This window comes from Hemiscyllium ocellatum, chromosome 5 (genome assembly GCF_020745735.1).
Source record: "Hemiscyllium ocellatum isolate sHemOce1 chromosome 5, sHemOce1.pat.X.cur, whole genome shotgun sequence".
NCBI lineage: Eukaryota > Metazoa > Chordata > Chondrichthyes > Orectolobiformes > Hemiscylliidae > Hemiscyllium > Hemiscyllium ocellatum.
The window spans coordinates 133,424,662-133,541,943 of record NC_083405.1 but is presented as its reverse complement, the minus strand read 5'-3'; the positions used below and the strand labels follow the sequence as shown (position 1 = coordinate 133,541,943).

The 117,282-nt window shown below is 47.9% G+C and overlaps 1 protein-coding gene across 1 annotated transcript; it reads right to left on the bottom strand.

Annotated features, from left to right (window-relative positions):
- Positions 1-8,307: 8,307 nt before the first annotated feature.
- Positions 8,308-107,749, bottom strand: c5h8orf82 (chromosome 5 C8orf82 homolog). The gene is made up of 6 exons (XM_060825745.1): positions 107,524-107,749; positions 94,088-94,136; positions 19,518-19,687; positions 16,160-16,438; positions 14,478-14,646; positions 8,308-9,311 (listed from the first exon to the last, which is right to left on the bottom strand). Exons 1-6 carry the CDS (start codon positions 107,743-107,745, stop codon positions 8,308-8,310), a joined length of 1,893 nt encoding a protein of 630 aa, XP_060681728.1. The 5' UTR covers positions 107,746-107,749.
- Between the last annotated feature and the right edge of the window lie 9,533 nt (positions 107,750-117,282).

The following is a 117,282-nucleotide window of genomic DNA, read 5'->3' as shown; positions in this document are numbered from 1 at the left end:
CTAGCACTTTGTGTCACATCTGGTGTAGCAGAGTGCTACCCCACCCATACAGATATTCGTCTCCAATCCAGATACAACTACAGCAAGGATGTAACATAGAAAGGAGCAGCAGGAGCAGGCCATTCAGCCCCTTGAGCCTGTTCCACCATTCAACACAATCATGGCTGATCATCTAACTCTCATTCATGTATTTATCCAGCTTTCTCTTATGTATCTCCATGCAATTCAGTTCAACCATTCCCTGGGGCTGTGAGCTCCGCACTTACTCTTTGTAAAGAACTTGCTCCGGTGTTCCCTGTTGGACTGTCACTGGAACATTGTTAGTCTCTGGGAGTAAAGTACAACGGGGAAAAAAAAGTCCACCATTTTATTACCAAAGGAAGTAATGCAGACATTACCCCAGTGTTAACCCACTGTAGTTTATTCAATGGGTACACCTTTCAGATACATGTTACCACATCTTTGAGTTAGGGGCAGCTAATCATTTCATTGGTTGAAACGTTGACCCTTCGGGATGATGATGCGATGGAGTTAGACTCTCCATGTGGCCTTGCCTTGGCGTTACACTTTGGCAGGCCTCCTGGATCAGATTCCATGGAATTCAACACTGTAGACCCTGGAGATTGGAAATAAATGCCGGACTCAAAGCAACAACTCTTCAAAAATCTCCCCAGATGCTGCCAGACACTGCTGACTTTCTCCAGGGTTGCCTTTTTTAAATTGATGTAGGAGTCAGCAATCTTGATGCGCTATCACCCAGTTCTCCTGAAACCTCTCCCATACCATTCAGTCTTCTGTAGACCTTCGGTTCCTTAGACTATCACTGTGTCATTAACAATATCAAAGCAGTTGGTTCCTCAAGTCTCTGTTGAGAAACACAATTCATCCTGTTCCCCAACCCGCTAGTTGGAAATACCCATCTGATTTTCTTTTGAGATTTTCCTCACATCCAGTCTCTTTGTAGGAAGTGGGTTCCAGATCACGTGTACTTACTGTATGGAAAAAAATTATTCCTCCATTTACCCTTTACCCAAAACCACAAATCTGTGTCCTCCCTAGTCCTGGTCTAATCAGGTATACCTCTCTTCCACAGATGGACATAGATGCTGGATCAGTTGTTAAGACTTTTAATGAGATAGATAAACCATTTGTTAAGCAAAGGTATGATGGGATATGGGTTTAGATCAGACTGGTGCTGGAAAAGCACAGCAGGTCAGGCAGCATCTGAGGAGCAGGAAAATCGATGTTTCAGTCAAAAGTCCTTCATCAGGAATGAAGGCGGGAAGCCCCCAGGGTGGAAAGATTAATGGGGAGGGTGGGGCTGGGGAGAAGGTGGCAAAGAGTACAATAGATGAATGGGGGTGGGGATGGAGGTGATAGGTCAGAGAGGAGGGTGAGGGAAGGTAGCAAAGAGTACAATAGGTGAATGGGGGTGGGGATGGTGGTGATAGGTCAGAGGGGAGGGTGGGTGAAGGTAGCAAAGAGTACAATAGGTGAATGGAGGTGGGGATGAAGGTAAAAGGTCAGAGGAGAGGGTGGAGTGGATAGGTGGGAAGGGAGATTGGCAGGTAGGACAAGTCATGAGGACACTGCTGAGCAGGAAGGTTAGAACTGGGGTGAGGTGGGGGGATGGGAAATGAGGAAACTGTTGAAGTCCACATTGATGCCCTGGGGTTGAAGTGTTCCAAGGCAGACGATGAGGCGTTCTTCCTCCAGGTGTCTGGTGGTGAGGGAGCGGCGGTGAAGGAGGACAAGGACCTGCATGTCCTCGGCAGAGTGGGAGGGGGAGTTAAAATGTTGGGCCACGGGGCAGAGGGGTTGATTGGTGCGGGTGTCCCGGAGATGGTCCCTGAAGCGCTCTGTGAGAACGCATCCAGTCTCCAAATGTAGAGGAGACCACATCGGGAGCAACGGATACAATAAATGATATTGGTGGATGTGCAGGTGAATGATGGGATATGGGCCAGGTAAATGTAGTAAGGCCATGATCCCATTCAATAGTGGAACAAGCTTCAATATGTTCCAATAATGGTAAAAACAATGACTGCAGATGCTGGAAACCAGATTCTGGATTAGTGGTGCTGGAAGAGCACAGCAGTTCAGGCAGCATCCAAGGAGCAGTAAAATCGACGTTTTGGGCAAAAGCCCTTCATCACTAATTCAGGCAGAGAGCCTGAAGGGTGGAGAGATAAATGAGAGGAGGGTGGAGGTGGGGAGAAAGTAGCATAGAGTATAATAGGTGAGTGGGGGAGGGGGTGAAGGTGATAGGTCGGGGAGGAGGGTGGAGTGGGATAGGTGGAAAAGAAGACATGGTTGAAGAGCTTCAGGGCAGAGGAAATGACCTGGGAGTTGCAGTGGGAGAGGGACTCCCTGAGATTCTTGTAGAGAGAGGAGGAAAACTTCTTCAAGGCAGGCATCCTTGCAAGAGGATTCACAGTTGGGTTAAAATCTCCGGGAGTCCCTCTCCCACTGCAGCCCCAGGTCATTTCCTCTGCCCTGAAGCGCTTCAACCGTGTCTTCTTTTCCACCTATCCCACTCCACCCTCCTCCTCGACCTATCACCTTCATCCCCTCCCCCACTCACCTATTATACTCTATGCTACTTTCTCCCCACCTCCACCCTCCTCTCACTTATCTCTCCACCCTTCAGGCACTCTGCCTGTATTCCTGATGAAGGGCTTTTGCCCGAAACGTCGATTTTACTGCTCATTGGATGCTGCCTGACCTGCTGTTCCTACAATGGGAAATGTGTTTCTTTATCCACAGATTGTATACCTCTATCAAATCTCCCCTTGGTCTCTACCCCGGTGGAGAATAACCCTCAGTTTCTCCAGCTGAACCTAATAACTAAAACCCCCTGTGGGATTGCAATCCCATCCAACTGAGCTTTACAGAATACTGTGTGAACATAAAAGCCCCTGGGTAGTAAATAAAAACAGCCCTGGACCTGAAACAGAGACAGGTTCCGTGATAAAGGGTTAATCCCAATGAGTCCAACATTATACTAGAACCGATACTGAAAACAGTGCCATGGGAGACCTGCTGTCTTGAAACCCAAGAAAGGAATTAATTGTTCTCACTGAACAGCACCAGACAATGGTGGAGGAGGCTGGTACAATTACAGCATTTAAAATGGATCTGGATGGGTATACGAATAGGAAGGGTTTGGAGGGATATGGGCCAAGTGCTGGCTATTGGGACTAGATTAATTTAGGATATCTGGTCAGCATGGACGAATTGGACCGAAGGGTCTGTTTCCATTCTGTACATCTCTATGATTCTATGATTATGACTCCTGTCCAGAAAGGAGGGAGCTTTAACCCACATCTGAGCTTGGCTAACTTGGTGAAATTCTTCATTTCCAGGGGGGAAATAACATCAGCACTGAGTGTGTCTGTCTGGAACAGTGCAAATAACAGACTAAAAGGATTACAAGGCTATGAAACATTGACTCTTCATGAGGACGGTCTCAAGGTAATGTGTGATGCTTCAATGAGGACCATTAGAAAAGGGACAGGGTCGAAGGGTTTATCACTGCAGTCAAATGGGGTGGGGGTCAGGTCAGGAACGGTCAACTTGGCAGTCACCTGATTTCTCCAGCTTCCTCATTTCCCCTCCCCCCACCTTGTCTCAGTCCCAACCCTCGGACTCAGCACCGCCTTCCTAACCTGCAATCTTCTTCCTGACCTCTCCGCCCCCACCCCCCCTCCGGCCTATCACCCTCACCTTAACCTCCTTCCACCTACCACATTCCCAACGCCCCTCCCCCAAGTCCTTCCTCCCTACCTTTTACCTTAGCCTGCTTGGCACACCCTCCTCATTCCTGAAGAAGGGCTTATGCCTGAAACGTCAATTCTCCTGCTCCTTGGATGCTGCCTGGCCTGCTGCGCTTTTCCAGCAACACAACGTGGCAGTCACACCAACACTTCTCACAGGAATGTCACCCACCTGAGGGGTACTGGAGCTGAGAGTGCAAATGAGTTTAACAACTAACTCCCAGGAACTTGGCTCTGAGTTGTGTAAGACGTGGTGAAAAAATGTAGGGTTTTGTCTGTGGTTATTTTTTATTTACTCCTGGAATGTGAGCATCGCTGGCTGGGCCCAGCATTTATTGCCCGTCCCTAGTTGCCCCCTTGAGAAGGTGGGGGGGTGAGCTGCCTTCTTGAACCGCTGCTGTCCACCTGCTGTGGGTTGACCCACAATGGCCCTAATGAGGGACTTCCAGCATTTTGACCCAGCGACGTACGTTTCCAAGTCAAGATGGTGGTGTTTCCGCATACATGCTGCTCATGTCGTTCCAGATGGAAGTGGTTGTGAATTTGAAAGGTGCTGTCTAAGGATCTTAGGTGAATTTCTGCAGTGTATGTTGTAGATAGTACACACTGCTGCGACTGAGCATCGGTAGCGAAGGGAGTGGATGTTTATAGATGTATCGCCAATCAAGTGAGCTGCTTTGTCCTGATTGGTGTCAAGCTTCTTGAATGCTGTTGGGGCTGTACCCATCCAGGCAAATGGGGAGTATTCCATCACCCTCCTGACTTGTGCCTTGTAGATGGTGGACAGGCTTTGGGGAGTCAGGAGGGGAGTTATTCGTTGCAGTATTCCCAACCTCTGATCTGCTCTTGTAGCCACTGTGTTTATGTGGTGAGTCCAGTTAAGTTTCTGGTCAATGGTAACCCCCAGGATGTTGATAGTGGGGGATCTAAAGATGGTAACAGTATTGAATGTCAAGGGTCTATGGTTGGATGGTCTCTTTTTGAGGAATGTCGCTGCCTGGCATTTCTGTGGTGCAAATGTTAGTTGCCACTTGACAGCCCACGCCTGGAGGTTATCAGACCTTGTTGCATTTGAACAGGGCACCTTGATACCACACTCGGTTAAATGCAGCCTCGATGTCAAGAGCTCTCACTCTCACCTCACCCTCTGGAATTCAGCTCTTCTGTCCATGTTTGAACCAAGGCTGTAATGAGGTCAGGAGCTGAGTGGCCCTGGCAGAACCCAACTTGGGCGTCACTGAACAGGCCATTGCTGAGCAAGTGCTGCTTGATAGCACTGTTGATGGACACCTTCCATCACTTTACTGGTGACTGAGAGTAGACTGATGGGGTGATAATTGGCTGGGTTGGATTTGCCCTGCTTTTTACGTACAGGACATACCCGACCCCCAATTTTCCAAATTGGCGAGTAGATGCTAGCATTGTAGCTGAAAAAGTTAGGCTAGGGGAGCGGTGCGTTCTGGAGCACAAGTCTTCTGTACTATTGCCGGAATGTTTTCAGGGCCCATAGCCTTTGCAGTATCCAGTGTCTCCTTGATATCACATAGGGTGAATCGAATTGGCTGAAGACTGGTATCTGGGACCACTGGAGGAGGCCGAGATGGATCATCCACTCAGCACTTCTGACTGAAGCTTTCACTCTGATGTGCTGGGCTGTTCCAGCATTGATGCTGGGAAAAACAAAAAGTGCTGGAGATCACAGCTGGCCAGGCAACATCCATTGGAGACAGAGCAAGCTAATGTTTCAAGTCTAGATGACTCTTCATCATGGATATTGTCTGATCTGCAGTGATTTCCAGCATTATTTGTTTTCAGTACAGATTCCAGCAACTGCAGTAAATTGTTCCTACATTGTGGATGGGGATATGAGTGGAGTCTCCTCCTCCAATGAGTTGTTTAATTGTCCTCCACCACTGGATGTGGCAGAACTGCAGAGCTCAGATCTGATCTGTTGGTGGTGGGATCACTTAGCTCTGTCTATCACTTGCTGCTTCTGCTGTTTGGCAGGTAGTCCTGTTTGGTGGCTTCACCGAGTTTGACACCTCATCTTCAGGGATGCCTGGTGCTGATCCTGGCATACACTCCTGCACTCAATTCATAAGAATGTGATCAAATATGTTTCTCTTCCTTAAACCTTGGAGGCCTTTAAATTGGTCAAACCAATCCGGGTTTTGCCTGGCATAGTTTAAATTAATTTAGAGGCTCCTGTACCATAAACATGTTTATTTCTGTCCTTCAGCAACAACCTCAACTTCCTCAACACCACACATCCCTCCACCCATCCCTGACACCTGCAAACTTAGCAACAAAGCTCCTTCATCCAGATCGTTCATGTATAACATGAAAAGTTGTGGTCCCAACACTGATCCCAGCAAAACTCCATCAGTGACCGACTGCCATCCTGAAAAAGACCCCTTTATCCCTTCTGCCAGCCAGCCAATCCTCTATCCGTGCCAGTACCTTGCCCCCAACACTGTGGGCTCTTCTCATTTCGCAGCCTCCTGTGTGGCACCTTGTCAAAGGCCTTCTGGAAATCCAAATAGATCACGGCATCTGATTGATAACACGGAATGATTGATGGGCACTGTGGCTCGATGGTTAGCACTGCTGCCTCCCAGCACCAGGGATCTGGGTTCGATTCCAGCCTTGGGTGACAGTCTGTGTGGAATTTGTCCATTCTCCCCTTGTCTTCTGGGTGCTCCCGTTTCCTCCCACAGTCCAAAGATGTGCACGTTAGGTGGATTGGCCATGCTAAATTACCCATGATGTGCAGGTGAGGTGCGTCAGTCAGGGTTAAATGTAATAGTGAGGGGTGGTGGGGTCTTGTTGGGCCAAATGGCCTGTTTCCACAATGAAGGTATTCTATGATTATAGAAACATCCACTGCCTCTCCTTTGTCTAACTTCTTACCTCCTCAAAGAATTAGATCCTGCACCCTATTTTACCTCATTTGATCAATTTCTGACTTCACCAGCTTGATGGGCTCTACTTGAATTTAAGAGTTTCATTTTCTTGTATCTCCCCTGCTCCAGTCTGTCCCAGGCTTATGTTCCATGAGATAGGGAATATTTGCCAGATTCTCCACAGAAATCTTTCCCTGAAGTACAAACTGAGTACACTATAAACCAGATGTCTTTACACACACAGGAATATAGTCACTCATGGGGTGGCACAATGGCTCAGCAGTTAGCACTGCTGCCTCACAGCACCAGGGACCTGGGTTCAAATCCAGCCTTGGGCAACAGTGTGAAGTTTACACATTCTCCCCGCGTTTGTACGGGTTTCCTTTGGACGCTCCCACGGTCCAAAGATGTGCAGGTTAGGGTGGATTAGCCATGCTAGAGTATGCAGGGTGGGTAGATTAGCCGTGAGAGTTATAAGGATGGGGGAAGAGTCTGGGTGGCATACTCTTCAGGGGGTAGATGTGACTCAGTGGGCTGAATGAGATTCTATGATTTATTCTCTCGCTCTCTTTTACTATCACAATCTCCTCTCGCTCCCTGGTTGTGTCTTACACTTTCCACATTATTCCCACATTTTCACCTCTGCTTCCCAGCTTTTCTACCTCCTGTATTATCTTGAACACTCTTTCTCTTTCACCATCTCACCTGTAACCTCTTGTGCTTCTCTCCTCATTCATACTGCTACTTTCCCTTTACTCGTTCCCTCTCTCTGTCTCCCTCAGAGATTCTCTGTGTCCAGCTGCAGGTGATTTGAGTGCTTTCGGATGATGGGATGACTGACACTTCCCCCAACACAACAACAGTAGACGTGCATCCACATAGCCCCTATCGCCACCTTGATGCTTTTCACAGCCAATTGAGTACCTCGGAAATGTTGTCACTGATGTACCATGTTAGCCAATTTGTGAACAGCAAGCTCCCAAAAACACTCTGGCTTCATGATATTGATTGGGGTCTAACTATTGACCCGGGCCCCTGGGATAGGGGGTTTCCCTGCTATTATCTGTGGAACTCTTTACCAGAGAGGTTGGGTTATTAAGTATATTCAAGGTTGAGACAGATTTTTAATCAGTTAGGGAATCGAATACCGGGGAAATGACAGGAGAGTGGAGTTGAGGATTATCAGATCAGCCACGATCTCATTGAATGGTGGAGTGGATTAGATGGACTGAATGGCCGACTGCTGCTCCTACGTCCAATGGAAAGTGTCCTGGGGCATCTTTTACATCCCACACGTTCCAGTGTCACATCCGAAATACAGCATCTGTGACAGTACAGCACTTGCCCCCTCAGTACAGCACCAGGGAGGGTGGGGTATTGTCTGCCTGAATCCTCTGTACACTCAGAGTCACATCGAAACGTTACAAGCTGCCAGACCAGCTGAGTTCCTGCAGCAACTTCAGCGTTTGTTGTAGATTTCCAATGTCTGCAATATTTTGCTTTTATTCCAGTCAGGAAGGAGGGAACAGGGAATTGATTCATAATGTTCCATCCCAGCACCAAACTACTTCCTCTGTCTCTCTCTCTCTCTCTCTCTCTCTCTTTCTCTCTATCCCCCTCTCTGTCTCTCAGCAATGGATCTCGTACTCCATCTCCCACTTGAAGGCCCCACTGCTGAGGTTCTCAAACAATTCCCCAGGGCCTCTTTGGAACTGAGCCGGGGCTTGGGCCTGGTCCTGAGCATAGCCTTGGGCCTGGGTCTGGGCCTGGGCCTGGACCTGAGTCTGGACCTGGTGGAGAGGCCCCAACATGCGGAGCTGCCGGTCTGGCTCGGCAGCCGTGTCCTTGTAGGTGCAGAAGTCTGTCTTGTTCCGGTCGAGGACCAGCATCTCCCGGCCTGCTTCATCGCGGTACTCCTCCAGCTGAGCGAAGGTGGTCGGACCATCCGAGTAATCGTTGAGGTAGAGGCCGCCCTCCTCCCCACTCTGGCCCGACTCGCCCGCTCTCCTCTGACAGATCATGGCCGCCAGCAGCAGGAGGGCGACCAGAGTCAGCAGGGAGATGCCAGCCGCGATGCTAGCCTGGGTGCCAGGGCCCAAGGTGGTGAACTCCATACTGCCAGCCCCCGCCCTCTGGTAGGGAGAAAGGCCCAGTGAGGGCGGCTCCTGGCTCCTGAGGCCCAGGCCTGGGCCTGACGACAGGTTCACCTGCAGCTCGAAGGTCGCAGAGGCCTTCCCACCTGGGTTGTGGGCCTCGCACTCATAGATCCCGGCGTGCCAGGCTGTCACATTGCGGAGAGTCAGTGTCCCTCCTCCGGAGAGTAGGCCTGAAGGCCCAGGCCCAGCCTTGCTCACCTTCCTCCAGCTCACCGCCGGTGGAGGGTAGCCAGTGGCCTGGCAGCTCACCCTCAGCTCGTCCCCCCAGCGGCTCACCAGTCCCTGGCTGCGGTCCAGCCTCACGGATGGCGGGATGCAGACCAGGCTGTTCCCCGGGACCTGCAGCAGACTTTGTCCAGCCAAGCGAGGGGGCTCAGCACACACCATCTTCTTACCCAGCAGCAACCGCCGCTGACCCTCCCCTATCGTCCAGGCCCGCAGCCAGTGCAGCGCACAGTCACATCTCCACTGGTTCCCTACAGCCAGACGGAGGGAGGGAGAGAGATAGAAAGAGGAGGGAGGGAGAAAGGGAGGGAGAGAGAAGGAGGGAGAGAGATGGAGGGAGACAGAGAAGGAGAGAGAGAGAGAAGGAGGGAGAGAGAAGGAGGGAGAGAGGCAAGGAGAAAGATTGAGAGACAGACAGAAAGACGGAGGGAGAGTGAGAGAGAAAGAATGAGGGAGAGACCGAGGGAGGGAGAGAGACAGCCAGAGGGAGGGAGAGAGACAGCCAGAGGGAGGGAGAGAGAGAGCGACAGAAGGTGGAAGAGACAGAGAGAGGGAGAGAGAGCCAGAGGGAGAGGGCGAGGAAGGTAGAAGAGAGAGAGGTGTGGGGAGAGAGACAGAGAGAGATAGAGAGACCGACAGTGGGAGGGAGAAGGAGAGACAGAGAAATGGAGAGATAGAGAGAGGGAGATAGAGAGAGAGGGAGAGAGGGAGACAGAGTGAGAGGGAGAGAGGGAGAAGGGGAAGATACAGGGGACAGGGAGAGATAGACAGCGAGAGACAGGGAGACAGACAGAGAGAGAGAGAAAAATACACATCGTCAGGCGCACTCTACACCATTCCTCCTCACCTACATCAGTTAGCTTGTTCATCCACCTTACCCACCCAGAGTAATACATGTCTGCTCCCCAGCAGTTTAACCTCCTTAGCCCCGGGATCACTCTGATGAAGTTGTGTCTACAATTCAAGCTGGGGTTACCATCTCCTAAGGTGCATTGTTCAGATCTCCAAGTGTCTGTCAAACATCCACAGCAGACCAGCCGAGAAACCCATGAAGTGCCCAAAATCCTTAAACCCGAGCAAGCATCACTGGTATCCCAGCATTCCCACCAAGGGCCCTAGCAACCAAGGGCCCTGTCACCCTAGCACCCAGCACCAGTATCCCAACAAACCTGCACTGCTGCCTAACAACCTCTCCCTGAATCCTAGAAACCCCTCCCTGTATCCTAGCAACCTTGCTCTGATCCATACAAACCAGGTCCTGATACCTAAAAACCATGATCAGTGTCCCAACAATCCTGCCCTGGATCCCACAACCCCTCCCTGTATCCCAGCAATCCCTCACTCTATTCCATAAAACCTTCTGACTCCCGAGCTGTCTCTCTCCAAATCCTGTATCCACCCTGTATCCCAACAGCTGCACTGTAAGCTGGAGCCTAGCAATTGCACCCATTATCAGGGTAATTGCCAGTGGCCTACGAACCCATCCATCGACACCTGCAAACTCTCCCTGTGCACCACCAACCCCTCCCTGTGCTCCACTAACCCCTCCCTGTGCAACACCAACCCCTCCCTGTGCACCACCAACCCCTCCCTGTGCTCCACCAACCCCTCCCTGTGCACCATTAACCCCTCCCTGAGCACCACTAACCCCTCCCTGTGCACCACCAACCCCTCCCTGTGCACCACCAACCCCTCTCTGTGCACCACCAACCCCTCCCTGTGCACCACAAACCCCTCCCTGTGCACCACTAACCCCTCTCTTTGCACCACCAACCCCTCCCTGTGCTCACCAACCCCTCTCTGTGCACCACCAACCCCTCTCTGTGCACCACCAACCCCTCCCTGTGCACCACTAACCCCTCTCTGTGCACCACCAACCCCTCCCTGTGCACCACCAACCCCTCTCTGTGCACCACCAACCCCTCCCTGTGCACCACAAACCCATCCCTGTCCATCAACATCCCCTCCCTGTCCACTAACAACCCCTCACTGTGCTCCACCAACCCCACCTCGTGCTTCACCAACCCATCCCTATGCTCCACCAACCCCTCCCTGTGCACTACCAACCCCTCACTGTGGGCCACCAACCCTTCCCTGTGCTCCATCAACCCCTCCCCGTGCTCCTTCAAACCCACCCAGTGCTCGCTGTGCTCCAACAACCCTTCCCTATGCACCACCAACCCCTCCCTGTGCACTACCAACTCCTAAACTCCTCCCTGTGCACCACCAACTCCTCCCTATGCTCTACCATACCCCTCCCTGTGCACCACCAACCCCTCCCTGTGCACCACCAACTCCTCCCTGTGCACCACCAACCCCTCCCTGTGCACCACCAACCCCTCCCTGTGGACCACCAACTCCTCCCTGTGCTCTACCATACCCCTCCCTGTGCACCACCAACCCCTCCCTGTGCACCATTAACCCCTCCCCGTGCTCCATCAAACCCACCCAGTGCTTGCTGTGCTCCACTAACCCCTCCCTATGCACCAACAACCTGTCCCTGTGCTCCCTGTGATAAACCAACTACACCCTGTGCTCCAACAACCCTTCCCTACGCACCACCAACCCCTCCCTGTGCACCACCAACTCCTAAACTCCTCCCTGTGGACCACCAACTCCTCCCTGTGCTCTACCATACCCCTCCCTGTGCACCACTAACCCCTCCCTGTACCACCAACCCCTCCCATTGCACCACCAACCTCTCCCTGTGTCTCCACTAACCTCTCACTGTGCACCACCAACCCTCCCTGTGCACCACCAACCCCACCCTGTGCTCCACTCACACCTCCCCTTGCTCCACCAACCCCTCCCTTTGCACCTCATCCAAGTCATTAATAAAAATTACAAACAGTCGAGGTCCAAGGACAGAGCCCTGTGGAACACCACTCACCACAGACTTCCAGGCAGAATATTTTCCTTCTACTACCACTCGCTGTCTTCTGTTGACCAGCCAATACTGTATCCAGACAGCTATGTTCCCCTGTATCCCAGTCTTCCTGACCTTCCGAATGAGCCTACCATCGGGAACCTTATCAAATGCCTTTCTGAAGTCCATATACACCACATCCACAGCTCGACTTCCATCAACTTGTCTAGTCACATCCTCAAAGAACTCGATAAGGTTTGTGAGGCATGCCCTGCCCCTCTCGTTGCCGTGTTGACTGCATTTAATCAAGCCATGCTCTTCCAGATGGTCGTAAATTCTATGCCTCAGCATCCTTTCTAACACCTTGCAGACGACAGACGTGAGACTGACTGGTCTGTAATTGCCGGGGATTTCCCTATTTCCTTTCTTGAAGAGAGGAATTACATTTGCCTCTCTCCAGTCCTCGGTATGACTCCAGTGGAGAGCGAGGATGAAAAGATCTTCGCAAGTGGCAAAGCGATTACATTTCTCATTTCCCAAAGCAGCCGAGGACAACCAACCCCTCCCTGTGCACCACCAACACCTCCCTGTGCTCCACCAACCCCTCCCTGTGCACCACCAACCCCTCCCTGTGCTCCACCAACCTCTCCATGTGCTCACCAACCCCTCCCTGTGCACCACCAACACCTCCCTGTGCTCCACTAACCCCTCCCTGTGCTCCACTAACCCCTCCCTGTTTTGTTGGTACTCCTCCCTTTACCAGTAGCACCAGCAGCAAAACCCTCATCATTCCTGACAACTGTCCCTGGAGCAACATCTCCCTTATCCAAGCCAGCCCTCCCTGAATCCAAGTAACCCATTCCCTATACCTAGGAACCTTGCACTGCAACCTGATAGCCCTTCCCTGAAGACAGGTGACCCCTCCCTGTATCCTACAAACCTCCCTGAGGTATACAATCCCTCCTTCCAACACTGTCTGCCTGGACCTCTCTCTATCTGCTCCTGCTGCTGGTCAGTGTTATTGAAAATCCATTAATAAGATGTCAGCCTGACTGGCTAGGCCCGCGATTATTGCTCATCCCTGAATGCCGTGGAGCAGGTGGGACTGAGCTCTCTTCTTGATTGTTAATTTCTGATTTTTACCTTTCCAATTCTCCTGAAGGCCTTTGACAAGGTGCTGCACAGGAGGTTGCTGAATAAGATAAGAGCCCATGGTGTTGGCGACAAAGTACTAGCACAGATAGAGGATTGGCTGACTGGCAGAAGGCAGAGAGTGGGGATAAAGGGGTCTTTTTCAGGCCGGCAGCCGGTGACTAGCGAGTTCCACAAAGGTCAGTGTTGGGACCACAACTATCTCACATTTTACATTAATGATCTGGATAGAGCACCTGGGGGCATTCTGGCTAAGTTTGCAGCTAACATGAAGATAGGTGGAGGGGCAGGTAGTGTTGAGGAAGTGGGGAGCCTGCAGAAGGATCTGGACTGGCTGGGAGGGTGGGCATGGAAGTGGCAGATGGAAGACAATGCGGGCAAGTGTGAGGTTATGCACTTTGTCAGGAAGAATAGAGGCATGGACTGTTTTCTAAACAGGGACAGGCTTCAGAAATCTAAAGCACAAAGGGACTTGGGAGTCCTAGTTTAGGATTCTCTTCAGGTTCAGTTGGCAGTTAGGAAGGCAAATGCAATATTAGCATTGATTTCAACAGAGCTACAATACAAGAGCAGGGAGTACTGCTGAGGTTGGATAAGGGTCTGGTCAGATCACGTTTAGAATATTGTGAGCAGTTTTGGACCCTGTATCTAAAGGAGGATGTGCTGATGTCAGAGGGAGTCCAGAGGAGGTTCACACAAATGATCCTGGGGATGAAGGGCTTGTCATATGAAGAGTGGTTGGGGACTCTGGGCCTGTACTTGATGGAGTTTAGAAGGGGAAGCTGACTGAACCTTTGACAATACTGAGATAGGGTGGACGTGGAAAAGATGTTTCCACCAGTAGGAGAGACTAGGACCTGAGGACACAGCCTCTGAAGGAAGGGATGACCCTTTAGAACTGAGATGAGGAGGAATTTTTCAGCCTGAGGGTGGCGAATCAGTGGAACTCATTGCCACAGAGGGCTGGGGAGATCAAGTCATTGAGTGTATTTAAGGCAGAGTTAGAGAGGATCTATCTCTGATTGGTAAGGTGATCTAAGGGAGAAGGTAGGAGAATGGGGTTGAAAAACATATCAGCCATGATCAAATGTCAGAGTGGACTCAATGGGCCGAATGGCCTAATTCTGTTTTATATTTTATGGTCTATGGATTTTGTCACATTTATTTATGCCGTATGTTCTGGTTCAGAACACCCGAATGATGGCGGGTAATTACCTGAGCATATCTGCAGGGAGCATCTGTCACATCTCAGAGGGGTGAGACTGAGGACGTTAATAAAATCCCTCCACAATGGATAAGGCTGTATAAGTGTCTTGATTTCATCCTGACCAACTGACTGAGTTTCTACTTTATACCGACAGCAGAGGAAGATGTTTCGATGCTAACGGTGTCTTCTTACCGGTCAGTCGGAGTTCCTGTAAGCTCTTCAGGGGTTGGATTGATGCCTGGTGCAGTGTATGGAGCCGGTTACTGCTCAAGTCCAGCAAGGCCAGTGATGAGAGCCCCTCAAAAGCTTGGTCAGCCAAAGACTGGATATTATTTTCCTGAAGGTGGAGTTCCTGTAGTCTCTGGAAGGGGAGTCAAGTTATTAAGGGGAAAAAATACATCATCAGGTTTCCAAAATACCAAGTCCCTCCCCCAACTCCCTACTGCTTTCCCATTCCCTTCACTCTGTACACTCACTTTCATAACTTTGACCAACAACACGCATACTTTGCCCTTTCCTCTTTGCACTCTGACCTATGTGCTCCGTGCATGGCTCAGCTATCTCAACAAATGTTACGGTCATCAAATGAAGTTTCCTCCTGATCTGTCCACATTCCCTGTCTCCCCTATGGGCAGGTACAGGTCAGCACTGTATCCCTCAACTCAGCACCGCCCTCCTAACCTGCAATCTCCTTACTGACCTCTCCGCCCCCACCCCACTCCAGCCTATCACCCTCACCTTGACCTCCTTCCACCTATCCCCCCTCCATCGCCCCTCCCCCAAGTCCCTCCTCCCTACCTTTTATCTTAGCCTGCTTGGCTACTCTCTCTCATTCCTGATGAAGGGCTTATGCTCGAAATGTCGAATTCCCTATTCCTGAGATGCTGCCTAACCTGCTGTGCTTTAACCAGCAACACATTTTCAGCTCAGCACTGTATCAGTCCCGCTCACTCCCCCTCTCCCATCCCAGTCTCTCCCCTTGTCCAGTCCCAGTCCCAATCTCTCCCCCTGTCCAGTCCCAGTCCCAGTCACTCCCCCTGTCCAGTCCCAGTCTCTCACTCTGTCCAGTCCCAGTCCCAGTCTCTCCCTCTGTTCAGTCCCAGTTTCTCCCACTGTCCGGTCCCAGTCCCAATCACTCCCTCTGTCCAGTCCCAGTTTCTCCCTCTGTCCAGTCTCAGTCTCTCCCCTTGTCCAATCCCAGTCCCAGTCTCTCCCTCTGTCCAGTCCCAGTCCCAATTACTCCCTCTGTCCAGTCCCAGTCTCTCCCCCTGCACAGTCCCAGTCTCTTCTCCGTCCATTCCTAGTCTTTCCTCCTGTCCAGTTCCAGTCTCTCCCCCTGTCCAGTCCCAGTCCTAGTCTCTCCCCCGTCCAGTCTCAGTCTCTCCCTCTGTCCAGTCCCAGTCTCTGTCTCTCCCTCTGTCCAGTCTCAGTCTCTCCCCTGTCCAGTCCCAGTCTCTACCCCTGTCCAGTCCCAGACTTTCCCCCTGTCCAGTCTCAGTCTCTCCCCTGTCCAGTCCCAGTCTCTCCCCATGCCCAATCCCAGTCACTCCCCCTGTCCAGTCCCAGTCACTCCCCCTGTCCAGTCCCAGGTTTCCTCTCCATCCAATGCCAGACGATGCTACAGTTTAGCCTTAACATTCCACACTTTCCCTCTGTTCATATTTCACTTCAACCACCCTCACTCCAACTCATATCCCACTCAGTTACCCATCCCCCCAGGTCCCTCTCCCCTCCCCTCCCCCAGTGCTCTCTCACCCTCCCCCAATGCCCTCTCCTCCCTGCCCAGTGGCCTCTTCCCCTCTCCCAAGGCCCTGTCCCCCTCCCCATCAGTGCCCATTCCCCCGCCTCCTCAGTTCCCTCTCTGGGGCAGGTACCTGGAGTCCTCGGAAGGTCAGGCTTGCTAACCAGCTGATGTAATTTCCTGCCAAGTACAAGACCCTGAGATGGTTCAGCCCCTCGAAGATGCTGTGGTTGAGATGCTGGATGCGATTTCCGTTCAGAGCTAATTCAACCAGCGAGTGTTGCCGGGACAGAGCACCAGGGTCGATCGTGCTGAGGCTGTTGTTCTGAATGTAGAGGTTCTGGAGTTGGGAGAGATGGCCAAAGTCCCTCTGGCTGATGCGAGTGATGTCATTATCTTGTAAAAATAGTGTCTGACAGAATGAATAAAACCCCAGTCAGCTCAGAGAGACAGAGAGGCAGACAGAGAATGAGAGAGAGAGAGACAGAGATAGAGACAGACAGACAGTCATAAAGTCTTAAGAGTTAGAAAGCACAGAAACAGACTGTTGGGCCCAACTCATCCACGCCAACCAGCTATCCCAAATGTATCCAGTCCTATTTACCTGTGGTTGGCCCATATCACTCGAAACCTTTTTTATTCATGCGCCTGTCCAAATATCTTTCAAAGGTTGTCATTATACCTGCAACTCCCACTTCCTGTGGCAGCTTGTTCCATACACTCACCACCCCATGCGTGAAAACGTTGCCTCCCCAGGTTCCTCTTAAGCCTTTCCCCTCGCACCTTAAAAATATACCCTCTTGTTTGGAACTCACTCTAGGGGAAAAGAAACCTTCACAATCAATGCCTGTCCATGGTAAAGTCCTGGGGAGTGTGGAGACCTTGGAGTGCAGGTTCATAGCTCCTTGAAAGTGGAGTCGCAGGTAGCTAGGATAGTGAAGAAGACGTTTGGTATGATTAGATTATAGTCTCTACAGTGTGGAAACAGGCTCTTCGGCCCAACAAGTCCATACCGACTCTCCGAAGAGTAACCCACCCAGACTTATTCCCCACTCTCTGATGCACCTAGCACTATGGACAATTTAACATGGCCAATTCTTTGGACTGTGGGAGGAAACCAGAGCACCCAGAGGAAACCCACGCAGACACGGGGAGAATGGGCAAACTCCACACAGGCAGTTACCTGAGGCTGGAATTGAACCTGGGGCCCTGGTGCTGTGAGGCAGCAGTGCTAACCACTGAGCCACCGTGCCACCCCCAACTTTCCTTCATTGGTCAGAGTATTGAGTACAGAAGTTGGGAGGTCATGTTGCAGCTGTACAGGACATTGGTTAGGTCACTGTTGGAATATTGTATGCAATTCTGGTCTCCTTCCTATCGGAAGATATTGTGAAACTTGAAGGGTTCAGAAAAGGTTTACAAGGATGTTGCCAGGGTTGGAGGATTTGAGCTACAGGGAGAGGCTGAACAGGCTTTTTTTCCCTGGAGCATCGGAGGCCGAAGAGTGACCTCATAGACGTTTATAAAATCTTGAGGGGCATGGATAGGATAAATAGACAAAGTCTTTTCCCTGGATGGGGGAGTCCAGAACTAGAGGGCATAGGTTTAGGGTGAGAGGGGAAATATTTAAAAGGGACCTAAGGCGCAACTTTTTCACGCAGAGGGTGGTGTGTATATGGAATGAACTGCCAGAGGAAGTGGTGGAGGCTGGTACAATTGCAACATTCAAAAAGCTTTTGGATGGGTACATAAATAGGAAGAGTTTGGAGGGATATGGGCCGGATGCTGGCAAATGGGACTAGATTAAGTTTGGATATCTGGTCGGCATGGACGAGTTGGGCCGATGGATCTGTGTCCTTGTGATTTTATAAATCTCTGTAAGGGTACCCTTCAATCTCTTATGTTCCAGGGAAAAAAAGTCCCAACCTACCCAACCGCTCCTTATAATTCAAATCCTTCAGTTCCAGTAACATCCTTGTAAATTTTTTCTGAACCCTTTCAAGTTTAAAAACATGTTTCCTATAGCAGGGAGACCAGAATTGAGCTGGTCTAATTGTATTCCAGAAGTGGCCTCACTAATGTCTTGTACAGCCGCAACATGACCCCTCAACTCCTGTACTCAATACTCTGACCAATAAAGGAAAGCATAGCAAACACCTTCACTCTCCTATCTACCTGCAACTCCACTTTCAAGGAGCTATGAACCTGCACTCCCAGGTCTCTTTGTTCAGCAACACTCCCTAGGACCTTACCATTAAGTGTTCAAGTCCTGCCCTGATTTGTCTTACCAAAATGCAACACCTCACAGTTATCTGAATTAAACTCCATCTGCCACTTCTCGGCCCATTGGCCCATCTGATCAAGATCCCGTTGTAACCTTAGGTAACCCTCCTGACAGTGACTCTCCTTCCAGTACCTTTTCAGGAAGACCGTTTCAAGGACTCATGACCCTCTGAGAGAAAACGAATGACCCCATCCCTATCTCAAATGGGTGATCCTGATTTTTAACCAGTGATACCTTGTTCTATATTCTCCCACAACCTCTCCATATCTGCCCTGTCAAGACGCCCCAGAATTTAAATGTCTCAATTAAGTTTTACTCTTCTAAACTCCAACAGATACAAGCTCAGCCTGTCCACTCTTTCCTAATAAAGCAACACACCCACTTCTGATATTAGTCTAGCAAACCCTCTCGGAACGGCCTCCAACGCATCTACATTCTTCCTTAATAATCCGAACAATAATGTCCCTAGTAGTCCAGATGTGGTCACACCAATGACCTGTATAACTGAAGTATAATCTCCCCAAATATGCATTCGATTCCTCTTACATTAAATTTTACCACTCTGTTAGCTTTTGTAATTCATTGCAGTATCTGCACATTAACACCTTTTTTATTCATGCACTCAGATACCCAGGTTCCTCTGCGTCTCGGAACTCTGCAAACTCTCACCGTTTTGATGATGGGCTTATTTTTTACTCTTCTTACCTACACTGTGTCTTTGAGTTTCATAGAATCCCTACAGTGTGGAAGCAGGCCATTTGGCCCATCAGGTCCACACTGACCCTCCTGTTTGTTTGATGCTGCCTGACTTGCTGCATTTTTCCAGCAACACATTTTTAAGCTACACACTGACCCGCCAAAAGAGCATCACATCTGGACCCATCTTCTACCTTTCCCACAGTTAACCCAACTAACATACACAATTCTGGATACTATGGGCAATTTAGCAGGGTCAATTCACCTAACCTGCAATCTTTGGACCGCGAGAGGAAACCTACGCAGACATGGGGAGAACATATAAACTCCACACAGACAGTCGCCCGAGGCTGGAATCAAACCCAGGTCCTTGGAGCTGTGAGGCAGCAGTGCTAACCCCTGAGCCACCATGTCACCCTGTAGCGTTGAAATGAATTTCACCTCTTGTTACTGACTCCGTGCAAACAGATGTGTGCCAGGTGGAATTGCCAAGTCAGCCAGCTGGTGTTACCTGGGTAAAAGCAGGAATATTGGGCGGCACAGCTGTGAGACCAAGAGAGCCACACTCGACTGTTGTACTGTAACAACGACATCCTTCTAGACAGCCCTGGGAGCACAGCACCTGAAGGCTGAGGATGAGAAGGGTGATAATGAACTCCATTGGGTCAGTGTGGATCGTCTCTGTGTAAACAAAGGCAGAGAAATTAACTTCTCAGTACATTCTGTCCATCCTTAGAAGGACCCTGCTAACAATCTCATTGTAACCACTCTAAATTCTCAAGATCAGGTCTTGACTGTACATGTAGAGTCATACGGCACAGAAATAGACCCTTCGGTCCAAAACGGTTTCCCAATCAGGTTTCCCAAATTAAACTAGTCCTAGTTACCTGTGTTTGGCCCATATCCCTCTAACCCTTTCCTATTCATGTACCTGCCCAAATGTGTATTAAATGCTGTAACTGTACCTGCATCTACCACTTCCCCTGGCAGCTCGGATGCTGCCTGACCTGCTGTGCTTTTCCAGCACCACTCTACAGTAGACTCTGGTTTCCAGCATCTGCAGTACTTGTTTTCTCATTCCATATACTCATCAACCTCTGTATGAAATATTTGCCCCTCAGGTCCCTTTTCATTCTTTCCCCTCTCACCTTTAACCTATGCCCTCTAGTAATGAAAGTCCAACAGCTGAAGTCCACCTGCTGTGGGAAGACCCACAATACCATTAGGGAGGGAATTCCAGGATTTTGACCCAGCAACAGTGACGGAATGGTGATATATTTCCAAGTCAGGACAGTGAATGGCTTGAAGGGCCTGTGCGGGTGGTGGTGTTCCAGAGCTTAGGCCCCTGGTGGTTAAAGTGCGGTCACTTTTGGAGAGTCTCTATCCCACCAACCTACATGGGAGTAGGGACAAGGCTTTTGTCCCGCCCAGACTCCCTCCCGGTGACCGACTGCCGTTGGGTGAGGGGTCACTGTATGTACTCAACAGGTTGTAAGCTCCCATTAAAACACCGCAATTCTGAGTACGAGTAGGCCATTTGGCTCCTCAACCATTGAATTTGTTGTGAATATGGGGTGACCCAATTATAACCTCAGCTCCACGAGACTGGGCCCAGCTGTACAGGCAAGAAATTGCCAGTGGAGACAGCACAGGCAGAGCAACAAGGGATCTTAAAGAGGTCAAAGGCTCCCACTTCAGGAACCTGAGGCCTTAGGAAACAAGGGCTTGGGGCCTACTTGATAGAGAGAGATCTCTCTACAAACTCGTGGGCAGAGATTACTGGGGAAACTCACCCTTTTGTGACTGATGGGTGCTGGAGGGCATCATCAGTTAGGATAATGATATTTGGATTCAGTGGTGTAAGTTTCTGTTTGATTTTTTTTATGTTTGTGTTTGCTCTCAGTTTTGTGCCTGGAAAAGGCTGTTTATTTTTCTTTCATGTTGATTTTGGACCCCTTGGAAAGAGCCATGGGTTTTTGTTATTTCAGCCCTGTAGTGTCCCTGCCTCAGGTGTGCTTGAGGGGGCTTTGACTGAGTCAGGGAAGGTTCATTTTACTTTCGGACCTCTTGGTGTCCCTACCCCGAGAGTGGCTGGTGGGAACGGAGTCAGGGGAAAGCCATTTTTTGTTTATTTATTCATTATCCTTTTCCAGAATCGAAGGGACTTTATGCTTGTTTCAAAAATCAAGGAAACTTTATATTTACATATAGAGTAGAGAAAACCTTACTCTGTAGTTTATTCAGCGCTGTCCCTATCCCAGGGTGTCTGATGGGGGTAGGGTCAAGAGGGTCTTGAACTTTTTGTTTGTAACTTTTCATTTAAAACACTCACCACGTCCTGGGGACTAACTTGCACACAGTGACTCAGTGGTTGGGACTGCTGCCTCACAGTGCCAGGGACTCAGGTGCGATTCTAGCCTCGGGTATCTGGGGAGTTTGCACATCTCCCCGTGTCTGTACAGGTTTCCTTCGGGTGCTCCGGTTTCCTCCCACCATCCAAAGATGTGCAGGTTAGGTGGATTGGCCATGCTAAAGTACCCATATTGCCCAGGGTTTTGTAGGTTACATGGGAAATACAGAAATAGGGTGAGTGAGATGCTCTTAGGAGGGTCAGTGTAAACTTGATGGGCCAAATGGCCTGATTCCACCCTGCAGCGATTCTATGATTCCACGTACTTTTGAAATCACTTTATAGTTGACCAGATTTAAAACTAATATTTCACAGATGGCCCATATATTTCACTTGGAGATTTAACAGTTCTGGTGAAGACAGCTCACAAACTCAAGCTCAATGTAAAACTTTCATTCCCTCCCCCACTGATGCTCAGAAGCAGTGGTGCATACTATCTACAAGATGCACTGCAGAAATTCACCAAAGATCCACAGACAGCACCTTCCAAACCCCTGACCACTTCCATCTAGAAGGACGAGGGCAGCAGATACATGGGAACACCACCCCCTGCAAGTTCCTCTCCAAATCACTCACCATCCTGACTTGGAAATATATTGCCATTCCTTCACTGTCCCTGGGTTAAAATCCTGGAATTCCCTTCCCTAAGGGCATTGTGGGTCAACCCACAGCAGGTGGACAGCAATGGTTCAAGAAGGCAGCTCACCCCCACCTTCTCAAGGGGGCAACTAGGGACGGGCAATAAATGCTGGGCCCAGCCAGGAACACACACATTCAGGAGTGCAAACAGAGGCCAGTATACCACTCAACAGCATCCAAATCAAGGCAGATGGTATATGCCCAGAAGCCAAAACATTGAGTGTATTCAAGAGGCATCTAGATATAGCACTTGGGATGAATGGGATCAAAGGTTATGGGGAGAAAGCAGGATTAGGTCATTGAGTTGGACGATCAGCCATGATGGTGATGAATGGAAGAGCAGGTTCAAAGGGCTGAATGGCCTCCTCCCGCTCCTATCTCTGATATTTCTATGATTCACACAGGACTGGGCCTACTTCCACTTTAAAAAGCACCTCCAGTCTGAGGCATATCTTTGGTTTCAGTAGAATATGAAACGTTTCCAGCCACCCTAGGCAACTGGGAGCTGCTAGTTTAACTGACCTCAGCCTTGCTGTTCCTAATGAGCCCAGAACTAGTAAGGACTGTGAATGCAGAGAGCCCACCCGTTCTGTCTGACACACCTGCCACCCTGATCTGATCTTCAATATCGGGCTGGACTTTATTGCCTCCTCAGTATGAGGATGTCGGAAATAGATGCCTTGGCCCTGCACCGTAATATTGTCTTTGGACCATACCTTCATTGAAAGGGTAATGCAGTGTACCAAACATAGACCCACAAGGACAGGAGAATTAATTGAAGCTTTCTCAGTACAATTCTTCTTTAGGTTTAACCATCAGGGGCAGACCCCAGACCCTGGTTAACACGCTGTGGGGGCAGACCCCGGACCCTGGTTAACACGCTGTGGGGGCAGACCCCAGACCCTGGTTAACATACTGAGGGGCAGACCCAGGATCCTGGTTAACACGACAGGGGCTGGCCCCAGACACTGGTTAACACGCCGAGGGGCAGACCCCGGAACCTGGTTAACACGCCGAGGGGCAGACCCCGGACCCTGGTTAACACGCCGAGGGGCAGACCCCGGACCCTGGTTAACACGCCGAGGGGCAGATCCCAGACCCTGGTTAACACACCGAGGGGCAGATCCCAGACCCTGGTTAACACGCCGAGGGGCAGACCCCGGACCCTGGTTAACACACCGAGGGGCTGTCCCCAGACCCTGGTTAACACGCCGAGGGGCAGACCCCGGACCCTGGTTAACATACCGAGGGGCAGATCCCAGACCCTGGTTAACACACCGAGGGGCAGATCCCAGACCCTGGTTAACATACCAGGGGGCAGACCCCGGACCCTGGTTAACACACCGAGGGGCAGACCTGGACCCTGGTTAACACACCGAGGGGCAGATCCCAGACCCTGGTTAAACCATCAGGGGCTGGCCCCGGTCTCTGCAGATATTTGGGATGAAGAGCTTGAAAAGGCCTGGCAGAACCCTCTGATAAAGTTTATCTTTCTCTTTATCTCGGTGGGTGGCACGGTGGCACAGTGGTCAGCACTGCTGCCTCACACCGCCAGAGATCCGGGTTCAATTCCCGCCTCAGGCGACTGACTGTGTGGAGTTTGCACGTTCTCCCCGTGTCTGTGTGGGTTTCCTCCGGGTGCTCCGGTTTCCTCCCACAGTCCAAAGATGTGCATGTCAGGTGAATTGGCCATGCTAAATTGCCCGTAGTGTTAGGTAAGGGGTAAACGTAGGGGTATGGGTGGGGGTGGGTCGGTGTGGACTTGTTGGGCTGAAGGGCCTGTTTCCACACTGTAAGTAATCTTTCTCCTTGTAACGGACATTTTCTCTCCAATGCAGCGTGTGGTCTCCGCTAAAAGTAGAGCTGATCTCTTTATATTGGACAGCAGATACTGTGAATAAACAGCAGGGAGGTAGCTGTATTACAGAGCAGCATGACCAGTACAGCAATGATAATGTGTTTGGGGTTGGGGGAGGAGGTGGGGAACAAGTTAGGAGACGGCAGTCTCTCATCAAACCCCATTAGTACTTGATTTTCAATGCAAGAAAATATGAATGGCGTTTTCAAATCTGCTAACACCCCTCCCACGTTCAGTCTCTGGAAAGTGTGTAGACGTCCCAGGGAGCAAGGGGTGGCACTTGTTCAAGGCAAGAGCTTGTGCACCAAGTCATTTCTTTAAACATGGGCAGTCTGGTGAGCCTCAGATGCCACACAATTGTGGCTGGACAGGAGACACTCCCACTCCTACTGCCTGCTGTCAGTGCATCAGAAGGGTTTGGACTTGACCCTAGAACTTGACACTAGAGGGCATATTCTGGATCAGTGGTGCTGGAAGAGCACAGCAGTTCAGGCAGCATCCAACGAGCAGCGAAATCGACGTTTCGGGCAAAAGCCCTTCATCAGGAATGCAGGCATTGAGCCTGAAGCGTGGAGAGATAAGCTAGAGGAGGGTGGGGGTGGGGAGAGAGTAGCATAGAGTACAATAGGTGAGTGGGGGAGGGGATGAAGGTGATAGGTCAGGGAGGAGAGGGTGGAGTGGATAGGTGGAAAAGGAGCTAGGCAGGTCGGACAAGTCCGGACAGGTCATGGGGACAGTGCTGAGCTGGAAGTTTGAAACTAGGATGAGGTGGGGTAGGGGAAATGAGGACTAGAGAGCATAGGTTTAGGGTGAGAGGGGAAAGATATAAAAGAGACCTAAGGGGCAACCTTTTCACACAGAGGGTGGTACGTGTATGGAATGAGCTGCCAGAGGAAATGGTGGAGGCTGGTACAATTACAACATTTAAAAGGCATCTGGATGAGTATATAAATAGGAAGGGTTTAGAGAGATATGGGCCGGGTGCTGGCAAATGGGACTAGATTGGATTGGGATATCTGCTCAGCATTGACGGGTTGGACCGAAAGGCTGTTTCTGTGCTGTACATCTCTATGACTCTAAGTGGATTTGAGAATCTCAGAGTGTTTCCCCTGGAGAAGAGAGAGTTGAGAGGATGTTTGGCACAATGATGTCACAGGATGAAGCCAGTTTCTATTGTCCATCACTAAGTTACCCAGAGGGCAGTCAAGCCCATTGCTGTGGGTCTGAAGTCACATGCTGGCCAGACCAGGTAAGGATGGCAGTTTCCTCCCCTGAAGGATGTTAGTGAATCTGATGTTCAAAATCAAGGGAGAAGCAGATTAGGAGAAACATCTCAAGGGGAGCAAGAAGGATGGTGTAGTGTTTCAAACTGTCTGACAGAAAAATCAATGACGAGTATTATCCAGGTCCCCATACCGACAAATCAACAATGGAAAGTCTGAGATTGCACACAATCCCAAATTTTTGACAGAAGCAACACAAGTGCAGATAAGTAACTACATTGGGTTGTGTCAGCTATTTAAAGCACATTTTCCTTTCATAACACTCGGCTCTAATTTGGTTAATGCCAATTTTAATTAATTTGTAACAGTAAAAGTTTTAAGACCGTAGCACATAGAAGAAGTAGGCCATTCAGACCATCATTCAGTGTGGTCTCGGCTGATCTGATCATCCTCAACTCCACGTTCCTACCTTTCCCCCAAAATCTTGCACTGATTAAAATCTGTCTGTCTCAGCCTTGAATATACTTAAGCCTAGCCTCGACAGCCCTCTGAGGTAAAGAATTCCACAGATACACACCGTCTCCCCGAACTCAGTCCAGTGATGTGGGATTGATCATTAGCATTCTATATTTGGAGATACAGTGGACAATGTGCACTATGGGACTAGCTCTCCTAACCATGGGCTGAATTTTCCCCGGCTCTACCCCAGTTGGATGGGAGGCCAAGGGGTGGCAGATTCCAATACATTCCCGCTGCCAGGGAGTTTTCCCAATATAATGTTGGGAATCAGGATTGACTGCCTAGTCCAAGGAACAAGTGGAAAACGATGACTGACAAGCAGCATTCTAACCAGCACAAGAATCACCTCAACAGGCCTGAAGAAGGGTCACTGGTCTTGAAACGCTGCTTTCTCTCACAGATGCTGAGTTTTTTCAGTAATTTCTGCTTTTGCTTCTGATTTCCAGCATTTGCAGTTCTTTAGTTTTTCATCTCAGTATATCCTGCGAATTGCTGTCTCATGTTCCCTTCATGAACAACACATTTTATTCTCCTCTCTGTGTCTGCCCACATGTACGGGGGATTATGTAAGGAGATTAGATCTGTAATTAGTTGAACTATGTACTAAAGATTCATAATTGTTTACCTTGTGGCTGACCACTTCAACTCCCCCTCCCACTCTGACAAGGACATGCAAGTCCTGGGCCTCCTCCACCTCCACAAATCCAAGTCACCTGACACCTGGAGGAAAGACACCTCATCTTCTGCCTTTGGACCCTCCAACCACACAGCATCAATGTCGACTTCACTCATTTCCAAATCTTCCCCCCCCCCACCCCCCAACCTCATCCCAGATCCAACCCTCCAACTTGGCACTGCCCTCTTGACCTGTCCCACCTGTTCATCTTCGTTCCCACCTATGCGCTCCACCCTCCCCACCGACCAATCACCATCACCCCTCAACCTGCATCTACCTATTGCCTTCCCAGCTACGTTCCCCCTAGAACCACCCCCACCCCCCATTTATTTCTCAGCCCCCTTCCACCCCACATTCCTGATGAAAGCCTTATGCCCGAAATGTCAACTCTCCTGCTCCTTGGTTGCTGCCTGACCTGCTGCGATTTTCTAGCAGTACATCTTTCAATTCTATCTGTAGCTAGAGTCTAATTGCTTGGAATAAATAGTAATTTTCATTAAATCCATGTTTTCTACCAAAGTGGCTCTGGAAGGTTGATAAATTGAGGAACGCTGTGTACTTTTCAAATAAAAAATCTTTAACATTTGTGATGACCCTCAGGATTACACTCCCCTAGTGAGGAATGATACAATGGTCCTCATTAAGGCCTCAGTTTGAGGTGGTTTTCAGAGCCTCAGCTCTCACTGTGATGGTCAAACCCAGTTCTATGATTCTGATATTCTAGAACAGTAAACTGAACAAGATAGAAGCAGAGGACCAGGCTCTCTTCACTCAGCAATCAGCTCACTCTGCCTGTCTCTCTCACACAGTGAAACATTCTTCATTATCATAAATCCTCCATCGATATTTTCAGCTCCCGCTGTTCCCCAGGGTCTGGAATGAGAACTCACCATCCTCTCACTATCCGTTATGTTTGGATTACTCCTTCCAACGGACCTGTTACAGGTCATTCTCCAAAACGCGCGTTCTGTCAACGCGAATTCGCTGTGACATGATTGACAAATTGGGGACGACATTTCGAAAGCACAAACATTTCAAACATGTGTTGGCTGTACCATGATTACATCGCCAACACTTTCAGCGCTGTTTCTAAAGTCGTTACAATGCAGCGTTGCACAACAGCACAACGCTATGTGCGGTTTTGGTCGCCATACTATAGGAAGGATGTGGAGGCACTGGAACGGGTGCAGAGGAGGTTTACCAGGAATGTTGCCTGGTATGGTAGGAAGATCGTATGAGGAAAGGCTGAGGCACTTGGGGCTGTTTTAGATTAGATTACTTACAGTGTGGAAACAAGCCCAACAAGTCCACACCGACCCGCCGAAGCACAACCCACCCATACCCCTACATTTACCCCTTACCTAACACTACGGTCAATTTAGCATGGCCAATTCACCTGACCCGCACATCTTTGGACTGTGGGAGGAAACCGGAGCACCCGGAGGAAACCCACGCAGACACGGGGAGAATGTGCAAACTCCACACAGTCAGTCGCCTGAGTCAGGAATTGAACCCGGGTCTCCGGCGCTGTGAGGTAGCAGTGCTAACCACTGTGCCACCCATGCCACCCATGCCACCCACATTAGAGAAAAGAAGGTTTAGGGGTGACTTGATAGAGGTGTACAAGATGATTAGGAGTTTAGATAGGGTTGGCCATGAGAACCTTTTTCCACGTATGGAGTCAGCTATTACGAGGGGGCATAGCTTTAAATTAAGGGGTGGTAGGTATAGGACAGATGTTAGAGGTAGATTCTTTACTCAGCGAGTCGTGAGTTCATGGAATGCCCTGCCAGTAACAGTGGTGGACTCTCCCTCTTTATGGGCATTTAAACGGGCATTGGATAGGCATATGGAGGAAAGTGGGCTAGTGTAGGTTAGGTGGGCTTGGATCGGCGCAACATCGAGGGCCGAAGGGCCTGTACTGTGCTGTATTTTTCTATGTTCTATGTTCTATGTAACCATCACATTACAGAAGAACTGATTGGACTTTACCACATATTCGCTAGGATCTATGCCTGGATTACTGGTTTATTTACCTATTTCTGGTTAACTAGGATCTGTTCATGGATTCCTTCATCCCTTCCTTTTCCTGTCCCTCCTTGGCCATCACCTTTGAACCACATGAGATTTGACTGATGAAATTGAGCAGAACACAGAGAGAGCGATGGGAAAGGTGAGAGAAGCTGAGCCCTGATTTCAGAAGCGTGATGTGACTGGAGACGCTCCAAGCTCATTTTCCAGGGAACCTTTCACTCTGTTGGCAATGTCATGCGCATCAGGACCTGTCAATCTGAATTATTTCCACCCCACTGTAATCAGGTAATGAGATTTAATCAAAATTCCAGCAGCAAACACGAACTAGCGTTGCATACAAATGGAATGCTAGAAATCTTAGCAATGCTGCAATACACTGGACCAATGAAGTGGTTTTGTAATTTGACATAAAACATAGCTTGATAGTTACATTTATTGTTGTCATGTGTACAAAAGTACAGTGAAAAGTGTTGTTTTGCGTGCAACACAGGCAGATCGTACGAGTGAAGGTGTATCAGGGTAACAGAACAGAGTGCAAAATACAGTGTTACAACCGCAGAGAGAAAGAGAGAGAGAGGGATCAGCATTAATATTTGAGAGATCTGTTCAAAAGTTTGATAATAATGGGGAAGATCTTGAACATGTTCACACCTGTATTAGATTCATAGAATCATAGAGATGTACAGCATGGAAATAGACCCTTTGATCCAACCCGTCCATGCTGACCAGATATCCCAACCCAATCTAGTCCCACCTGCCAGCACCCGGCCCATATCCCTCCAAACCCATCCAAATGCCTCTTAAATGTTGCAATTGTACCAGCCTCCACCACATCCTCTGGCAGCTCATTCCACACACGTACCACCTTCTGCATGAAAAAGTTGTCCCTTAGGTCTCTTTTATATCTTTCTTCTCTCACCCTAAACCTATGCCCTCTAGTTCTGGACTCTCCCACCCCAGGGAAAAGACTTTGTCTATTTATCCTATCAATGCCCCTCGTGATTTTATAAATTTCTATAAGATCGTCCCTCAGCCTCCGACGCTCCAGGGAAAACAGCCCCAGCCTATTCAACCTCTCCCTATAGCTCAAATCTTCCAGCCCTGGCAACATCCTTGAAAATATTTTCTGAACCCTTTCAAGTTTCACAACATCTTTCTGATAGGAAGGAGACCAGAATTGCACGCAATATTCCAATAGTGGCCTAACCAATGTCCTGTATAGCCGCAACATGACCTCCCAACTCCTGTACTCAATACTCTGATCAATAAAGGAAATCATATCAAACGCCTTATTCACTATCCTATCTACCTGCGATTCCACTTTCAAGGAGCTATGAACCTGCACTCCCAGGTTTCTTTGTTCAGCAACACTCCCTTGGACCTTACCATTAAGTGTATAAGTCCTGATAAAATTTGCTTTCCCAAAATGCAGCACCTCGCATTTATCTAAATTAAACTCCATCTGCCACTTCTCAGCACATTGGTCCATGTGGTCCAGATCCTGTTGTAATCTGAGGTAACCCTCTTTGCTGTCCACTTCACCTCCAATTTTGGTGTCATCTGCAAACTTACTAACTGTACCTCTTATGCTCGCATCCACATCATTTATGTAAATGACAAAAAGTAGAGGACCCAGCACTGATCCTTGTGGCACTCCATTGGTCACAGGCCTCCAGTCTGAAAAACAACCCTCCACCACCACCCTCTGTCTTCTACCCTTGAGCCAGTTCTGTATCCAAATGGCTAGTTCTCCCTGTATTCCATGAGATCTAACCTTGTTAACCAGTATCCCATAGGGAACCTTGTCGAACACCTTACTGAAGTCCATATAGATCACATCTACTGCTCTGCCCTCATCAATCTTCTTTGCTACTTCTTAAAAAAACTCAATCAAGTTTGTGAGACATGACTTCCCATGCACAAAGCAATGTTGACTATCCCGAATCAGTCCTTGCCTTTCCAAATACATGTACGTCCTGTCCCTCAGGATTCCCTCCAACAACTTACCCACCACCCAGGTCAGGCTCACTGGTCTATAGTTCCCTGGCTTGTCCTTACCACCCTTCTTAAACAGTGGCACCACATTTGCCAACCTCCAGTCTTCTGGCACCTCACCTGTGACTATCGATGATACAAATATCTCAGCAAGAAGCCCAGCAATCAATTCTCTAGCTTCCCACAGAGTTCTAGGGTACACCTGATCAGGTCCTGGGGATTTATCTTTTATATCTTCTGTCCAATGGAAGAGGATGAAGGACAGTATAACTGGGGTGGGAGGGATCTTTGATGATGTTGGCCTGTTTTCCCAAGGCAGCAGCAAGTGTAAATGGAGTCAATGGATGGAAGGCAGGTTTGTGTGATGGACTGGCCTGTGTTCACAACTCTCTTTAGGTCTTGCAGTGATGCATTCAGTTGGGATGCTTTCTGTAGTGCATCTCTAACAATTGGTGAGCATCCTTGTGGACATGCTGAATTTCCTTAGCTTCCCGAGGAAGTAGAGACGTTGTTGTGTTTTCTTGACCATTGTGTCAAGGTGGGTGGACCAGGACAGATTGTTGGTGATCAACACTCCCAGGAACTTGATGATCTCGACCCTCCCCACCTCAGCACCATTGATGAGAGAGGAACATGCCCTCCACTCCACTTCCTGAAGTCGATGACCAGCTCCTTCGTTTTGCTGACCGTGATGGGAAGGTTGTTGTCTTTATACCGTGCTGTTAAACACTCAATCTCCTTCCTGTACTCTATCTTGCCATTGCTTGAGATCTAACACCAACACTGGCATCATCAGCAAACTTGTAAATGGAATTTGACCACAGAGTTGTGAGTGTATAAGGATTGTAGTAAGGAGCTGGGTATACAGCCTTACGGGACACTGGTGTTGGGGATTACAGTGGAGAAGGTCTATTTGTTACTGATAGCATTCTGCAGACCAGGAAGTCAAGGACCCAGTTACAGACGCTGTAGCAGAATCTAGATTGTGGAGTTGTGAGTTTATTTGGAATTACAGTGTTGAAGGCAGAACTGTTGTTAACAAGTAGGAGCCTGACATAGGTATCCTTGATGAAGGGCTTTTGCCCGAAACGTCGATTTTACTGCTCCTCGGATGCTGCCTGAACTGCTGTGCTTTTCCAGTACCACTAATCCAAGAGTTGGTATCCTTGTTATCCAGATGTTCCAGAGACGAGGGTAGGGCCAGGGAGCTGGCGTCTGCCATGGACCTGTTGCACCAGTAGGCGAATTGCAAGGGATTGAGGCAGGCTGGGAGGCTGGAGCTGATGTGAGCCATGACTAATCTGTCAAAGCTCTTCGTAATAATGGAGGTCCCAGCCACCAGGTGGCAGTCATTGAGGGACGCTGCATGATCTTTCTTAGGCACTGGGATGATGGTGATCTTCTTGGAGCAGTTGGGGACTTCAGATTGTAGTAAGGAGAGGTTAAAGATGCCAGCGAATACTGCAACCAGCTGGCCCCTGCAGGATCTGAGTGCGTTGTTGTGGTTCTGTTCGCCGAGCTGGGGATTTGTGTTGCAAACTTTTCGTCCCCTTTCTAGGTGACATCCTCAGTGCTTGGGAGCCTCCTGTGAAGCGCTTCTGTCATATTTTCTTCGGCATTTATAGTGGCTTGTCTCTGCCGCTTCCGATTGTCAGTTGCTGTCCGCTGCAGTGGCCGGTATATTGGGTCCAGGTCGATGTGTTTGTTAATAGAATCTGTGGATGAGTGCCATGTCTCTAGGAATTCCCTGGCTGAGTGCGTGGCCAGGGACTCCATCCGGTCTGGTCGCTTTCCATGGGTTTACTCTCCAGAAGGCTGATCTAATATCTGCGGCAGTGACCATGGGTACAGGTGTACCCGAGACTGTGAGGGCGTCATTTCACTGAGCGTGTGATCAAAACGAGCAGAGATTACATTGAGCTCATCAGGGAGGGATGCCTTGTTACCCACAATTCAGTTCGACTTCCTTTGTAGCCCATTATGCCGTGTAAGCCTTGCCATAAACAATGAGTGTCTATGTGGTTAGTCTAGGTCTCAAGCTTAGTTTGGCATTGTCTCCTGCCATCTCTGATGGCCTTACAAAGGTTATACCTGGATTTCTTGTATAGGTCAGTGTTTGCCTGACTTGAACACTTCAGACCTGGACTTCAGCAGTGAGTGGATTTCCCGGTTCCTTCATGGTTTCCGATTGGGAAATGTAAACATATGTTTAAGTTGTTGCCTGGGTTCTCTCCTTATGGACTTGGCACAAACTAAAGCATCCCACCCCGATAGAAACACAGACCTTAGTGTTCTCCCTATCTCCACTGCACTTTGATAAAACTAGCCACTTTCGAGGGAGAGAGGTTAACAGCAGACTCTAATCAGGCATGAAGGGAGGTTGTCACTTTGAGTTGAGCAACTCAAGCTTTATCCTTGTTGATTATGATATAATCCCTGAGAATAACAATCCATATTCAAAATTTAAAAAGCCCAAATCTTTCAATGAGATTCCAGTCTATAACTCACTCCAAGGATCCGTTATTGTTTATATAAAGCAACCCAAACCTCTTGGTTAGATTCCAATCTGTAAGTCACTCCTGGGTATCTGTTATTGTATATATGATCCACACTGAACGCCCCCCCCCCCCCTGCCTTGATTAGATTCCAGTCTAGAACTCACTCCAGGGTATCTGTTATATAAGGAGAAAGTGAGGACTGCAGATGCTGGAGATCAGAGCTGAAAATGTGTTGCTGGAAAAGCGCAGCAGGTCAGACAGCATCCAAGGAGCAGGAGAATCGATGTTTCGGGCATGAGTCCTGAAGAAGGGTTCATGCTCGAAACGTCGATTCTCCTGCTCCTTGGATGCTGCCTGACCTGCTGCGCTTTTCCAGCAACACATTTTCGTATCTGTTATTGAAACCACCCCGAACCCCTCAATTCGATTCCAGTCTGTAACTCACTCCCATTATTATAGATAGAGTAGAATCCCTACAGTGTGGAAATTGGCCCTTTGGCCCAACAAATCTACACTGCCCCTTTGAAGAATAACCCACCCAGACCCATTCCCTTACCCTATTACTGTACATTTACCTCTGACTAATGCACCTAACCTACACATTCCTGAACACTATGGGCAATTTAGCATGACCAATTCACCTGACATGCACATCTTTGGACTGTGGGAGGAAACCGGAGCACCCGGAGGAAACCCACGCAGACACGGGGAGAATGTGCAAACTCCACACAGTCACCCGAGATGTTTGACCATGAGACACAATTAGGAGATTATCTCCCACACACTAACAGCATTGGAATAGAACATACTTCCCCCACATTCCCCTCCTTCACTGTATCAACACCCCCCATTCCCCTCCCCACTCCCCTCACCCCCTGTATCAACACCCCCCTTCCCCTCCCCCAATATATCAATATTTCATTTTCCCCTCCTAACTATATCGATATCCCCCATTCCCTTCCCCAACTATATCAACACCCCTGCCCCTCTCTTACCATGCCCCCTCCTTCCAAACCACAGTATCGTCACACCCCAATCCACTTCCCCACCACACCCCTGACCCTCTGCATCCCCCTCAGCCCCCACCCCTCCATTACCCCCAATATTTCCCCACCCTCTCCCCCTCCCTGCAATGTATTGACTGTCACCCAGAGGTCTCTATGCCCCTTCTCGTCTGATACCCACTGTCCCTCACATTCAACCAATGGGGAGCTCTGAGAGACAGACTCTCAGACCTGAGACTGAGGGCGGGTAGGAAAGGTTTTGTTTCTGAGGTAACCTGGGCAGTTCTTGGGGCAGACCCAGCATTGATTTGAATTGATTTGATTTGATTTGATTTATTGTCGTGTGAACCTAAGTACAATGAAAAGCTTTGTTTTATGAGCAGTACAGGCAGATCATAGCAAACAAGGACGTACAGATCACAGGGTACTTGAACAGAATGATGCCAACAGGTTACACTGCGCATGAGGAGCACAAAACAAGATCAACCTTAACAAAATCAACATTATTTGAAATTAAAGCAGTCCATTCATCAGTCTAATAACATCCGGGAAGAAGCTGTTCCTGAATCTGTTAGTGTGTGTGTGTGTGTGTGTGTGTGTGTGTGTGTTCAGGTTTCTCTATCTTCTGCCTGACGGATGAGGTTATAGGAGATCATTACTGGGGTGGGAGGGGTCTTTAATGATGTTGGCAGTCTTTCTGAGGCAGCGAGCTGGGTAAATGGAGTCCATGGATGGGAGGTTGGCTCCCATGATGGTCTAGGCTGCACACACCACTCTCTGTAGTTTCTTACAGTCCTGGGCAGAGCAGTGTCCTATAGCAGGCTGTTATGCACAGGGCAGTATGCTTTCAATGGTGCACTTGTTAAAGTTGGTGAGGGTCCTTATGGACATGCTGAATTTCCTGAGCTGCCTGAGGAAGAGGAGGCGTTATTGTGACTTCTTGACCATCACATCTCCATGGGAAGTCCAGGTCAGGTTGTCAGTTATTGTCACTCTGAGGAACTTGATGCTCTCCACCTTCTCAACCTCACCTCCACTGATGTAGATGGGGGCGTGTTCTCCTCCCTCCTTCCCAAAGTCAATGATCAGTTCTTTAGTTTTGCCACCATTGAGAGAGAGGTTGTTCCCAATGCACTACGTCACCAAGCCCTCTATCTCCCTTCTGTACTCTGAGTTGTTGTTTGATATCCATCTTACCACAGTGGTGTTATCAGCAAACCTGTAAATGGCGTCCATTTGGAATTTGGCCACACAGTCGTAGGTGTACAGGGAGTGCAGTTGGGGGCTGAGAATGCATCCTTAAGGGGGGGGTCCTCCAGTTCTGAGGATTATTGTAGAGGAAGTGCAGTTGTTGATCTTCACTGACTGTGGTCTGTGGGTCAGGAAGCTAAGGATCCAGTTGTAGAAGGTGGAGCTGAAACTAAGGTCACGGAGTTTTGAGATCAATCTGGAGGAGATCATGGTGTGGAAGGAGGCTCTTTAGTCAGCAAGCAGAATCTGACATCGATGTCCAGATACATCAGGGACTGGTGCAGGTCTAGGGATATGGTGTCCACTGTGGACCTGTTATGTCGATAAGCCAATTGTAGGGGATCAAGGCAGGCTGAGAGAGTGGAGCTGATGTGGGCCATGACCAGCCTCTCGAAGACCTTCAAGCTTATTGAGGTCACAGCCACTGGGTGATAGTCATTAAGGCATGTTGCATGTGCTTTCTTAGGGACGGGGATGATGGTGGTCTTCTTGAAGCAGGTGGAGACTTTGGGTTGTAGGAGGGAGAGGCTGAAGATCTCAGTGATTACCTCCACCAGCCGGTCCGCACTGGATCGGAGGGCTTGGCTGGGAACTCTGTCTGGGCCTGTCTCTTTCCTTGGGTTGACTCGCAGGAAGACTGATCTGATGTCTGCAGTGGTGACTGAGGGAACAAGCGCATCCAGGGCTGTGGGGCAGGTGGCTCTGCGCTGCTGGCACTCTGCTGAAACCCAGCATTGAAAGGACTGAGCACATCAGAGAGGGATGTGTTTTTGCCTGCTATCTTGCTCTCCCTCATTTTGTATCCCATTATATTGTTTCAGCCTTGCCTTGGGCACATCAGGGGTTTATTTGGTTGGTTGGGGCCTCTAATTCGGTCAGGTACTGCCTCTTGGCATCCCTGATGGCTTTGTGGATATTATATCTGGATTTCCTGTATTGGTCTGGGTCGTCCAGTTTGAACGGTGCCCATCTGAACCCTCAGTATAGGATAGATATCCTGGTTCATCCAAGATTAATGTTTAGGGAACACTCAGGTTGACTTCTTTGGTACGGAGTCCTCCACTCATTTGCTAACGACGGTGTGGCAGACTTGTCTTGGATTTCCATTGAGGACTTGAACACGGTCCAGTCCACAAATTCCAAACAGTCCCGGAGACGCTGTTCCACGGCCTCTGACCAACAATGTACTTCCCTTCGTGAAGAACCCTCCCATTTCAGCTTCTGCTTGTAAGCTGAGAGGAGGAACACAGCGCTATAATCTGATTTTTTTTAGGGAAGGCAGGAGATGGTGCGCCAAGTGTCTTTGATGGTTGTGTGGCAGTGGTCCAGAATGTTGGGTCCTCTGGTGGGGCGGGTGGTACTTTGGCAGCACCCTCGAGGTTGGCTTGGTTAAAGGGGCTGGCCACGATGGATAGGGCCTCAAGGATTTGCTCCCCCTCAAACAGCAGCATCGCTCAGGCATCTCCCAGTGTGCCCTGTGATTGTATCATCATTCATTATAATAATGACGATGTCTTCAAGGACACTTTGTGGAATGGCAAGTCCCTCCTTTATAATGTTATTTTGGAAAGATTATTGATGTCACTTCCTTCTGACTTCACAAGAAGACAGATGAGTGCAGTTCCAACAACACTCAGGAAACAACCTACCACGGCTCCTGGAATAGCTCTTTCATTAAAGTTATGAAATTCCTTCCCCAATAACATTCCTAAATTTGATAAATTCATTCATGTGATGTGGGCACTGCTGCCTGTCCCTAGTTGCCCCCTTGAGAAGGTGGAGGTGAGCTGCCTTCTTGAACCACTGCAGTCCACCTGCTGTGGGTTGACCCACAATGCCCTGAGGGAGGGAATTCCAGGAATTTGACCCCGCGACAATGAAGGAACGGCGTTATATTTCCAAGTTCGGATGATGTCTCACCAGCATCGTCTCAGGGACAGTTAAACATGGACAACAAAAGGTAATTATGTCACTGATCCCCAAACCCCCCCAAGAAAGAATAACCAGATTTCTGTTGGTAGTTTCCTGTTAAGATGTGATTAGTAATTGCTTTAATCAATTTAAGCCGGACAAAGGTTAAACTCCTGGCCTGTGTAAGTTATCCACAATGATAGTATAAAAAATGAATATTAATGCAATAAGCCAGCAGGGTGGGATTAATAGAATCCAACACAGAACTCATTTCCAGGAAAGAGCTAATAGATTGGATAGAATCATCAAAATGTCACAGCACAAAAGGAGGACATTCCACCCATTGTCTCTGTGCTAGCCCTCTGCAGGGCCCAGTGCCACTCCCTACATTCTGTCCACAGCCCTGTAGATTCTTCCTTTTGAGAAATATAGATATTTTGTCAACGACGTGTTCAGAGATGTTATGGCTCACTTCTGGAGTCGGTGGAATGTGAAGCCAGAACTCCCGGCTCCAAGGTAAGGTCACTACCACAACGCCACAAGAGCTCTCCTCTTCAGATTATATTGCAAGCATTTCCTGAATACCTCAATCATCGCGCTCTCCACCACTACACTCCTAGACACTGCATTCCAGATCCAAGTTCCCTGATACTTGAAAAGGCTTTTCCTCATGTCCCCATCAAGGCTTTTTGGCCTTTCCACCAATAGCAACAGTTTCTCCCCATCGACTCTGCCTAGACCCCTCGTGATTTTAAACACCTCTGTCACAACTCCACACAACCCAATCTCCCCCCCAGGAAAAACAATCCAAACCCCTTCAGTCTTTCAACATAACGACAGTTGTGAACACAGCCCAGAATATCACGGGAGCCAAACCTCCCACCCACTGACTCCATCGACACTTCTCATTGCCTCAGAAAGGCAGCCAATTTCATCAAAGAGCCCTCCCACTCCGGTTAGAATCTCTTCCATCAGGTGGAATATACAGAAGCCTGAACATACACACACCAACAGGCTCAAGAACACCTTCTTCCCCGCTGTTATTAGACATCTGAATGGATCTCTCAAATTTCAATTCTAAGTTGACCTCGCTCTTTGTGCTCCCTCTTTGCAGCCGTAACATTGTATTCCTCGAGTTGTTAGTGTCATAGAGATGTACAGCATGGAAACAGACCCTTTGGTCCAACCCGTCCATGCTGACCAGATATCCCAACCCAATCTAGTCCTACCTGACAGCACCCAGCCCATATCCCTCCAAACCCTTCCTATTCATATACCTATCCAAATGCTTCTTAAATGTTGTAATTGTACCAGCCTCCACCACTTCCTCTGGCAGTGCATTCCATACACTCATCACCCTCTGCATGAAAAAGTTGCCCCTTAGGTCTCTTTTTTATCTTTCCCCTCTCACTCTAAACCTATGCCCTCTAGTTCTGGACTCCCCACCCCCAGGGATAAGACTTTTTCTCATGCCCCTCATGATTTTGTAAACTCTATTAGGTCACCCCTCAGCCTCCGATGCTACAGGGAAAACAGTCCCAGCCTGTCCAGCCTCCCCATATAGCTCAAATCCTCCAACCCTGGCAACATCCTTGTAAATCTTTTCTGAACCCTTTCGAGTTTCACAACATCTTTCAGATAGGAAAGAGACCAGAATTGCTCGCAATATTCCAACAGTGGCCTAACCAATGTCCTGTCCAGCCACAACATGACCTCCCAACTCCTGTACTCAATACTCTGACCAATAAATGAAAGCATCCCAAACGCCTTCTTCACTATCCTATCTACCTGCGACTCCACTTTCAAGGAGCTATGAACCTGCACTCCAAGGTCTCTTTGTTTAGCAACACTCCCTAGGACCTTACCATTAAGTGTATAAGTCCTGCTAAGATTTGCTTTCCCAAAATGCCTATGAACTTTGTACAGTATGATCTGTTTGTACTGCACACAAAACAAAACTTTTCACAGTACCTGGGTACATGCAACCATAATAACTCAAATCAAATCAAGATCTTTCCCAGTAAGACAATTGGGAACCTTCCGAACTCACGTGCACAGCTTTGGAACAGCAGGTTGGTTTGGAGTTAGGAATGTCAGTAGGGATGTGATGAAAGATCATCTCAAAGCCCCTGCGAGGATGTTAGATTGCATGGCAGACTGTCAAAGGCAGTATTTGAAATATCAGCCTCATTTGAACAGCAGAGTGGTAATTCACGCTCAGAAATACTGAATGACCAGCTCTCTTTCTAGATACACAACCCCCACCCCCCCTACATTGTGCAGCATCGAGGTGTGGGACATCTCTTTTCTCTCACACTATGGAACACTGACACGTGTGAATCTCTCGCCCTAGAACACGCAAACTGAAGAAGAGTTTGCGAAGATGCCAACCACTTGCAATGTTTCTGAATGGAGGGGCTGGAGGCCATGTGCAAGCAGCAGGAAGAGTGTCCCATCCCATCCCCTCGTAGACCCTGAGGCTCCAGCATTGGGCCATTCAGCCCCCGCCGAACCCACTCCCCCTGCCCTGTAAACAAATGACCGTCGAACCTGACAGGCTCCTAGAGACGGAGGGGAAAGCAGCCAGTGCAGACTGAACTCGCTGGCGATCAAAGAGAAGACTCCCCTCGGTGGAGTCAGCATTAATGCAAAGGAAGAAGATCGTGAGGGGTATGGATAGGGTTAAATAGGCAAGGTCTTTTCCCTGGGGTGAGGGAGTCCAGAACTAGAGGGTGGAGATTTAAGGTGAGAGGGAAAAGATTGAAAGGGGACTTTTTCACGCAGAGGGTGGTGTACGTATGGAATGAGCTGCCAGAGGAAGTGGTGGAGGCTGGTACAATTACAACATTTAAAAGGCATCTGGATGGGTATATGAATAGGAAGGGTTTGGAGGGATATGGGCCAAGTATTGACAAATGGAACTCGATTTATTTAGGATATCTGGTCAGCATGGACGAGTTGGACTGAAGGGTTTGTTTCCGTGCTGTACATCTCTATGATGTACATCGCTTTATGGGCGGCACGGTGGCCCAGCGCTAAGGATCTGGGTTCAATTCCCACCTCAGGTGACTGACTGTGTGGAGTTTGCACATTCTCCCCGTGTCTGCGTCGGTTTCCTCCAGGTGCTCCGGTTTCCTCCCACAGTCCAAAGATGTGCAGGTCAGGTGAATTGGCCATGCTAAATTGCCCGGAGTGTTAGGTCAGGGGTATGGGTGGGTGGCGGGTCGGTGTGGACTTGTTGGGCCGAAGGGCCTGTTTCCACACTGTAAGTAATCTAATCTAAGACTCTATATTTTTAATTGCTGGAATCCCCTCATGCAGCAGAGGTACTGAGCTCAGCATCACTGTACCTACAACAGCACTGACAGTGGATTCCTGGGTCAGCTTGTGAAACTCCGTCAGAAAGTCTAATGCAATGTTGGCATTCACTTTGAGAGGGCTAGAATACAAGAGCAGGGATGTACCACTGATGCTGTATAAGGCTCTGGTCAGATCACATTTGGAATATTGTGAGCAGTTTTGAGCCCCGTATCTAAGGAAGGATGTGCTGGGCTTGGAAGGGGGTCCAGAGGAGATTTACAAGAATGATCCTGGGGATGAAAGTTTTGTCATGTGAGGAGCTGCTGAGGACCCGGAGTCTGTACTCAATGGAGTTCAGGAGGATGAGGGGGAGGGGTTCTGATTGAGACTTATAGACTACTGAGAGGCCTGGATAGAGTGAACGCGGAGGAGGTGTTTCTACTGGTAGGAGAGACTAGGACCTGAGGTCACAGCCTCAGAGGGAAGGGATGATCCTTCAGAACTGAGATGAGGAGGAATTTCTTCAGCCAGTGGGCGAATCTGTGGAACTCATCGTCAAGGATGGTGGGGAGGGGGTGTGGATGCCAAGTCATTGAGTGTATTAAAGACTTGAGACAGGTAGATTCTTGATTAGTAAGGGGATCAAAGGTTATGGGAGGAGCAGGAGAATGGGGTTGAGAAACACATCAGCAGGAACGAATGGTAGAACAGACTCGATGGGCTGAATGGCCTGATTCTGTTCCTATATTTTATGGTCTAAAGTGCAGAAAAAATCTCAACAGGTTTTGGCAGCAGTGGAGTAGAAAGAAACAGAGTTCATGATTTTTAAAAATCATTCATAGGATATGGGGGTCACTGGCTGGGCCAGGATCTACTGCCTGTCCCTAATTGCCCTTGGGAAGGTGGAGCTGAGCTGCCTTCTTGAACTAGGTGAAACTGAGGACTGCAGATGCTGGAGATCAGAGTCAAGATTAGAGTGGTGCTGGAAAAGCACAGCAAGTCAGGCAGCATCCATGGAGCAGTCCTGTTCCTTGATGCTGCCTGACCTGCTGTGCATTTCCAGTATCACTCTAATCTTGACTGCCTTCTTGAACCGCTGCAGTCCACCTGCTGTGGATTGACCCACAATGCCCTTAGGGAGGGAATTCCAGGACTTAGGAGAGAGTGAGGTCTGCAGATACTGGAGATCAGAGCTGAAAATGTGCTGCTGGAAAAGCGCAGCAGGTCCGGCAGCATTCGAGGAGCAGGAGAATCGACGTTTCGGGCATGAGCCATTCCTGAAGAAGGGCTTATGCCTGAAACGTCAAATCTCCTGTTCCTTGGATGCTGCCTGACCTGCTGCACTTTTCCAGCAACACATTTTCAATTCCAGGATTTAACCCAGTGACAGCGAATGAACAGCGATACAACTGAATCCAAATGTAACAAGACCTGGACAATATTCAGATTTGGGCTGAAAAGTGGCAAGTGATATTTTCCTCAAATACCAAGTAAAACCAAGTAATAATCATTTCCAATAAGAAAGAATCTAACCATTTGACATTCAATGGTATTAACATTACTGAATTACCATGACTAACCGTCTTTGGTAGTGTAGTCAGTTACAACAGAGCACTCGGAAAACAGTGATCGGATTGGATAGAATTTGAATGAATTTAAGAAAGGAAATCATGCTTGACAAATCTACTGGAATGTTTTGAGGATGTAACTAGTGGAGATGATCAGGGGGAGCTAGTGGATGTGGTTTATTTGGACTTCCAGAAGGCTATTGGTAAGGTCCTCACATAAGAGATTCATGTGTAAAATTAAAATGAATGGGATTGGGGCTAGTGCTGCGACTTGGATAAAGAACTGGTTTGGAGGAGTGGAAATAAACAGCACGAATAAACAGGTCACTTCCCAAATGGCAGGCATGAGTAATCAGATACTGCAGGGATCCGTGATTGGACCCCAGCTATTCACTATACTATATATATTAAATAATTTAGATGAGGCAGCTAAATGTAACATCTCCAAATGTGCAGCTGACACAAGGCTGGATGGGAGGGTGAGCTGAGGAGGATGCAGAGAATCTTCAGTGCAATTTGGACAATGTAATGTGGAGAAATGCGAGGTTATGCATTTTGGTGACGAAAACACGAAGGGAGGTTATTATCCGAATGGCGATAAATTGGGAGAAGGGGAGGTGCAGTCAGACCTGCACGTCCCTGGACACCAGTCACTGAAAGTAAACAGTGCAGGTGCAGCAGGTAGGAGGCAAATGGTACACAGGTCTTCATAGTGAGTGGGTTCAAATACAGGAGCAGGGAGGTCTTGCTGCAACTGTACAGGGGCCTTGATGAGACTTCAGTGCAGTTCTGGTACCCTTAGCTGCAGAAGGATTTCCTGACTAAGAGGAAAGTGCAGCAAAACCTTCCTGACGGATTGGTGGGACAGTGGGACTGACATATGAGGAGAGACTGGAATGGTTTGGATTGTATTCACTGGAGTTTAGAAGAATGAGGGGGATCTCAGAGAGATTTATCTGATTCTAACAGGACTGGACAGGGTAAACACAGAACTGGGCAGGGTAAACACAGGACTGGGCAGGGTAAACACAGGACTGGACAGGGTAAACACAGGACTGAACAGGATAAGCACAGGACTGGACAGGATAAACACAGGACTGGACAGGGTAAACACAGGACTGGGCAGGGTAAACACAGGACTGGGCAGGGTACACGCAGGATTGGACAGGGTAAACACAGGACTGGACAGGGTAAACACAGGACTGCGTAGGGTAAACACAGGATTGGACAGGGTAAACACACGACTGGATAGGGTAAACACAGGGCTGGGTAGGGTAAACGCAGGACTGGACAGGGTAAACACAGGACTGGGCAGGGTAAACACAGGACTGGACAGGGTAAACACAGGACTGCGTAGGGTAAACACAGGATTGGACAGGGTAAACACAGGACTGGACAGGGTAAACACAGGACTGGGCAGGGTAAACACAGGACTGGGGAGTTCAGATACACAGGTCACACTTCAAGGAGATGGCGTCAGAAATTTTACACCGCAATTAGGTGAAATTTCTTCACCCAGAGAGTGGTGAGCCTGTGGAATTCACTGCTACATAAAGCGGTTGAGATCACAACATTGGATAGTTTCAAGCAGCAGTTAGATATTGTTCTTAGGGCTAAAGGGATCAAAGGGTGTAGGGAGAAAGCAGGGGTTAAATGATCAACCATGACCAAAGCTTGAAGGGTTGAATGGCCTATTCCTGTTCCTATTTACTCTGCTTCTACATTTCTATCAACACCCTGGGGAATACCATTGGCCAGAAACTCAACTAGACTCACCACATAAACATAGTGACTACAAGGGCAGGTCAGAGGCTGGGAATACTGCAGTGAGTAACTCACCTCCTGACTCCCCAAAGTCTGTCCATCTACAAGGCAAAAGTCAGGAATGTGATAGATTACTCCCCACTTATCTGGGTGGGTGCAGCTCCAACAACTCTCAAGAAGCTTGACACTATCCAGGACAGAGCAGCCCGCTTGATTGGCACCACATCCACCACGTTCAACGCTTGCTTCCCCCATTACCAATGCACAGTGGCATCAATATGCCATCTACAAGATGGTGGTGAAGGTTCACTGAAGGGACGGTGATATATTTCTAGGTCAGAATGCTAGTTGCCTTGGAGAGAAACGTGCGGGAGCTGGTTAGCTCAGTTGGCTGGATGGTTGGTTTGAAATGCAGAGTGACACCAAAGCCGTGAATTCAATCCCTGTACTGGCTGAGGTACCCATGAAGGACTCTCCTTTTAACCTCTCCCTCTGCCTGAGATGTGGTGATTATCACCAATCACGTCTCTCTGTAATGAGCGAGCAATCTCATAGTTTGGTAGGGCTTCAGTGACTTTCCCCACAAGATGCATCACAGTAAGTCACCAAAAATCCTTAGACAGCCCCTTCCAATCCCATGACCACTTCCACCTAGGACAAGGACAGCAGATACATGGAATACCTACATGTTCCCCTCCAAGTCACTCACCATCCTGACTTGGAAATATATCGCTGTTCCTCAACCACCACCTACACAAGGGCAAGTAGGAACAGGCAATAAATGCTGGTTTAGTCAATTATGCCCTCATCCTATGAATACTCTGAATGAAAACTCTGAATCCATGTGTGTGTAACATATTCTCACTGCTGGTACATGCAGCATTCCCCCTCCCTATCCACCATACATTTCCACTTTTGACTGTGAAATATTCCCATTCTGTCTGCATGGAATATTCCCCTTTCCTGTACCTGTATATTTCCCATTCCCTGTTGCAGAATCTATCCCAGTCCCTGTTCCTGAAATAACCCAATTCTTTACACCTATTATGCTGTAGTCTGCATTTCAGAGCAGAGTAAATATACTCTTGGCTTTAGTGACAGGATTCGAGTGAGCGGAGGATAATGTATTAACTGCGATGGGTTGTTTAAAATGCTGTGTGAGGCGAATAGTAAAGAAAGCTGACAAATAACTCAACACAGACTGACTGCATGGGTAGTTGTGCTGAACACTGTTTGAATGAGATGTAAATTATTTCAATGGGATTATCGAAGCACACCAGCTCTGTCCATCATATAAAGTAGGAGGCTGTGTCCTTACCTGGATAGCAAGCTGACTCCTTGGGAGCTCCTCTCAATACCTGCAGACAAACGTAGACCACACATGGTATTGGAGTCGTGTGGTAGCACTGAGAACAGATCAACTGGCAATGAGCATGAATTCTTTCTCAGTCTGTCTGGCTCTCTGCCTCTCTCTCTCTTCCATCTCTCTCTCTGTCTCCACTCTACTAAAATCTCAAACAATCGCTAATCAAAGACTAGCCTGCCTCTCTCCGTGATTGGTGACCCTTGTTTACATCAGCTCAATAAAATGGCCAACCGCAGACTCACTGGGTGATGTCATCTGGCCCGTCTTCCCTTCCAGACTTTAATTGTCATTTTTCACTCATTAATTTGTCATTTTACCAGACTTCATTTGTTATTTTTAACTCTGTACTTGTCATCTTTTGGTCTCTAATTGTCGTTTTTTAACTGTTTATTTGCCATCTTTTCAGTTTATGTCATCTTTTCAGTCTTTACGTGTCATCTTTTCAGTCTTTGTCATCTTTTCAGTTTTTATTTGTCATCTTTTTCAATGTTTATTTGTCATTTTTTTCAGTCTTTATTTGTCATTTTTCAGTCTTTATTTGTCATTTTCTTCAATCTTTATTTGTGATTTTTAACTGTTTATGTGTCATATTTGCAGTCTTTGTTTGTTGTCTGTGACTAATTTCGGTCTTTATTTATTATCTGTAACTAACTGGGGCGGGAGTGAGGTGCCAGGATTGGAATAGGCCTATAGGTTGCCAGGCAACCAGCCGAGGTAAAGGAGGCTGCCTCTTGACAAACATGTTCCTGCTGCAGCCTTGGCTTTCTTCTTTCATTAATCATTTGAGTCCCTCCTCCTCAGATTTTCAACCTCACTGTGGTGGGGGCCTGTGGCAGTTCTAGAGTGAGGGGTGTGGTGAGGGGGGAGGGAACAACATGTTTGAACAGGAAGATCCCAAACCTGGCAGTGTTGGCTATGCCCTCAGGGAGGGGGTCTCAGCAACGGTGGGGAGGGGTGTTCGTTTATAAACTCACCCTACCAATCTCTCCTCAGCTCGAACATCTCCCAAGGACCACAAACCTGACTCTCACCTTTTCAAAACACAGCAAAATGTTCTTTATGTATTCATTAAGGTGAAGATTATTGTAATTTTATTGAAAACCCTCCAACCTGTACTTTTGCTTTCTCCAGACTGGAAAGTTTCACCAGTTAGCACCTTCTGTCAACTCAAAATTATCCAAAACTACTTTCCAGACAGGAACTCCCAACTGCTCAGTCACCTATTACCCCTGTGCGTACTGATGAATACTGGCACTTGGACACTCCTATCCTTTTTTCAAATCCCTCTATGGCTGTTCCAGCCCCCAACACCCCAATTACTGGAATCTCCACAACCCTACACGCTCTTGAACATCTCTGGTGTTAACTGCTGCACCCTCAGCAGGCTGCTCTCTCAGCTGCCTGAAACTCAAAGTCTGGAATTCCCTCCCTAAATCCGTCTGCCTCACTTTCCTCCTTCAGTCACTCCTACTGCTCTGACAAAAATTCTACTCCCTAGCCTAACATTTTCTTACATGGCTAGACCGCCTGGGCCAGAGGTAGGAACACTTTAATTGAGATCAAATTTCCCATCTGGGATTTGAACCCATCTCCCCACAGAATGAGGTTGGTTCTCAGGATAATTGATTTGAAAAGTGTGGTGCTGGAGAAGCACAGCAGGTCTCAGCAGCATCCGAGGAGCAGGAGAATCAATGTTTCAGGCAAAAGCTCTTCATCAGTACTGGTCCAGTGACACTTGCCTGATGCCTCTAAGTTCCCCACCATCCATAACAAGACAAAGGCCCAGTCAAGATTTGAACTCAGGACTCCCTCTTGACTAGGCAAACATCTAACCCTCTCAGGCAAAAGTGAGGACTGCAGATGCTGGAGATTAGAGTCAAGATTAGAGTGGTGCTGAAAAAGCACAGTAGGTCAGGCAGCATCCAAGGAGCAGGAAAATCGACAAGCGTCGATTTTCCTGCTCCCCGGATGCTGCCTGACCTGCTGCGCTTTTCCAGCACCACTCTAATCTAACCCTCTCAGCCACACACAGAATAACTTGTCTCTAAAGCAGATGATACCAGATGTCAATTATGCCCTCATCCTATGAATACTCTGAATGAAAACTTTGAATCCTTGTGTGTGTAACATATTCTCACTGCTGGTACATGCAGCATTCCCCCTCCCTATCCACCGTACATTTTCACTTTTGACTGTGAACTATTCCCATTCTGTCTGCATGGAATATTCCCCTTTCCTGTACCTGTATATTTCCCATTCCCTGTTGCAGAATCTATCCCAGTCCCTGTTCCTGAAATAACCCAATTCTTTACACCTATTATGCTGTAGTCTGCATTTCAGAAACAACTCTGAATATACAATTGTACAATAATGTGTTCAACTGAGGGCAAGTGAAAATTAAATACCGGCAAGTACAAAATATTACGGATATGGAGAAAAATAAACAGATGTCATAATTCCCGAACAGTGCTGCCACAAGCAGACATCCAACAACGTCAATGACTTTCCACATGTCAATCAGTGCAGAGTCAGTGATCAATTAAAAAGAGCAAACCATTCTAAAAACCAGGCTGAAGTGTAGAATATAACTCTAAGGAGGCTGTGACCAAACTGCACAGAGCTTTGGTCAGATTGCAACACAAACCTTGCATTCTTCTCTGACCATCAAGAAGCAAGTAGCAAAGGCTATAGACTAGAATCAGATGTCACAAGGCACCCGGTTATGGTCCTGGATCAGTGGTGCTGGAAGAGCACAGCAGTTCAGGCAGCATCCAACGAGCAGCGAAATCGACATTTCGGGAAAAAGCCCTTCATCAGGAATAAAGGCAGAGAGCCGGAAGCATGGAGAGATAAGCTCGGGGAAGCTGCTCGTTGGATGCTGCCTGAACTGCTGTGCTCTTCCAGCACCACTGATCCAGAATCTGGTTTCCAGCATCTGCAGTCATTGTTTTTACCTGGTTATGGCCCAACAGGTTTATTTGAAATCACAAGCTTTTGGGGCGCTGCTCCTGTGTCAGCTTTTCAAATAAACCTGTTGGACTATAACCTGATGTTATGTGTCTTCACACTTTGTCCACCACGGTCCAACACCAGCGCCTCCACATTACAGAATAGAGGTAAAGACAGGGTTAAGACGTTGGTTAACGTGCAAAGACAGGGGAAGGCTAAAGAACAGGGACAGGAACAAAGACCAGTTAAAGAACAGGGATAGGGGTAGGGATGTCATTGATCCATGTAAGATTCTGATGGGACTGCATGACTGAATCCAGGGATAACGTTTCCCTTGTCTGTCCAGAGTCTTGTTGCTTGGTAACTGAATGAGTTGTTGCTGAGCATATTCAGGTGGCAATCTCTTCAGAGCTGGCCCTGCCTCATCTGAGCTGATCCGTCTGTACTTTCTCGACTGCCTCAATGGGGTGCTCCTCAGTGACCAACAGGCTCCGTGCTCACTCCCAACTGCCTCTGGTTAATTACCGGAACTCCTGATGAGTTCTCCCGCCATTTTCCCCATCCATGCTCTCTCCTTGCACCAACCAAAGATGTGCGGGTCAGGTGAATTGGCCAAGCTAAATTGCCCGTAGTGTTAGGTAAGGGGTAAATGTAGGGGTATGGGTGGGTTGCGCTTCGGCGGGTCGGTGTGGACTTGTTGGGCCGAAGGGCCTGTTTCCACACTGTAAGTCTAATCTAAAGTCTAATCTAATCTAAACCCACCTCCAAAAGGCAATTCACAAATTCACCCCATTGTTTCCTGCAGTGTGGCAGATCCAGGGACTGGCTGCAATTCCAGCAATGCCCAGCCCTCCTAGGGGGCACTGCTGAAACCAGAGTGCATAGCCTCGTAGGAAGTCATGGAAGTTTACAGCACTAAAAGAGGCCCTTTGGCCCATCCTGTCCTTACTAGTCATTGAGCATCTATCTATCCTAATCCCACTATGGAGCACTTGGCCGAAATCCTTAGAAGCTACGGCACTTCGAGAGATCATCCAAATAGTTAGCGACATTGAATCTTGGAGATGTAGAACATGTAAACAGACCCTTCGGTCAAACTCATCCAATGCTGTCCAGATATCCTGAATTAATCTAATCCCACTAGCCAGCATTTGGGCCAAATCTCTCTATCCCATTCCTATCTATGTATCCATCAGTTCTTTAATGTTGTGACAGTTCTGCCTCTACCACCCTTTCAGGCAGTGACTCTCTGCCTCCGAGTTTTCGATAATTGTTCCAGATTTCCAGCATCTGCTGAATTTTGCTATTATTCAAGTGAGTTCTAGATACGTGCCACCCTCTGAGGGAAAATATTCTCTTTAAAGAGGTCATTAATCTGAAACGTGAGCTCCGAACCTCTCTTATAATCCATCACATGATATTCATGGGTATTGCTCTGTGCAAATGATCTGTCACATTTCCAACAATGACTACATTACATAGGCCGTAGGGCTGTTTGAGACAAGCCATTGCTGGTGCGGGGTGTGTATTATAAAATACAAGTCTTCCCCTCTCAGAAAGATAGTGGTATTTTCTCGTGCAGTAATTAAAGGAGCAGATGAGAGCTCCCTTATGACAGTTATTAACCTGGGTCTTCAGAATGGAATAGAGTACTCTAAAGAAGATTAATGCTCATGGAAATAATGAGAAATTAATTGGCTGGATCTGAAACAGACATGGAAACTAATTTCAGGCTGAAATGGAAGTCATGCTGAGTACCAGGAGAGGCAGGCATTGATAAGTGACAATGTGTGACATGTGTCTTGGAAGCCCTGCTTTTTACACAGTACATGAATGATAAAAGGTTTCTTACTAAGAATTGGAAAATGTGTTGCTGAAATCACAGCTGTACGCTCACCAGAACAGTATAATAGGATTCAAAGATGTTTGGATTAATTAAATATGTGAGGGTAAAGATGACAGATGGATTTTAATGCAGATAAATATGAGCACCATACACATTGAAAAAGACAATTGTGCAGTGAAGTGGTCAGGGAAGGGAATTTTAGAGCTGATTGCAATTACTGAAGCCAGTTCCACTAGACACATCTCAAGTTTAAATCAGGGCCAATTTATTGGAACAAATTTATGAATTTTTGATGAGAACGCACTTGTGACATTAGCTCCAAGTTTAATGACGTGGTTTTTAAAAAAAAATTCTTTCATGAAATGTGCATATTGTCGGCAGGTCCAGTCATTATTGCCCGTCTCTCATTGACCTTGAAAGGAGTGGTTTGCTCTCCCGTTTCAGGGATGTATGATGTGGAGGTGCTGGTGTTGGACTGCAGTGGACAAAGTTAAAAAGTATACGTTATAGTCCCACAGGTTGATTAGGAAGCACTAGCTTTCGGAGTGCCGCTCTCTCACAGGCATGTACGCTGTCATTTCAGAGGACCTTAGTGAAGCCGATGGGTCTTTACATTAGTTGATGATCACCATTCCTAAGAGTAGCTTTCCATTCCACATTATATGAATTGAGTTTAAATGTTCCCAGCTGCCATAGTGGAATTTGTTGTCCCTAGGGCAATAGTCCAGTGACATTATCACTTTGTCATCACTCTCCACCCCTCACTCCTTGCCCAGTGCCCTCTTCAGCAATTTGACTTAAACATGAGGAACAGGACCATTCAGCCCTCGAGCCTGTACCACCATGCAATACGATCAGAGCGGATCTCACTTCAGCTTCATCTCCACTTTCCTGCTCGCTCCCCATAACCCTTCAGCCTGTTACTGATTAAAAATCTGTCTACCTCCTCCTTCGCATCCACCACACTCTGGAGGGAGCGACTTACACCGATTCATGAACTTTTGAGAGAAGTAATTTCTGCTCATCTCTGTTTTAAATCTGCTCCTTTTTAACCTAAAACTATGATGTCTCATTGTAGGTTGTCCTACACGAGAACACATTCTCTCTACATCTCCTTCGTCAGTCCCCTTCAGCATCTTATGTACCTCAATTAGATTTCTGTCATTTTCCAAATTCCAGAGTGTATCGGCCTAACCTGCTCAATCATTCCTCATCAGACAAAGCCATCAGCTCTGGGAGCAATCCAATGGACCTCCTCTGAACTGCCTTCAATACAATGCAATGATGTCCTTTGCTTAAACTTGTAACAAGGCCACAATACATTTTGAAAATATTTCCTCAGCTTGTGAAGAGCTTTGAGAAATGCTGAGGTTTACAGACAACAGTTGGTTCTTAGCTCCTCTGATGGACATATGCAACCAGGGGCAGCTCAGGAGCAAGGACAGGAATCTGCTGGCCAACGGAGAACACCCAACTGGGGCTGTGGAGAAAGTGAGGGCTTAGCTTGGAATTTTACAGAAGGTGTACAGGTCATGGCGTAGAAGGAGCCCATCCAGGATTAAAGGCTTTCTCGTGCTTGAGTCATAAAAACGTTAGTGCACCAGACAAGAAAGCTACTGTTTTGGTCTCCTGATTTAAGGAAATGTGTAAATATCCAAAAGATAGATCCCTGGAAGGAGCAGGTGGCTTCATGAGGACAGGCTTGTTCCCATGAGGGTTTTGAAGAGTAAGGGGTGATTTGATTGAAGTGTATTAGATCCTGAACAGTCTTGACAAGGTGGATGTGGAAATGATGGTTCCTCTTACGGATGAGCCTGGAGTTGGGAGTTTTATTTAAAATTTTGCAGCTTCTTTTTAGGAAAGAGATGAGGTGAAATCTTTTTCGCCAGAGTTTTGAGTGTCTTTTTGTAGTTCACTCATGGGATGTGGGCATCACCGGCTGAGGAGAAAGTGAGGACTGCAGGTCCCCACCACCAGGGATATATTTCCCTCCCCTCCCCTATCAGTGTTCCGAAAAGACCACTCCCTCTGTGACTCCCTCGTCAGTTCCACACCCCCCACCAATCCAACCTCCACTCCCGGCACTGTCCCCTGCAACCGCAGGAAATGCAAAACTTGTGCCCACACCTCCCCCCTCACTTCCCTCCAAGGCCCCAAGGGATCCTTCCATATCTGCCACAAATTCACCTGCACCTCCACACACATCATTTACTGCATCCGCTGCACCCGATGTGGCCTCTCTATATTGGGGAGACAGGCCGCCTACTTGCGGAACGTTTCAGGGAACACCTCTGGGACACCCGGACCAACCAACCCGACCACCCTGTGGCTCAACACTTCAACTCCCCCTCCCACTCCACCAAGGACATGCAGGTCCTTGGACTCCTCCATCGCCAGACCATAGCAACACAGCGGTTGAAGGAAGAGCGCCTCATCTTCCGCCTGGGAACCCTCCAACCACAAGGGATGAACTCAGATTTCTCCAGTTTCCTCATTTCCCCTCCCCCCACCTTGTCTCAGTCAAATCCCTCGAACTCAGCACCGCCCTCCTAACCTGCAATCTTCTTCCTGACCTCTCCGCCCCCACCCCACTCCGGCCTATCACCCTCACCTTGACCTCCTTCCACCTATCACATCTCCGATGCCCCTCCCCCAAGTCCCTCCTCCCTACCTTTTATCTTAGCCTGCCTGGCACCCTCTCCTCATTCCTGAAGAAGGGCTTATGCCCGAAACGTCGATTCTCCTGCTCCTTGGATGCTGCCTGACCTGCTGCGCATCACCGGCTGAGTCCAGCATTTATTGCCTGTCACTAGTTGCCCCCTTGAGAAGGTGGGGGCGAGCTGCCTTCTTGACCCACTGTAGTCTATATGCTGAAGGTTGACCAACAATGCCCTCAGGAAGGGAATTCCAGGACTTTGACACTGTAATGGTGAAAGAACAGCAATATATTTCCAGGTCAGGATGGTGAGTGGCTTGGAGGGGAACTTGCAAGGGGTGGTGTTCCCATATCTTTGCAGCCCTTGTCCTTCCATGTGGAAGTGGTTGTGGGTTTGGAAAGTGTTGTCTAAAGACCGTTGGTGCGTTTCTCCTGACTTGTGGGAATCTCCCATTATCAACATCAGGTTTTGGGGAGTCAGGAGGCGAGTTACTCGCTGCAAGATCCCTAGCCTCTGATCTGCTCTTGTAGCCACTGTATTCATATGGCTGGTCTAGTTCATTCATTGGTAACCCCCAGGCTGTTGATTGTGGGGGAATAGTGATGGAAATGCCATTGGATGGCAAGGAGCAATGGTAAGATTCTCTCTTGATGAAGATGGGCATTGCCTTGCATTTGTGTAGCAGGAATGTTACTTTGGAATCCATGCCTCAGAAGAGTGTGCCATTAAATATTTCTAAGGTGAAGTTGGGTAGGTTCTTCTTAGGCATGGGAATCAGAGGTTATTTGGAGGAGGTAGGAATATGGAATTCCAAACACAATCAGATCAGGATCCAGAAGTTGAATGGCCTACTCGATGCTTAACTCATTTAGATTAGATTAATTACAGTGTGGAAACAGGCCCTTCAGCCCAACAAGTCCACACCGACCCTCCGAAGCGCAACCCCACCAGACCCATTCCCCTACATTTACCCCTGCCCCTAACACTACGGGCAATTTAGCATGGCCAATTCACCTAACCTGCACATTTTTGGAATGTGGGAGGAAACCGGAGCACCCGGAGGAAACCCACGCAGACACAGGGAGAATGTACAAACTCCACACAGTCAGTTGCCTGAGGCGGGAATTGAACCCGGGTCTCTGGCGCTGTGAGGCAGCAGTGCTAACCACTGTGCCACCATGCCACTTGTACGGTTAGGTCAACCAGGGCCTGACAGAACCAGTCTGAAGGGTTGAATGGTCCAGTCTATTTGGTATCCCAAGCACAATAAATGAATCACACATGGTGTGTCTGAACACATCGTTAGGTGACCTTCAAGTGAGAAAAACTTCACATTATAAATAACACTGGAAAATATTGTTCATGAAAGCCTCACCTGCACTGTCTTGTTATCGCTGAAATCGTGAATCACACAGGAACATTACAGACGTGGATGATCAATCTCCAACCTGAATATAACAGCTCAAATCTTCACATCAAACATGTCAATCATTCACTCTCCTATTTCGGTTTCACCTTCTTTATTTTGACAGGCCTGTGTATCACGTTGAGACCTTCAGTGACAGACAACTCCTTCCATTCTGAGCTAATCTGTCCTCAACCCAACACTCTGAAATCCCCAAATAAAAGCTTGCTATTTCAACATTCACTTTGCTCTCACAAAAATATCTCTGACCTGGACCTGCTGCAGTGTTGGAGTGAGCTCAAGGCACAATACCTGAGGATGCCGAGAGACCTGGATAGGGTGGACATGGAGAAGATGTTTCCACCAGTAGGAGAGACTAGGACCCGAGGGCACAGCCTCAGAAGGAAGTGATGACCCTTGAGAACTGAGATGGGGAGGAATTTCTTCAGCCAGAGGGTGGGGAATCTATGGAACTCATTGCTACAGAGGGCTGTGGAGGCCAGGTCATCGAGTGTATCTAAGACAGAGGCAGATAGGTTCAAGGGTTCAAGGGATCAAGGGTTACAGGAGAATGGGTTTCAAAATATATCAATCTCCCCTGCGGTTCTGCAACCTGTCCTTGCAAACCAGCCCCACCCAACCCCAATCATCAACTTCCAAATGGAAAGTAATGAAAACCTACCAGGGTTCCAATGCAATGTTTGGGAGAGCAGGTTTTCCTAAACCTTGAACAAAAACAGAAATAGCTGGAAAAGCTCAGTAGGTCTGGCAGTATCTGTGGAGAGAAAGCAGAGTTTATGTTTCAGGTCGAGTGACCCTTCCTCATTTGTGACTGAAATTCTCATTTCATGCTGCTGAGGAAGGGTCACTCGACTCGAAACTTTAACTCTGATTTCTCTCCACAGATGGCTGCCAGACCTACTGAGTTTTTCTCGTAGTTTCTGTTTTTGTTTCTGATTCATCCGCAGTTCTTTTGTTTATCCTAAATATTAGCCATCCCTTTGTGTAAGTGAGTCCTCTCACCTCCCTGTCAGTGCACACTCGGATTAAATTAGTATGTGAGGCGAAAGTTAGTCTTTCAACCTTAAAGTGCTTCATCTGAACTTTAACTCAAAGGTCTTAAACCTATAATTCAGATGGAGTTGAAGTGCAGTGCTGAGGGAGTGCTGCACTGTTACAGCTGCTACCTTATGGGTGATTCATGAAAACAAAGAGATATTTCCTTTCTCAGTAAATGTCGAGAGATTTCACAGATTTTAAAATGATTAAGGGGTTTCCCGGTGTACTGTTCACCATCCCCAACCAACATCGGTCATTGACAAAATTATAAGAGGCATGATAGAATGGATAGTCAGAGTGTTTTTCCCAGGGTAGGAATACCAATTCATAGGGAACACAGGTTTAAGGTTAAAGGGGAAAAATTTAAGGGAGATGTGAGACGCAGATTTCTTTTACACAGAGGGTGATAAGTGTCTACATGGGTATACGGATAGGAAGGGTTTGGAGGGATATGGGCCGGGTGCTGGCCGGTGGGACTAGATTGGGTTGGGATATCTGGTCGGCATGGACGGGTTGGACCGAAGGGTCTGTTTCCATGCTGTACATCCCTATGACTCCGTGACTCTAAGCTTGGTGGGCTGAAGGACCTATTGCTATGCTGTACTGTTCTTTGATTTTGTCGCTCGTTTAGGATATCACGGGAAATGAGCAAGGGTTGGTTTATGCAATAAAGGTACAAATTAGTCTCGGTCTTCACCACTGACCAAATGAGGTTAAACAGCCTTCACCCGTTCCTGGTCTTTTATCTCATTGTTGTTTGTGAGACCTTGCTGTGTGACAATTAGCTGCATATTTGAACATTATACAGCATAAGGATTCTAACATTTCAAATTATTAATTTTATAAGGAGCTGATAAACTGATTCCTTTCCTTGACCCCTCCCTCACTGGGTGCAATAAAGTTTGGATTTAAATAAACCTTAAACTATTCTAAATACACAAACACACACCACAATCTCCCAGATAAGGGGGGAAGAATGAGGGCAGCACGGTGGCACAGTGGTTAGCACTGCTGCCTCACAGCGCCTGAGACCTGGGTTCAATTCCCGACTCAGGCGACTGACTGTGTGGAGTTTGCACGTTCTCCCCGTGTCTGCGTGGGTTTCCTCCGGGTGCTCCGGTTTCCTCCCACAGTCCAAAGATGTGCGGGTCAGGTGAATTGGCCATGCTAAATTGCCCTTAGTGTTAGGTAAGGGGTAAATGTAGGGGTATGGGTGGGTTGCGCTCCGGCGGGTCGGTGTGGACTTGTTGGGCCAAAGGGCCTGTTTCCACACTGTAAGTCTAATCTAATGAACTTTTGTCAAAGGTTGTAATGTAGTTTAGGTAAGTAGCCATTCAAGTCAGGAAAGATTGTTAATCAAAGATTATCCGAATGTTGGTCTGTAATGGGAGTCATCTTGCATGTAACTCCTGGATTAGTTGCGGCTGGTCGAATTTGCGTTTCTGCAGATGGTGACGAATATTTCAGGAACCCTTCACTTGTGGTGATGAGGCCTCTCAGTAGGTTTTCAGCTTTCACATTTTAATGGGTGGGACTTCGGAGAAAAGGGGAGAGAAAGAACGAAGACTCGAGGCAAGTTGTTTCTCTGACGGTCAAATCCAATAGCATTTTTAAATGAACAAACTGAGTCACATGACTTCTCTCTGAAAGTATTTTAGACTCCGTGACTCTAATCATGCAATTTGTATTCCTCACAGATGGTTCCCTCTTGTTGCCAGTCTCCTTTGCTTTGCAAAGTGTTTATTCCAAAAATGTCCAAGATATAGTTACATGTCCCATCAATGATGTTGGAGAGTTATAGATCCATGCAGCATAGAAACAGACCCTTTGGCCCAACCAATCCATGCCAACCATAATCCCAAATTAAACTGTTTCCACCTGCCTGCATTTGACCCATATTCCTCCAAACATTTTTTTTTCATGTGCCTATCTAAAGATCTTTTAAATGTTGTAACAGTGCCTGCATCCACCACTTCCTCTGGAAGTTCATTCCACATATGAACCACCCTCAGGTCCTTTTTTTAAATCTTTCTCCTCTTACCTTAAAATTATGCCTCCTCATCTTATAATCCTCCACCCTAAGGAAAAGACACCTGGTGTTCACCTTTTCTATGATGCTCATGATTTTGTAAACCTCTACAATGTCATCCCTCAACCTCCCACACTCCAATGGGAAAAGTCCCAGCCTATTCAACCCTTCCTTATAACTCAAACCCTCCATTCCCGGCAACATCTTGGTAAATCTCTTCTGACCCCTCTCCAGCATGATAGCATCCTTCCTATAACAGGCAACCAGAACCGGACATGGAAATCCAGACGAGGCCTCAACAGCGTCCTGTACAACCTCAACATGACATCCCACCTCCTGTACTCAATGGTCTGAGCAATGAAGACAAGCAAACACTTTCCTAATCATCCTGTCTACATGTGACGCAAACTTCAAAGAGTTATGTACCTGAACCTTTAGGTCTCTCTGTTCTCCAACACTACCCATGGCTTTACTTTTAATTATGGAAGCCCTGATCTTGTTAAAAGCATGAAATCTAATGACATAGTTCTGCCAGTTAATGCAATATCTCATTCTAAATTAATATCAGAGGCAGCCCATCTTCAACATACTGCTGTGTGAGCTGTGATGGGCTTTTGGAACATCACAGAGTCAATGCTTACTTTGCGTTGCCATTACTTAGTGAACGGTGTCATCCTGTTCTGATGGTTTTGTGGAGAAAGTGAGGACTGCAGATGCTGGAGATCAGAGCTGAAAATGTGCTGCTGGAAAAGCGCAGCAGGTCAGGCAGCATCCAAGGAACAGGAGAGTCGACGTTTCAGGCATGACCCCTTCAAGGGCTTATGCCCGAAACGTCGAATTTCCTGTTCCTTGGATGCTGCCTGACCTGATGGTTTTGTGGCAACCATCCCTTTTCCTTTTTCGGAATTCTCTCACCCCTACCCTCTAGTTATTTCTAGTTATTTATTCACTGCCACGCTAACTGCAGCTGGCAGTTCAGGTCGGGCTCCGAGATGGACAAACAGCCAAAGGATTCGCTCCAGTGAAGGAAACCCACAGTGATCCTCACAGAACCTCAGGGCAGGGGGCAGACACTTCAGTTGTTATCTTGGAAAGAGCTGTACAGAAGCTGCAGTTGCAAACTGGTTAAAAAGGCAGTTTAAATATGTCCAAAGGTGGGACATGGGGTTTGAAGAGCCCACCGTTGTGAGGTCTTTAAAAAAAGGTTGGAGATTGTCTTCTGAATGCTATTGCTACAACATCTACACAGAACGCAGAACAGTACAGCAGAAGAACGTGTCCGAACATGACGCCAAATTAAACGAATCCCTTCTGCCTGCCCTTGGTCCAAATCCCTCCACTCCTTGTACCTCAAGGAACAGCAGGATGCCAAAGGAGAAATCAACGTGCCTTCGAGGGGCTGTGGCTTGGGGTTGGTCCAAGGAGGAGTGAACGAACCTTCAGGATTTTGTCTAAGATAAAGGAAGTTTCAGGGAAGTAGAAAGTAAAATGTCAAGTTAATAACACTTAGTTTTTAAATTCTTTCCGATCCACAATAAAGTTTGTTATTTTAGTTAAAAGCATGAAATCTGCCAGCTAACCACTGAATGTTCAAATTTCTTCCTTGAACATTAATGGTCCCTAACAGCATGATAACAATGATAGTAATGTTCTGCCTGAGGGCACTGCATTCCCCTGCTTTCCACTTCACTCGGTTACAGTAGCATCTTACTTTCAGTGAGAAAGCAAAGCTGTACGGCCGGGAGACAGAATATCTGAGCCAGGCCTCATTTCCTCCCTCATGGGCGCTTAAGGAAAGTGAAATAGGAAACAGGGTATGCTATTTGGCCTGTCAAATCTGCTCCACTATCCAGGTAGATCTTCTGATATCCTGCACTGTTCTCATATAGAGTCATAGAGATGTACAGTATGGAAACAGACCCTTTGGTCCAACCTGTCCATGCCAACCAGATATCCCAACCTTAATCTAGTCCCACGTGCCAGCACCTGGCCCATATCCCTCCAAACCCTTCCTATTCATATACCCATCCAAATGCCTTTTAAATGTTGCAATTGTACCAGCCTCCACCACATCCTCAGGCAGCTCATTCCATACACGTACCACCCTCTGCGTGAAAAAGTTGCCCCTTAGGTCTCTTTTATATCTTTCCTCTCTCACCCTAAACCTATGCCCTCTAGTTCTGGACTCCCCGACCCCAGGGAAAAGACCTTGTCTATTTATCCAATCCCCCATGCCCCTCATGATTTTATAAACCTCTATAAGGTCACCCCCCTCAGCCTCCAACTCTCCAGGGAAAACAGCCCCAGACTGTTCAGCCTCTCCCTATAGCTCAAATCCTCCAACTCTAGCAATATCCTTGTAAATCTTTACTGAACCCTTTCAAGTTTCACAATATCTTTCCGATAGGAAGGAGACCAGAATTGCACTCAATATTCCAACAGTGGCCTAACTAATATCCTGTACAGCCACAATAGGACCTCTCAACTCCTGTACTTAATACTCTGACCAATAAAGGAAACCTTACAAACGTCTTTTTCACTATCTTATCTACCTGCAACTCTACTTTCAAGGAGCTGTGAACCTTCACTCCAAGGTCTCTTTGTTCCTTTCAAATCTAGAAACTTATCAATCTCAGAAAAAAGCACAGGTCCTCTTCTGGAAGGATCCTTCTGCTGTCTGAAAAGACATGTTGCCCCTTGGGGTTTTAGATTTTCTGCCATCACTGCCAAACATAATTTTTTTTTCGCCTGTGGTCCATAACGCTGAGTATGGGACCCCACCCTGAGACTGGCGAGAGTCGCCGATGGGTAAGATTGACCACTCTTTCTACCACCTGCAGGTAAGACTGTCAAAAAAAAAATCAAATGAGATTCTTAGAGTTGCAACTCGATTCAGAACTCAAAAGCAAAAGGAAGCAGTTTGATTTATACAAGATCGTAGTTAAGTTGCAAGCAGAGAATTGTGTCAACTGGGCGATGTCCCATAGTTGAGAGAATGTGAAGGTATCAGAAAGGGTGCGGTGTAGATTTATGAGGATGTTAACAGGCATGAGCAATGACAATTATCAGGGGATCTTTGATGAATTACAAGCTTTTCTGACTCGAGCTAAGAAGATTAAGGAGGGGTCTTTAAAATTACAAATGATTACGTTGCAACAAATAATGATGGACCATCTCCTCCTGACCTGTGACGTAGACCTCATGTTTAAAATCATCCGATAAAATTAAGGGGATCAGCACAGGGAGTGTACACGGAGACTGGCTGGAATATGGAATTCACTGTCACAGATCATGACTGAAACATCGACCATAAATTCCTTTGAAAATTAAATTACATGGTTGCTTGAAGATGAGAAATATGAAAAGTTGTGGGAGGTGAGCAGGAGAACGAGTTCACAAGCGGTGTCTCACTGGAGATATACAATTGTCCAAAAATAAGGAGGAAGGACAGTCAATACTCAAAAGCAAATGGGAGCAGTTTGATTTGTACAAGATCGTGGTTACGCTGACTGCAACAGTCAGTGATTCAGTGTAGAATTTACAAGTATCCCATACAAGTACATCACTGCATTCATGTCTGTCCTTACCTGATTGAGTGCTGTTCTTCAGATATCTACACTCGAGTCCCCATCTGTTACCCTTCCCAGACAGAGTTCAAACAGCCCACTAGAATGTAACCCTGTTAATGAATACAGTTATTCTCAGAATCAAAAACAGACATTGCTGGAAAAACTCGGCAGCATCTGTGGAGGGAGAATCACTGTTAATGTTTCAGGTCCAGTAATCCTTCTTCAGTGCTCCCTCAACATGTCTGCTCAGACAGTGTCGCATTCCCTCAGTAGGGCCCACGGATGGTGCAGCACTTGCTCAATACTGCCTTCTGACATTGCAATACCCCTCACCAAGGCCCCCTGACAATGCAGCACTCCCCCAGTTTGACAATGTTATATTCCCTCAGCACTGCCCCCGACAGTGCAGTATACCCTCAATACTGCCCCCTGAGACTGCAGTATACCCTCAGTACTGTCCCCTAACTGGATTATATCCTCAGTACTGCCCTCTAACTGCAGTACACCCTCAGTACTGCCCCCTGCCTGCAGTATATCCTCAGTATTGCCCCCTGTCTGCAGTATACCCTCAGTATTGCCCCCTGTCTGCAGTATACCCTCAGTACTGCCCCCTAACTGGATTATATCCTCAGTACTGCCCTCTAACTGCAGTACACCCTCAGTACTACCCCCTGCAGGTAAGACCGTCAAAAAAAATCAAATGAGATTCTTAGAGTTGCAACTCGATTCAGAACTCAAAAGCAAAAGGAAGCAGTTTGATTTATACAAGATCGTGGTTAAGTTGCAAGCAGAGAATTGTGTCAACTAGGCGATCTCCCATAGTCGAGAGAAAGTGAAGGTATCAGAAAGGGTGCGGTGTAGATTCATGAGGATGTTAACAGGCATTATACTGCCCCAAGTCTGGTGTATACCCTCAGTAATGCCCTCTGCCTGCAGTATACACTCAGCACTGCCCCCGCCTGGTGTATACCCTCAGTAATGCCCTATGCCTGCAGTACACCTTCAGTACTGCCCCTGACAGTGCAGTATCCCCTCAATACTGCCCGGCCTGCAGTATACCCTCAGTACTGTCCCCTGACAGTGCAGTATCCCCTCAGTACTGCCCAGGCCTGCAGTATACATTCAGTACTGCCTCCTGACAGAGCAGTATCCTCTCAGTACTGCCCCAGCCTGCAATAAACCCTCAGTATTGCCCCCTTCCTACAATATACCTTCAGTACTGCCCCCTGAGACTGCAGTATACCCTCAGTACTGCCCCCTGCCAGGAGTATACCCTCAATACTGCCCCCTGCCTGCAGTATGCCCTCAGTACTACCCCCTGATACTGCAGTATACCCTTAGCACTGCCCCCTGTCTGCAGTAAACCCTCAGTACTACCCCCCGCCTGCAGTATACCCTCAGTACTGCCCCTGCCTGGTGTATACCCTCAATACTGCCCCCGATACTGCATTCTGGATTAGAGGTGCTGGAAAAGCACAGCAGTTCAGGCAGCATCCAAGGAGCAGTAAAATCGACGTTTCGGGCAAAAGCCCTTCATCAGGAATACAGGCAGAGTGCCTGAAGGGTGGAGAGATCCTGATACTGCAGTTTACCTTCAGTACTGCCCCGTGCCTGCAGTATACCCTCAATACTGCCCCCTGTCTGCAGTATACCCTCAATACTGCCCCCTGTCTGCAGTATACCCTCAGTACTGCCCCGTGCCTGCAGTATACCCTCAATACTGCCCCCTGTCTGCAGTATACCCTCAATACTGCCCCCTGTCTGCAGTATACCCTCAGTACTGCCCCGTGCCTGCAGTATACCCTCAGTACTGCCCCCTGTCTGCAGTATACCCTCAATACTGCCCCCTGTCTGCACTATACCCTCAATACTGCTCCTATCTGGTGGTCAGTGTCTGTGTTGTGCTGAAGTCTCTCATGTGGGACTTGACTCTGTAGAGAACCAGGATTGAGAGTGATAAACGCTGAGAAACAGCTCACACAGAAACAACACAAGAACAAGAACTCACGGTCATTTCGCCTTACTTCAGTGAATTCGAGGTTATTGTGTTTTGATCTTTAGAATCTTCAGCAAGACTGATGTATAAATGCCTCTTTGATATTAATCATTTTGACATGTTCATCCTTAATGAGTGAATGGACCCTTGGATGTCAGTTCACATTCTCCTCCAGCAGTACGACACATAATGAACAGCCGTGTGAAAAACAGTACTCTGCAGGATTGGCAGAAAGGATGAGACACACACACACACACACACACACACACACACACACACACACACACACACACACACACACACACGTCTTGGTAGTGTTTGGAGTCCATGTACATAGATCCCTGAAAGTTGCCACCCAGGTGGATAGTGCTGTTAAGAAGGCATATGGTGTGTTAGGTTTCATTGTTAGAGGGATAGAGTTCTGGAGCCGCAATATCATGCTGCAACTATACAAAATGCTAGTGCAGCCACACTTGGAATATTGTGTACAGTTCTGGTCCCCATATTTCGGGAAGGATGTGGAAGCATTGGAAAAGGTGCAGAGGAGATTTACCAGGATGTTGCCTGGTCTGGAGGGAAGGCCTTATGAGGAAAGGCTGAGAGACTTGGGTCTGTTCTCATTAGAAAGAAGAAGGTTAAGAGGGGATTTGATAGAGACATACAAGATGATCAGAGGACTAGATAGGGTAGACAGTGAGAGTCTTTTTCCTAGGATGATGACATCAGCATGTACGTGGGGACATAACTACAAATTGATGGGTGATAGATTTAAGACAGATGTCACAGGCAGGTTCTTTACTCAGGGAGTGGTAAGGGCGTGGAATGCCCTACCTGCCAATGTAGTTAACTCAGCCACATTAGGGAGATTTAAACAGTCCTTGGATAAGGACATGGATGATAATGGGATTGTGTAGGGGGATGAGCTGAGAATAGTTCACACGTCGGCACAACATCGAGGGCCAAAGGGCCTTTTCTGTGCTGTATTGTTCTATGTTCTATGTTCTAAGAGATTATAGTTTTAGAATAAGGGGTAACAGATTTAAAACACAGCTGAGGAAGAATTACTTTTGTCAAAGGGTCATGAATCTGTGGGAATCACTCCCCCACAGTATGGTGGGTACTGGGACATTGAGTAAATTTAAAGTAGATTTTTAATTAGTAATGGGTTGGAGCTTTAGAGGGAGCAAGCAAGAGAATGGAGTTGAGGCTGAGTTGAGATCAGCCATGATTGTATTAAGGAGCATGCTCGAGGGGCTGAATGGCCTCCTCCTGTTCCTAGCTTGAATGTTCTATTAGTTCCTCGCTTGGCACCTGGTCAATGTTACCGTTTCTTATTGGATCATCTTCACAACAAGAGGTGAGTTTAAACTCCCACAGGATTGCACTGAAATTCCATAATCACAGTTTCCTAGGAACTGAGTGATAGTTTTGCTCTGGCAGTGAGGAGGAGGTGGGTTATGCCTGAAATGTTGACTCTCCTGCTCCTCAGATGCTGCCTGACCTGCTGTGCTTTTCCCAGTGCCACACTTTATCGACTCTTGACAGTGAGGAATCAACATTATTTCTTGCCGGAGTTTGATATCATATCCCATCTATTTCAAACTGCCTTTCAGGCAACTTTTCTTTGACAGCGATTGGTAAAGGAAATCTTACAATCGTGAAAAATATCATGACAGAATGTGGAGAAAGACATGTTGGCTGTAAGTGAATTAATTATAATCTCACACTGTAGAAAATATCACTTCATTTCCCTTTATCGAAATTGCTCCATTAAATTGACCAGCTTCTGATTATTTATACTATAGGATAAAATCATCCTCTTTGTGTCAGCAACTCTCATTTCTCCCAGCAAGCAAGCCTGTAGGAGATCAGCAGATGGTGCCTATTGCAAGGTTAGGTCACCTTTGGGGATATCTGTATGTTCAAAGTTAAACCAAGAAGTATCGTAATATATAAAATTATATCGAACATAGAGCACAGGAGCAGGTCAAACCAGTTGGTGTTTGTGCACCGTCACCTTCCTCCCATCTTTCCCAACCTAAGCTGATCTTTGAAAGCCTCTATTCCCATCTCTTGCTAAGATCTGTCCTGAACTATAACCTCGATGCTATTCACAGTCTGAGTGCTACTGAGTTCCACATTCAAACATGCCAGATACACTACAGGAGTATTGGTAAACCTTTCACTCCTTGTTTAAGATGCTTCCTAAAAGATACCTCCTTTGGTTAAGATTTCGGTTCCCTGTCCCAGTGCAGACATGATTGGCAGAATGGTACTTTCTGTCTCCTAATGATTCTGCGAATATCTTCCTGATGTGAATTGGTGACAAATTTGGATGCTGTGAGACGCCTTGTTAGATCTTAGCACCTGTCGATGTGTTCTAGATGCAATCTCTTTGAGGACCCTGAGTACAGACTGAAGTCACAGAGTCGTTTACTGACAGCTTCCTTTCGAATTACTCACCCAGCCAGCTCATTACCTGCAGCCACTATTCAAGTGTGCACCATCTATCAGCTGGGGGAATGAATGGAAGTGATTAGGTTCCGTGACTCCCACAGCTCGACACGATGCATCTCATGTCTGGACACAGACATGCTCACCGCCTTTGTGTGCTAATTTACTTCACTTCCCCACCTACACCACTGGCTCAGATTAAAACAAGAAAAAATGTCTTCGGCCGTGCACAGCCTCTCCCTCAGCAAATCATCAGTTGTCACTTCTTGTAGGGAAAAAAACAGAAACCAGGTTCCTCAACCTTCAGGAGAACTCAGAGGACAGCTAGGCCCCCAGACGTGCAATGTGCCCATGGACACATCAACCAAGCTCCTAGGTCTGGTGAATAGCCTTCAGAACACACCGGGAGTAGCTGTGAATGGAAGCAAGTGACTAATCAATTCTCTTTCAGCAGCTCAGAACAGACCCCTGGTAGATAAAGTCACAGAGTCACGCAGCACAGAAACAAACCCTTCGGCCCAACCAGTCTATGCTGACCAAGTTTCCCAAGTGAAATTATTCCCACTTTTCTGCTCCTGGCCCATATCCCTCCAATCGTCCTTATTCAGTTAAGAATCACACAACACCAATTAAACCTGTTGGACTATAACCTGGTGTTGTGTGATTTTTAACTATGTCAACCCCGGACTAACACTGGCATCTCCAAATCATTCGTATTCATGTTACTTGTCCAAATGTCTTGAAAACATTGTAACTGTGTATGCATCCATAACTTCTTCAGGAAGTACATTCCATGTACAAACCACACTGTGTGAAACCTCAGGACCCTTTTAAATCTTTCTCTACTCTCACCTTCAAAGTATGTTCCCTAGTTTTGAACTGTCCTACCTTAGGGAAAAGACCTTGGCTATTCACTTTATCTATGTCCCAATGATTTTATAAACCTCTATAAGGTCACCCCTCAACCTTCTATGCTCCAGGGAATAATGTCCCAGCCTATTCAGCCTCTCCCTATAACTCAAACCTCCAGTCCTGGCAACATCCTTGTAAATCATTTCTGAACCCTCTACAATTTAATAATATCTTTCCTATAGCAGGGTGACCAGAACTGTACACAGTATTTCCAGAAGATGCCTCACCAATGTCCTGTACAATCGCAACATGATGTCCCAACTCCCATACTCAATGATCACAGCAATGAAGGCAAGTGTGCTAAACACCTCCGTAATTGGAACCAATGACATTGGAAGGGAAAAGGGTGAGATTCTGAGGGGAGAATTTAGAGAGTTAGGCAGTAATATCTCGATGCTATGAGCTAGTAAGGGTAGGAGTGGAAGGATAGAATAGATGAATGCATTACTGAGGAGCTGGGGAGGGCGGGGGAACCCAGGGAGATAGTGAGGGAAGAGATCAATCTGAGACTGATACAGCTGAGAACAGAAGTGAGTCAAACAGTCAGGGCAGGCAGGGACAAAGCAGAGAACAAGGTAGGACTGATAAATTAAACTGCATTTATTTCAATGCAAGGGGCCTAACAGGGAAGGCAGATGACCTCAGGGCATGATTAGGAACATGGGACTGGGATATCATAGCAATTATAGAAACATGGATCAGGGATGGGCAGGACTGGCAGCTTAATGTTCCAGGATACAAATGCTACAGGAAGGACAGAAAGGCAGGCAAGAAAGAGGAGGGGGAGTGGCATTTTTGATAGGGGATAGTATTACAGCTGTACTGAGGGAGGATATCCCCGAAAATATATCCAGGGAACTTATTTGAGTGGAACTGAGAAATAAGAAAGGGATGATCACCTTATTAGGATTATATTATAGACCCCCTAACAGTCAGCGGGAAATTGAGAAACAAATTTGTAAGGAGATTTCAGGTATCTGTAATAATAGGGTGATTATGGTAGGGGATTTCAGGTATCTGTAATAATAGGGTGATTATGGTAGGGGATTTCAGGTATCTGTAATAATAGGGTGATTATGGTAGGGATTTTAACTTTCCAAACCTACACTGGGAGTGCCATGGTGTGAAGGATTTAGATGGAGAGGAATTTGTTAAGCATGTACAAGAAAAGTTTCTGAGTCAGTATGTGGATGTACCTACTACAGAAGGTGCAAAACTTGACCTACTCTTGGGAAATAAGACAGGGAAGGTGGCTGTGTCAGTGGGGGAGCACTTTGGGGCCAGTGACCATAATTCTATTTGTTTTAAAATAGTGATGGAAAAGGATAGACCAGATCTAAAAGTTGAAGTTCTAAATTGGAGAAAGGCCAATTTTAATGGTATTATGCAAGAACTTTCAAAAGCTGATTGGGGACAGATGTTCACAGGTAACAGGACGGCTGGAAAATGGGAAGCATTCAGAAATGAGAAAATGAGAATCCAGAGAAAGTGTATTCCTGTCATGGTGAAAGGAAAGGCTGGTAGGTATAGGGAATGCTGGATGACTACACATTAGCAACACAGAAGTGGAATGAGTGGAGAGTGTCAAGCTCCTGGGAGTGGTCATCCACAACAAGCTTTCTTGGACTCTTCATGTGGACGCACTGGTTACAAAGGCCCAACAACGTCTCTTCTTCCTCAGGCAGCTGAGGAAATTTGGCATGACAGTGAATACCCTCGCCAACTTTTATAGTTGCACTATCGAGAGCATTCTGTCTGGATGTATCACCACCTGGTACGGCAACTGTACCATTCAAGATCAGAGATGGTTACAGAGAGTGGTGAACTTGGCCCGGACAATCACAAAGGCCAACCTCCCATCTATAGAATCCATCTACCAGGCCCACTGTCAAGGAAAGGCCGCCAGCATTCTCAAAGATCCATCCCACCCTGGCAATGTTTTTCTACAACCTCCACCATCGGGGAGAAGGTACAGAAGCCTGAACACACGCACCAGCCAGTTTTGAAACAGTTTCTACCCTACTGTTGTTAGAATACTGAATGGACTCACAAACGCTTAATATTCCCCTGTATTTTTGTTTTTGCCGCTGTTTACCTATTATTTACTATCTTTGCTACTTACTCTGATCTGTCTGTATTGCTCGCAACGCACAGCTTTTCACTGTGCCTCGGTACACATGACAATAAATTCAATTCAGTTCAAAGACTAGAGAAATTGAGGGTTTGGTTAAGAAAAAGAAGGAAGCATATGTCAGGTATAGACAGGATAGATCGAGTGAATCCTTAGAAGAGTATAAAGCAAGTAGGAGTATACTTAAGAGGGAAATCAGGAGGGCAAAAGATAGTTTGGCAAATGGACTTAAGGAGAATCCAAAAGGTTTTTACAAATACATTAAGGACAAAAGGGTAACTAGGGAGAGAATAGGACCCCTCAAAGATCAGCAAGATGACCTTTGCATGGAGCTGCAGGAGATGGGGGACATACTAAACGAGTCTTTTGCATCGGTGTTTACTGTGGAAAAGGACATGGAAAATATAGAATGTAGGGAAATAGATGGTGATATCATAAAAAAAAATCCATATTACAGAGGAGGAAGTGCTGGATGTCTTGAAACAGTTAAAGATGGATAAATCCCCAGGACCTGATCAGCTGTACCCGAGAACTCTGTGGGAAACTAGGGAAGTGATTGCTGGACCTCTTGCTGAGATATTTGTATCATCAATAGTCACAGGTGAGGTGCCGGAAGACTGGAGGTTGGCAAACATGGTGCCAATGTTTAAGAAGGGTGGTAAGGACAAGCCAGGGAACTATAGACCAGTGAGCCTGACCTCAGTGGTGGGCAAGTTGTTAAAGGGACAGGATGTACATGTATTTGGAAAGGCAAGGACTGGTTAGGGACAGTCAACATGGCTTTGTGTGTGGGAAATCATGTCTCATAAATTTGATTGAGTTTTTTGGATAAATAACAAAGGATTGATGAGGGCAGAGCGGTAGACATGATCTGTATGGACTTTGGTAAGGCATTTGACAAGATTCCCCATGGGAAACTGGTGAGCAAGGTTAGATCTCATGGAATATAGGGAGAACTAGCCATTTGGATATGGAACTGGCTCAGAGGTAGAAGACAGAGGGTGGTGGTGGAGGGTTGTTTTTCAGACTGGAGGCCTGTGACCAGTGGAGTGTCACAAGGATCAATGCTAGGTCCACTACTTTATATCATTTATATAAATGATTTGGATGTGAGCATAAGAGGTACAGTTAGTACGTTTGTAGATGACACCAAAATTGGAGATGTAGTGGACAGTGAAGAGGGTTACCTCAGATTACAGTGGGATCTTGAATCAGATGGGCCAATGGGCTGAGAAGTGGCAGATGGAGTTTAATTTAGATATATGCGAGATGCTTCATTTTGGGAAAGCAAATCTTAGCAGGACTTATACACTTAATGGTAAGGTCCTAGGGAGTGTTGCTGAACAAAGAGACCTTAGAGTGCAGGATTATAAGTCCTTGAAAGTACAGTCTCAGGTAGATATGATAGTGAAGAAGGTGTTTGGTATGCTTCCCTTTATTGGTCAGACTATTGAGTACAGGAGTTGGGATGTCACGTTGCGGCTGTACAGGACATTGGTGACGCCACTGTTGGAATATTGCTAGCAATTCTGGTCTCCTTCCTATTGGAAGGATGTTGTGAAACTTGAAAGGGTTCAGAAAAGATTTATAAGAATGTTGCCAGGGTTGGAAGATTTGAGTTTTAGGTAGAGGTTGAATAGGACTATTTTGACTGGAGCGTCAGAGGCTGAGGGGTGACCTTATGGAGGTTTATAAAATTATGAGGGGCATGGATAGGATAAATAGGCAAAGTCTCTTCCCTGGGGTCAGGGAGTCCAGAACTAGAGGGCACAGGTTTAGGGTGAGAGGGGAAAGATATAAAAGAGACCTAAGAGGCAACCTTTTCACGCAGAGGGTGGTACGTGTGTGGAATGAGCTGCCAGAGGAAGTGGTGGAGGCTGGTACAATTGCAACATTTAAAAGGCATTTGGATGGGTATATGAATAGGAAGGATTTGGAGGGATATGGGCCGGGTGCTGACAAGTGGGACTAGATTGGGTTGGGATATCTGGTCTGCACGGACGGGTTGGACCGAAGTGCTGTACATCTCTATGACTCTATGACTCTCTAACCATCCTGTCTCCCTGAGACTGAACTTTTAAAGAGCTGTAAACCGGAACCATACAACCCTACCCAGGGACTTCCCAGGAACCGTATAAGTTCTGCCCATGTTTGTCTTACCAAAATGCAACACCTCACATTTTTTTAAAATATATTTTTATTGAAAAATAGATTTTTCTTAATATTACAAATAGAAAACAATGCAATTCAAAATAATACAAAGAAAGAACATCAAAAAATAGTCTTAAAAACCCAAACCACTATCATGTACAAATGTATAAATATATCTTTTAAAAAAAAACAACTAACTACTTAACTAAATAAATAATAACCAACAACAAACTAATAAATAGAAATAACTCAGCTCAGCCAAATAAATCATTCACACATTCACAGTTCTCCTTCTCTGGATATTGGACTCAGAAAGCACATTCATTACCGCTATATAAAAGTCCTTGTTAGTGTTAAAGATAAATCTGTGTCCAGGTAATCCAAAAAGGGCCGCCATATCTTATAGAAAGTCTCAGTTTTGTGGTGTAAATCCAAGGGGATATGCTCCATAACAATCTTCCATCAACCCAACAGGCCCGGGGGTTTGTCGGATACCCATCCTTGCAAGATAGTCTTTCTTGTGCAGAAGGTGAGGGTGTTGAAAAGTTTTTTTTCTTATGCGCATCTACAGGGAACACACTGGGCAGGCCCAAAAGAAGAGAGATTGGGTCCTTTTCCACCTTTACACCCAAAATCCCCTCCGTTGCACCCACCACGGCGCTCCAGTATGCTTGAAGCCAACCATAGGACTGGAGACAATGGGTAAGAGTGCCTGTACCAACCTGCACTTGGGACGTGTTGAAGATACCCCGGTTTAAATTTTGATAACCGATCTGGAGCCAAGTGGACACTGTGGAGAATCTTCACCTGTAAAACATGGGTCCTATTGCAAATTGATATCTTTCTTGTGTTTTCCCAAATATCTTCCCATGCCTCTGAGGAGACCTCAACTCCCAGCTCTCTCTCCCACACCCTGCAGAGTTGATCAAACTCATCTGAGGGCCACCCCCAACTGACGATATAAAGTGCTGACAGAAAGTGCACCCTCCTTTCTATGTCGGATTTGTCAGGATCAGTCAAAAGTGTAGTCTTTTTTTTAATAAAATCCCTAACTTGAAAAAAAACAAAAGAGGTCCCTTTTAGCTCATTTCCATGCTAACTGATCAAAGGACATCATTGTGTCTCCCTCAAATAAATCGCCCATGCAAGATACCCCCCTAGCTGCCCAATGTTTGAATCCTGAATCTATCATCCCCAGCTGAAAACATGGCATACCCACTATAGCTGTAAGAGAAGATGTTTTGTCAGTATTGCCTTCCCTCTGCTAAATTTCCCTCCATGCTTTAACAGTGTTGATGACTATTGGGTTATAGCAATATTCCCTCACTGTCCTCATTTTGTCCAAAAGCAGCAAGCTAGTAAGGGGGCACTCTACCTGAGAGGTTTTGATATCTGACCATATTGAAAGAGGGTCCCCACAAGCCCAATCACTCATGTAAGATAAAAGCAAGCTTAGTTGGCAGTTTTAATGTCTGGGAGATCCACTCCCCCCAGTCTGGGAGGCAATTGCAGTTTAGTTAAATTAATGAGGGGCTACTTATGATGCTAAACAAAAGAGCTGAACCAGCCGCTCAGTCTCCTGAATGTTTGCTGATTGAAAATCAGGGGAGCATCCGTATAGGGTACAACAAACAGGGGAGCATATTCATCTTAATAAGCGCTATCCGACCTAACCATGAGACCAGAAGTGCCTCCCATCTTTGAAGGTCTTGTTTGATTTTGTCAAATAATTGAACAAATTTAGCTTTGAATAACCGATCCAGAACTGGAGTAATGAATATGCCCAAATACACAAAACCCCGCTGTGACCACTTAAATGGGAATCGATATTTGCCCTCAAGCCCTAGCTCCCTCATAAGACCACCCATAGGCACAGCCTCTGAATTTGCAAGATTAATCTTGTACCCTGAAAAGGTGCCAAACGCACTAATGCATTGTATAGGTGAGGCACCCCCGAAACTGCTGGGTTTGGCAAAATATTAAGGACATCATCCATGTACAATGAAATCTTATGTAATTTTGACCCCACTTCTGGAGCAGATATATTGGGATTCCTACAAATGGCCTCCACCAACAGTTCAATCCCCAACGTAAAAAGCAGTGGTGATTGGGGCCAGCCTTGTCGGCTGCCCCTGAAAATGTTAAAATTGCTGGATCACACCCCATTGGTGATGACCACTGCGAAAGGGCCACTGTAGAGAACCTTTACCCATCTTATAAAGACTTCGCCCAAACCAAACTGCTCCAGATTATAAAAAGGTACGGCCACTCAACTCAGTCAAGTGCCTTCTCTGCACTTAGAGAAATCACCAATGCCTGTATTTGTTGTTGACATGCTGTTGAAGCAGCCTCTTAACATTATTGAAGGATCCGCAGCCCTTTATGAAGCCCGTCTGATTCTCTTTAACAGTATAAGGTAACAGAGTCTCCAGCCTTAACGCGAGAGTCTTAGAGAGGATTTTAAAGTCCACATTTAAGAATGAAATGGGCCCGTATGAAGCACGGTCCTCCGAGATCTTCCCTTTTTAAGAATAAGTGAAATATTGGCCTCTCTCAGAGATGGCCGGAGACAATCATGGCTGTATGAGTCATTGAACATGTAGAGCATCGGGCCTGACAATATGTTTATAAATTCCTTTTGAATTCCCTGGGAAGTCCGTCAGGACCAGGCGCCTTTCCACTCTGAAGCTGCTTCACAGCCTCCTGCACCTCTTACACTGATAAGGGAGCATAGAGAAAAGACTCTTGTTCAGGGATCACACCTGGGAGCTCCAGATCCTTGAAAAAGGACTCCATTTTGGCCCACCCCTCCTCACAGCCCTCAGATTGGTATAACTTAGAATAAAATCTCTGGAATGCCACATTAATCTTTTTGGAGTCACATGTTGGGTTCCAAGTCCCTTCCCTAATCGCCCGGGTGGCTTGAAGGGCACTCCTTTTCCTGGTGAGATACACTGAGTATTTATCTGGCCTGTCACCATGCTCATACAACCTTTGCTTTGTAAAAGTAAGCTCCTTCTTTGCTGTCTGCATGTGCACGAAATTTAGTGCAGATCACAGTGTCATAATCCTCTGTAGCTTGACCAACGAGGGCCTGTCAAAGTAGGCCTTCTCGGCTGCCTTCAACTGTGCTTCAAGGAGACATTGCTGCTCACCCTTCTGCCACTTCCTACTGGCAGAGTAGGAAATAACTAACCCCCTGGCATAGGCTTTGGCAGTTTCCCAAAGGACTGATGGGCTACTAACCAAGCCTGAGTTAATGTCGAGGAACGCCCAAAATTCCCTAGAGAAGTCCTCCACAAACTTATTATTCTTGAGGATAAAGGAATCCATTCGCTAGTGCCTCAGACCCACTGTAACATCCTTAATCTAACCTACAGGTACACTGGAGCATGATTGGAGATGGTAATATTGTACAAAATGCCACCAAGTCTAATGTTGCCGCAGGGGTCAGAAGAAAAACTGTGTGGATTGGAAAAAAATGTAAAATCCTGACCTGAAGGGTGGAGACACCTCCAGATGTCCACCAACCCTAACTCCACACACAGATCCATGAGTTGTTTAATTTGAACAGAGGGAACCTTTGGGCAACCTGTCTACTGTGGGATCCATGACACAGTTAAAACCTCCCCCTATAATATGCCGTGACTCGAGACTGATCAATTTAGAGAATGCATCTACCAGAAACTTGAGGGGATGGGCTGGGGGGGAAATAAACATTTAAAACACCATATTCTTCACCGTTTATCAGGGCTTTGAGAATTACAAACCTCCCATGTGTGTCTTTAACACACTCTAATAACTTAAATGGGAGATTTCTCCTAACTAATGTAGCCACTCCCCTACTTTTGGTATTAAAAGATGAAAAGTAAATCTGATCAAAGCCATTCAAATGCTCCTGATCATCCAAGTGTGTCTCCTGTCACAAAGCAATATCCACCTTCTCCTTTCTAAGACTCAAAAGTACCTTCTTCCTCTCAACTGGTGAGTGATTCCCCTTGATGTTCCAGGTACACCATTTAATCAAGTCATTAGCCACAACATTCTGCAGTAACATTTAAATACCAGAGAGGAGGAACTCAAACCACAAATCAAGCCTTAGTGTCACATGATCCATCAAACATAAAAACTACATAAACTAATATCACTTACAGTTAACAAACCTGCAAAGCTATCAAAGACTATATACTGCAAAAACCAAAAAGCAAACCAACATATAAAGCGCCAATGGCACTGAATAGGAGAACTCACCACCTGCACAATGGGGGCAACTACCCACCCCAAAACCTAATTTCCCATCCCGCTGCCAACACTGCAGCCTGGGCATTTAAGTACCTGAACAGGGTATAAACTGTCCATAAGTAGGCATCTAGCCATCCCAACTACTTTTCCTCCTCCTTACTAGAGCTGCTCCACAAACGCAAGCAGAAAAAAAAGAAAATACACCATGGAATAGGAAAGCGAACAAAGAAATTTTAAAAAAGAGAATGAATACCCCACCCACCCTTTGGTATAACTTAACTTAGAAATTGAAAGTGCACAACAAGGATTCTGGGTAATCCAAGATGGAGGACAGGAAAAATTTCTGGCTGTAAGGGCTGCTCCTTTTTTTGAGGTATTTTAGGTGTTGGAGGTGATTTCCTTGATTTCCAGGAGCAGTAATTACTGGTTTATATGCTGTTGCATTGTTTTGGAACTTTTGGAGAAAAAAAAGTCAAAACAACAGCAGTTTAAGAGGGAGAAGAGCAGACAAAGGAACCACATGGTGAGGTCAGTGCAGGAGAGAGAGAGAGAGAGAGAGAGAGAGACCTGCACAGTTACCACCTTAGCTGTTTGAATTCGTGTACATATATGGAATGAGCTGCCAGAGGATGTGGTGGAGGCTGGTACAATTGCAACATTTAAGAGGCATTTGGATGGGTATATGAATAGGAAGGGTTTGGAGGGATATGGGCCGGGTGTTGGCAGGTGGGACTAGATTGGGTTGGGATATCTGGTTGGCATGGACGGGTTGGACCGAAGAGTCTGTTTCCATGCTGTACATCTCTATGACTCTATCTCAAACGCCGCCAAACATAATTTAAGCCACAGTATTACCAATAAAAAAAGGAAAAGAAAGCCCCAACCAGACGTACGCTGCTTTTTAAAGAAAAAACAAAGACATACCCAAACAACACTATTATTTATACATACTAAATTGGTCAGATTAAGTTAATTTGTCCAAAAGGTCTCTTGCCTTCTCTGACGTGTCAAACCCCGAGTCTTCTCTTGACAACGTCATAGGATTTTCTTTTCTGGATCACCGCCACTGAGAAGTCCTCAGTAAGGGTATGGAATGCTTTGCCTGCAACGGTAGTAGATTTGCCAACTTTAAGCACATTTAAGTCGTCATTGGGCAAGCATATTGACGTACATGGAATAGTGTAGGTTAGGTGGGCTTCAGATTGGTATGACAGGTTGGCTTAACATCGAGGGCCGAAGGGCCTGTACTGTGCTGTAATGTTCTATGTTCTATAACATAAATTAGGGCCTTCAGATCCTTCCCCTGGATTCTGGAAGCTTCCACGATTCTCTCTTTATCTACAATGATGAAACCACACTGAGAGAGGACAAGGACATTGACCCAGACCTGATCTCCGCACCATGACCCGGTGAGCCCTCTCAATCTTCAAGCCTCTCATTCCAGCCTCCATGTTAAGGAATTTCAGCAACCAGTCCTCAATAGATTCCGCCGGCTGCTCACCTTCCTTATCCTCCAGCAGACCGATGATCCGAATATTTTTACTCCTGCCCCTGTTCTTGAGGTCATCAACCTGGTCATGCAAATTATAGAACCTGTATCTCCAGGGCTTGGATCCTATCCTTGGAGGAACTGGCATCAGCTCCCACCACTGTGACTCTGTGTTCAACCTCACCTGTCCTTTTCTCCAGGTCTCCCAGCTACTGCTCATGCTTCTGCAGCCCAGCCTCGGACACTCCTCCTCCCTTCTTTGGCATCCCTGGATGTCGAAATCCCAGGCAAATGGATATTCAACAATTTCCTGGGACTCCATGACCTTTCTAGAGTCCCAGGATATTGCAATGATCCGGGTTGAGTGGGTTGAAAGTCCATCTCACTTGTGCTGCGGTGCGGAGCTCTGCAATGCGATCCTCCTAGATCGCCGCCATCTTGGATCCCCCCCTCAACACCTCACACTTATCCAAATTAAACTGCATCTGCCACTCCTAAGCCCATTGACCCAATTGATCAAGATCCCTTTGTAATCTCAGATAACCTGCTTCACTCTACCACCAATTTTGGTGTGATCTTTAAATTCACTAACCATGCCTCCTAAAAACTCGTCCATATTGTTTATATAGATCACAAACAACAGTGGACCCAGCACTGATCCCTGTAGAACACTGCTGGTCACAGGCCTCCAGTCCAAAAACCAACCCTCCACTGGATAAGCTTGGGTCGTTTTGGTTGGAGGAGAGAGGGCTGAGGGGAGATCTGATAGAAGTGTCAGCGATTATGAGAGACATGGACAGGGTGGATAAAGAAAGCAGTTGTTCCCCTTATTTGTGGGGTCAGTAACAAGAAGGCATCATTTTAAGGTTAAGGGCAAGAGCTTTCGAGGGGATTTGAGGAAATTCTTTTCAGCCAGACGTTGATGGGAATCTGGAATGCACTGCCTGGGAGCATGGTAGAAGTGGGGAATCTCACAACCTTTAAACGGTACATGGACCAGAACTTGAAATGTCATAACATTCAAGGCAATGGGAAGTGCTGGAAAATGGGATTAGTGTAGATAGGCTGGCACAGACTCAATGGGCTGAAGGGCCTCATCTGTGCTGTATGACTCTATGAGGAGACTCATCTGATCTATTGGCAAGGGACTTCAGCTTGAAATGCTGAGTCAGTGATTCCTGAAGAAGGGCTTATGCTCGAAACATCGATTCTCCTGCTTCTTGGATGCTGCCTGATCTGCTGCGCTTTTCCAGCAACACATTTTTCAGCTCTGATCTCCAGAATCTGCAGTCCTCACTTTCTCCTGAGTCAGTGATTTACCTTGGCTTCGTCCGTCCATTGAGAGTGTAGTGCTGGAAAAGCACAGCAGGTCAGCCAGCATCTGAGGGGCAGGAGAATTGACGTTGAAGGGCTTTTGCAGGTCGGATGCTGCCTGACCTGCTGTGCTTTTCCAGCACTACACTCTCGACTCTGATCTCCAGCATCTGCAGACCTCATTTACCCCTTCCTCTGGGGGGGTCCCCAGCATCACAGATATCAGTCTTCAGCCAATTCATGTTACACGACATCAAGAAACTATCAAAGGCTATGGGCCCTGACAATGTTCTGGCAACAGTAGAACATGGAATAGTACAGAACAGTACAGGCCCCTCAGCCCTCAATATTGTGCTGGCCTTTTATCCTACTCTAAGATCAGACTAACCTACATACCCTTCATTGTCCTATCTTCCATGTGCCCAATCAAGAGTCGCTTAAATGTCCCTAATGTACCTGACTCTACTACCACTGCTGGCAGTGCATTCCACGCACCCATCACTCTCTGAGCAAAGAATCTACCTGTGACATCTCTCCTAAACCTTCCTCCAGAAACCTTAAAATTATGCCCCCTCATGATAGACATTTCCACCATGGGAAAAAGTCTTTGTCAACCCCTCTACCTGTGCCTCTCAACATTTTGTACACCTCTATCAAGTCATCTCTCATCCTTCTTCGCTCCAATGAGAATAGTCCTAAGCTCCCTCAACCTTTCTTCATAAGACATGCCTTCCAGTCCAGGCAGCATCCTGGTAAATCTCCTCTGCACCCTCTCTAAAGCTTCCACATCCTTCCTGTAATGAAGCGACCAGAACTGAACACAATATTCTAAGTGTGATCTAACCAGGGCTCTATACAGTACTGAACACTGGGGCCCCAGAATGTTTCACCCTCTTAGCCAAGCTGTTCCAGTATAATCACAACAGACATCTACCCAACCTTGTGGAAAATTGCCCAGGTATGTCCTGCACACAATTCCGATCAGGCCAATTACCACCCCATCAGTCTACTCTCAAACATGAATCTGCTCAGCAATACCCTGCTCAGCAATGCCAGGGCCACTCAGCTCCTGACCTCATAACAACTTTGATTCAACAATGGACAAAAAAGCTGAATTCTAGAGGTGAGACTGACAGCCCTTGACACCAAGGACACATTTAACTAAGTATGGCATCAAGAAGCCCTAGCAAAACTAGAGTCAACAGTTATTGGGGTAAAATATCTGCACGTTGGGGTCATACCTGACAGTGGAAGATGGTTGTAGTTGTTGGAGGTCAGTCATCTCAGCTCCAAGACATCTCTGCAGGAAATCCCTCAGGATAGTGTCCTAAGCCCAACCATCTTCAGCTGCTTCATCAAAGACTTTCTCTCCATCACAAGGTCAGAAATGGGGATGTTCGTTGATGGTTGCTCAATGTTCAGCACGATTTGCAATTCCTCAGATATTAAAGCAGTTCAGGTTCAAATGTTGCAAAAGCTGGTCAATATCCAGGCTTAGGCTGAAGAGTGGGAAGTAAATGCTGGACAATTACCACTTCTGGCAAGACAAAAGCTAACCATCATCCCTTGTCATTCCATGGCATTACCATCACTGAATCCCCCACTATTAACATCCTGGGGGTTACCATTGACGAGAAACTGAACATGTTTGATCACAGTATTCTAATGCATCTGTCACAAAGAATTAGTATTCAGGTATAGTAAGTGACTAAGGCCAATGCAATGCTATCCTTTGTTACCTGAGGAATTGAACATGTTATATAATAGAATCCCTACAGTGTGGAAACAGGCTGTTTGCCCGACAGGTCCACACTGACCCTCTGAAGAGTATCCCATCCAGATCCATTCCTCTACATTTCCCCCTAACCAAAGCACCTAGCCTAAACATCCCTGAACACTGTGTGCAATTTCCCATGGCCAATTCACCTGACCTGCACATCTTTGGACTGTGGGAGGAAACCGGAGCACCTGGAGGAAACCCACACAGACACGGGAAGAATGTGCAAACTCCACACAGACAGTCACCCGAGGCTGGAATCAAACCCGGGACCCTGTCGCTGCGAGGCAGCTGTGCTAACCACTGAGCCACCGTGCCATCCTTAAACTGCACTTATGCAAAGATTAATGAGGCCACATCTCAAATACTATTTTATTCTCCTTGTTTAGGGATATATATCATTGGAGGCAGCTCAGAAGAGAGTTACAAGGTTGGTATTAAAGTGACTGGCTTTATGGTGAATGATTGGACAGGCGGATCTTGTTAGCACTGGAGTTTAGAAGATTGGGTAGTGGGCCCTTGTGCCAGAAGGCTGGGCTCAAGTCCCACCCACTCCAGTGGGGTGTAGTAACATCTCTGAACAAGTTGGTTAAAAATATCTAGAAGACTGGGCGGTGACATGATTGAAGTGTGTAAGATCCTAAATGGTCACAATGAGATGGATGTGGGAAAGGTGTTCCCTCTTGTGGGTCAGCCCTGGGAGGGGCACTGTTTTGAAACTAGCAGTCACTCCTTTAAGGCCAAGATGTGAGGGATTATTTCACTCAGAGGGTTGTGTGACTTTAGAACTCTCAGAAGGCAGTTGATAGATTCTAAACAGGCAAACGAATCAAAGGTTGTCATGAGTAGGTGGGAAATGTGAATTCAGAACACTAAAGATCAGCTTCGATATAGAGTCATAGAGATGTACAGCATGGAAACAGACCCTTCAGTCCAACCTGTCCATGCCGACCAGATATCCCAATGCAATCTAGTCCCACCTGCCAGCACCCGGCCCATATCCCTCCAAACCCTTCCTATTCATATACCCATCCAAATGCCTCTTAAATGTTGTAGTTGTACCGACCTCCACCAATTCCTCTGGCAGCTCATTCCATACACGTACCACCCTTTGCGTGAAAAAGTTGCCCCTTAGGTCTCTTTTATATCTTTCCCCTCTCACCCTAAACCTATGCCCTCTAGTTCTGGACTCCCCGATCCCAGGGAAAATACTATGCCCCTCATAACCTTGTAAACGTCTATAAGGTCACCCCTCAGCCTCCGACGCTCCAGGGAAAACAGCCCCAGACTGTTCAGCCTCTCTGTAGCTCAAATCCTCCAACTCTGGCAACATCCTTGTAAATCTTTTCTGAATCCTTTCAAATTTCACAACATCTTTCCGTTAGGAAAGAGACCAGAATTGCACGCAATATTCCAACAGTGGCCTAACCAATGCCCTGTACAGCCGCAACATGACCTCTCAACTTCTGTACTCAATACTCTGACCAATAAAGGAAAGAATACCAAACACCTTCTTCACTGTCCTATCTACCTGTGACTCCACTTTCAAGGAGCTATGAACCTGCACTCCAAGGTCACTTTGTTCAGGAACATTCCCTAGGACCTTACCATTAAGTGTATAAGTCCTGCTAAGATTTGCTTTCCCAAAATGCAGCACCTCGCATTTATCTGAATTAAACTCCATCTGCCACTTCTCAGCCCATTGGCCCATCTCGTCCAGATCCTGTTGTAATCTGAGGTAACCTGTCCACACCACCTCCAATTTTGGTGTCATCTACAAACTTACCTCTCGTGCTAGCATCCAAATCATTTATGTAAATGACAAAAAGTAGAGGGCCCAGCACCGATCCTTGTGACACTCCACTGGTCACAGGCCTCCAGTCTGAAAAACAACCCTCCACCACCACCCTCTGTCTTCTACCTTTAAGCCAGTTCTGTATCCAAATGGCTAGTTCTCCCTGTATTTCATGAGATCTAACCTTGCTAATCAGTCTCCCATGGGGATCCTTGTCGAACACCTTACTGAAGCCCATATAGATCACATCTACTGCTCTGCCCTCATCAATCTTCTTTGTTACTTCATCAAAAAACTCAATCAAGTTTGTGAGACATGATTTCCCACGCACAAAGCCATGTTGACTATCCCGAATCAGTCCTTGCCTTTCCAAATACATGTACATCCTGTCCCTCAGCAATCCCTCCAACAACTTACCCATCACCAAGGTCAGGCTCACCAGTCTATAGTTCCCTGGCTTGTCTTTACCGCCCTTCTTAAACAGTGGCACCACATTTGCCAACCTCCAGTCTTCTGACACCTCACCTGTGACTATCGATGATACAAATATCTCAGCAAGAGGCCCAGCAATCACTTCTCTAGCTTCCCACAGAGTTCGTGGGTACACCTGATTAGGTCCTGGGGATTTATCCACCTTTAACCATTTCAAAACATCCAGCACTTCCTTCTCTGTAATCTGGACATTTTGCAAGATGTCACCATCTATTTCCCTATAGTCTGTATCTTCCCTATCCTTTTCCTCAGTAAATATTGATGCAAAATATTCATTTAGTATCTCCCCCATTTTCTGTGGCTCCACACAAAGGCCGCCTTGCTGATCTTTGAGGGGCCCTATTCTCTCCCTAGTTACCCTTTTGTCCTTAATATATTTGTAAAACCCCATTTGGATTCTCCTTAATTCTATTTGCCAAAGCTATCTCATGTCCCCGTTTTGCCCTCCTGATTTCCCTCTTAAGCGTACTCCTACTTCCTATATACTCTTCTAAGGATTCACTTGATCTATCCTGTCTGTACCTGACAGATATTATTGAATTGCAGAGCAGGCTTGAAGGGCCGAATGGCTACTCCTGCTCCTAACTTGCGTTCCTAAACCCCGTAATGTTAAGAACATTTACTTGTCATTTTCACCAATAAATATTTTACAGAAAATGTGCTTCGTGCTTCACTGAGTAAATAGAGTTCGTGCTGCATTCAATATTAAAACAATTTTCTTTATTGTATTGACGGAATGAAGTATTCAAGAGTGCTGTTGAAATGAGCATTGTGATAAAGTACTTCCACCTGCTGACTGCTACATGCATGACCAGACATTTTCAGTGACTGACGTCAGTTGGCACTTAAACAGACAGTAGCACGTGTGACTGGCAATGTGCAGTGACACTGAATTCTTTCTTCAGAATACAGAAACCTTTGAGGCTTCCAACAGAAATGCACGTTGACAGTCTCAGTCAAACACATCCACGCCTGCAATGCTAAGCATTTTAATGGCTCCACAGCCAAACCCATAAGGAATGCTGAAGATATCTGGTGTTGAGATTCAGAAGGTCACACCATGCTGCAGACAGCAGCAGATCCCAGGTTCAATCCCTGCTCGGTACTTGTCAGGATTTTCAACCACAGCCCTGCTCCTTCTCATCCCCCCAATCTCAGGCTCTCAGTCAAATTAGAAATGTGCAATGTTCACCGGGAGGCTTTGCTCTGACATTCAACTGTAGTGAGTACACTGCTAGGCGTGTGCTCTCTCCCCCTCTCTCTCTCCGGGAGGATGGTGGGATGGCTGCAGGTACAAACTGGGCAGGGAGCACGGCATAGGGAGAGAAAATATTGTTGCACCAACACTCTCGGAATAATGACTTCCAAGCACTTTTCGGATAAAAGGCCGGCACAACCTCAAGGGTGTTCTGTTCTATGAAAAGAAGCAATGCTGTGTGGCACCTTACCTGGTCCATTATTGACAATTCAACTGTGAGAAGACAAATCAATCACAGTCAGCTGGGATAGGGAGCTGAGCAGTGATTGTATTACCCTCTACCACCAGGTTGCAGAGATGTACAGTTTCCCTAGCAGCTGGCCAGTTACAGTTCCTTTCACACAGCCTTCAATGCAGTGGGTATGGGGAGAGTGGGGTTTAGAATTACAACATTTCATTTTTCCAACAGTCCAGTGTGACCCTGATTAGATGTTATTGACAGCACACAACCCCGCCATAAGCACGGAAAGCCAGGCTATGCTAGGCTGGTTTTCTACCTGTGATGATCGAGGAGAGTTCGTTGGTCAGTCTGTAACGCTGACCGCTCCAGTGGAAATGTGACGGTGGGCCGCTGTCAGGACCACCATCACTGTACTCAAACTGGGGGCTGAGCTCAAAGGCCAGGGAGGATTTGACCAGCCCCACGCCACCTGACCTCTCCGGGGCCGGGTGATAGACCCGGCCGTTCTCCGGCATGAACAACCGCTGGGGTTCAAAGGGCACAGCCAGCTTGTCCCCACCCCCGCAGTAGGACAGCAGCTCCTGCTCCGAGCCATCTCCTTTGATCAGGTGGGTGAAGACGACAGGAAGGTCATCACAGCGCAGGAAGTTACGTTCACGGCCACACAGTGACACGTAGGGGAACTCCTGGTACCGGCCACTGGAGTTTTTCCTGAGTTGCTTGAAGAAGAAAACGAGGAACTGTTTATCTATTCGACAACAGAGAGAGAGAGAGAGACAGACAGACAGACAGAGAGAGAGAGAGACAGAAAAAGAGTTTTAATGAAATGGGCCACATACAGCATTTCCACCAAGCACCGAGTCCCCAAATTACCATAAAAATAACTCACCACTATTACCTTTACAATGAATTTCAGCAGAACGTGCAACTCACTACCTCATCCAGTGGTGGAGAAAAATAATATAGATACAGTTAAGGATTTTTAAAAAAAAATCATTCCTGGGATGAGGGTTTTGCTGGCTAGGCTAGGCCAACATTTACTGCCCATCCCTAACTATCTTTCTTTAGGACTGGGGGTGGGTGTGGGGAGGGGCTGACTGAGTGCATTTCTGAATATCTTCAGAGTGGGCATCCTTTGAAGAGACTTTGAGGTGAAACAAACTTTGTTACAGACAAAAACAAACTGGAGATGCTGGAATCCAAAACAGACAGACAGGAGGGTTACACCTTCTCCATCTCCTGATGCTGCCTGGCTTGCTGTGTTCCTCCAGCCTCCTGTTTATCTACTTGGATTCCAGCATCTTCGTTTTTTTTTTGTCTCTCACCAAGTTTGTTCTACTGCAAAGTCTCTTCAAAGGATGCCCCACTTTGATGATGTTCTCTGCCTCGCTCAGACGTGCACTCATGTCTATTTCGGATTGCAGCATCTGCTGTTTTTTTTTGTCTCCATCCCTAATGGCCTACCAGGCAGTTGAAAATCAACTGCATTGCTGTGGGTCTGGAGTCACATGTAGGCCAGACCGGGTAAGGATGGCAGTTGCCTTCCCTGAAGGGAATTAAGGAACCAGGCAGGGTTTTCTGAAAATCAACAATGACTTCACAGATATCATTAAACTTAATTTCAGACTTTTAAAGAATATTTTTATTAAAAACTTTTTCAAATCTTTTACAAAATCTGTATGTGTAAAAAAAAAATATTAAAGGATAGAAGTAGTATAACAGTGTCATATCACAATGCTCTTAATAATTACCTACTATTCTACCAGAACAAACGTATGCACTTAAACTAAACTACAATCAAATTAAATAAAGGTTAAATTAAGTTGAATTAAAGTTAAATTAAATTAAATTACACCACATTATCTTATTCTATTTTTCACTCAGCACATCTCCACTGAAGCTCCCATCCCTGGAAGCACCAGTCATTGTACCCATATTTTCCCAGCATTCCCCTCACAGGGCCCTACAGGCCGCCCAACCCAACTCCTGCGGCTATACCACAGCCCTGGTTCGTATTGCCTATACGTCTGCGTCTATATAATTTAGAAAGGGCTGCCACGTCTTCTCAAACCGCTCCGCTTTGTGGTGCACCATATTTGTGAGGTAGTCTGGGGGGAGATGCTCCGTCAACAGCCTGCGCCAACTCATAAGACCTGGGGTTTTTCCGACGTCCTTCATTAAGATGTTCATCGTCACACAGTGCGTAAGAATGTTACACAACCTCTTCCAGTGCTCCCCCAGAGAGGGCAAGTTTGGCAACGCCAGGAAAAGAAATACCAATCTACCGTGATTTAAATTCCCAGAATTTCCCTCAGCTCCCTTACTATGGCACTCCACTATCTTGTAACATGACCAGTAGCAGTGTGTAAGAGTGCCTATACTTATTTTACATTTGGGACACTCTAGAGATGTTCCTCTCTTGAACTTAGCTAGCCTCTCTGGCACCATATGGGCCCTGTGTAAAATCTTCAATTGCATGGCGGTGCTTTGTTACATAGAGATTTTCTTTACATTTTCCCATACATCTTTCCATGTTTCCAATGAAATATCCTCTCTTAGTTCTCGATTCCAACTCCGACAGAGTCCCTCCACATCTCCTAAGGCACGCACTTTCTGTAAATGATACAAAGTACGAACTGAAAGAGCATCTGTACACTGGAGCACTCTCCTCCCTGTCTGAGTTGTAAGGCTGAGCCAGGAATGTGGTTCTCGTCTGGATATAATCCCTTATCTTAAAAAGTACCGGAAAAGGTCCCGATTAGACAATCCATATTTCTGATTTAGCTGGCTAAACTACATTAACATCACCCCTCCCCCGAATAAATCTCCCAGACAAGAGAATCCCTTATTCTCCTACAGTTTAAAGCCAGAATCCATTGCCCCAGGTTTAAAGCCGGAGGATCCCACCAACGGGGTAAACGGTGAGGTCTTAAACCAATTACCCTCGTCTTGCCTCATTATCCTCCCAGTTTTCACCATATTTAAAATGATTGGGCTCTTACACTGCTCGATCACGAATTTCATCATATCCATGAATAACAGATTAACTAGGGGACATCTCAATTGAGAGGCTTCAACAAATTGACCCCGAATTCCCCGAACCCAGTTACCCACATATGCTAACGGAGCGTTTATTTGATATCTCTTCAAGTCCGGAAGGTCCACCCCCATCCTGCGGGAGTTGCAATTTAGTAAATTTAATTGGGAGCACCTACAACACCAAAAAAAGGACCCAAGCCAACTACTGAGCCTCTATTACACTCGCCTGGGTAACAACAACGGGAGTATTCTCATGGGATACCACAGGCGAGGGAGAACATCCATTTTAATCAGGGCTATCCGGCCTAACCGTGATAACAGTAATCCCTCCCACGCTGCAAATCCTGCTTTATTCTCTCCAGTAATTGTACAGTAATTTATACAGCTAGTGGAAGGCAGGGGTCATAGAACATAGAACATAGAAAAATACAGCGCAGTACAGGCCCTTCGGCCCTCGATGTTGCGCCGACCAAAGTCTACCTAACCTACACTAGCCTCCATATGCTTATCCAATGCCCGCTTAAATGACCATAAAGAGGGAGAGTTCACCACTGCTACTGGCAGGGCATTCCATGAACTCACAACCCGCTGAGTAAAGTCATAAAAATTCCCAAAACCTTTTGACGACCATCTAAACAGGAACTGCATTCCATCCTTCAGGTCAGGCACCTCCACTAACCCACCCCTCCCCGCAACCAGCACGGCTTCTGATTTTGTAAAGTTGATCCTGTGCGCCTAAGACTTGCCAAATAAATTAATTTGTTGAATTAATCAGAGTATGGATTTCTCCAGATTGGCCAAAAACAGAAGAAGGTCATCAGCATATCGGGTGATCTTATGCTTCCCCCATTCCTATCCTTGGCGCCGCTATGTTAGGATCCCTCTTGATAGCCTCAGCTAACGGCTCAATCGCCGAGGTAAATAACAACGGTGAAAGAGGACACCCCTATCATCTACCCCTCCCAATATTAAAGTTATCCGACTGAGTGCTGTTAGTGAGGATCATTATACCTCTACCCATCTGGCAAAGGCTCCCCCCACACCAAAACGCTCGAGGACCACAAACAGGGACGGCCTTCTATCCAGTCAAACACCTAGGGAGACCACCAAACCCGGGATCAATCCTTGCTGGCGTACCTGCACTATGTTCAGTACCAGCTTGATAATGTTGGAAGAGCTACAGCCCTTGATAAAACCTGCCTGATCTTCTTTTATAATATCAGAAAATTCCCTTCCCAACCTCAAGGTCAGCACACTTGACAGAATTTTAAAGTCCACATTCAACAATGAAATGGGTCTGTATGAAGCACATTCTTCGGGGTCTTTCCCCTTCTTTACAATGAGGTAGGTATTAGCCTCCCTAAGAGGAGGCAGAAGACAATCCTGTGTATACGAACAGCTATACATCCCCAGAAGTGGCATCACTGACACATTTATGAATTCCTTATAAAACTCGCTCAGGAATCTATCTGGCCCCGGTGCTTTTCCACCCTGGAGATGTTTTATTGCTTCCTGCACCTCTTGTATTGTCGTAGGCACATTTAACAGGGAGGCCTGTTCCGCATTTACACCGGGAAAGTCCAGGTTCTAAAAAAAGGACTGCATTCTCCCTGCACTGTCTTCACCGCCCTCCGACCAGTACAACTCTGCGAAGTATTCCCAAAATCTAACATTGATCTTCTTCAACTCATGGGTTACTGCCAGCTCTCTCTCTGATAGATATAATGGCTTGCGAAGCACTTTTCTACGTTCGGGACACCACCCACGCCCTCCACCTCCTCCATGATTTTCGCTTCCCCGGTCCCCAACGCCTTATCTTCACCATGGACATCCAGTCCCTGTACATCTCCATCCCCCATCACGAAGGACTCAAAGCCCTCCGCTTCTTCCTTTCCCGCCGCACCAACCAGTACCCTTCCACTGACACCCTCCTTCGACTGACTGAACTGGTCCTCACCCTGAATAACTTCTCTTTCCAATCCTCCCACTTCCTCCAAACTAAAGGAGTTGCCATGGGCACCCGCATGGGCCCCAGCTATGCCTGTCTCTTCATAGGATATGTGGAACAGTCCATCTTCCGCAACTACACTGGCACCACCCCCCACCTTTTCCTCCGCTACATCGATGACTGTATCGGCGCTGCCTCGTGCTCCCATGAGGAGGTTGAACAGTTCATCAACTTTACCAACACCTTCCATCCCGACCTGAAATTCACCTGGACTGGCTCAGACTCCTCCCTCCCCTTCCTAGGCCTTTCCATTTCTACCTCAGGCGACCGACTCAACACAGACATCTACTATAAACCGACTGACTCCCACAGCTACCTGGACTACAACTCCTCCCACCCTGCCCCCTGTAAAAACTCCATCCCACATTCCCAATTCCTTCGTCTCCGCCGCATCTGCTCCCAGGAGGACCAGTTCCGACACCGCACAGCCCAGATGGCCTCCTTCTTCAAGGACTGCAGATTCCCCCCAGACGTGTTCGACGATGCCCTCCAACGCATCTCCTCCACTTCCCGCTCCTCCGCCCTTGAGCCCCGCCCCTCCAATCGCCACCAAGACAGAACCCCACTGGTTCTCACCTACCACCCCACCAACCTCAGAATACAGCGTATCATCCGCCGTCATTTCCGCCACCTCCAAATGGACCCCACCACCAAGGATATATTTCCCTCCCCTCCCCTATCAGCGTTCCGCAAAGACCACTCCCTTCGTGACTCCCTCGTCAGGTCCACACCCCCCACCAACCCCACCTCCACTCCCGGCACCTTCCCCTGCAACCGCAGGAAATGTAAAACTTGCGCCCACACCTCCTCCCTTACTTCTCTCCAAGGCCCCAAGGGATCCTTCCATATCCGCCACAAATTCACCTGCACCTCCACACACATCATCTATTGCATCCGCTGCACCCGATGTGGCCTCCTCTATATTGGGGAGACGGGCCGCCTACTTGCAGAATGCTTCAGGGAACACCTCTGGGATGCCCGGACCAACCAACCCAACCACCCCGTGGCTCAACACTTTAACTCTCCCTCCCACTCACCGAAGACATGCAGGTCCTTGGACTCCTCCATCGCCAGAACATAACAACACGACGGTTGGAGGAAGAGCGCCTCATCTTCCGCCTGGGAACCCTCCAACCACAAGGTATGAATTCAGATTTCTCCAGTTTCCTCATTTCCCCTCCCCCCACCTTGTCTCAGTCGATTCCCTTGAACTCAGCACCGCCCTCCTAACCTGCAATCCTCTTCCTGACCTCTCCGCCCCCACCCCACTCCGGCCTATCACCCTCACCTTGACCTCCTTCCACCTATCCCACCTCCATCGCCCCTCCCCCAAGTCCCTCCTCCCGACCTTTTATCTTAGCCTGCTTGGCACACTCTCCTCATTCCTGATGAAGGGCTTTTATTAGATTAGACTTACAGTGTGGAAACAGGCCCTTCGGCCCAACAAGTCCACACCGACCCGCCGAAGCGCAACCCACCCATACCCCTTACCTAACACTACGGGCAATTTAGCATGGCCAATTCACCTGACCCGCACATCTTTGGACTGTGGGAGGAAACCGGAGCACCCGGAGGAAACCCACGCAGACACGGGGAGAATGTGCAAACTCCATACCATCAGTCGCCTGAGGCGGGAATTGAACCCAGGTCCCTGGCGCTGTGAGGCAGCAGTGCTAACCACTGTGCCACCGTGCTGCCCTTTTCAGGCTCTGGCCTGAAACGTCGAATTTCCTGTTCCTTGGATGCTGCCTGACCTGCTGTGCTTTAACCAGCAACACATTTTCAGCTCTGATCTCCAGCATCTGCAGACCTCACTTTTCTTTCTAGCCAGGTAAGCTTATCTCCAAATTCAAACAACCTTTGTTTAGCAAAGGAGACCTCTTTTCTTGCCACCTGCGTGTGCAATGAGTCGAGAGCAGCCCGGAGAGCCGTGACCCGCTGCAGCTTGACCAATAACCGCCTATTATAAAATGCTTCCTCAGCTAGCTTCAGCCAGGCCTCCAGCATCCGTTGCTGCTCCCCACTTGCCTCTTTCTAGCCATTGAATATGAAATGGTCAGGCCTTATAAATATGCCTTAGTGGTCTCCCAAAGTACCGATGGATTACTGGCCGCACCAGAGTCATCCCAGGGCCATCCCTGAATTCTCTTGTAAGGTACTCAACAAATTTGCTGTTCCTTAACAGGAATGGGCCCAGGCACCGGTGCTGTGCATCTATTCTGCCATGTTTGATTTTAACATCTAAATACACTGGTGCATGATCCGAGACAGCTATATTCCTAATTTTGCATGCCAATGTTCTGTCCAAACAGACCGACAGCATAAAGAGCATGTCAATTCGCATGTGGCACTTGTGTGGGTTGGAATAGAAAGTAAAGTGTCTTTCATTAGGGTGGAGGTACCTCCACCAATCCCTACGCCTCACACACGTCAATCATGGGTGTGCCGACTGGGCCCCTCGGCATCCTGTCTACCCCAGGATACATTAGGTGGTGAAAATCCTCTCCTATGATCATACAGTGCAGCTCAAGAATCATTAATTTAGCAACTGCATCAATTAGAAATTTAAGAGGGTGTGCCGAGGACGCCATGCTCTTCTCCAGGTATTAAAGCTTTCAGAATGAAGAATCGTCCATGTTCGTCCTTAATTTGCTCCATTACCTGGAATGGGAGGTTCTTTCTTCCCAGTATAGCCATTCCTCTACCCTTAGCGCTAAAGGAGGAGAAGAATACCCTGTCATAACCCCCCAGCTGCATTTTCAGATGTTCCTTATCAGTTAAATGCGACTCATGCAGCAGGGCAATGTCCACCCTTTCCTTTCTAAGGCTTGACAGCACCTTCTTTCCTTTAATGGGGGAATGGCTCCCTTTTACATTCCAGGTGCACCACTGAAACAGATCACGAGCCATGGTCATCCAGGTAAGTATGGCTTTTGCCCAAAACGCCAATTCTTCTGCTCCTCGGATGCCGCCTGACTTGCTGTGCTTTTCCAGCACCACTCTAATCTAGACTCTGATTTCCAGCATCTGCAGTACCCACCTTTGCCTATGGTCATCCAGGGCAGCCCATTGATTTCCCAAGAGGAGGAAGCCGATCTGAGGTGCAGTGAGCGAGAAAACATTAACGCCATAAAAACTAAAAACTACTCCTATGAAAACCATGAAAACTAAAAAACTAACCATTACATTTAGCTTAAAGAGACACCTAAATAAACCCCAATTCATGAGAGATCTTCCCTCTTGGCCATTGGGGCAATCCTCCCTATCCTTGCAACCATCCTGGCTCCTTCCAGTTCAGGCCATGCCCTAGTCCCAGGCAATTCACAGACAAAGGAGCATGTTATTTACATTCCTGAGCGTTAACAATGGACGCTCACCCTCAGCCCCTCTTCTCCATACATCTTAACCACAGATATAGCCAGCCCCAATCCAGAAAAGAACAGCCAAAAAAAACCCAAACAATAACCAACTGATTGAAATGTGAAGTAAATCAGGTTTTACACCAAGGCAGTACAGAATCTCTAAGACCTCATACTCCGGGAGACCCACGAGCTATAAGCTTTTCCTTCTGCTTTTATTTTCAAGATCATCCACTTGTTCTCGGTGGATCCAAACCTGGTCTTCCAGCGTCCTACTGCGACCCCCACCGTGGTCTCCAAAGCTGCAGTCCTCTGTTTGACCACTTCCTCTCATCAGTCCAGTGTTTGGATCTCCTGCTGATGCTTCTTTGCCATGGCAGAGATCGGCTCCAGCGCTGCCTTGATTTATTTTCTCGGAGTTGAGCCTCGGGTGTTTGAGGAATGGCTGCGGGTCCCCCAGCACAGTAGGGGAGTGGCCCGCCTGCTGTACTCTTTTCGCCCCTTTGTCTTTGGCCAACTTCATTTTGATCTTGGATCTTTCAAATCACAGTTTTAGAAGCTCTAGATATTCAACACTATATTATCAATTTTCTCCTCGGGGTGGTGGGGGGTGGGGCACCTTGGCTGGGGTATGGCACAGAATACCTCTTGGACCGCTACCATCTTGGATTTCAGATCTTTTTTTACTGAAAACAAATTCCACCATCTGCCACGGTGGGATTCAAACCCAGGTTCCCCATGATTAACAGTTCCAGTGATAATACCACTAGGTCATCACCTCCCCGATGGGAATCAAACTGTGGGTGTAGGCTTTTCAGTCTAACAGGACTGAAAATGCGTTGCTGGTTAAAGCACAGCAGGTCAGGAAGCATCCAAGGAGCAGGAGATTCGACGTTTCGGGCTAAAGCCCTTCATCAGGAATAAGGAAAGTGTCTAGCAGGCTAAGATAAAAGGTAGGGAGGAGGGACTTGGGGGAGGGGCGATGGAGATGTGATAGGTGGAATGAGGTCAAGGTGAGGGTGATAGGCCGGAGTGGGGTGGGGGCGGAGAGGTCAGGAAGAAGATTGCAGGTTGGGAGGGCGGTGCTGAGTTCGAGGGATTCGACTGAGACAAGGTGGGGGGAGGGGAAATGAGGAAACTGGAGAAATCTGAGTTCATCCCTTGTGGTTGGAGGGTTCCCAGGCGGAAGATGAGGCGCTCTTCCTCCAACCGTCGTGTTGTTATGGTCTGGCGATGGAGGAGTCCAAGGACCTGCATGTCCTTGGTGAAGTGGGAGGGGGAGTTAAAGTGTTGAGCCACGGGGTGGTTGGGTTGGTTGGTCTGGGTGTCCCAGAGGTGTTCCCTGAAGCATTCCACAAGTCGGCGGCCTGTCTCCCCAATATAGAGGAGGCCACATCGGGTGCAGCGGATGCAATAGATGATGTGTGTGGAGGTGCAGGTGAATTTGTGGCGGGTATGGAAGGATCAGTCTAACAGGTGTGCTCCACCACTCTAGCTAATCTATCTCATAGGCCATCTACCTTCACAAACACACCCCATATCCTTTGATGTCACTGAGCGCAACTGTTAGATTCCTATCTGGAATATATTCAATTAATGCTTAACACAATGGCACAGTTTAAGTAAATGTTAAAATCATATATTTTAATGAAATAACACAATAAATTTAACACTTTAAAGGGTTTCTGAGTTTGCTGGGTTACAGTACTGTATTAACACAGGGGCTGAGGGTCATCATCATCATTTTGAGGCGTGGTTCTGCGCACAGGGTTCTTAGTAAGAAAATATTTAGTCCAGAAATTGATGGCTGTAGTTCATTGTCCTCAGACTGTTTATTGGGATTTGCCTTAAAAAGGCATCTACTTTTTGCTGCCGTGCTATCTTTCTTCTTCCATGAAGAAGCTGTTCATAGGGTAGGGTGCCAGGTAAGACATTATGCCACAAACTGCTATCCTGCTGCACTCTTCATTGTCGTCACTGTCTTCTAAGAGCTGCTAACTGCTTCTCAACTTCCCTCAGGATAAACGACAAAACAGAAGTGGAAAGCTCTCGTTAGTGCTGCATCCTGGACTTCACCGTCTTCATCTCGAGCTTCAGGTTCCTCCAGAGCAACAACTTGTTCTCGATCAGCTGTGGAGAGATCTTCACACTGGGACTCAAGCAGCTCCTCAACATGGTCAGTCCCCACTTCTTCAAATCCAACGGCTTTGCAAGAACAACACAATATTCTTTGATTGCTGGAAGTTCCTCTGATGGTTCAACCCCTTTAAAACCATGAAGAAACTCTGGGAGAAGCTTCCACCAAAGCGCATGTCAGCAGTTTGTACTGACATCACCCCAGGCCTCCACACTGATGTCAGTAGCATTCTTTAATGTTAAAGCTCTTCTAAAATTTAAGAACACTGTCCTCATTAACTCCTTCAGTACCTCCAATCAGCTCATGAATATGTGCCTTAAATAATAAACTTTAAAAGGTGCTATTGCGCCCTGGTCCTTGGGTTGAATGAGAGAGGTTGCATTTGGAGGTAGAAATAGCACTTTGATGTTTTCAGAAAGCTCACCAATGGTGGGAGGATGGCTTGGTGCATTGTCCGAAGCGAGAACAATCTTGAAATCCAAATCTTTTCTCCTGCAATAATTTCTAAAAATGTCCTCAAAAATGCCAACAGTTAAGGTTAGAAAAAATTTGTTCCATCATCCACCCTCCCTTGCCTGACCTGAACTAAACACCAAGAGCGAACTGAAGGTACTGGGGATGGAATCACATAATAGGCAATGGAAGTTCATGTTTTACAAAAACTTCCCCAATTTACCAATCAATGATAAATCGAGTTGGCAAAATGAGCACTATAGCAGAGTGACCTACATCTGATTCAGTGGGTGAGGTTTTAGTTGCAGAGTGTCAGATGTATTTATTTAACTTGAAGGTAGTCAGGGATAGAGCTACACTCACCTTTAAAGCAGGTGATGAAATTCTTCACTTTGGTGTCATCAAGAAACAGCTGCAAGAAAACACAAGACAGCGTCATTACCACATCGTACACCACAGGACCGTGTCATATCTACATTGTACACCACAGCACGGTGTCGTATCTACATCGTACACCACAGGACTGTGTCGTATCTACATTGTACACCACAGGACAGTGTCGTATCCACATCGTTCACCACAGCACGGTGTCTTATCTACATCGTACACCACAGCACGGTGTCGTATCCACATTGTACACCACAGGACAGTGTCGTATCCACATCGTACACCACAGCACGGTGTCTTATCTACATCGTACACCACAGCACGGTGTCTTATCTACATCGTACACCACAGCACGGTGTCGTATCCACATTGTACACCACAGGACAGTGTCGTATCTACATTGTACACCACAGCACGGTGTCTTATCTACATCGTACACCACAGCACGGTGTCGTATCCACATTGTACACCACAGGACAGTGTCGTATCTACATCGTACACCACAGCACGGTGTCTTATCTACATCGTACACTACAGGACTGTGTCGCATCCACATTGTACACCACAGGACTGTGTTGTATCCACATCGTATACCACCGCAGAGTGTCGCATCCACACCATACGTGGTAGAACAGCATCATCGTCATATCTTACAGTATCTCATCTTTTGTTGTAATCACTGTAAAATTAAGTATTTTAATGACACTGGGAATGTCAAAAGGACAAGCTACAGCGGGAATTCTTCCATTGAATCTTTTCAGGGATTCTGGCCACTTAGGCCAGCGACTGTTATCCATCCCTAACTGCCCTTGGAGTGAGTTGATTGTCAGGGCTGTTATGAACCAACAATAGTGTGCTGAGTCTGGAATCACTTGTAGTCCAAACCAAGTAATGATCACGGATTTTTATGAGCCTTGTCTTTTGGAACACTGTGTTCAATTCTGGTCTCCATGGAGATGTTGTGAAACTTGAAAGGGTTCAGTAAAGACTTATAAGGATGCTGCCAGGGATGGAGGATTTGAGCTATAGGGAGAGGCTGAACAGGCTGGGGCTGTTTTCACTGGAGCATCAAAGGCTGAGGAGTGACCTTATAGAAGTTTATAAAATCATGAGGAGCATGGGTAGGGTAAATAGGCAAGGTCTTTATCCAGGGTGGGTGAATCCAGAAATGGAGAGCATAGGTTTAGAGCGAGAGGGGAAAGATTTAAAAGGGACTCAAGGTACAACCTTTTCACACAGAGGGTGGTGTGTGTATGGAATGAGCTGCCAGAGGGAGAGGGGAGGCTGGTACAATTACAACATTTAAAAGGCACCTAAATGGGTACATGACTAGGAAGGGGTCAGAGGGATATGAGCCAAGGGCTGGCAAATGGGACTAGATTAATTTAGGATATCTGGTAGGCATGGACGAGTTGGATTAAAGGGTCTGTCCCTGTCCTGTACATCTCTGAGGGGCATGGATAGGATGAATAAACTAGGCCTTTTCCCAGCACAGGTGAGTTTAAAACAAGAGAGCAAAGGTTTAAGGTGAGAGGGGAAAAATTTAAAAGGGACCACCCAAGGGACAACTTTTTCACACAGAGGGTGGTGTGTGTATGGAATGAGCTGCCAGAGGAAGTGGTTAAGGCTGGTACAATTACTGCATGCAAAAGGCATCTGAATGGGTACATGACTAGGAAGGGGTCAGAGGGATCTGGGCCAAGTGCTGGAAAATGGGACTGGACTAGATTAGGATATCTGATCAGATGCTGGAAAAGCCTCATATTCCGCCTTGGGACGCTGTAACCACACGGGATAAATGTGAATTTCAGCAGCTTCCTCATTTCCCCTCCCCCCCACATTATCCCAGTCCCAAGCCTCCAACTCTGCACCACCCTCAGGACCTGTCCATTACTCCTGCCTGACCTATCACCTTCTTACTCACCTTCATCCACCTATCGCTTTCTCAGCTACCTTCCCCCCAACCCCATCCCCCTCCCATTTATCTCTCAGCCCCCACCCACAAGCCTCATTCCTGATGAAGGGCTTATGCCTGAAACATCGATTCTCCAGCTCTTCGGATGCTGCCCGACCTGCTGTGCTTTACCAGCAACACACTCTCGACTCGTTGATCACCAGTCCTTCCTTATTCCTAGGATATCTGATCAGCATGGATGAGTTGGGCCAAAAGACCTGCTTCGTGCTGTACCAGTCTATGATTAATTCCTTCTCTAGAGGACATGATGAGTGGCTTACAACAGCTTCATGGTCACCATTATTGAGAGTAGCTATCCATCCAGTTTTATTAATTACCTGAAGTTAAATATGACACCAACTGCATAGTGGGATTTGGCCCCATGGCCCCAAGGCATTTACCTGGAGCTCTGGCTTCCCAGTCCAGTGATAAAATGACTTGCACCACCATCAACCTGTTCCATAAACAAGGACAGGACACATTTATAGTGACCTCGGGTCATGCAGCACTGGCCTGGAGCATCCTTCTAATTCAGAGCCGAGTGTGCTCTCTATTGAGCTACAGCTGGCAATTCAGTGTGGGAGCTTTCCCAAGATGTCATTTGCAATAATTTGGAGCACTTCTTGGTTTACAGGGACAGGTAGACGATATCATTATGCTGCAGCCGTTTGTAAAGACAATCAAATGCATAACTTCAGCAGCACACAGAGTAACTCAGACCCGCTGCTTAGATCAGTTCTAGCAGATGCTAAGGTCAATAAGAGGCCAGGCATGACTACTGTATCCTCAAGGTTGAGAGTGTGGTGCTGGAAAAGCATAACCGGTCAGGCAGCATCCACCTGACCTGCTGTGATTTTTCAGCACCACACTCTCGACTCTGATGTCCAGCATCTGCAGTCCTCACTTTCTCCTATTATCTCCTCAAACACAACCCCGAAAGTTAAGTTGAAAAATCCACTGTGATTACATTTGGACGGAGTCCAGATTTAATTTTGTAAATACTTTGCTTTTGTTTCCTTATAAGAATATAAGAAAGGTGAAGAGTCATAGGTCTAGTCTTTCGGCATTTATTTAGCTAAGAAACAGTTGTGAGAGAGTCTGAAGAAACCAGACACAAACCTTGGAAGGGTAATTGAATGGAAACATTATGTCTCTCCCAGATGATGCTGCCAGAACTGTGGAGTATCTTTGGACAGGATGGGAACTCTATTAAAGTTTGGTGCCAATAAGTTTCTGAAAAACTACTAAATCAATAAAACGTATCATGTCTGTTAGAACATAAGATTAAAAATCATTGCATACATATTGTTTGTTCACATATTATGAATAAAAATGAGTCAGCCTTCATTTATAAATAGCCTGTCTACATAGGATCAGACAGGAGGGAATCCCTCGTGCAGGATGACATTTTCAGTTTTATATTGTTATAACTAAATTCACACCATCTTTTTCTTCTTTCAGGGGATATGGGCATCACTGACAAGGTCAGGTACTAGCTATGTGAAGAGATTGGATAAACTTGGTTTGTTTTCACTTGAACTTTGGAGGCTGTGGGGCAAGCTGACAAAAGTTTACAAAATTATGAGAGGAATGGGCAGGGTGAATAGTCAATGCTTTCTCCCAGGTTAGAAATCTACTTGGAGACGTCGGTAAACACTAAAAGGGGAAAGTTTACAGGAGAGGCAAGTTTTTATTTTCCCCAGGTGTTGAGATCCTGGAATGTGTTGCCAGAGATGGTGGAGACAGATTTCAAGAACAAAGTTTAAGAGGCACCTTGACAGATGTATGAATAAGTCGGAATAGAGGGACCGTGTGGAGGCAAAAGGTTTCTATATTAGAAAGGCATCATGTGTCAGTGGGTCCTGTACTGTACTGCTCTTTGATACCCATCCTTTGGACTGTGTGGCTTGACAGGCTATTTCAGAGGGCAGTTAGGAGTTAACCACACTGGTTGGGTTCTGGAGTCACATGTAGGCCAGACTGGGTAAGAATAACAGACTTCCTTATCTAAAAAGCAGAACTGATCCCTATTGAACCAGCTGGGATTATTACAACAATTATGGTTTCATTAGATATCTACAGATGCACCACAAAAAGCATCCTGTCTGGATGCAAGAAAGCTTGGTACAGCAACTGCGCTTCCCCAAGCCCACAAGAAATTACGGAGAGTTGTGATTACAGCCCAGTCCATCACACCACACAGGCCACCCACTGACTCCATCTACACTTCGCACTGCCTTGGGAAAGCAACCAACATCATCAAAGACCCCTCCCACCCCAGTTGTACTGTCTTCACCCTCTTCAAGCGGTCAGTAGATATAAAAATTTGAAAACATGTAGCAACAGATTTAAGAACAACTTCTCCCGCTCTGTGATCAGACTTAGGAACAGACCTCTCATATATTAGAGTCGCTCTTTCCCTGCAGCTGTAACATTATATTCTGCATTCTGTTCAATTATCCTGATGTACATATATAAGGTATGATCTCTCTGGATAGTGTGCAAAACAATACTTTTCACTGTATCTTGGTGCATGTGACAATAACAAATCAAATCAAATCATGGTCACTGTTAATGAGACCAGCTTTCAGTTCCAGATTTTATTAACTGAATTTAAATGCCACCACCCGCACCACGGTGGGAGTTGAACAAAAGCAAAATATTCCAGATGCTGGAAATCTGAAACAAATACAGAAGTTGGAGAAACTCTGTGAAGAGAAAACCGAGTTAATGTTTTGAGTCTGGTATGACTCTTCAGAATTTGAACCTGGATCTTGACATCAAAGGCTTCTGCACCTGTATCTTATGGAATCCGGGTTCCCAGAATGTGACCCCAGGCTTTAAATTATTCATCTAGTAACATTACCACAACATCACCATCACCCTGCAATCTACTCTTTCAGTCAGGATTGTAATGGACAGAGAGCTCAAAGGCACTGACTTGCTGAAATACCCACCCAGATCAGAGTCTATAACATCAGTGTTCGCTTTCCTACAGATGACAATGAATACTCTTCAAAATTACTTCACTGGCTGCAAAGTCCTTTGGGATATACTGAGATCTTGAAATGGCCAGCAGAAATATAGGTCAATCTTCCGTTAACTCAGCATCATGTTTAATGATTAACAAATAAGAGTTAATTGAACTCAGTGCTGTTCTTCAATGGATGTGGCACTGTGGTCCTGTGGGGACTGGTTTTGCTGACAATTTGATTGTTTAGTATATTTCTGTGAAGCACTACTATCTTCACTACAGTTTATCTAGATGTTGCTAACTAAAGGAGAGTTGCTTCATGCATCCTCTTCAGAGCATCTATGGAGAGAGCAATGTTTCAGTACTGCGGCCTCTCCTTAGAACACAAGAAAGTTAGAAGCTCTAATAAGACTTGAGCAAGTGAAAGTAATATAAGAATAAAAACAGCAAGTGCTGGAGAAACTCAGCATCTGAGGACAGAGAAACACAGCTAACGTTTCAAATCCTGTAACTCTAGTATGAAACCTTCAAGGAATAGAGGGTGGGAGGGAGAACAATAAAAATGAAGGTCTGTGTTAGGAAGGAGGGCTGGGGAGATTAAATACCAAAATACTTCATGGTACAATGGCAGAGGGGAAGTGGGTAAAATGGGGAAAGAAACAAAAACAAATAGTGTGTATTGAGGAAGTGTGAATGGGGGCGGGGGGGGGGGGGTTGATGGCAGCTGTCAGAATGCAAAGGAATAAAAGAAAGAAACATTGACAAAATATATACAGAACAAAACAAGGCAGGGATAACGGTCCAAAGTTGTTGTGCTCTCTTTCACTTTCCATGTTGGTGTAGAGCAGGTACAGCAGGTTAGAGGCTGGCTGCAAAGAAAACACGGTGCACCACGCCTCCCCCTGGTATGACAAGCAAGTGGTGCTCAACACAGCTCACTATTTCATTCATAATATCATAAGAATCATGACAAATTCTCAAGGGCAGCTTAAAATACAGGGCCAGACTGCCACTAACCCACCATTCTGAACACCAAGCAAGACTGAGGGAGAGCATGACAAACACATGTAGTGTTGAGTTTGTGACAATTCAGTGACATACACTGCCCCTTCAATGAATAGAACATGACACAGTAATAATGTTCTATTCTGGCATGCTCTGTATATGTAGAGCTACAGCAACCTCTACTGGCGAAACATATGAGATGTTAAAATTCATGCTTGGCATCTGTGTTAAACCACAAGGTGAGCTGGTACTGAGGAAGGGTCACCGGACCTGAAATGTTAACTCCGATTTCTCTTCACAGCTGCTGCCAGATTTGCTGAGGTGTGCGAGCAGCTTCTGTTTTTGTTTCTGATTTACAGCATCCACAGTTCTTTTGGTTTTTATTTAGTACTTAAAATAAATAAGTTATCGGGGGGAGGACACTGAAGGAATTGGAGAGATGTTGGCTATAATGTGGCAGTCTTCCTCAGACTTAGAGGTGGTGCATTGCTGCAATCTCGTCCAAGACAGGGCATGAAGGTAAACCTGTTATCGCAGGTGTGTAAGAACATCACTGAACAGGCACATTCCTGACAAAGAGCTTATGTCGAAACTGGTTGTGCTTTTCCAGCGCCACACTTTTTGACCTTGATCGCCAGTATCTACAATCCTTACTTCTTCCCAGAAAGTATCTACCGCGAGGAACTCCTGCAGAAATGCCCTGGAGCTGAGATGACAGATTTCCAACCAGAGGAGACATTTCCCATGACTCTCATTGATTTAAGATTAGATTAGATTAGATTACTTACAGTGTGGTAACAGGCCCTTCGGCCCAACAAGTCCACACCGACCCGCCGAAGCGAAGCCCACCCATACCCCTACATTTACCCCATTACCTAACACTACGGGAAATTTAGCATGGCCAATTCACCTGACCCGCACATCTTTGGATTGTGGGAGGAAACCGGAGCACCCGGAGGAAACCCACGCAGACACGGGGAGAACGTGCAAACTCCACACAGTCAGTCGCCTGAGGCGGGAATTGAACCCAGGTCCCTGGCGCTGTGAGGCAGCAGTGCTGACCACTGTGCCACCGTGCCAAGTTTTGCTGGCGCTCCTTGATTCCACACTCAGACAAATATAGCCTCGTCTACTCTCCCGGGTGTGTACCCCTCTCCCCCCAGGTGTGTACCACCAATTCCCTGGGTGTGTACCCCTCTCCCCGGTATTACCTGTCCCTCCTGGGTATTTACCCTCTCCCCAGGTATTTACCCCTCTACTCCAGGTATTTACCTTCCCCTAGGTACTTACCCCCTCTCCCCGGGTACTTACCCCCTCCCCCTGGTATTTACCCTCACCGGGTATTTAGCCCCTCCCCGGGTATTTACCCCCCTCCCCTGGGTATTTACCCTCACCCCAGGTATTTACCCCCTCTCCCTGGGTATTCACCCCCCTCCCCCAGGTATTTGCCCCCTCCCCCTGGTATTTGCCCCCTCCCCCTGGTATTTGCCCCCTCCCCCAGGGTATTTATCCCCTCTCCCCCCCAGGTATTTACCCCCTCCCATGGGTATTTACCCCTCCCCCGGGTATTTACCCCCTCCCTCCGGGTATTTACCCCCTCTCCCCCGGTATTTACCCCCCCGGGTATTTACCCCCTCTCCCCCGGGTATTTACCTCCCCGGGTATTTACCCCCACCCCCCGGGTATTTACCCCCCCCCGGGTATTTACCCCCTCCCCCGGGTATTTACCCCCCCCGGGTATTTACCCCTCCCCCGGGTATTTACCCCCCAGGTATTTACCCCTCCCGTGGGTATTTACCCCCTCTCCCCCCGGGTATTTACCCCTCCCCCGGGTATTTACCCCTCCCTCCCGGGTATTTACCCCCTCCCCCGGGTATTTACCCACCCTGGTATTTACCCCCTCCCCCCGGGTATTTACCCCCCCGGGTATTTACCCCCCTCCCCCGGGTATTTACCCCTCCCCTGGTATTTACCCCCTCCCCCGGGTATTTACCCACCCTGGTATTTACCCCCTCCCCCCGGGTATTTACCCCTCCCCGGGTATTTACCCCCCAGGTATTTACCCCTCCCCGGGTATTTACCCCCTCTCCCCCGGGTATTTACCCCTCCCTCCCGGGTATTTACCCCCTCCCTCCCGGGTATTTACCCCCCTCCCTCCCGGGTATTTACCCCTCCCCCCGGGTATTCCCCCGGGTATTTACCCTCTCCCCCCCGGGTATTTACCCCCCTCCCTCCCGGGTATTTACCCCTCCCCCCGGGTATTTACCCCCCTCCCTCCCGGGTATTTATCCCTCCCCCCGGGTATTTACCCCCCTCCCCCCGGGTATTTATCCCTCCCCCCGGGTATTTACCCCCCTCCCTCCCGGGTATTTACCCCCCTCCCTCCCGGGTATTTACCCCTCACCCCGGGTATTCCCCCGGGTATTTACCCTCTCCCCCCGGGTATTTACCTCTCCCCCCGGGTATTTACCCCCTCCCTCCCGGGTATTTACCCCTCCCCCGGGTATTTATCCCTCCCCCCCGGGTATTTACCCCCCTCCCTCCCGGGTATTTACCCCTCCCCCCCGGGTATTTACCCCCCTCCCTCCCGGGTATTTACCCCTCCCCCCGGGTATTTACCCTCTCCCCCGGGTATTTACCCCTCCCCCGGGTATTTACCCCTCCCCCCGGGTATTCCCCCGGGTATTTACCCCCCTCCCTCCCGGGTATTTACCCTCTCCCCCCGGGTATTTACCCCTCCCCCCGGGTATTTACCCCCCTCCCCCCCGGGTATTTACCCCCCTCCCTCCTGGGTATTTACCCCCCTCCCTCCTGGGTATTTACCCCCCTCCCTCCCGGGTATTCACCCCTCCCCCCGGGTATTCCCCCGGGTATTTACCCTCTCCCCCGGGTATTTACCCCCCTCCCTCCCGGGTATTTATCCCTCCCCCCGGGTATTTACCCCCCTCCATCCCGGGTATTTACCCCTCCCCCGGGCATTTACCCCTCCCTCCCGGGCATTTACCCCTCCCCCGGGTATTTACCCCTCCCCCCGGGTATTTACCCCCCTCCCTCCCGGGTATTTACCCCCCTCCCTCCCGGGTATTTATCCCTCTCCCCGGGTATTTACCCCCCTCCCTCCCGGGTATTTACCCCCCTCCCTCCCGGGTATTTACCCCTCACCCCGGGTATTCCCCCGGGTATTTACCCTCCCCCCCCCGGGTATTTACCCGTCCCTCCCGGGTATTTACCCCCCTCCCTCCCGGGTATTTATCCCTCCCCCCGGGTATTTACACCCCTCCCTCCCGGGTATTTACCCCTCACCCCGGGTATTCCCCCGGGTATTTACCCTCTCCCCCGGGTATTTACCCCTCCCCCGGGTATTTACCCCCCTCCCTCCCGGGTATTTACCCCTCCCCCGGGAATTTACCCTCTCCCCCCGGGTATTTACCCCTCCCCCCGGGTATTTACCCCCCTCCCTCCCGGGTATTTATCCCTCCCCCGGGTATTTACCCCCCTCCCTCCCGGGTATTTATCCCTCCCCCCGGGTATTTACCCCCCTCCCGGGTATTTACCCCTCACCCCGGGTATTCCCCCGGGTATTTACCCTCTCCCCCCGGGTATTTACCCCTCCCCGGGTATTTACCCCCTCCCTCCCGGGTATTTACCCCTCCCCCCGGGTATTCCCCCGGGTATTTACCCTCTCCCCCCGGGTATTTACCCTCCTCCCTCCCGGGTATTTATCCCTCCCCCCGGGTATTTACCCCCCTCCCTCCCGGATATTTATCCCTCCCCCCGGGTATTTACCCCCCTCCCTCCCGGGTATTTACCCCTCACCCCGGGTATTCCCCCGGGTATTTACCCCCTCCCTCCCGGGTATTTACCCCTCCCCCCGGGTATTCCCCCGGGTATTTACCCTCTCCCCCCGGGTATTTACCCCTCCCCCGGGTATTTACCCCCCTCCCTCCCGGGTATTTATCCCTCTCCCCGGGTATTTACCCCCCTCCCTCCCGGGTATTTACCCCTCCCCCCGGGTATTTACCCTCTCCCCCCGGGTATTTACCCCTCCCCCTGGGTATTTACCCCCCTCCCGGGTATTTACCCCCCCTCCCTCCCGGGTATTTACCCCTCCCCCTGGGTATTTACCCCCCTCCCTCCCGGGTATTTACCCCCCTCCCTCCCGGGTATTTATCCCTCCCCCCGGGTATTTACCCCCCTCCCTCCCGGGTATTTACCCCTCCCCCCGGGTATTCCCCCGGGTATTTACCCTCTCCCCCCGGGTATTTACCCCCCTCCCGGGTATTTACCCCCCTCCCTCCCGGGTATTTACCCTCTCCCCCCGGGTATTTACCCCCCTCCCGGGTATTTACCCCCCTCCCTCCCGGGTATTTACCCCCCCTCCCCCGGGTATTTACCCCCCTCCCCCCCGGGTATTTACCCCCTCCCCCCGGGTATTTACCCCCCTCCCCCCGGGTATTTACCCCCCCTCCCCCGGGTATTTACCCCCCTCCCCCCGGGTATTCACCCCCTCCCCCCGGGTATTTACCCCCCCTCCCCCGGGTATTTACCCCCCTCCCCCCCGGGTATTTACCCCCTCCCCCGGGTATTTACCCCCCTCCCCCCGGGTATTTACCCCCCTCCCCCCGGGTATTTACCCCTCCCCCGGGTATTTACCCCTCCCCCCGGGTATTTACCCCCCTCCCTCCCGGGTATTTATCCCTCTCCCCGGGTATTTACCCCCCTCCCTCCCGGGTATTTACCCATCACCCCGGGTATTCCCCCGGGTATTTACCCTCCCCCCCCCCCGGGTATTTACCCGTCCCTCCCGGGTATTTACCCCCCTCCCTCCCGGGTATTTATCCCTCCCCCCGGGTATTTACACCCCTCCCTCCCGGGTATTTACCCCTCACCCCGGGTATTCCCCCGGGTATTTACCCTCTCCCCCCGGGTATTTACCCCTCCCCCGGGTATTTACCCCCCTCCCTCCCGGGTATTTACCCCTCCCCCGGGTATTTACCCTCTCCCCCCGGGTATTTACCCCTCCCCCCGGGTATTTACCCCCCTCCCTCCCGGGTATTTATCCCTCCCCCGGGTATTTACCCCCCCTCCCTCCCGGGTATTTATCCCTCCCCCCGGGTATTTACCCCCCTCCCGGGTATTTACCCCTCACCCCGGGTATTCCCCCGGGTATTTACCCTCTCCCCCCGGGTATTTACCCCTCCCCCGGGTATTTACCCCCTCCCTCCCGGGTATTTACCCCTCCCCCCGGGTATTCCCCCGGGTATTTACCCTCTCCCCCCGGGTATTTACCCTCCTCCCTCCCGGGTATTTATCCCTCCCCCCGGGTATTTACCCCCCCTCCCTCCCGGATATTTATCCCTCCCCCCGGGTATTTACCCCCCTCCCTCCCGGGTATTTACCCCTCACCCCGGGTATTCCCCCGGGTATTTACCCCCTCCCTCCCGGGTATTTACCCCTCCCCCCGGGTATTCCCCCGGGTATTTACCCTCTCCCCCCGGGTATTTACCCCTCCCCCGGGTATTTACCCCCCTCCCTCCCGGGTATTTATCCCTCCCCCCGGGTATTTACCCCCCTCCCTCCCGGGTATTTACCCCTCCCCCCGGGTATTTACCCCTCCCCCTGGGTATTTACCCCCCTCCCTGGGTATTTACCCCTCCCTCCCGGGTATTTACCCCTCCCCCTGGGTATTTACCCCCCTCCCTCCCGGGTATTTATCCCTCCCCCCGGGTATTTACCCCCCCTCCCTCCCGGGTATTTACCCCTCCCCCCGGGTATTCCCCCGGGTATTTACCCTCTCCCCCCGGGTATTTACCCTCTCCCCCCGGGTATTCCCCCGGGTATTTACCCTCTCCCCCCGGGTATTTACCCCCCTCCCCCCGGGTATTTACCCCTCCCCCGGGCATTTACCCCCCTCCCCCCGGGTATTTACCCCCCCTCCCCCGGGTATTTACCCCCCCTCCCCCGGGTATTCACCCCCTCCCCCCGGGTATTCACCCCCTCCCCCCGGGTATTTACCCTCTCCCCCCGGGTATTTACCCCCCTCCCCCCGGGTATTCGCCCCCTCCCCCCGGTATTCACCCCCTCCCCCGGGTATTCACCCCCTCCCCCCCGGGTATTTACCCCCCCTCCCCCGGGTATTTACCCCCCCTCCCCCGGGTATTCACCCCCTCCCCCCGGGTATTCACCCTCTCCCCCCGGGTATTCACCCCCCCTCCCCCGGGTATTCACCCCCCCTCCCCCGGGTATTCACCCCCTCCCCCCGGGTATTCACCCCCTCCCCCCGGGTATTCACCCCCTCCCCCCGGGTATTCACCCCCTCCCCCCGGGTATTTACCCCCCTCCCCCCGGGTATTTACCCCCCTCCCCCCTGGGTATTTACCCCCTCCGCCCGGGTATTTACCCTCTCCCCCCGGGTATTCACCCCCTCCCCCCGGGTATTTACCCTCTCCCCCGGGTATTTACCCCCCTCCCCCCGGGTATTCGCCCCCTCCCCCCGGGTATTCGCCCCCTCCCCCCGGGTATTCACCCCCTCCCCCCCGGGTATTTACCCTCTCCCCCCGGGTATTTACCCCCCTCCCCCGGGTATTTACCCCCCTCCCCCGGGTATTCACCCCCTCCCCCGGGTATTTACCCCCTCCCCCGGGTATTTACCCCCTCCCCCGGGTATTTACCCCCTCCCCCGGGTATTCACCCCCTCCCCCGGGTATTTACCCCTCCCCCCGGGTATTCCCCCGGGTATTTACCCTCTCCCCCCGGGTATTTACCCCCCCTCCCCCGGGTATTCACCCCCTCCCCCGGGTATTTACCCCTCCCCCCGGGTATTCCCCCGGGTATTTACCCTCTCCCCCGGGTATTTACCCCCCTCCCCCGGGTATTTACCCCCCTCCCCCGGGTATTCACCCCCTCCCCCCGGGTATTTACCCCCTCCCCCGGGTATTTACCCCCTCCCCCGGGTATTCACCCCCTCCCCCGGGTATTCACCCCCTCCCCCGGGTATTCACCCCCTCCCCCGGGTATTTACCCCTCCCCCCGGGTATTCCCCCGGGTATTTACCCTCTCCCCCGGGTATTTACCCTCTCCCCCCGGGTATTTACCCCCCCTCCCCCGGGTATTTACCCCCCCTCCCCCGGGTATTCACCCTCTCCCCCCGGGTATTTACCCCCCCTCCCCCGGGTATTTACCCCCTCCCCCGGGTATTTATCCCTCCCCCCGGGTATTCACCCCCTCCCCCCGGGTATTTACCCCCTCCCCCCGGGTATTTACCCCCTCCCCCCGGGTATTTACCCTCTCCCCCCGGGTATTCACCCCCTCCCCCCGGGTATTTACCCCCTCCCCCCGGGTATTTACCCCCTCCCCCCGGGTATTTACCCTCTCCCCCCGGGTATTCACCCCCTCCCCCGGGTATTCACCCCCTCCCCCGGGTATTTACCCCCTCCCCCCGGGTATTCACCCCCTCCCCCGGGTATTTACCCCCCTCACCTGGCCCTGATGATCGATGTAGTAGAAATACTCGCGGATGCTGGGCTCCGGGCTCTGGCCCTGCCTGTAGCTGGAGCTGGAGCCGCGGCGGACGGTGGCCCAGGCCCCGCGGGGGGGAAGCTGCTGCAGGAGGCGGCGGCCGGAGGCGGCAAGAGGCAACGCCATCGCGCAGGCCCACCTCTCACCCCTGACCCCTGACCCCCGACCTATCACCGTCTCCATGGTGTCCCCGTTTCTAGGGGCCGGGGGAGGACAAACACACGGAACCTGCTCCCCGCGGTTAAAGCGCTCCGGCTGGAGAGCCTGCACCGCGCCAGTGGTTCCGGGGTACGATGGTTCCCCCCACCCCTCACCTCCAGGATAATTTGACTGGAACAGTCTGGAGTTGGATCTGGAGGCACTTGGAGAACTGAGAGGAGATCTGAGCACCAAACCTTAGGGTGGCTGTGTTGACCCTGTAGGCGGTACAGTGTAGGCTTGTAAGAATAATACCTGTTCAGTTATGAGCAGAGATAATGCAAATTAGGTCAAGTTTCTCTAGAATTTAGAAGCTTAAGGAGTGATCTGATCAAAGCCAGAGAGATGTACACCATGGAAGCAGACCCTTCAGTCCAACCCATCCATGCCGGACAGATATCTAAATTAATCTAGTCACATTTTCCAGCATTTGGCCCATCTCGCCCTAAACCCTCCCTGTTCATATACCCATCCAGATGCCTTATTAATTGGAAAGGACAGTTTGGTTAAAGATAAAGCTATTTCCACTGGTCAGGGATTCTAGAATTAGGGGACATAGATATAGAATTAGGGCCAGAGCATTTGGAGAGATGTTCAGAAGCACTTCTACACACAAAGAGTGGCAGAGGTTTGGAACTCGCTTCCACAATTGGAAGTTAATGCTGGATCAAATGCTAATGCTAAATCTGAGACTTTTGTTTACTTAGGCAAAGGGATTAAAGGAAACAAGCTAAAGGCAAAAGGTAAGCCACAGATCAGGCATGATCACATTGAATGGTGGAACAGACTCAACGGGCTGAATGGTCTACGCCGTTTCCATGTATGACCTGGAGGGGAGATGTCAGGCCATACAGCCTCACTCAAGTGTAGCTGTCATTATGTATATATTTCAGGTAAGACAGCTAGAGTCATAGAGCACGGAAACAGACCCTTCAGTCCAACTCGTCCATGCCGACCAGATATCCCAACCTAATCTAGTCCCAAGATATTGCACTGTGGCTCAGTAGTTAGCACTACTTCAGAGGATCAGTGTGGACTCAATGGGCCAAATGTCCTGCTTCCATTCTGTAGGGATTCCATGACTCTAAAACTTTCTATTACTAGAAAATTTGGTCTGGGTTGGCCGTTAACCCCGAGAGCATGCTGTGCCATTCACTCTGAACAATATCGTGTGCAATTCTGGTCTCCTTCCTATCAGAAGGATGTTGTGAAACTTAAAAGAACTCAGAAAAAATTTAAAAGGATGTTGCCAGGGTTGGAGGATCTGAGCTATAGGGAGAGGCTGAATAGGCTGGGGCTGTTTTCCCTGGAGCGTTAGAGGCTGAGGGGTGACCTTACAGAGGTTTGTAGAATCATGAGGGGCACGGATAGGATAAATAGACAAGGTATTTTCCCTGGGGTAGGGGAGTCCAGAACTAGAGGGCATAGGTTTAGGGTGAGAAGAGAAAGGTTTCAAACGGACCTGAGGGGCAATTTTTTCAGGCAGAGGGTGGTGTGTGTATGGAATGAGCTGCCAGAGGAAGTGGTGGAGGCTGGTCCAATTACAACATCTGAAAGGCATTCTGGTGAGTATATGAATAGGAAGGATTTAAAAGGTATGGGTCAAGTGCTGACAAATGGGACTAGATTCATTTTGGATATCTGGTCAGCATAGATAAATTGGACTGACAGAACTGTTTCTGTGCTGTACATCTCTACGACTCTATGATACTATATTTCAATACCATATTCCGACTTTCCCCTTTCTCATTTGATGCCTCTAATACCAAATAACTTTTCTATCTTTTTTGAAAATACTCCATGACCTGCCCTCCACAGCCTTCTGTGGTACTGAATGCAGCTATTTAGAGATATAATTAATTATAAAACAAGCAAGAACACTAACTTGCCTCACAATGCACTTCACAGGAGCAAGAGTTTTAAAAGCTTTTAAAAATAACTTTCCCAAAGAGATAAACTAAGGTGAGGAGAATTGAAGGACAGAATTGCAGAACTTAGACTCCAGGCAACTAATGACATGGCCACCAATGGTGAACCAATGAACATCAGGGTGCTGGAGAGGGTGGAATTAGAGAAATGTTGATATCTGTGTAGGTTGTGAGGCTGGAGGAGATTGGCAGGGATAGGGAATGCTCAGTCCATGTTATGATTTGAACATGGCAATGTGAACCTTCAACCTGAGGGATTGCTGGACAGGGAGAACAGGAACGATTGATAAATGCGATTTAATGTGAGTTGGGATAAGGATATGAGAGATTCAGACAACTGAAACTTAGAAGCAGGGAGAAGGGTTACCAGGTCAGTGTTGTTGTAAATCTGGCATCAAAGACATCACACTCTTCAGCCCTAAGCTATGTTTCCTCTCATTCTGTCTCCTTCTGCATTGAACTCAGAGATCTGTGTTACTTTGATTCCAAAACCATGGTCAATGTTGGGAATGGTGTCGGTACCCGGGATCGCCATGCATGGATCTTGGGAGCGGCTGCACAGCTTAGAAAGAACTTGGGCACTACGTGGTTGGCATCAATCAGTGTGGGCCGAAGGGCCTATCTCTGGGCTGTAGGACTCTATGACTCTTAAGTGGAAGAGGCTGGGACCAGAGGGCATCATCTCAGAATTACAAAGAAACGAGGAGGAATTTCTTCTCTTAGAGAATAGCAGAATCTGTAGAATTCTTTACCACAGAGAGCTGTCGAGGCTGGATCATTAAATTTATTCAAGGCTGAGGTAGATTTTTAATCAAGAAGGGAATCCAGAGTTATATTAAAAGGCAGGAAAATGGAATTGAGGGTTATCAGGATCAGCCAAGATCTCATTGAATAGTGCAGCATACTCATTGAGCAATTTCTGCTCCTGTGTCTAATGGCACTTGTCCATTGCATGGAGAGGGGATGGCCCTGTGGTATTATTGCTGGACTGTTAATCCAGAGACCCAGGCAATGTTCAGGGGACCCAGGTTCAAATCCCGCCACAGCAAATGGTGGAACTTGAATTCAATAAAATATGGAATTAAGAATCTAATGATGACTGTTAATCCATTGTTGATTGTCAGGGTGGGAAAAAAACCCAACTAGTTCACTAATCCTCTTTAGGGAAGGAAACTGCCGTCTACCTGGTCTGACAAACATGTGACTCCATACCCACAGCAATGTGGTTGACTCTCAACGGGCCTCTGGGCAATTTGGGATGGGCCATAAACGTTGGTCTAGCCAGAAACGCCCTCATCCTGTGAATGAATTTTTAAAAAAGCATAAATTTTTTAAAAAGCACAAAATATTCCTAAAGTTAAGTATGAGGAGAGATATTAGATGGTAGCTGTGGCTCAATCCCTCTGTTGGGTTCATTCCAGATTTAAATCTCAGTGCAGAGATTTGACCCCAATATCTTATATCAATGCAGAGCTCCCTCAGAGTGAGCTGTTAGAGGAGCTGTCTAATGGATGAAATGTTGAACCAATGCTCTATTTGCCCTCTCAGGTAAGTGTTAAAGATCCAGCAGTCAAAAAGAAGCTCGGTCCCAGCTCAATACTTAATCAACAACACTAACAACTGGCTGCTTGGTCATTGGTTTAACCGCTCTCTGTGGGAGCAACCTTTGTGCTAAATTTGAACAAAGAACTGCAGATGCTGGAGATCTGAAACGAAAACAGAGCCTGCTGGAAAGACTGAGAGTCCGCATCAGAACTGTTATTACATATCTACAATTACTCACAAACTCAAGTTTTTTTTAATCGAGTAGAGCAGCTTTTTTGGTCATTTCTACCATATACAACCGATACAGTAAAAATGAGACAGCGTTCCTCCAGGACTGAGGGTGCTACCTTGACAGCACAAACTACACTATCGTACGTGGCCTAAAGTGCACAAGAAATGCAAAAACATGCAAGTTACAGTGTAACAGAAGAATGATGAATGATAGACATTTTTATAGCAGCAATAGGAAAGAATTTCAGATGGGAAAGAGTCCGATCATACAGTGTTAAGCAGCTTGATGGCTTGGGGGAAGAAACTGTTGCACAGTCTGGCCGTGAGAGACCGAATGCTCCGGTATCTTCTGCTAGATGGCAGGAAGGAGAAGAGTTTGAGTGAGGGGTGTGTGGGGTCTTCCACAATGCTCTTAGCATGTGGTGTAAACGTCTGTAATGGAGGGAATAGAGACCCCGATTTAAACAATTTCTATGTTCTGATGAAGACTCACCGGGGCGCGAAACGTTAACTCTGCTTTCTTCCCACAGATGCTGCCAGACCTGCCGGGTTTCGGCAGCCGTTTCTGTTTGAATTTTTGTGCTAGTTGAATACCGCGTTTCTGACTTCATGATCACACTTGTGTGACAAGGTACTGTGCAGGATGAACTGAAGGCAAGATAGTTTGGGAGGGCCCAATATGTAAACCACAAGGGGGCACCATGAGACTATTAAACAGACTGAATTAAACTGGTTTACAGGGCAGGTGGCCATTCTCCCTGTCACCTTGATACTATCAACAAATCAGCTTGACTCACTCTGCTACATTTCATCTTGGTGCTGTAAACTCCCACTTGGAAGCCAAAATTGACGTACCTCCAGCATACTCCCAGCCGGTCTCTAGCGACTGATTCAACACGGACAACTACTTCAAACCCACCGACCCCCACAGCTACCTGGACTACACCTCCTCCCACCCTGCTTCCTGTAAAAACACTATCCCTTATTCCCAATTCCTCTGCCTCCACCATATCAGCTCCCAGAAGGAGTAATTCCACTCCAGGACATCTCAGACGGCCTGTTATTTCAAGAACCGCAATTTCCTGTCCCATGTGATCAACAATGCCCTCCAGCGCATCTCTTCCACTTCCCACACGTCCGCCCTTGAACCGGACGCCTCCAACTGCAACAAGGACACCCCCTCCCCAGTCCTCACCTTCCACCCCACTAATCTCCGGATCCAACGCTTTATCCTCTGTCATTTCTGACACCTACAACCAGACCCCACCACCAGAGATAAATTTTTCCCTCCCCTCCCCTATCAGTATTCCAAAGAGTTCCATTCCCTCCGTGACTGACTCGTTAGGTTCATGTGTCCCACCAACCCACCCTCCACACCTGACTCCTTCCCTTGCCACCGCAAGAGGTGTAAAACCTGCAGCCACATCTCCCTCTCCCCTCACCTCCGTCCAAGGCACCAAAGAATCCTTCCACATCCAATATTGAGGAGCGGGAGAGTTGATGTTTCAGGCATAAGCCCTTCGATTCTCTTGCTTCTTGGCTGCTGCCTGACCTGCTGCGCTTTCCCAGCACCACACTCTCTACCCTGATCTCCAACATCTGCAGTCCTGACTTTCTCCTGGGCCTGTATGCACTCGGGTTTATAACGATGAGCGGGAGATCTGATTGAATTGTACGCATTTCTGACAGGGCTGGACAGACCTGCTGCAGGGAGGACGTTTCCCCTGGGTGGGGGAGTCTAGAATCGGGAGGGTCACAGGATACAGGGTAGACTGTTTACGACTGAGGTGAGGAAAGATTTCAACCTTTGGAACTCACTTCGTAGAAATATAGAAAATAGGAGCGGAGGTAAGCCATTCAGCCCTTTGAGCCTGCTTCAGCCATTCTGTTATGATGAAGACTGATTATCCAACTCAGCCCCCTGGTCCTCCTTTCACCCCTATACACTTTGGTCCCTTTGCCCTGAAAACGATAGCAAACTCCTTCTTGGATACAAAAGCTCCCATAGAATGCTGTGTCACCGTGTTCAAGGAAGAGATTGACAAAGTTTTTAGACTCCCAAAAGCATCAAAGGACATGGGGAGAATGCAGGAAATACAGCATTGAGATAAAGGATTGGCCTGGATCATGTTGAAGGAGGGAGCAGGCTTGAGATGCTCCCAATGGTTTCTACGTTTCGATGAGGCATTCATCTCTTACCTGAGGGAGTGTGGCTTTTGTCCTTTAACGGAGTACCCATATTGATCAGATGTTCATGTCTCAGGACCGGGTTGTGAAGTGAGGGCTTGCTGACAGAGGAATGGGTGGATCGATGAATAAATTATTTTATATTGTCACATGTATCCTGAAGATACCGTGAGAAGTGTTTGTCACCACAATCCCGCACTGTTTTGAGTTACAGTAAGGGTAAGAAGAAATTACTTAAGTACGAGTTCATATTCCATTCAAATCAGGGTCTCAGGCACTGCTCAGAGCTTCTGCAAGGTCTCTGCGAGGTGTTCCTGTCCTCACGAAGTCCCACTTCAGAAACAGCAACGACAATGCTGATGTCCCTGGAGCCCATGGCTCTGCTGCTGCAGACAACACCATCAGGGGAGTCCTCCCAACACCATGTGAATCTTTCACATCTGCCCAGACCATGTCTTAGAGTCATAGAATCATAGAGATGTACAGCATGTTGACCTCGCTCTTAGTGCTCCTTCTTCGCAGCCGTAACATTGTATTCCTCAAGGTGTTCGTGTCATAGAGATGTACAGCATGGAAACAGACCCCTTGGTCCAACCCGTCCATGCCGACCAGATATCCCAACCCAATCTAGTCCCACCAGCCAGCGCCCAGCCCATATCCCTCCAAACCCTTCCTATTCATATACCCATCCAGATGCCTTTTAAATGCTTCCACACTTCCTCTGGCAGCTCATTCCATACACGTACCACCACCTGCGTGAAAAGGTTGTCCCGTAGGTCTCTTTTATATCTTTCCCCTCTCACCCTAAATCAATGCCCTCTAGTTCTGGATTCCTTGAACCCTGGGAAATTACTTTGTTTATTTATCCTATCCATGCCCCTCATAATTTTATAAACTTCCTGAGGTCACCCCTCAGCCTCCGACGCTCCAGGGAAAACAGCCCCAGCCTGTTTAGCCTCTCCCTGTAGCTCAAATCCTCCAACCCTGGCAACATCCTTGTAAATCTTTTCTGAACCCTTTCAAGTTTCACAACATCTTTCCAATAGGAAGGAGACCAGAATTGCACGCAATATTCCAAAAGTAGCCTAACCAATGTCCTGTACAGCCGCAATGTGACCCCCAACTCCTGTACTCAATACTCTGACCAATAAAGGAAAGCATACCAAATGCCTTCTTCATTATCCTATCTACCTGTGACTCCACTTTCAAGGAGCTATGAACCTGCACTCCAAGGTCTCTTTGTTCAGCAACACTCCCTAGGACCTTACCCTTAAGTGTATAAGTCCTGCTAAGATTTGCTTTCCCAAAATGAAGCACCTCGCATTTATCTGAATTAAACTCCATCTGCCACTTCTCAGCCCATTGGCCCATCTGGTCAAGATCCTGTTGTAATCTGAGGTAACCCTCTTCGTTGTCCACTACACCTCCAATTTTGGTGTCATCTGCAAACTTACTAACTGTACCTCTCGTGCTTGTATCCAAATCATTTATGTAAATGACAAAAAGTAGAGACCCAGCACCGATCCTTGTGGCACTCCACTGGTCACAGGCCTCCAGTCTGAAAAACAACCCTCCACCACCACCCTCTGTCTTCTACCCTTGAGCCAGTTCTGGATCCAAATGGCTAGTTCTCCCTGTACTCCATGAGATCTAACCTTGCTAATCAGTCTCTCATGGGGAACCTTGGCGAACGCCTTACTGAAGTCCATATAGATCACATCTACCTCTCTGCCCTCATCAATCCTATTTGTTACTTCCTCAAAAAACTCAATCAAGTTTGTGAGACATTGTCCCCAAACTAAACTAGTCCCACTTGCCTGCATTTGGCCTATATCCTTCCAAACATTTCCTATTCATGTGCCTGTCCAAATGTTGTCACTGTGCCTGTACCCCCCACCTCCTCTGACAGTTCATTCCACACAGGAAACATTCTCTGTGTGAAATAGTTGCCCCTCAGATCCTTTTCAAAACTTTCTCATCTCACCTTAAAAGTTCGCCCCCATAGTTTTGAACTCCCCTACCCCAGACCCTTGTCATTTACCCTATCTGTGCTCCTCATGCCTCTAATCATGGAATCCCTACAGTGTGGAAACTGGCCATTTGGCCTAAAATGTCCACACTGACCCTCTGAAGAGTATCCCACCCAGATCTATTCTCCTATACTCTACATTTACCCCCGACTCATGCACCTAACCTAGACATCCCTGAACACTACGGGCAATTTAGCACAGCCAATTTGCCTAACTTGCACATCTTTAGACTGTGGGAGGAAACTGGAGCACCTGGAGGAAAACCACACAAACACTGGGAGAATGTGCAAACTCCACACAGACAGTCACCCGAGGCTGGAATCGAACTTGGGCCCCGGCACTCTGAGGCAGCAGTGCGAACCACTGAGCCACCTGTTGATGGCAGAAGAGCCCAGACCCAGGGGTCACAACTTACAGATAGCGGTGAGCCTGTGGAAATCTCTGCCACAGAAAGCAGTTAAGGCCAAAACATTGTAAGGTTTCAAGTAGCACTTGGTTATAACAATGGGATCAACAGATGTGGAGGGAAATGAGGGCAGGCTATTGAGTCGGATAATCAGCCCTGGTCATAATCACTGGTGGAGCAGGCTTGAGAGGCAAATAGGCCACTCCTACTCTTAGTTTCTATGTTTGTAAAGAAGGTTTACTCCACTGATACCTGGAGGATGTTATATTGTGGCGAAAGGGTGGACAGACTATGTTTGTATAAGCTGCAGTTGAGAAGAGTAAGAGGTGACTTGATTGAAACGAAGAAGGTCCTGAGGGGTCTGAACAAGGTAGAATTGGAGAGAAGGAAGTGAGGTCTGCAGATGCTGGAGTATCAGAGCTGAAAATGTGTTGCTGGAAAAGCGCAGCAGGTCAGGCAGCATCCAAGGAACAGGAGATTCGAAGGGCTTATGCCCGAAACGTTGAATTTCCTGTTCCTTGGATGCTGCCTGACTTGCTGCGCTTTTCCAGCAACACATTTTCAGCTCCGAATTGGAGAGAAGTTTCCTCTTATGGCAGAATGTAGAACTAGGAGCCACTGCTTAAAAATCAGGGATCACCAAGTTTTAACAAATGTTTTTCTCTGAGGCTGTGAATCAATGGAACTCTCCTCCTGAAAAGATTTTGGAAGCAGAGTCCTTGAATGTTTTTAAGGCAGAGATAAATTGATTCTTGTTAAGTATTGGGGGGGGGGGGGTGTGAAAGATTTTTGTGGGTTTGGTAGAAATGCAGATTTAAGGCTACAGTTGAATCAGGCATGATGCTACTGAGTGGTGGAACAGGCTGGAGGGGCTGAATGGGCTTCTCCTGTTTCCGATTCACATGTTCATTCTTCATGAGATTTCACGGGGTCCCAAGGTGATGGGGAGGATTCTCATGGTGACCGGATACCACATGGTTTTGGTGGATCTGTCCCGCCTGTGGGACAGGACATACCCAGGCATGATGTCTCTGACATTGTCTCTAAGGTGTGAGTCTGTGAAAAGTCCTTCTAGTTTTGCACAGCGCCCAGTTGTGGGTGAGGAGAACTTTGTAGCATCAGGTTTGAGGTATATGGGCCGGTTGCTGGCAGGTGGGACTAGATTGGGTTGGGATATCTGGTCGGCATGGACAGG

Bases quoted from the DNA above. Each gene is read 5' to 3' on its own strand.
- c5h8orf82 (XM_060825745.1), bottom strand. From the start codon at position 107,745: ATGGAGACGGTGATAGGTCGGGGGTCAGGGGTCAGGGGTGAGAGGTGG. The intron at 19,688-94,087 runs GTGAGTGTAGCT...TTGTTTACACAG, and splicing joins TTTCATCACCTGCTTTAAAG to AGACGATCCACACTGACCCA. The intron at 14,647-16,159 runs GTACCTGCCCCA...CTCCCCTTCCAG, and splicing joins TGACCTTCCGAGGACTCCAG to AGACTACAGGAACTCCACCT.